This window comes from Leptosomus discolor, chromosome 4, assembly GCF_034619465.1.
Source record: "Leptosomus discolor isolate bLepDis1 chromosome 4, bLepDis1.hap2, whole genome shotgun sequence".
Lineage (NCBI taxonomy): Eukaryota > Metazoa > Chordata > Aves > Leptosomiformes > Leptosomidae > Leptosomus > Leptosomus discolor.
The window spans coordinates 43,399,282-43,521,177 of NC_141394.1; the positions used below are offsets into that span (position 1 = coordinate 43,399,282).

The following is a 121,896-nucleotide window of genomic DNA, read 5'->3' on the forward strand; positions in this document are numbered from 1 at the left end:
AGACAGTAGAAAGGAACCACAAACAATAGACGGAACAACAGTAGCAAAAAATAAGCCAGAACCACAGCTGCCAAAAGAATTCACACATGATTGAAACTGCATCAGAAAATCAGTATGGAAATAAAACTGATACAGATTGCTTCCAAAGCCACTAAGAAAATTGCAGCATAGCAGAAATCATATTGTACACACTTTTATAGACTAAAGATTTTTTTTTCTTCAGTAATGTTATATATAATCTGAGTGGTCTGTTTTACCCATTCAGATTATACTATTACCTTCTAGACGTAAGGGTTAAACTTGTCTTCAGGAAGAGTGAATAAGGCACAGGGAATCACACAAGTCATTCAACATGTTATTTAGAACCATGAAGGAGTATGTATTTAAACAGTACAATGTAAGATGAAGTTACTTTTTCTAGGGCCATGGTAGGCAACTAAAATTGGTAAAAAACCAGTTCCCCAATGCTCAAACTACAGCGTAATAACCAAAAGATAATACAATGGACCAAAGCTTCATGCTAGGACACACAAAAACATGGACTCAGAAACCAAAGGCTGGCATTTGAAATCCCAAGATATCCTTTACCAAAACTGAGAGGCAAATCAATGCCAATTAAAACATCAATGGCAATCAGAACTAAAGATATGCTATACTTCTGGATTAAAAAAAACCAAAACCAAAACCAAAACCAAACCACCACAGAATTACATCATTACAAGATTTTCCTTTTTGCTTCTTTTTGCAATTTTTAATTCTGGTGCAAATAAATGTGGATTTTTGTCTTATTTTGAGCATTTGAGAAAATATGTATGTCTGAAATTATAGCCATGCTGTATGGATCTAAACTCTTTGCCGACTGTGCATATATATATATCATGGTTAAAAAACCCCAACAGACCTCACTAGGAACAATAAGCATCAAATATTGAGCTCACCACAAAAACAAAGAATGAAGTGGACCTCATAAATATTTCAGCAATGGATTCCTCATCTCTACATTTAGCATTAGAAAACAATCCGTAACAGTAAGGGGGCCTCAGTTTTCCACAGAGACAGCCAGAAAAATTTTCACAGCCTCAAGAGAGGGAAGAAAACAAAATTTAAATCCTGAGGCTGGAATGTCTGTAGAGGACAATTATGGCGGAGCAGGTACAAAGGATGTTTTTCCACCTTTTCTGGCAGAAATGTGGTCTTCAGTTATTGCTACGACCTGAACTGTTTGTTCAGAGATTATGCAACCAAATGGAACTTTCCACACCATGTTATTAGCAAAAGAGGCTTTGATCATTGTGCAAAATTAGAGTCAAAACCTGGGTTGCTGCAGTACGAAACAAGCTCAAAGACCAGAGGAGGGGCAGATTAATCTATTTCAACCAGTCAATCATTCGTCACAGCGAGGAAAGAAACTTCATGCCAATATGGGATATTTTAAGCAAGTACAAAAAAAGCCTTCAAGAAGTTAGTGGCTATCTGTTAGGAAAGTACATGATGATATGGCACAGCTTCTCTATATGCTAATGCTGCAATAATGAACGTGGTAAGTAAACATCATGTTCAGATTGAAACAACAGGTCAGAAAACAAGTCTGTTTCAATGACAGTTGCATTCAATTACATACTGCTTGGTTGTGTACTGTAAGCATCTGAAAATCTTTTTCATTGCTAGGACAATTACCATGACGCAAAAAAATCATTGCAAACACCACTGAAAGAATCATGTTAAAACAATTATGCTTTTAGAAATAAAGTAAGATTCCTGTAATAAAATTAAAATGCAATGCGAGCTTTCTCATAAATAAAATTGTCCATATTCCACACAATTGTTACACAGCTCTTTCCAGAACTGTTAGGATCCTAGTGCATCTCCATTACTGCCAGCTGCAGGAGATACAATGCTTCCTGAACCCTGAATCTGGTGACCTGGCAACGCTGTTGAATAACAGAAATATAACTTTATCTCGTCTCCAAAAAACTGTTGTCTCCAAAGTCAGGACTTTCTTCAGGAAGCTTCTCTCCCCTGCCTCACTTCTTTCTTTTCTCCCACCACTCCAAATAAAAACATGCTATTTCCATTTAATTACATAAAATTTATTTCCTTCAAATCTAAGAACTCACCTTGCAAATCTGCCTGTCTGACTTTCTGATTGTGTTTGTACCTTTCCCGACAATGACAACCTTGCAGGAACACAAAATTGTGAGTGTCTGACAAAGTATTGCCTCCCAGCTATATAAAAGCAGGTAATCAAATCTGAGAAGAGACTATTGGCTTTTCAGAGCCACGCTGCAAGCCAGGGAGAAGTCAGCTCTCTCAGGGCCAGGCTCCTAGTCTGTGCAATCAGCATAATTCTACTGAATTTAACAGAGCAAATATAATTTATCCCAACTAAAAATGTGGCTCTCCTTTTTCAGTATGACCATTTTCACAAACTTTTCAAACCAGAATTGTTATATATAACAGAATGTTCATGTTCGCGGTTTGGCTAGGATAGGGTTAATTGTCACAAGAAGCTGGGAGGGGGCACAGCTGGGACAGCCATGCTGAACTAGCCCAGGGGCTTCCACACCATACTGACCTCACGCCCATATATAAAGGGGGAGCAGCCAGGGGAGTGCACAGCCAGGGAAGGCAGTGGGCAGTCGTGTTGTGCGTCACTTGCTATACATATTATTTCAGCAGTATTATTGTTATTACTGTTGTTTCTTCTCTCCTTGTGTTGTTCTGTTGTCCTTATCTCAGCCCACGAGGTTCTACCTTTTTCTTCCAATTGCTCTCCCCAACCCAGCCACCCGGCCAAGGGGGAGCTGAGTGAGCTGCCAGTGCTGCCTTGTTCCCAGCTGGGCCTAAGCCATGACAGTCATTTTTGGTGCCCAACATGGGGCAAGACAGGTTGATATAACAGCAGATCTGACCAGAGTGTGTTAAAACACTTTCGCTATATGCATTTCTTACATTACTTAAATAATCGCTAGTCACCATGTTGGTTTGTTTGTTCACACAGCAGCATTAGGTAAATCCTGACATGCCCTGCACGTTCTCTGTGGTGGTGGTTATCACCACTGGGAGAGGGATCAGGACTACCATTTTGCTGTACCAAGTAATGTTGACTTATGACACAATTACATGACTGGCCACAAAGTTAAGCTGGTTTTTCTACGTGGCGTTGTTGTCATGCCCGTACCTCGGGCAACTTCTCTTGGAATTTGTTAGTAATTTGTTTTGCACCCAATCCATAGGGAAGACTGAGGGGATACTTTCTCCTGCTCTTTCAGCTCCCCTTTCTCCTTCAGGCTAATTACAACAGCTTTTAAGAACTTTGCATATCCAAGCCAGCATGCTCCTATTGCTATGTCTCCTGAATGTGTCCCAGGTCTTGTTTAGGGTTACACAAAAACTTTTTAAGAATACCACCCAGAGATCTGCTACGAGACTGGATAGTTTTGAGTTGCAGGGTGTGTGGGAGAGCATGGGTAAGTGCCTAGGACAGTGGTCACCTCCAACATTTTGGAATTTCACTCCTGAACAAGTGCAGAATCCTGAAAAACTAGTAAAACATTTGGAAAAAAGTATGCTGCAACCTGGCAATTTCAGAGAGACACAAATCACTGGAATGTGCTGGGGCCTGGCCCATGCCTACTGAGCCCTTTTCAACATTATTGAGTACTCTCAAGGGGAAGAGACGGTCTCTGGACCTAAAACCAGATCAACAGGTCTTGCAGCCATTCCAACCCTTGTGACAAGCACAGTGGCTACTCAAACCCCAGCAACAGGCACTGCGGATGAACCAGAGAACCAACCTATGCCAGTATCAGTCACCACTATACAGAAGAAGAAATGCACAAAAAAAATCAGATCACATAGTGAGGGATGGAGGTGAACTGGGGTCATCACAAGAACAGGTAGAAGAGGTGGAACCAGAGATGATCACCTGATTCCTATTCCTGAGTGAGATGAGATATACAAAAGGATTTCAGCTTCCATCCAGGTGAACACATTGTCACCTGGTTGCTCCGATGCCAGGATATTGGGACCAGTAGTTTGGAATTAGAGGATAGGGAAGCCAAGAAGCTGGAATCCCTGACTAGGGAAGGACACATTGACAAGGTGATAGGAAAACGGACACAAGCCCTCAGCCTCTGGAGGCAACTCCTGTCAGGCATGAAGGAAAGGTAACCTTTCAGAGAAGATGTTACATGTCACCCATGCAAGTGGACTACCATGGAGAGAGGTATCCAGTACCTGAGGGAATTAGCTGTGCTGGCGGTGACTTACAATGATCTGGATAACAGGCAGTCACCTCTAGATCCAGATGAAGTCCAATGCACACAACCCACACAGTGGAAACTTCCATGAAGTGCACCACTGTCGTATGCCAACTCATTGGCAGTAATGTCTTGGAAAGAAGGTGAGGGACAAACTGGATGAATTGGCTGGCCAACTCCAGCAATACAAAAGAAGTCTCTCTTCCTCCCTACAGGCCTGCATCTTGGCTCTGGAGGAACTGCTCCAGGAGTTCCAGCAATACAAAGAGTACGTGTCCCACGCCCCACCTGTACGGGCCCGTATCTCAGCTATTAGGAGTAGGCGCTCCTCTGCTCAAGTGAAGGAATATGGAATGTACACACCACAGGGTACCCTGTGGTTTTACCTACGTGACCACAGAGAGGAAGGAGGAAGTGGGATGGAAAACCCACTTCAATCCTAGATGCACAGGTACATGACTTGCGAGGTAAAATAAACACAAAAGGGGATCCTTCCAAGAAAAATGCTGCTCCAGTTTCCAGTGGGAAATTCCCCAGGCAGTAGAAGGGCTGATATTACTTCTCATCCTCTTGAAGGGGCTTCTAAGTCATTTTCACAAGAAGTGACTGATTCTGATCAGGATTAGAGGGCCCTGCCTCCAGCCAGGGGGGAGGAAAGGGACAACTGGGTTTATTGGACTGTGTGGATTCAATGGCCTGATACATCAGAGCCACAGGAGCATAAGGCTCTAGTAGACACTGGTGCATGATATACCCCAATGCCATCAAATTGTAAAAGGGGCAGAACTCATCCATATTTCTGGAGTAGCAGGTGTATCCCAACAGCTAACTGTACTGGAAGCTGAAGTGAATCTAACGGGGAATGAGTGGCATAAACACCTCATTGAGACTGGCCCGTGCATCCTTGGCATAGACCACCTTAGAAGAGGGTACTTCAAGGACCCAAGGGGGTACTGGTGGGCCTTTGGTATAGCTGCCTTGGAGACGGAGGAAATCGAGCAGCTGTCCACCTCGCCCGGTCTCTCAGAGGACCCTTCTGTGGTGGGGTTGCTGAGGGTTGAAGAACAACAGATGCCAGTTGCTACCACTACAGTACCTCAGTGGCAATATCGCACCAAGACTCCCTGATTCCTATTCCATACCCAAAACTTGCTCACCCTTTAACAGCTCCATATGGCCAGTGCAAAAATCTAACAGAGTGGAGAGTAACAGTAGACTATTGTGGCCTGAATGAAGTCACACCATTGCTGAGTGCTGCCATGTCGGACATGCTAGAATTTCAATATGAACCAGTCAAAGGTAGCCAACCGGTACACCACAACTGTTACTGCTAATCCATTTTTTTCCAATCCCTTTGGCAGCAGAGTGCAGGCCACAGTTTGCTTTCACTTGGAGGGGTGTCCAGAACATCTGGAATCAACTGCCCCAGGGGTGGAAACACAGTCACACCATTTGCCATGGACTGATACAGATTACATTGGAACAGGGTGAAGCTCCAGAACGCCACAGAAGATCCAGTTTTAGGAATAAAATGGCAAGATGGACATCGCCATATCCCAATGGATGTGATCAACAACATAGCAGCTATGTCCCCACCAACTAGTAAAAAGGAAACACAAGCTTTGGAGGGTGCATATCCAGATTACAGTCTGATTGTAAGCCTCTCTATCAAGTGACCCCGAAGAAGAACAATTTCAGATAGGGCCTTCGAACAAATGAAATGGGGGATTGTTCATGCAGTAGTCCTTCAGCTGGCTCAGGCAGAACAAGATGTTAAAAATGTGCTCTACACCAAGGCCGGGGAGAATGACCCTACCTGGAGTCTCTGGCAGAAAGCACCACAGGAGACTCAAGACCAACCCCTAGGGTTCTGGAGCCGGGGATAGGGAGGATCTGAGGCCCGCTGTACTCAAATTGAAAAAAAGAGATATTAGCATATGAAGGAGTTTGAGCTGCCTTGGAAGTGGCCGGTAGTGAAGCACAGCTGTTCTTAGCACCCCGACTGCCAGTGCTGGGCTGGATGTTCAAAGGGAGAGTCTCCTGAACACACTGTGCAACTGATGCCACACGGAGTAAGTGGTCCGCACTGATAACACAATGGGTTCGAATAGGGAGCCCTAGCCACCCAGGAATTTTGGAAGTAGTCACAAACTGGCCAGAAGGTAAAGATTTCAGAACGTCGCTGGAGGAGGTGACACGTGCTGAAGAGGTCCCACCATATAATGAACTACCAGATGATGAGAAGTGAGATGCCCTGTTTACTGATAGGTCCTGTCACATCGTGGGAAAACACTGAAGGTGGAGGGCTGCTGTGTGGAGTCCCACATGATGAGTCACCAAAGCTGCTGAAGGAAAAGGTAAATCGAGTCAGTTTGAAAAGGTAAAAAACATCCAATTGGCTTTAGATATTGCTAAAGGTGAGAAAGGTAACCAGTACTTTATCTCTGTACTGACTCGGGGATGGTGGAAATGCCCTGTGGGGGTGGTTACAGCAGTGGAAGCAGAGCAACTGGCAGCACAGAGGCAAATCCATCTGGGCTGCTGAATTATATAGCACCATACTGCTGCTTGGGTAGAGAATCTGGTTGTGAAAGTACATCACGTGGATGCTCATGTACCCAAGAGGTGGGCCACTGAAGAAGATCAAAAAAAGCAGCAGGTAGATCAGGCTGCTAAGATTGAAGTGTCTCAGGTGGATTTGGACTGGCAACATAAGGGTGAATTATTTACAGCTCAGTGGGCCCATGACACCTCAGGCCCTCAGGGAAAGGATGCGACATATAGATGGGCTCAGGATCAAGGGGTGAACTTGACCATGGACACTATTGCACAGGTTATCCATGAATGTGAAACATGCTGCAATAAAGCAAGCCAAGCACTTGAAGCATCTGTGGCGTGGAACATAATGGCCGAAATATAAATACGGGGAGGCCTGGCAGATTGATTGTACCACACTCCCACAAACCCACCAAAACAAGTGTTATGTCCATACAATGGTGGAAGCAACCACTGGATGGTTGGAAACATATCCTGTGCCACTACCCAGAACACTATCCTGGACCTTGAAAAGCAAGTCTTATGGCAACACAGCACAGAAGGAATTGAGTCAGACAACAGGACTCATTTCCAAAACCATCTCATAGACACCTGGGCCAAAGAGCATGGCATTGAGTGGGTATATCACATCCCCTGTCGTGCACCAGCCTCCGGGAAGATCAAATGATACAATGAACTGCCAAAAACTATATTAAGACCAATGGGCGTGGGACCTTCAAACACTGGAATACACATTTAGCAAATGCTACCTGCTTAGTTAACACTAGAGGATCTATCAATTGAGCTAGCCCTGCCCAATCAAACCTCCTGTGTACCAGAGAAGGTGATAAAGTCCCCACAGAGCACAGGAAGAATGTGTTAGGGAAGACAGTCTGCGTTAGTCCTGCCACAGGCAAAGGCACACCCATCCATGGGACTGCTTTTGCTCAAGGACCTGGGTGCGCTTGGTGGGTGATGCAGAAGGATAGGGAAGTTCAGTGTGTATCTCAAGGGGATTTAATTTTGGGTGAGAACAGCCAGTTAATTAAATCATATGATGTTAATTGCTAAATAACCCTGGCACTGTATGTTATCACTACCACAGCTCCTGTGTGTCATATCAATGGCATTACAGTAAGAACCACTCAACTCACTGAAGGATGGGCTTTGATGAAACTGAGCAAGGGGCAGCAGTGATGGAACTTGAACTGGCTTCAGTAACTGCACCCAGCAACTTCCTGAAGATCAACATGTTCAACCTGCAGACTGTGAGCACAGGCTGTGCCAAATACACCAACCACAAGCTCAGATGCAGCATGCAACAATCTGACACCACCTCTCCTGCCCTGAAAGACTGTTACAACCCATGGAGCCCCAAGGTCATGGATTAAATGAACTCAACAGACACATTAGCGACACAGCCCATAGACTAATGGAATTCTATCTGTGTATATATGTATATATATCAAGGAAAGCAAAGTAGTGGTAAATAACCGGAAAACACAGGATCTTGGTATGACGTAGATGGTATAGAATAAGGGACGGATAATGTCCTGAGTTTGGCTAGGACAGAGTTAATTTTCACAAGAAGCTGGGAGAGGGCACAGCCAGGACAGCAAAATGGAACCAGCCCAGGGGATATTTGATCACATACTGATGTCATGCTCAGCACATAAGGGGTAGAGGAGCAAGGCGTCAGCGTGCAGGTGGTGAGCGGTTGCATTGTGCGTCACCTGCTTTATCTATTATTTCATTAGTATTACTTTTATTTCTTCTCTCCTTGTGTTGTTCTGTTAAACTGTCCTTATCTCAACCCATGAGGTTTTATCTTTTTTTTTTTTCCCCTACTCTCCTCCTCAGAGTGGCTTCGTGATGCTTAGTTGTCAGCTGGGCCTAAACCATGACAGCTCAAGTCTTCTTCCCCTTAATCAGCATTGCTGGAAGCATTCTTTTCTGTATTTCATCTTCCAGTTCCCAAGAAATGTCATTGTATAAAACTGTATATTGGAAGTATATATATAACTGTATATAATATTATATTTATTATATAACTGTAAAACTTGTAAAAGGATTTGGAAAGAGATAAAATTAACTTTGTAGGTACAACTACTTTCTGTTAAAATGCTGGCAGACTGGGATTCAATTTATGTAACTTGTTTTTCTTTTCTTGATCTACAACAGCCACCAATCACATTTGAACAGATTGTCTAACACTGTGTGAGAACACCTTACATTCTAAACTGAAGCACAGTGCCAGCACCAAGCTCCTCTGTTAGAAGGACAGGGATAGCTATGAGAAAAGACTCTGAGGGCGACTCTTAAAAATACTAAAAAAAATTCGAATAAATCTTAATGAAACTGTTGTAAGGAATAAAGAGGATCTCCTGAGACAGGGAAGGTATAGCAGAAAATATGTAAGTGATCTGTTACTCTCGGAAGACTTCATACTACGTTTTTAAAGGAACAAACTTATTTTCCAACTGGTCATTTGTGACCTGCCATACACACTATTCTGAGAAAGTCAGATGTTTAGTCCTAGACATTTATTGCTTACATGTATCTCTCCTGAAATTATGCAACTGGGAATCTACTTCATTCACCCAACACGGCCCAGACTACTCCTCATCACTTCAGCACAGCTAGCACTGCAGCATGCAGCTGTACTGCAACAACCTGTCATACCTAGCCTCAGGTCTCAGTCCCTCCAGACAGCTGAAGCTGATTTTAAAATAAATCTTCTAATTAAAAATTTTGGCATAAAAGTACCTCTGCAGAGAGATTCCTCTCACACAAACTAACAATTAAATGTAACAACAACCAAATCAAGAGGCCTCAATTTCCTACACTGTCTTGGGTCTAACAGCTTCTGCCCCTCATAGGAAAAGCAATGGGCCTCTACCACCTGTAACAACTTCCACTCAGCATCGTGCCAACCTAAACCACTGACCACAGCCAAGGGTGGCTTATGCTTATATGTGATTTTTTTTATGGCTTTTTAGACTGCACTTCCAGACACAGTTAATTTTCTGTAACATTTTACAGATTTATAGCATTCATTGGGATAATCAGCTATTAACCTAATTGCTGGGCTTTATTTGTATTTACAGATGGTCTAATACTCATATCATACCTTCCTATCTGCATGCCCTATTTTTTCAATGACTAAAGAAATAACAAACATTTATTTGTGAAGTATTGAAATACCATTAAATAAACATTATTAGTAATACAAATCAGAAAAGCAGTAAAATCTCTTAATTAGGAAACTCTAGTGAATACTATTGTTCTGATTACATGACTTTAAGAGAAGTTACTCAAAAATAACAGCATGGAGAGCTTTAAAATGATAAAGTAAAATGAGCACTCATAGCAAGTACAGGAAGAAAATTTATATTCTTTTTCTCTCCTTTGTTAGCTCCTTTAATCTTTGACAACTTGATGAATTTCAAAATGCATTAAAAGTTTCTAACTTTTTAGCTCCTATTTAGGAAAATTCAGTTTAGCACTGGTGGAATAAATTCTTGTTAACCAAAACTTACAAAGATGTGATAAAGCATATCAATACCAGCTACTTTAACAAAGCAAGGATACATTCTTCAAAGTGGAAAATATCACCCTATATGCTCCACTGTGACTGAAATTACAGTTCCAGATTTTTTTCCTCCTGTGTTCAGAGCAGGTCTAACTAGCTTAGGTGAAGTTTTACACTGTTTTGCCTGTATTACCTGAGCTAATTTGAGCACGTATAGTGTACTGCATGCTATGTGTAGATATGCACATACCACATCAAACCAAAAATCATTTATAGAGGAATCCTGTCCAACATCTAAAAAGTGTGAAAACATGTTCCACTTTGCATTGTAACAGTGTCTGAGGGTCACAGTTTCCAAGCCTCCTGTTATACTACGTATGGTCTCTCACTGTATAAAAGTTTTGCAGAGGCTTACAGGACTACTAGATGGGGCCTTACAAAAACATGCCATCCGCCCACTCTAACTGCTGCTTCTGTGGTGAGCCCAAGCCATCACAAAAACAAAAAAAGGAAAGCCATTGTATGGCCTTATGGTTTCAAACCATACCTCTTCCTTTAGCTGAACAAAGTGGATCTCAATGTCAGGAAACTGTCTGCTGTGCACAAAAGATCAGTAACTCATTTTTGGAAAATGAGCTTTTTCAACATAAGGATTTGTTTCTATGCTTTAAAATTTTATCATAATTTAACTGAGATAAACAATAATTAAAATATTTACCAACACTATTTAGTAAATACTATTCAGTAAATTTGCTTCAGTAAAGCAAGTAAAAACTTGGCAATTTCCCCTGCAAATAGTCACCTGAAATTGACCCTGTTTATTAAGAGCCTCTAAGCACAGGTTTAGTCAAAACAATGGTCTCTTCCAGGCACATTTACGTCACAGAAATTAAAATCCACTTCTCCTTTGTATCAAATATCAGAAAAGAGTTTTTAGTATAGTGTCCTTCCAGAAAACTGCAGGTTCAGGGAGATGCACCAAGTTAAAGCAGCTGATTATAAGCCCCCTAGAAATAGATTATTGCCATTAGAAAAAAAAAAAAATTACCTCCTGCCGTGCACATCAGAAGCCCACACTAAGGATCTAGTCTGAATGCCCCAGCCATTTGGAGACCTATTCATAGCATATACTGTGCTCTGGTCATTCATACTGTACCTTTAACTGTATGTATGTTAACATACACTGCCCTAGGAGCACTTCTGTAGAATCGAAAGTTGGTATTGAAGACTGCATATATGGGTTTCAGGGGTTTTAGTTTGGGCTAACTTTAGGTCTTCTCCTGGACTACATGGCCACTAGCAGTTTGAATGCATTGGTGGAACTCCAGAAACACACCCTCCAGTTGAGTTTAATTCAAAAAGAATGTGTTCCTTGTGCTCCTAAACCACTCCATAATGAGAACCAAGCAGCAGATTCAGGGATGACTAGGAAGTTTCCTTCAAAAAAACAAACTTACTTAATCCAAACTGAATCACTCAGATGAAGGCACACATGTATTTTCAGCAGGTATAAAAAAATACATTTCCATTTGGGTGGAAGTAAAATTTTATATGATGGCATACCACTACAGCTAGTTATGTTTGGCTGCACAAACTTACTGTCAATTGAGTATTTTAGGTTCTTTCACTGACAACATTCTGAAAAGGAGTTTACCCCAAGAACAGAAGTATTAAGCTTCAAGTCTTCTTTAACTCCCTGTTCTTAACAGGTGGTTAATTATTCACACTGATAATGTGAACAGGTTACAGCAGCTACCACAAAATAAACCAACCAAAAGATACTGTTTACCCATGTTGACATCTTGCACAATCCTACTACCATTAATGTCTGGTTTGGCATTTTGTTTGAAGTCCTAATTGATTGAAATATTACCTCTCTTCTCTCCTATCGTTTTTAAAAACTCATGACTTTCAAACAAGTGTCATGATTCGGGTGTCTGTTTCATGAAGTGAACACCAGGCACTGGCAAAATACAGTACATCATGCTGTAGATCTTGTAAATATAGCAAATCAGTCTACAAGTGGCTATCTAAAATTTTCTAGCACAAGCCATCTGGAGTGGTTGCTGTGCATTGCAGAGAGACTAGTCCAGTCTGGAATAATTAGACTTTGCAGCTACAAAACACAACTGAGCTCCTACAGTTTAAAAAATTACTGCCTCAGCTCTACTAACATCCTCTTACTTTTGGCAAATCAAACTGGTTTTATGACTGAAAATATTTCTTGCCTCCTCATAGAAATATCATGATAAATTCTGAATAACAGAAGCATTATTCTTTCATTGATGAAGACCACAAATTTCATAGCTAAGAAATAACAGATTGATCAACTGCTGAAGTTAAACAGCTAAGACTTTTTGCTCTATCCTAACACTGAAGGGACGAACACGCTTTCCTAGTGTTTCCCCTACTTGAAATTCAGTAGCTATTTCAAATTTTGGATAATATGGGTTGGGGAGGGGGGCAGGGTGTATGCTTGTTTGTTTGGGTATTTTTCCATAGTTAGATCAGGAAACATTTAGAGTATTCCAAATTATGATTATGAAAAAGTATTATTTATTTCTGTAAGCTGCACTTACTATATTTAACTGAAACGCTACCTATATCATGACAACTTTGTTCAGGCTAATATAATATCTCACCCTGTTTGCCTGGAGTAATCATTTTTTGCAGATACAACGTTCTAACACATACAGCATCAGGCTTTTAAAATAGCTTCTATAAATATACTTGATCAGCAAGCAACGCAACAAAATACAGCATTTTGTAGCATATGGCACACAAAGCAGTGAAGTGAAGGGCATGCCTACATCTCAGCTGTGGCATGCCACCTAGTTTGTTCCATAACACTTCAATTTAACCATATGGCTCATCCTAGGTGGCAAGCCACCACTAAAGCACAGGTGTGTGTACTCTTTCACCTGGTTTCATGACCCATGCGACAAAGCTGAAATCAGCTCTTCTAATCACAGATTCAATGCCAGTTCCATTATATAAATTTACTTCAGGTTTACTACAAGAAACAAACAGAAATTCTGCATAACACCTGCGTATGATAGAACATTTAATTACACTGAGTACTGTTTAAAAACATTTCCCTTTGGAGAACAAGGCCCTATCTAAAGCTCATTGACAGTGATATAGATCACAGAACAAGGATGATGCATTTAAAAGGACAAATTTACAGCGTCTGACCAAGAGCGAATGGGTTCTCCAACTTCCTCTGAAACAAAGTTGTCAGTATGGAACAAAATCTCATTTATTCTGACTCATTTGTCAGTGAGGCAAACCCGAAAATTTCAGCTCACAGGTTTTCCTCAGTCTTGGCTCTTCCAAGGTTCTTATTTCAGAACTGCTCTGCCTGTGAACTAGATCCTCACCATTAATGTAGTCTTTCTCTTCCCTGCTTTCTACCTGGCTAGAAGGTATCTGTTTCAAGAAGCCCTCTGAGCTTACTAGGCTTCATCCCCTAAAGGACCACAAATCAACAGAAAAGTGTCTGTATTTCAGAGAAACACTGACCATTTGTTACTGTAACACAGCTACCCTCTAATGCTTCATAAATCTGAAAAGGCTTGAACACATACTGACATTTTTGCTCCTCTCTGTATTAAGGTACACTAAAAATGTTCTATCTGAATCTATTACACAAACCAGTATTGGGATTTTGTTTTCTTCCCCTAGCTCTTTCACCTTTCCATCAGGCATCCTTTTTTGGAGATACTGTGAAAGGCCTTGCCCTGAAAACTAGAAGTGCCTCAGTTCATCCTGTATGAAACACAGATAAAGCCAACTTGAGAGCTGTCCTGAGCAGACCTGGCACGTCAGCACCTGAAATTACCATTGGAAATATTTGCAAGAACCACCATTTTATTATGCAAATATGTAAAATACAGTAACAGCTTAATCTTATTCTCATTGGAGTCACTGGAGTTTTGCTATTTACTGAAACAGGAAGCAGATCAAACACACGAAGCTTAATAATCCAAGCTCACTCACCATTGTGCAAATAGCACTTGATTAATTCAAGGTACCATTGCAAGATACAGAATGGCTCTGTGCAAGAAAAAGTGAAGCTTCACTTTTCACAGAGATACAAAACTTTTTTACCACAGAAACCCTGGGAGCCTCAGTGCCAGTGCTCATCAAAGAGCTACAGGATGGGGCTCTGTGCCCCACACACCCTCAGCTGCCAGGGCTTGAGCCCCCACATAACACACCACCATGCAGACACCCAAATAAACCCCACTGAAAATGTCGTTCTCCAGTCAGCTCACTGAAACCAACAATTTTATACAGCTAGGAGTTTACAGCGTCAGGCAGAGCAATTCCATGCATAGATATATTTGTTTCTAATGAATCCAGAACAAAGTTGCATTTTTACAGTCTTTAGCTTTAGTAAGGTACTTTATGTAACAGTGAGAATAAATTTGTTTAGACAATGATAAATAACAGAGGAGATAATGTACATTTTGCTGCTATCTTCTGTCAAATAAATGCTAGTCAAATGTCTCATCAACCCTTACTATGGAGACAGACTGCCAGAATGGTAGAGAAATTTCGAACCTTTGTAAGACACTTTAACCATATGTCTTGATCAATTTATATGCAGATCCATTCCTTCAGCAGAACTTTTTTGCACCAACTGTTAGATGATATTGTTGAACTGAATCCAGTACAACAGGAGTGAATATAGGAACTGTTCCCTTTTAATTTGAATGGTGATTAAAAACACAAATCAAGTAAAAGTATTTTTTATAGCAGCCTGCAGGTTTTATATGTACCTGGCAAATCATAAAAAGACACATATTTACAGGTTTAAAAAAAAAATCAAAAGAATTAAGACAAAAAAAACAGTGAGGTAAACTGATTGTAAATGTAAATATAAGTCATACAGTACCTTGAAAACTGAAGTGAAAAAGAACAAGTGGAAGAAAACCAAAAGCTGCTGGCAGTCAAAAATAAGGCACAACCTCTTCTCCTCTGCTTAATACAGTATCCTGAAGTCACTACATTACAGTATCTTTAAGAGTCATGAAAGTAGGCAACCGTACCAAGAACAATTGTGGACAATTATGCTATCATAACATAAAAATCAGGTTTATTTTTGTGACTATGAAATCTGCATGCAATGCAGAAGGTATATGCATGCTTCGTATATTCAAAAGACAATTTAAAAATATTTTCAAAGTAAAGGGACTACTTTTTATTTGTTTCTAATTATTTAGGTAAATATCGAATACATTAAAATACTGCAGACATCATTCATTAGATCATCATTTCAAAGGAGGTATGCTTTTTTTGTGCTTATAAATGTAAAAAACTTTATATGGGTTTTGTTACTAGTTTAAAAAGCTAGAATGTGCTGTAAAATACGCTAGTTAGGGACTTAACCTAAAAATAAATTAATTATTTGCCATAAGTAGGCCAAATTACATGAGCTTTCAGACAAAAATTGTATTGTATTCCACATGACAATGCCAAAATAGATTAGTAACTCTTAGTGTAAAAAGTTCAGAACAATATGGAGCAGGGATACCACACAAAAGGTTAAGCAATGTTGATGGCAAAAGATTTAACCTACTTCACACAAATACGGGTGTGTGAATGACTTCTTGTTTATGTAAATGTAACTACACACAGTTTTCTTGACAAATTCAGATGACAGCCAGGAAAGTCAAATTCTGAGCAAGCGTGCTTTAGGCAAAGGATATCTGAAACATTATTTATCTTTTAGGGAAAAATGCAACTTGGCCTATGTTTATCACACATACTCCATTAAAAAGCCTACTCTCTCAGATTCCTTTCGGAAGATACCAACTCAAGCTGTGAAACTGCATTAAAATGACAATTTAAGGAATTATCATCTCAAAGAATGATATAATAGTTCATTTTATTTTACTTTCAACTTCTTTGTTTACCCTTTTTATTTCTTTCAGTCCATTCTATATTACCATGGCAGTGCTGCAGTAAGTGTTGAGTTCTAAGCTGTCCATATGGACAACTTTTTGATTGGATTCAAAAAACTTCCCACCAGTTTTATACAAAAATCACAGGCAGTAGAGATGACTAAAACTGCAAAAATCTTCTCGTCTAGGCCACTCTCCTCTCAGGACAGGACGACGTCTTTGACCCACTGGCGACTCCACTGGACACTTTCACCAATCATGAAGGAGTCTCACATCCACTATGGGATCTAAGCAATGAAAGATGTAACAATAAATTTCAAGTACATTAAAATTATCTCTAGGTACGAACATACAGAAACGAAGGGGGTTTAGTTCACCAGAGCATGCTCTTGTTGGGAGGTTTTAAAATGTGCACTATGACTTTAGCTAAGCCATTCTAATTTCTGTTGGGTATGTCTGCATAGACAATCTCAGTTTCAAGCACTGCAAAAGCAAAGTCTTTTAACCTACATGTTATCATCAATGGATGCTAAGCTGCAGTTACTGCACAGTATCAGAAACACCTTTTACATGTTTAAGCCCTCAGTAACATTTCATAGAGAGGTATTTGGAAAACAAACAAACAAAAAAATCCCCTTTCCAGTACCTTAAAATAATGGTTATCTTTAAAAGAAAAAGAAATTACCTAAGAACTTTTATTTATAGAGTAATTACCAGCACAAATTGTCCCAGAATTAATGACACTTTTTTGATTGACAGAGTAACTCTCCTGTGGACAATTTTATTCTGGAATACTCCTTAAGAAATAAAGTCTTCACTACAAGTAAAAAAAAAAAAAAAAAAAAAAAAAAAATTAGCTGAAATATTAGAATTGCTTTCAAAGGCTGTAATAAAGGCTAAACAGTCATAACATTCATTAGTGGACTAAAAGTTAAATCAATACAGCATAGCATAGATCAAAGAAGACTTGTGCCCTAATGTTCTCACAGCAGACTGTACAAACTTCTATGTTTTTTATTTTTTTAGTACCATTAGTTGTACCTTACACTTGCATCACTGAACAGTATGAGGATGTTTATGACAAGACTGACCGAGCTAATACAACTTTCTGTAATTAAAGAAGCAGCAAGAAAAGAAAGGCAAAACCTTTCTTGAAGTTCGGAATTAGATTTTTTTTTTTTTTTTGGATCTGCAAATCAATTGCAAATGGAAAGAGAGAGGGAGATAAACCAAGAAAGAAAGAAAGACAGAAAAAAAGTAATTTCTGTGAAAGGCAAAGGCAAGAAAGAACAACTGCAAAATCATCACTGGAAAAGTTGTAATTTATCCAGTTAAACGACTTCATTGCATGTTCCTTGCTGTTTTCTCATGCCAAAGAGCTTAACTGCTGAAGGCATCCGTTTTCTTTTTCTGCACCATAGCTAGAAAGAATGCTGTGTCATTGCTGACAAGCTGCTATTCTCAGAGGTGTTCTTCAACTGAAAGTCCCACATACATTGCTTTCCTGCCTCACTTTAAATGGCAGGACTTCAGCACCAGAAGTTGTCCAGCCCTCCAATTCTTTGCCCCTTGAATGGTTAAGCTCCTTGGCAACTGGCATTTGTAATTATCTGAAACTCTGCACAACTTGTACTGTTTGATAATGACAGCAAGCACAAGGAAGTAGCGTCTTTGCTTCACAATACAGGAAAAGACTAGTCTGCGTCACGATGCCAGCATCATCTAGATGAGTCACACCAGCAGATTAAGTAGGGCACCCACATCAGAGAGTGGGGCAATCTGAGTACAAGAGCAGTAACATGGTTTTTTAGATTTTTAAGCAGCAATAAAACCAACAGCGGGATCGACACCTTAGTAATCATTAAAATTAACAGAAGTCCTTCTAGGGGTGACTCCTGCAACAGAAGAAATAAAAGAAACATTTCCCTTTGTGTTCAAAGGCCTGGAATACCTATCATTGGAAAATCAATTCTGTTTACAAATGTAATGACAGTAATGAACCACCACTACTGTAATTAACCATATAATCTTTAGTGGAGAGCCATCTTCTATGCATGGCACATTTCAGTCTCATTTTATAAAAATGAAGGCATTGTTGAGTGGTTTCAGTAGGGAAGAAAATAAAAAAAATCGTATGTGTACTGTAAATAGGATTAAGATCCAAAAGGGCAAGTATTTCAGGAAAGCTTATCTACCTGTGATCAGATCCCTTGTAACAAGTTCACATAAGGTACTAAATGGTCAATCCAAATACGGGCAGGTCAGTCAGAGAAAAGCAATTTTTTTTAATGGTCCTTGGGGAAGAGAGGGCTTGCAGTGAATGTGGTGCTTTCTGGTGTATTGCCTACACTAAAAAAAAAAGTATTAAATACATAAAAGGACCTACGGTAGATGAAGTCATTGTGAATGACAGTCTAGTGCATGACAGTCTCAGAAAGGAACCTATCAAAGCCCTTTAAATCCCAACTCAAAAGCTGTGAGCTGGCAGTGTATGCCAGCTTTTACCAAATTACAGCAAAATGTAGATCACTTTGGGGTTGGGTTTTGGGGGCTGGAAACGCCCCCGAGCAGACTGAGGGAACACTCCTGCAGCTAACGAGGAAGCTAACAACAAAGAGGCCATTAGGTCAGATGCAAGCAGCGTGAAAGAGGAAAGCAGCTAAGAGCATCAACCCTGTTAAGTAGCATAAGAAATGCTAAACCCCCTGTCAAGATTTTTATTTACATTAGCAGAAATTTGCAATGAGTCTACAAAAACTAGAAACTAGGGAAATGGAAAAAGGGGAGCGATGACTAGTCATGAATCGTGTTCTCAACAGGGTTTTCCAAAATGTAAAGTCTGTATCACCCTTTAATCCAAAGTAAAATACTACAATGACAGTAAGGAAATAGCATCAAATGCTACCTCACAGGAAGGACTTGGGGCAGCATATATATAGATAGAAACTCCAGTGATACATACACTGAGAAAACTAATACCAATGCAGCAACATTATACTCAGATCCAAAACAGAAATATCCATTGCTTCATTGTCCGATATTCCATTAGTATGCACATGGCAGCACTGCAACTTTTATACTGATCATCTTCTTGGCAAATCACTAGCTTCTTCAGTGCCAAGACTTTAGTACATGATATTAGAGATACAAATACATGATCTTAAAGTGAAATATATTCTGGAGAGAAAATCCTGTCCGAGATGTTCAGTCACTCCATTTTCTAGACAGATCAAATAAAAAGAGAAGAAAGCTAGTGTACTTGCTATTACAAAACACCTGCTGGCATCCGAAATAAACTAGCAGAAAAACAGAATAAATGAGACTTGAGGCAAACAGCCCTTTGAAGAGAATAATGAAGTCATAAATAAAAACACATTTCCAGGCTAACTAGGTACTTCAAATGGATTGAGAGCAGAGGTTGAACTAATGGGGAAACGGTGAAGAGAATCTCAAGGAAAATCTGTCCAAATATTCTGGAAGATATGGGCAACCTACCTGTTTAAACCTAGAGGAAATCAATGACCCTTGATTTAGATAGCTGATTAATTTAACAGATGTACATTCTGCTCCTCTTTCAGAAGTCACCATCACAGGGTGAATTCTGACCATTGGTCAAGATTATTTCAAATATATTCTTAGCTTTAGGAGATGTCAGCAATTAAAGCACCTATTACTGATGTTATATCCAGGAACACAGATTTGATACATTCAATTCAAGCCCAATTACAAACAGTAATACTAAGAAGATAGGGTTGATTTTTTTTCATATCTCTTCTGTTTTACAGCCTGCTCTGTCTTTAGTAATCCTCGTGAAACTTTTTAATTAGCTTCTTTTTATAAAGGAGGAAGTAAAAATTAATTTTCCTAAGACAGAATTATTATTGGCATAGGTTTAACATTGGGTTTGTTGAGTCTAAAAATGGAACTTGAATTAGCAGGAAAAGACAGCTTGAATTTGCATTCTCCCATCTTAGCCCACCATTTCTTTACAGATTGTAAAGTATTTCTTTTCCTCTGTCTCTCTACACCCAGGAACCTACCATCCTTCACATCATCATCACATCTGAATAAATTAAATTTCATTTCAATCCAATCATTAGACAGTGTATCACATCAGAATCATCCTGGAAACATGAATCTCATGAACTCTGACTCATTACACTCCTCTTTACACAACCAGTCACTCTCTGGAAGTAATATCTCAAAGTACTGTGATCAAATGAGTCCCATTTTTGTATAATAAGTGTCTCATGATCACTACACTGTCAAACCAGTAAAAGATGCTGCAAAAATCAGCGCCTTTAAACAATTACATTTCTTCAATGGCAACAGAAACAGAATTTCTGCTTTCTGAGAATTGAGTTTGGATACCGGAAGGAGGACAACTGGTACAATTGGATAAGATTAAGAGATCCCTCTAAGCAATTATCTTTATCTTGTTTAATCTATAGTCTCCATTTGCAAATAAATTTAAAGTACACGAAAATTTTAAATTTTTAGTTTCAGGATTTCTTTTATTTTCCATTAAATAACCATTCATTTTACTAAAATAACTGGAATTTGTGTCTTCCTATGTAATTTCTTCTGCCAGATGTCTCGGATAAGTTAGTTGATTTCTGACCTTCAGGAATATGGAAACAAGAAGGAAGAAATAGCTTAGTCAATCAGTCAAGAAGAAAAGTAGTTCCCATCCACCAACTGCAATGAAAAAGAGCGGCAAAGCACCTTGGGTAAAAACTCTGGTTCTGTATCACTCACCATTTTCAATACGCATATCATTGCATAATACTGGATTCACACCAGTTCCTCATAGATTGAGATTTTAGCTTTGCTTCTTCTTACCATCTAACAGGTATTTTTAAGTTCCAGGTCATTTAAGACCACATAGACTTTTGTCAAACTGAGATGCTACTGACCAAAGAATATTCTGTTTCCCCCAAGACTAGATGCACCTGATTTAATCAAACTTTCTGTAATAAACACCAGTAATACAAGATAGCAACAAATAGCAGGAAGAACTAGTGTGCCATTTAGTGAAGTAATTTCCTCACCCTCTTTTGCAGCAAGAATGATCTGGCAACTGAAGTAACAAACTTGAGAATGGAACTTTTCTTCTACTACTGCAAAGCTGCTGCCACAGGAACCAGCTCAGCTCTGTAACTTTCTCCCTTACATTAATGAATTAAGGTTAGTATCATAACATTTACACTGTCTACTAGGTCAAAGACTACTGCTCACCTAATCAGAGGTCTATGGAAGAAGTCTATGAAAATACCCAAAATAATCACAGTTCTTCCTAGACAATGAGAAATGGAACCAGGACTACCAATCTGGTGACTTGCAATATTCCCCCCCCCCCCCCCCGCCAAGTGATTCCCTTGTATTCATAACTGATGTACAGCCACCAGTACAACCAGCAAAATATTAAAGTTATTGATGTCAACAACAGAAGGATGATAAAGTACCACTCCCATTAATCATAAAATAGGCAGTAACTCTACCATTAGTTACACATAAACAACATGTGATCGAAATAGACCTCATTTAAAACAAAAGCAAGATTGGTTAGCAGAAGTAAACAGTTTTGACCTCCTAAAACTAGAGTATATTCTTTCATTTCATTCATGGGGGTTGACTAGATGATCTTCGAAGGTCCCTTTCAACCCAACCCAAATTCTAGGATTCATTTCTACGCAAACCAACAGGTCTTATTGATATTGACAGAGTTTGGACATTCCCTTATGTAAATATTTTCTAGTGATTCTTTTGTACATTTCAGCTTTATATACTTTACACAGGATCAAGAGTGAAACTTTGTGTAAAAACAAAATAGCAACCACCAGGACTTGCAGTGGAGGATGCACAGAATGCTTATCTTGAGATAACAGCTTCAAGGACTTGAGCTAACTGAGCAGCCAAGGATGTCTGAAGGCTGGCAAAGTGTTTCTGCAAGAGTAACAACGCCAGCTGCACCCTGAAGTGAACTTTGTCTCAAAATGAGTAGGGGGTGCTTACCCAAATGACCACCAATGACCACCCAAGAACCCCATGCATGTGGAGCATAGTTTTGCAACACTAGCAATATGGAAGTAGGGTAGAAAGGTGAAGTTGAGTATGACAAGTAATGATGTGTGTGACATATAATCAAGATTTAGCATATTTATATACTAGAATTAGCATCTTTCCTGTTTAGCTTTGCACTTGATTTGGGAATTTTCCCTGAGTGTCCGAATCTGCACACCATTAAATAAAGCAATGTCTCCTTCCTAAACGTAGTTTCTTTCTGCGTTTCGGGAGTTTGGCTAAAATGAGAACATTATCATTCTGAAATTTAGGAGGTTGTTAGGTTATTAAATCATGATTTTTTTTTCCAGGTAGTTATTTCCACATTCAGGCATTTACTGTTTGTTAGAAAGTATTTCACCACCCCTATGGAGATCATCTACCATCTCTGTACGAAGCATTTTATATTTACAATTAGCATAAAAAACCAGAAATAATACCTCGAGACCAGAGATGAACAGGATTTCACATCTGCCTTTCTGATTCCTTGTTGCTTTCCTTAAAATGTTCCATGAAACTAAAGGTCTCAATCCTGTACTTTCAGTCAGAACAAAGAGCAGTCATGAGGGCCCTGGATATTCAGATAATGAGGGCCCTGGATATTCAGATAATGCAAAACCTGGCAGGAAGCCTTCAGCAAAAAGTCCTCTCACCATCCACAATGGTACCAAAAGAGGACCATTTGTGAAAGAGAAGTAGCTTTTCCTGGTACAAAACATGATTCTGCGCAAACCCCTAAGAATCACATTTTTAAATGATACACAATACATTTAATTAACTTGTTCTTTGCTGCTAGAGATACCTGCTGACAACGATGGAATAAAACTGAAAAAAATCCATCTGAAATTTTACGACTGCAAAATAAAGCCTTACATTTCAGCTAGGAAGCAAAGGATTAAACATTTCACAGATTATACATCATAGATTTTACACTATAACTCATGCCTTGGAAGACCTGTATTCCATGACTAGGAAAGATGTATTTTAGATATATTTCTGCAATATTCTTGATTTTACTTTTGTCTTAATTACTACTAGGTATTTACTAAATTACTTCATGGTGGTTACCAGTAATCGATGCAAAGCCATTTTATGTCACCACCTGCAAACTTTGTATTAAATGGAACTTAGAAATATTCTTTAAGAAAAAATAATAATTAAATCCACACCTGCTCTAAAACATAGATGCCAGAGAAAACAGGTTGTTCAATTTTTCATGTGTCTTAGTATGACTTTTCCAAAAGAGACGTCACGGAAGAGTTAATCTCTTATTCTGCACCTCTGCACCTTCTGGAATATAATGATTCTTTACTGAAAGCAATATATTGCAGTAATTAACAGAACTATGACAACCTAAGATTCTGGAGTGGGATTTAAGAATAGGATTTGTCAGAAACATTTTGGCAAGATATTAATTTTCTGTCAACTGAAACTTTTTGTTGAAATCGATCTTTTTTCCCCCATCTCCTTCTTCCCTCTCATCCCAAAAGAAAATTTCTACAATCTAAAACAGTTTTGGGTCACAAACATAAAGCAAAAGAACAGGGAAAAAGGCAAGAGTTCTCTGATTGGCACTTACTTAAAACAATACATCGGTTCAAGTACCTGAATCAGGCAAATGAGAAAATGTCTTGGATTTTCACTCTTTCATACAAATACTCTGACACATTTCTCTCTCCTTTCCATCTCTCCCCCTCTCTCCTGCGTACTTATTTTCTCTTCCTGTGTCTTTCTCCTTCTCTTCAACTTTCTCTTTTTTCATTACCCGTAAGAAATTTCTGATGTTTTCCCTCACTCATTAGAAAGGAAAATAATGTCAAAACAATGATTTTTTTTTATGTCAAACAGAATTCTTGCTTTCTCACCTGCCCTTAGGAAATCTAGACTCATTTCCAGCTCTGCTGTAGACATTCATTATGACCTTGAGTAAATAATTTGATCTCCCTCCACCCCTCTTTTGCACTGCACGTGAAAAGCAAGAAAGTTCTTCTATCTCCCTTGCATACTTCAGTTCTGAGCTTTTTGGGCCAAGGGTTGGCACTGACTATAGAGCTATGCCATGTCCAATATAATAAACCTGCAGTACCTCCAGGGACACGCAGACACGAATGTAATGCAAATAAATGCAGATGATGTTCTGCAGTACAAACTAGTTCTTATTTACAGTTCCTGAAGGGTCCTACCATGACACTGTTTGCACAGTCACCAAAAGTACAGCAATCATGAATACCTGCTTATAAATACAGAAGTACTTACAGGCTTTTGATTAACAACACTAACGAAAGCAGTCTCAAATTAGCAACTTTACATATCACAGCATTCTGATGCAAAATGTAATTGATAAAAAAGCCATATAGTCCAAATCCCTCAAAACTACTGACAGATGCAGACCAGTCTAAATGTAATATCCCAAGTGCTTTTAACTGCCTCTCATCATCCTCAACGCTCCTCTTGTCAGTAGTGTATGATACTGTTGAGGAAACGGAAATAACCTGAAATGAATACCAAGACTTCAGAAAAAGCACTAATTCAGTCAGATTGCAAGTCTTACGTACACTGACTTATAATGGTGTGAGTTGTAACACTGTGATTTAGATGAGATGATTATACATATGAATTATATCCGATTGATAATAGCATGCATCCAAAATCAGGATCTTCACCTTTGTAATCGACTGTTCTATGCTATGCTGCAAATTAACTGGCAGAAGCATTTCCCTTTCCATTCCTCTTCCCTGAGGATTAATATTTAGGCTATACACTGTATTCCGAGGCATATATACTTTGTTCAGCTTGAGCATGAGGTGAACTAAGTCTTTAGGTAAATAATTTTAAAGGAAAAAATTCACAAAAAAACCCACCCCAAGAACACACACAAAAAAACCCCTAACCCCCCAAAATTCCAACACACCCCTCCCAGAATTGCTGAGGCTTGAAGACAAGTCCACTAGAAAAATCAGTTCATTTTTAAAGCCTAGTGGAATGCTAGCCTACAGTTTGAAAAAAGGGTCTGTCTTCAGAGACTTGCAAGTAGTTGAAACCCACAACACATTACTGCAAATGAAGGACTGACTGATACTAGAAAGCCTTCAAACTGCAGCTTGGTATCAAAAAGCAACTCTAGTCCAAGTTATGTTTCTTCTTGAGGAGAAATATAAAATCCCAGACTGGAATTACACACCACTGTGACAGTTAAAACAGAACTCCAGAATAACATAAACACTGCTGTTCACATTCTGGACTAAATTAGACCCAGTAAAACAATCAATTTGTTATATCAAACATTTCACTTCTGTTAAAGCTACACGAGGTAAAACATAGCAAAGCAAACAACAGAGGAGTGCTCCTAAAATAGCCATGTATTTTTCTCCCAGAAAAAGTAGCATGTCTATAACTTATACAAGGATTGAACTCGGCAGCATGAGCATATGAAACAGGCTTTGGGGTTTGTAATGCCACTGTAATGCATTGCCAGAAGTTTAATATTAATAAGAATTCCAGAAAAACATAAGAAAAACTGAGCCCAGCTTCCTTGAAGGATACATCACAGCACATTCAGAATCTTTTGTAAGGAAACTGTATGGCATTTTCTTGATAGCACAGCAACTTCTGCCTCACCCCTCCCCCTTCATTTTAGTGAATTTATTTAGAAACTAGCAAAACTGAGAATTAATGCAACATGAAACCACAGAATATTGCAAACAAAAAAAGACTTCAGTATGGTACTAGTAAAGCAATGTCATGCCTTTCTCTGGAGATTTCTTTCTATTAAACTAAACGTAAAGTCAAGGCAATTAAATTTGCTTTGTGTTTTTTAACTATCTTCTTTTGCACAAGAAGAGTCATTACTGCAAACATGCATGTAGGAGCATATTGGTTCCTGTTATCAAATATTCCAGAGCAAAGGCCAAGTCATACAAGGAGAATGGTGAAAGAGATACTTCTGACACCTCTTTGAATTCACAGTTCCTGGAAAGGATGGCAGGAAATCTGGAGCTTTGGTGTGAACCCAAGTCTGTCCTTAATTGTGTCATGCTGACAAGGCTTGCCCTGCTGATTCTGCTATGCAGAGGAGAGTTCCAGAGTGATACACTCCCGACACATGTCCCCATTCACTTCTGTCTACAACGTACTTCTGACAGAGCATCTATGCTACAAGAGGGATATGCAAAATCACAGGAGCCGTACATAAAGCAGGAAGGAGGATCTGAAACAGCCTACGATATGCCAGGCAAATCCCAGCTGTCCCGAAATAGAGAATTCAATAGTGATACAGCAACAAGAAAAGCCCCTACATGTTCTCCATCCCCACTGCCACTGGCTGGGCAGCTTGCATCCAAAAGAGCCAACTGCTCTTCCCTTAAAAAGAAGGTGGTCAACTCCAGATTGCCCACCACAAATGGGTCCTGGCCTGCGCTTTCCCTAAACCACACCTGGACACTGGCTGCGGCTAACTGGTGTAGATCAAAACCTGTCGTGCTGATATAGCTAGAGTAACTGAGGATACAAGCCCACCAGATGATAGCACATTGTAGGGTATTACCAACAGAGAAGACTACTTGCAAGTTGCAAAATAAGTAGTTAGGAAGTTTATTTAAAGGTGAAATCACTCATGCTAATCAGATGATCCTAAATGATTACTCGTGAAAAACTTTATACCACATCCACTCACTACAAATTGTTTAATTACCATCACATACTCTTTTATGACACACATTCTTTTATACGCCATTGAAAAAATGACTTCACAAATATTTTCAAGTTTAATTGTCTTAATTCTTACACTTTTGAAAAATAACTTCTATTTTGAAGGACTCCAAACAGACAAGGATAAGAGTCACAAATCTCCTCAATCCCTTCACACTATACCTGTACATTCATTAAATTTTAAACTGTAACATGACCCCACTTTTAAGACCAACCACTTGCAATCTCTGCCTACAAGAAGCAAGTCTAACGTCATGCTAGGGAGGGGAAGAGCTCACTTCTACAACGTTATAATCTAGTTTTCAGTCTTTCAGTCACAAAACGACAGACAGTAGGTTAGGCTTCTGCTAAATGAGTGCATCTTCCAAGTTTCAGAACATGAAGCAAGAAATTAAACAAAAAACCAAACCACTACATCATGAGCTTCACTGTCACTGAAAAGAAAAAAAAATCCTTCTTGTGTACATTTTCTAGACTACGCACAATGGAGGGAACAAATAACCATTGTGTGCTCTATGTGTTGCCTGCATCTTACGAAGTAGTAGATTATCATCCCCACAAGATGGTACACATGCATATTTTCTGAAGATAGGCATTTTGGTTTGTTTCACTTGTTCTCAAAGAGTTTGTGAAAAGAATTTAAAATATTGAAAGAAACACCATCAAGGTGTTACATTTTTAGAGGAATTGGTAACTGCTACCTGCCATTTTCTCAGAAAACTCGATCACAATGCTGATGATTTAATTCAAATTATTAGTTTTAAAAATGTAACTACAGCTTACAATGAATTACAACTATACACGGTTAAAATTAACTACTTCTCAAAAAAAAAAAAAAAAAGAAAACTTCCATGACATTCACTACAAAGGGGGGCACGCATGGCTAAAGATCCAAAGACAATGAATCTGAGAAGGAATAATTTTAAAGTGAGCGAGGTATATATGCAGACCTTCACTCTAGCCTACTCTGTTCAACAAGATTTCTCTTGATTAACTCATGTTTTCAAATAATCTCCAGAATAATATTTGTGCTGAAGAGCAGGCAATGGTTCAAAGCAATTTCCATCTCGAAAACTGCCAGAATTCCTTTTTTCTTTTTTTTAATAGTTACAGCTTATTTAGGTCAAACAGTTGGTATATTCCAAATTAATCATTAAGACCTGGTAGTATTGCTATCTAAGAAAAAGGCATGATTTTAATAAGGACTGTGTATTCTTCTTAACAGTGACCACCTGTGGGCAGCAGACCCTGCAGCCCTATGGAGCACCTCCGGTCTGGGCAAGAGTCTTGACGACATTTGTGGGGGTAACAGCGCACTGACCGTCCCTTCAAAAACACCCTCTGCATAGGACAGAAATCCAGACAGGCAAAAAAGAATGGTAGTGTGCACTGCCACCCAGTCAGTATCATCGCAGGATTAGAATTACAGCCTCTACCTGTCATCAGCCATAGTAATTTAGTAACAGAAAACTCACCATTTAATTCAGCCATGTGTGAACTCTCTGTAATGTTTATTCTTAATTTAAAACTCCAAACGTTTTCTGTATATTTTGTTTTTCATAATTATGTGGGTGAGCTAAAATAGGATGAACTGTAGTCAAATGTATGGGGAAGGCTAGCAAAAATCCTGTGAATCACAGCCCTGCTGAGCTTTGGCAATTCTAGATAACCATTGCTGTTACGCTAAGTAACCTGAACATTTCAGGATTCAGCCCTATAGTAGCTGTCAGAGTGAGTTACATCAAGTGAATAGAGATTTTGAAGGGAAAAATCTAGTAAACCTATTCCTAAGGGCTGCATAAGATTTTGTGATCACTGTTACTTCATTGTCTGTAAAAAGGTAGAGACACATCAGAACAGGCCTGTTCTGTTCATTTTTTCCTTGATGCCCTTGTTTGCTATTCAACAGCATATCACTACAGTTATTCTTGCTATTACTCTGACTTCCAGGTTTAAATTGTTCACTTTTCATGCTATGTATGAATAATCCAGATCTTGACAAGACTGTTTTGTTTGTAAACATGTTTTTCCTTGAAATTTTGCTTCCTGTTTCTACACAGGAAATGAAAGATCAGCATAGTATATAGCACATATTAAGTGCCTTTAAATGGTGATAAGAACATATTTTTCTTATGCACCTAAATGGAACTCCCATTCTTTGTGCTCGGTAATTCAGAAAAAAAAAAGGGGTAGGGAAAGAAAAAAAGAAAAAAAGGAAAAGAAAAAGAGTGCTTTATTGCTATCTCCTACTTTCCTCTTCATAGAAATGGACCATGATATGAATTAATCATTCCCTGCATGAAGATTATACAGAAATAAACAAGCTAATCTTATTTTAGCTGATGACCAAAAGGAAAATATCATTCCTAAAAATAATTCCTCTTCTCATTTTCCAACCAGCTCCTTCAGCAAATACTTTGGATGAAACCAATTGTCTGAGAGATCATGCAAAGCACATACAAAATTGAGCATCCTTCATAGAAAACATCCTGTCAACAGCACCCTAATCTTTAAATCCAGTGCCTATTAGCCTAACTGGCCACAAATGTAGCTGTCGTAACAGCTAAACAAATCTCTACCCATGTAGCCAGAACTAAACACACACAGAACTCTACAGATTAAACTCCCTACACTGAATTTAATCTAGAAACAACAAAGTGACTAAGACCCATGGGAAGAGCAAGTATCATGTTGCTCACGGCCAGCGCAGCTTAAAATACAAACAGTGTTAACTTTTACCAGCTAAAATATACAGCAAGAATACAAACTGTAACTCCAGGATAACAACAAACTCATTCAAAAAACAACGCAATCCCTCCTCAAGGAGGCCAAAAGACACATTTTCTGTTACAGTGTCAGGTTCAAAAAAATACAGTTCTACTAGTACAAATTAAGATGAAGAACTTCAATCTAATGAGAAACCTTGAGGTTAGTACATCCCAGAGAAAAGGGAGACCTGATCACACAAGTGCTTCTCTTCTCACATGTAAGAAAAATAACCTTCTCACCCTGGCCCCAACTGTGTTCCATAAAGGTAAGGCAAAGAGTCAGATCCTCTTTTCTACCACCCTCTGAGCTCCCAGACTCTCTCACTTCTTTCTAAATCATTGCTCTATTCCAACCTAAAGGTGGAAGGCTGGCACAGCATCCAGAGCACTGTACCCATTACAGCTGAGAAAGTAGCCTCTGGCCATTAATTCCACTTCCTTTGCCTCAGAGCTTCAGTCAGGCACCCAAGAAGGGAGAGGAACAGTTGGACAGTTCCAGTTAGAAGCTTCCAAATAGCAGCTTTCTGTCATTTAGGCTGACTTAATGTCTTTTCCATTAGGTGCTAACTGTTGGCCAATTTCATTGTTTGGCATCTAATTCTCACCACTCACTCTTCATAACACAGATGCCTCCAGCCTTGTTCCCTTCCTGCACTCTTCTAAGTTCCCAGTTTGTACACATGACAGTGCTATGCACCATAGTTTCCATACCATTTTGGGGACTGGCCCGTATTGGCCTACCTTATGGGAGAGAACTGGGGATGTCACCATAGTGCAGAAGGACTCATGGGAAGTACATAAAGCCACCAAGTGTTACAGAACAAGGAATTCCCAGAAATATAAGAAGCAACCTTAACAGCAACGTGCACATCTGTCCCTGGCTTAAAAGTCCGGAAGGATGCGTAGGACAGATCTGAACTGCATGAGATTTTTTTTTTCCTCAAAACTCTCCTACAGCATATGAACAGTGAGGTAGGTATACCTCCTCCTGGCTTGTCAAGTTATACAGTCTCTCCTTTGGTCCGTCATACACATTTAAGAAGCTGCTTTGGAATGGGATGAGGTCTCTTGACCTCTAATACAGAAAGCGTTCAGAAAACCAACCAACCAACAATAACAAAAAAAAAACCAACAACAAAAAAATATCACTTGACATCTAGCACTAATGTCACTATCACCCAACAGATCTGTATCCTAAACAGAATCAGTCACTTAGCAGGGAGTTCTTAAACTTGAACCTGGAAAGCAGAAGGCAATTCTAATGAAATGGACTAGGGTTCCTGAAACAGGTACTTTCAGTATATTTAGCTGGTTAGCAGAAATGAAAGCAGGAAAATGAAGCTTACAGAAAAAAAACCCCAAAACCACAGGATTTTTCTTAAAGAGAAAGAGGGGAAAAAAAATCAGACCAAAACCAAATATAGTTAAATTGCAGTGCACAAAAAAACTAAGCTCACAGTTGGTGAGCAATCTGTAGTGATATGACTAGGTTAGCCATGTTCCTGCAAACATTGCTTCCGCAGGAAGTTTCAAAGGACATTTAGTAAATAAGACAATTTTAAAGGCACATATTTCTTGCTACAGAACAACCAAAGTGTCAAAATTAAATAATTGGCACAATTATTTTCACAGTCTTTTTAATAACCCAGTAGTAGCAACACTTGTTCTGGAGAACTGATTTAAGCACTAGAACAAGAAAAAAAAAAAAAGAAAGAAAATAAACTTCAGAATTAAATCTACGTTGTTGAATGTATCATGTATAGGAAGACAGGAAAACACCAAGTGAACATTTTTCCTAATACATCTGTTTTTTAACACAGATGATATTTGGTTTGGAAAATGGCTTCTGCATGCTGCAACATACACATCTCAAGATGTCATGTAACAACAAAATGCGGCAAAAATTGAACACTGCAAGTTCCTGGAGTGCAAGATAAAGCCAGAAACGCAGGCACAGGAAATCACGATTCTGCACGGAAAGTAATGCTAGAAGGCACAACACAGACTAAGCCACTGTATTCGTGGGTCCAAAAGGAATCCAGAAACAGTTCCATACAGGAAGGAAAATGAAAATCCTAAAGTGAAGTGAACCATTTTTTGCATCTCCAGAAGGACAAAGCTAATTGTAATCATACTGGAGGCTCTTCAACATGTTGGAATACGCATAAAGTATCCTTGAAAGCATGTATTTATTTGGAATGACTAAGTCATGACTTAACATAATCCATGCTTTCCACTACAAACATCAACTAATTGCAACAGTACCTAACAGCCTATAAAAATGACAAGAGTTCCTAAAAGTTGCTTGGGTGTTTACAGACACGGTCTTTTCTAACGAAACTCAGGAAATTATTCAGGTTACTAAGTACATCTACCAAGTGCTACTTTAGACACTGGAGTATCTGAGGTATCCCCACAGGCTGCCAGATGTGCTACAGGACTTACAGGGCACTCACATTTTCTGGAGCTGCAACTTGAAGTCACACAGGGTAATAGGAGTTCCACAAACTGGGTCTTCAGGTGTATTAACTGCAAGTGAATTTAAAGTGTCTCCACAAATGGAGACATTGCAGAATATACTCTCTTTTTGTCATATCAAAATAGAAGTAGAGACAAGCTCAAAGAAACATTAAGTGCTCCGCTTAATAAAAATTCAATATTTGCAGCTCACAGCAGAAGTACACTACTGAGTTCTATAAAGTCAAGTCAAAACGTATTTTCCTACAAGTGAAGAAGGAGTTAAGAAAAAAACCCCAAGATTTCAAATTTATGCAAAGATTTTACCAAAAAACCCCCCACATCCATGATCAAATGCAAAAAAAAGGAGGGGAGCATGCATGATGTTTTTCCTCTTCATCTGCAAAAGCAGACGCCAAACCTTTCCTTTTTTAGCTAAGCTAACAGTCTATTTACATATTCATACTGAATTGAAATGGTTTAATAATTTTTTTAAGGTTTCCATACTGCATCCCAACAAAGCACTTAAGAAATGTGTGCGATACTTAAAAAAAACCCCAAGGGATCATATATGGCCACGTACCGTAAAGTTTGGAAAAAATGTTGTTAGGTCCAACAGGCACTAAAGCATTTTAGAACTTTTTAGGAATTGTTTAATCCCTGCCTCTTTCCATATACAAAAAATTCGTCTTCCACACTCACACAGAAAAAGAAATAACATGAATTTTGGATCTGTTTTTGTTCCTACTACCATTGGTGGAAGCTTGACCATTTATCTGAAGAGCAAAAATAGCCTGGCCTTGTTACTCTGGAGTCCAAGACTACGGGATCAGGTTGGTGAATACATGAACTAATCCGATTAGTCAGTAAAAGGACTGAATGACTTTTCAGTCATGACTTTTCATAATTTCAGCATGATCCACTCTCACCAAATTAAAGCACCTTAAAATGGGGCAGATGTAAGGCTATGAGTAAAATTAAAACTACACTTACACTGCAATTTATAATGTAGAGTGACTCATATTCTCATCTATTTCCTGATCCCTCAAATCCATCTAGTCTTTAAATATAATAAAATTATATGATTATGGTTCCAGGTGTTCATTTAAAATGGCTTCAAAAGTTTAAAGCCGTATATAAATCTGGCCAATTAATATTCACTGATTGGGCAATTATTTAAATTAATATAACTGAATTTTCCTAACACGGTCTTTTTTTTTTTTCCCTCTATGCATTATCATAACAACAACAAAGGGCAAAACATTGTCTTCCTGATCCCAAAACCCACAAGTTAGTTTTCCCCCTTCCTGCATCAGGACAAAATTGTGATTACTGATGGCTTTTTCACCAAAAATTAATCAAGGCAGAAAAAACGAAGAAGAGTGACAGACAGAGACGGAGACTGATGTCAAAACAGAAGTGGCCAAGCATTAAGGGCATTCAACTGGAAAGTGAAAGACAAGGGGTTAAATTCAGGTCCTCTGCCTGATATGGACAAGATACGAAATAACTGGGCTAAATCCTGGATGATTCTCCTAACCACTCACTGTAATTCCAGTGTGGACCAATCTTGCTTCTGCTGTAAGTAACTGCTGTAGCTTATGTAAGTATGAGCTTGGTATGCACTAGCCATGCAAATTATTTACCCTGTTTTTCCAAATATTACGCCTGGAATAAACTCCCTGGTATCAGTACATCTGCACAAGATACAATCATGCAGGAAAGCTTTACTGCTTGCAGGACCCCACATTTGTATGAAGAAACCCCTCTGAGACTGCACTATTAAAGCGACATGGAAATTGCTCCATTACTACGAGAGAAACACAGAGCTAAAAAAAAAAAAAAAAAATCAGCATTTTGCCTTGGAAGACATTTTGTCAAAACCAACTCATAAGTAGCATCAGGGAGGAACATTTTGAGCAAATAACCCTCCATACCCTCAATTTAAAAGATTTACGAGATTATTGAACAAATTACTCTGACTTGCTCAGAGCTGTACAGTCTGTTTCACCAGCATACATTTGCAGACGTTCTGAGGCAGTTTACACATATACAAGGGAATGCAACACATTCAAATATTTCAGATCCACATTACGTGGGACAGTAAAGCACATTAGCCTCTTCATTTTATGGATATAGACCAGAGTCCTACAACTACCAAATACATTCATAAAAGGCAGAAAACCAAAGAAAATAAACCAAATCCTTTCTCCAGGCTCAAAGCAGTTGCAAAACCATTCTGTTGAGCTCTCTAGCCCTGTTGCTGACATAAGCTCTGAAAGCAGTCCTCCGTATAGAGACTAGAAAATCTCTCTATTACCTAACAGATTGCTGTTCAAATTATCTATCATACTGAGCACTCAGAAAGAATCTGTTGTTTATAATATTCAAAGTGTGTGACAGAAAATCAGTGCACACCATTTGCAATAACCAGAAACATCTTTTCCACCCCAAGTCATGTTTTTAAACTTTTAAACACATTTATACTGAGAATAAATGACAGTGGCATGACAGCCTTAACCACAGCATCCTGAAAAATTGCAGCATCAAATCAATGCAGTCTTAACTACCTGAAACTGAGATTAAACTGAACAGGTGGGATAGCATAGTTCATGTATCTATTCTGAACATTTCATACAATTAGCCACTGTCCCTTATTGACCTTTGAAACTCTTCTACCAGTTGTGTAAGTATGCATTTCTGAGTCCAGAATTTTGTCCTACTCTCCTTCATTGGAAGAGTAATTTGGAAAAAGTATGTCCATTTTAAAACAAAAATGGCAAGGTACTCTTTGACAGTGAAATGCAAGCACATTTTCCCCCTGTAGTGAAATAATGAAAATGTAGTGAAAAAATTTCCCTGTGCAATAAAGCCCAGTAAGTCATTATGGACTAGCTGAACTGATTGGTTACAGACCCAGCACCCCAAGCAGTCACACACTGATCTAAGTTAATGAATACAGACCGGAATATCCTTCCTCTGATATCAAATAAAATTGTAGATTAAAGTCGAAATAAGACATTTCTTGTGATTTATTCCACCACCTTTAGTTGAACTGCATGTAACACTTCAAGCCTCAAAAAACTCCTATTACTTTCTCTGACTCCGGTTTGGGAGCAGGTGGTGGGAGACAGTAGTAGCTGGAGCTGAACCACACCTCCCTGTAGAATCATAATGAGCATCTTTTTCTGGTAACTTATTTTTTTAAGCTCTCATAAAGCAACTATCCATAGGTAAATCCATCAAGTGTCTGTACATTAAAACAGATTCAGGACAAAAATGTTAACTCTCTATATTAATTTCCCAAATGGGAACTTTAGGGGGAAAAAATCTCTCCATAAACTGCTTGATTTGAGAACCTTTCTTAAAACAATGAAGAAAAAACAGAAAAAAAAAAAACCCTGAAGATCTGTAACGGAATAATTATTAAACAAGGGGGCACAGCAGTGTTGCATTAGAACGTCAAAAATATTCTACGGTGGGCCTAGATACAGATAAATAAAGAAAATGGGATTTGAAGAGACATCTATACCACTCTGTAACTGCACACAAATAAAAACAACAGCAGTATTTTAAGCACAGTTATTGATTTTAGAAGGTCCAACATGAATTTGTTCAACGTGGTTATTTAAAACCTGCTTTTACTCCTTACTGTTGATCTGTTTTACAATATGCATTCACTGTCTTTTGTCTGATGCTTTTATTCACTCCTTATTGTTTATCCATACAAAATTCATTATTGGAAGGACTTACTCGTTTAAATCTAAGCCCTTTTTCAGTTTTAACAAGGTTACATCTAATATGTACTTGTAGTCAATGCAATTTTTTTAATGAACTTAAAAGGAAAATGTTAAGGTTTCAAGACAAAATAATAACAACGCTCCACAAACCTACGTATTTTATATAAAAACATGCAGACTTTTGCCCTGTACATTTTCTGATATCTATGTGGCAAAAGGAATTAATCCGTGTCCACAGTCTTCCAAAAGCAGATGTATTTATGTCCTGATAAACGCAATGATCAGCTACAAAATAATGGAGAAATCTTGTTCATTTCAGAAATTAAAGTTCCAGTTAATTGTCACATGAGAAGTCCATTCACATATACACACAGAGATACACACACAACTAAATTTTTCACCTATTCAGCTGTCTTTTCAGTTTTATTTTCAGTCTGACCTGACATTCCTTGGCTTCACTGGCAGTGATGTTGGTTCCAGAATATGGGCATGAACCTTCAATTAAAAAAAATTGGTAATTCGTGCACCCAGTCTCACAGGGGTGAGAACACTGATCTAAAGCAAAAAATTAGCTTACTAGTAATAGCTCTGAGATAATCCTCTTCAGAAAAATGGATTGTAGGGTTTAACCATGTCCTGCTTTTTATTTATGTGACATTCAAAATAAACTATTGTTCGCTGTGTAAGTACGTACGTACATTTATATACACACATATATACACACGTTTATGTTGGTTGTGGGTTATTTACCATGTTTAGTTTCCTAAAAATTAGTCCTACCAGCACACATTAGAGAATTATTAATTTAATATTATATTTTCCTTAAGCAAATTTTTTTTTACAATTTAATCATGTCTTCACAGAGGATGCCTGATAAATTAATTATGCTGATTATCTTAATTTTCTACATGCTAGTAATAGAATACTCTCTACCTATTTAATATATTTTCAAACTAATAACATGTTCCCAGCTATTAAATACTTTCCTAGTAATTATCAACTGTTCAAAAAGAATTATTTATCTGTTAAATATGCCTTAATTCTCAAAAATACTTTAATCATGAGAATCTTAACAAAAGAACTGATGAAACCTGCAGTAACAGTATCACTTAAGGCAGTAGCCCTTGGTCTAGGGTGTGTAACACACACTGGAGAGCACACTAAGTCTTATGTACCCAAGGAGCTAAGAGCATCCCCAGCTATGTGCAGTCAACAGTCCTATCAAAGTCAGTGTAAATTAAAGCTTTTATTAGCATAAACAGAAAAAAGTTACTACATTTTCATATATTAAATATAAACAAAACCATATATAGACATATGAAGAGATTGATAACACTGGATGATTTAAGAGCTTGATTGGTATATTTAAGGCTTGATTGACATGCTACTCAGAACCTGCATTAAATATAACTCACTTCAAGGTTTTTAAGGGTAAAACATGCCTTCACACTATATTCAAAATGACATGGTAAGCTTTTATTTCAGATACGTGAACAAAATTAATGCAATAATCACACAGTAAAAAATCTGACAAGTCAAGTAGCCACGCGAAAACTGTCATATTTGTATCTGCCCACATTCTGGATCACGGCTGTGTGAAAATGCTCTGAGAGCCAGGAGCAAAGATGCACAGCAGGGACAGCACTGTCACACAACAAATACCCCAGATTTCTTTACAAATAACTCTCAGGAGTAGAAGAATGTTTAAAGTTTCCTACAGAGCTTGATTTGAGGAGAAAAATATTTTGAGAGCAGCAAAAGCCCAAGAATTCTTATCGCAGGCTACGCCCTGGTTTTATTGTATCGTTTTACTACAGAAACCCATCTGATCTTGTGTTGGGTTAACGGCTGGACTCGATGATCCTAAAGGTCCTTCCCAACCTAAATGATTGTATGATTTTAATTACAAGGGGATACAGAAACTACTTCACATCTGCTTGCTGAGCCTGAGAAATGTTTTATAGTGAAAAGGAAATGAGAAGGACCAGGAATACGAATGAACTGAAACATAAGCATTCAATAAATCCCTCTGTTCCTCTAAAATCAGTTGTAATAACTTATTGTGAAATATATTTAGGCTTGGTCCACAGTAATTTTACTTCAAATAGACACAAGTAAATTTCTCCCATCTTTACCACTACAGGATATATTTTTTGTTTATTCTTTAATCATTTTGCCAGCAGTATGCTGAACACTATTCCTTTAAGAATGCAATCTACAGCGTTATATTCCAAAATGGCTGGGAAAACCTTTGCAATGACTCCCAAGTTTCAACATGCTAGATATTCATAGGTTTTCAAAGCTGCTGGTTGAAGATATAATGAAAGGATCCAAGGTTTATGCATGAATCAGCATCCCCTTGTCATAATGTCATGGTGCAGTGATCCCTGCAGAGCTGTAAGACTTGATTTAAAACAGAAAAGCTCAACACAGGCTCTTGAGCCAGCAGGATTAAACACCCAAGATTGTGCATACATTACCTCTGTGCTGAAACCACTATATGAAACACTTGTTACAGCTATGGAGTTTTTATAGTACTCCATAGGAAACATCTCTTTAGGTGACTCCAATGTCCTTTCAGGGCAAAAATGTGAGAGTACATAATACAACTATCCCTGTTTGGGTTGGTGGATTTAAGAGGAAAGGATTTCACCTTCACCAGTTTCCTCTTTTCTTGTTTTGACAGAATTAACAATTTTTTAAAAAATCTGATGTCACAGATGGTCAGCACTTCTCCAGTTAGACTGGACTCAATTACACTGTGCTGAAGGACAACAAAGTCCAGTGGTTTGAATACCTTCAGGTTCCACCCTGTGAATTACCTGCAGTGCTGTACCTTTGCTCCAGCTGTTGAAAGCCAAAGAGGTTCTGTTAGAGTGAACCTCTGTGTTAACCCCTGCCTTTACCTCCTAGACTGTAATCCTCTGAATCACCAAGAATAAGCCTAACCCATTTCTCTTGGAGGATGTAACAGCAGTCATGGCAGTGAACATTTCTCTTAATTGTGCCATCAGTCTGAAGAAACACTGCACCATCTCTCAATCAAAACCATGAAGCCTCCTAGTGCCACTGACTCATGAGGTGTCAAACTGCAATTAGAATCCAACAGCTACTCCGGACGACTGGTGAACACAGCTTTGCACAAGACTTGCAACAGTCCGACAACCTGAAGTGGCTATTCGTTGTGGATATATTACGTGAGTTAAGGCTGCCTACTCACGAAGTGTTCGTTCCTCCTCTGCTACACCTATCTGCTGGTCACCTTTAAATGGCTGAGTAGTCTTACTACTGCCAACATCCCTCAGGGGTACATGGCCACCATCTCCTCTTTCCTGGAAGTTTAGGAACGTAATTTAAAAGTAGCACCAGCAATACAACTCGTTCATCTAAAACCTGTTTGGCTCCATCAAAGAACTCTGAGCAAGTGCTGACAGTAAGTTTGAAGATTCCTTTAAACAGCTTTACAATAGGTTTTTGTCTGTCTGTTCCCAAAGCAGATGGAAGCGTACACCTCAATTTGATCTCAGCCGGTAAGCAGGAGGGCGGGGGGCAGGCGGGCACACCACCGCTCCCGCACCACCATCCAGGGCTTCTGCAGCCAGAGAGCGGGCTGGTGTGGGGTTTTTAAGTCAAAATCTAAAATATTTTGGTTGGCCATTTTAGAAACTATGTTATTCTTGGGGCAGGAAAAGGTCATCACTTCTATCAGGGTACAAGCTTGCCACCACATTTCTGTGCAGGAAAATCACCTTGCAGGAGCAAAACAGCTGTGTAAATACTGAAGCATTTTCAGTTTCCTATTACCCTACATTTCTGTGACCTTCTTTTACACTTGCATTGTTTAACTGTTGATAGTGCTGGGTTTGGACATAGGTTCTTTGTACACTATTCTGAAAAAGAAAACACGCCAATTTACAGATTTTCCAATATACTCATTCTTATTTGAAATAAGGGGGGCAAAACCAAATGGATTCTCCCTAACCATTTGTGCATGTAGTGCTGTAAAATCAACTGCTAAATTTTGCTTCTTATAATGCAAATATTTGTCTTCCGGATTTCTTTTTCTCCAATCAAACCTTTCTTGGAAAGTTATCAAGGAGATACTATACATGGTTTTAGCATATGCTTAACTAGTCAATTAAATCCAACCGACAAGGTAACTTCACTAAACTACCAGTGGTGAATGAGGTGACAAAAAAGCAAGTACATGTTCATGTCTTAATTAGGTGCTCTTCAGACTTCTTGAAAATGGAAGCCTTGGACAAGGTTCAGACAAAGGGAAACCCAAAACGTGGACAGTATCTCCCTTCTGCTGGAATTCTCAAAGTATGTCTCTGCAGTCTACACCCTACCCAATCTGAGTATCGTGAGAGTTCACCAAGGAAGATACCTAAGCTCAAGAACAAGGCTGTTGCACACACACGAACACTGATAAAAAACTTGATGGGGAAAAATACGTATCCTTTACTTTCGCAAAGACCAGGAGGCTATGCTAGTACCAGCAGGACAAGAAAAATAAAATCTGGCATTTTACACAAATTATTTTCAGGATTTCATTAACTGAGAACACAGGAAGACCCATCGCATCTTTGCAGAATGCCATCTAGACCACTACACAACCCCTTCCTTCACCAACAGTCCCAGTAACATATGCTGCACGTACTAACCGCATGCAGCTCTATCTGCTGCAAACCCTCATTACCTAAGAAAGCAAGGACTCCCCAAACAGTTTGCAAAGATCACCAAAGTAGCCTTACTGTGGCCGATTATGTGCTCTGACCTTTTTTGACTTTAGCTGCGCATGCTACACACTCCTGGTCCCACACACTCCACCGAAAGCTCCTTGGGTTGAGCTCTTGCACCTATCCCTGTGTCTGTGCCGAGACTCCCCTCCTCAGCAACACCACACCTACCACAACGTAGCTAAATTAGAGGACGGGGGAAAAAAAAAAGGTCGCCAACGGAGGGATATTGATCTCGCTGATAGCTAGCCTCCAGATTCACTGTCCCGGGAGAGCCCCTCAGGGGAGCCCGGTGCCGGGCGGCTAGTGAGCCGTGGCTCGGAGGGAGCGGGCAGCACGGCCCAAGAGCGGTCTTCCTCCTCCTCCTCGCTGCCCGCGCCGCTGCGGGGCCCCCGGTTTCGCTCGAAACGGGCACGCCAGGCAGGACAGCGGAGGAAGGCGGGCAGCCCTCCTCGCCCCGGGAACGCCTGCCTCACGCTCGCGGCTCTCATCGCCGACACGGGCAATGTCCGCAGCCCCTCGGTGCAGCGGCCCATCACCGCCCCTGCCCCGCCGGCCCTTCCCGCCGCTCCGCGGGGTCACGCCGCACCCCGCCGAGCCAAACGCCGGGCGGCTGCCGCGGTGGGGGCAGCCAGCGAGGGGCGGGCAGAAACGCACATCCCTGCGGCTCCCCCCAGCCCAAGGGCTCCGCTCTTCGCCCTACGACGGCCCAGCTGCACCACCCCGCCTACTCCACCGCCCCCCGGAGAGAGGCATGTGCTCCGCGCCCCGCGGCACGCCTGCGGCCGGGCCCTGCCTCACCGGAGGCGGAGCCGGGGCAGGGCGCCGCCGGCCGCCGGGGCAGGGCGCCGCGGAAGCCGCGGGGGCGGAGGGCTCCCGGCGAGGCGGAGGCGGCATAGAGCGCGCAGCGCCGCGCGCCGTAAGATGGTTGATCGCCCCCGCAGCCGCCCGCTCCGCGCCCACCTCGACCGCTGTGGGGAAGGACCCGCGGGCCTGCCCACGCCGCTTCGCGGCAAGGCTCCGCCGCAGCGGCAGAGCGCTGCGGGCGGCCCCGCGGCCGCGCAGCCTTATGTAACGGGTGGGGAGAGCCGCCGGGCGGGGGCGGCAGGAACCATTTTCAACCTCCTGGGGAGGCGCACGGGGACCCTGCGCCCCGTTTTCCCGGGACCGGGCGCTCCCGCACCTGCTCGGCGGCGGCGCACCCCCCGCCCCCCCCCCCCCCACCTTGGTGTCCCACCCCCCCCTCCCGCGCGCAGGCGCCCCGCCCCCGCAGCCACAGCAGGCTGGCGGTCGGGGCGCGCAGTGCGCAGCGGCGGGCGTTACTCACAGGCGTTGGTGACGGCGAAGCTGTTGGCCACCTCCAGGTTGTCGATGTGGGGAGTCAGCCTGAACTCCGAGGTGGAGAACTGAACCATCCCTACCCGGAACGCGCTGTACTCCTGATCGGCGCCCCTCGGGAACAGCCCCCCTGCAGGGAAACACACACACACACACACATACCATCAGGCGGGCGAGGGGCACGGGCAGAGCAGCGCCGGAGCTGCATCCCTTCCCGCCGCCGGGGCTGGGCTGGGATGCCCGCTGGCTCGGGCACCGCCGCCGGAGCGATTCCGGCTGCGGGTCCATCGGGGGTAGACGAGGGGATGGGGGAGGCGTCGGCCACGGTTGCTGGAAGGAACCTCAGCGGCGACATGACGGGAATGCCCGAGTGACAGCGGGGATGAGGGGGCGGGAGACCCGTCGGGAGGAAAGCGAGGTCCCCCCGGCATGCAGGCACCTACCGATCTGTATGCTGTTAGAATTGACCCCCCAGATCAGTCCCCACAACACGGGAGCCAGGAAGACAGAAATATGCATAATCTTTTGCATTTCCAAGAAAAGTAGAGCATCCACAAAGCCACGGAAAACAGCCCTTTTCTTCTTCCTCGTCCTCCTCTTCCTCCGCGGAGCGCGCTCGTCGGCAAATTAGATCCTCTGAGCGGCCGGCGGGAGCGAGCCAGGAACGGCAGGAGAAGCCCACGCCGCCACCGAGCGCTGCTGCCGCTGCTGCTGCCGCCGCCTCCTCTCCTCGTCTCGTCCCCGGCTCCGGAGCTACGCGCTCGCCCGCCCTCTCCCTTCGCACACACACCCCGGGCGGGCGGCGCAGCCGGCGAGGCAGCGGCGCTGCGCCTGCGCGGTGAAGGAGAGAGGCCAGCGGGAGCACGCCCCTTCGCGCGCCGCCGCCGTGAGGGCGGCCGCCAACCGTCAGCACCGCGGACAGAGGGCGGCGGCCCCGCCCCGGGGAGCGGAGGGGAGGAAAGGCGGGGGGCGGCGGCCCCCAGGCCTGATGGTCCCGTCCCCAGCCCGCTGCCTCGGGGGAGGTGTTTTATCCCTCCCCCGCCCCGGGCCTCCCAAAAGAGCGTAGCTAAACTTGGACGCCTCAGCCCAAACCGCCTCCCCTCAGATGGAAGCGCCGGTGAGCTTGGGCGGCTCTAAAGGGGTTAAAAATCGAGAGGCGTGAGTCGCTCACACGCCGATTTTCTCCCTGTACTGAAACGCAGACCCAAAAACCCTCCCATTTTTTAAAAGTTCCTTTTTAAAAAATTATTATTATTATTATTTATTTCACTAGCCTCTCCAGGCTGACACTGGGATACATTCCAGGTACATCTGAAAAGCGTATTTTGAACTGCTGTACCCAAACCAGAAAAGTTAATAAGCAGGAAGGTTTGAAGCTATTCAGGTATTTCCTGTATAACAGCAATTTTTTTTCCAAGATGGGTTCCAGCTATATGAGCTAGACATATTATTTACTGCAAGTTAAATTTAACATTTTTTGGTTTGGCACAAAGTCTGTTGCTATGTGCCACACACACACATGGGCACATGTGAACATCTTATAGGAGAACAGGCAGTGCAGCAGTTCTGTGACAATGAATTTGCTATTAAATAGTCATTTTCTGGCATTTTGTTGTTGTCGTTGTTAATAAAGATGAGGAATATCCCTGTAGGAAAGGATACTGATCTTGTGTTGAATTTCCTTTTCTTAAAATTATTAAACTCCCTTAATTCTTCTTTCTAGATACAAAGCTTCAGGTATTCAGATGCCAATATAAGTACATATCCTGAAGACATAGGAAGCAGGCAGTTTGAGACCCTTTACCCATCATGAGTTTAGTTTAATTTCAGTCATTTCACCAGGAAATACTGTACTAGCTTCTGCCTGTTCTTGTGTTATCGTCTCTCTCTCACCACAAAATGGGATAAGCCTGAAAAAAAGAGCAAGCTTTGACATCATGAGCTTACAGACCCTACGGCCTTATTTGGGTGGGATGGCAGAGTTGCTACAGCCCGCCCTTGCTCTCTTCCCCAGCCTGGTCCCTCCCAGCAGTTAGGTTTTGTGCTCCATGGCAAAACTTACAGCTGAATTCTCTGAAAGCAGCAAAGAGTGATGATGTGGCAATCAATAGATTAAGATCATAGAATCATACAATGGTTTGGGTCGGAAGGGACCTTAAAGATCATCTAGTTCCAACCCCCCTGCCATGGACAGGGACACCTCCCACTAAACCAGGTTGCTCCGAGCCCCATCCAACCTGGCCTTGAACACTGCCAGGGAGGGGGCAGCCACAGTTTCTCTGGGCAACCTGTTCCAGTAGAGAACTTCTTCCTGACATCTAATCTAAACCTCCCCTCTTTCAGTTTGAAACTGTTACCCCTCGTCCAATCACTACCCTCCCTGATCAAGAGTCCCTCCCCAGCTTTCCTGTAGGCCCCCTTTAAGTACGGGAAGGCCACTAGAAGGTCTCCCCAGAGCCTTCTCTTCTCCAGGATGAACAACCCCAACTCTCTCAGCCTGTCCTCATAGGGGAGGTGCCCCAGCCCCCTGATCGTCTTTGGGGCCGTCCTGTGGACCCGCTTGAGCAGGTCCATGTCTTTCTTGTGCTGGGGGCCCCAGAGCTGGATGAAATACTGCAGGTGGGGTCTCACAAGAGAATCCCCTCCATCGACCTGCTGCCCACGCTTCTTTTGATGCAGCCCAGGATGCGATTTGCTTTCTGGGCTGCGAGTGCACATTGTTGGCTCATGTTCAGTTTTTCATCCACCAGCACCCCCAAGTTCTTCTCCACAGGGCTGCTCTCGATCCACTCGTCACCCAAGATACCAGAGGAAAGCTTGCTTTTAGGTAGTTCTCACTGCACCCAGGACAATGAGTTGTACAGGCATCTGCTTTTAATAAAGGCTTTAGTGTAATATCACCAATAATTAACAGGAGCATAGATAAATCATAACCACACAACTTTTTCACCCGGGTCTGAAGAATCCCCTTATGTATATCAAATGAGGTTAGAGTGCAGCAAAGATCTCAGTTTGGAGATTGCATTTTAATATTTTATAATGAAAAAAAATCTTATCTGCCAATATACATTCCAGCTGCATAATGAACTAAAATATTGAAAAGATCAAGATGATGCAAAATATAAAAGTGAAATCTAGAAGAATCCCACTTTTTGAACTAACTGTCTTTACAGTTACGGAAAGGATTTATTTTTTGTTTGGTTTGGCTTTAGGGGTTTTTTTGTGTCATAGGGAACAGTACTATTCCACATGCACATCAAGACCTGTGTCAGGTACAGTAAGAATAAGTTATGGTGGTGCACGTTTTAGCTGCTTCGATAGTAAAATGTTATTTTGTTGTTTATACTAAACCATGGGTAAATGCTAAACTAAGTTTGGGTCCCACTGGAGCGGGTACAACATAAGCAACCTTACCTGAGTCAAAGCAGTTTATAGATGAAGGTCCTGAACCCACTTTCTGTCATGACAGTGTCCCTGCTACACCTTTCAAGTTAAAGACCTCCAGAACATAGCGTAGCAGGTGGGTAAAATAAAAGTGACCTGAGTAAGAAGTTAATTACCAATTATGGCTGGGGGTTTTGTACAGACTGTTTGTGATGAGCTAATAACAACTGCCATGGTGATCGCAACTGATACCACCCTGGCTGTTGATTTTCTAATGCACATTTATCCACTACAGAATTGTGAGTACGTGTATGTATACATCATATACAGTTTGTGTGTGTGCATGTGATAGTCTAGATTTCGATCACCATGTCAGAACATGTAGAAAAAAATATCAAATTATGTAGCCATATTCTACTGTTGGTGTGCCAGAAAAAAATAAGGATTTCAACAGAGATGACTAAGTACAAAAGGACAGCATGGGCTAGTGAATCAGCAAGAAAACAGTTTAATCAGGATTAAATAACAGAGAAAAAATGCTGGTAATAACAGAAGGCCTTCTTCAACTCTATTTTTTATAACAGTCCTATGCTAATCGAAAAGATGTAAGCAGGCAAGGGAGAAAAAAAGAAATTTATAGGTGATGGTAATTTATGACCGTGTACTAAGAATAGACATACTTGTTGACACTATGCATAAAAAACTGAGACTACATTATTGGGAATCACATTCAATAATTTTTGCACAAGAAAAGGAAGAGAATCTAGCAAGACATAAGTAAGGATTGTAATCTTAAATACAGAAGATTATATTCTTATATACATTCTTCTAAATCTATCATAAAAGCCCATATAAAAATGCATTAGTTCAGAATCTGAACAAAGCATCAACAGGGGGACTGTTAATAATAAGCATCAATCACTTGTTGAAAGGAACAAGGCAGTGCAGTAATAATGAAAACAGAAGACAGAAGGCCAGATATCAAACAATAAGATGTCAAACCCCTAAAAAAGGCTAAGCGCTTCCTCCTGATTCCCTGGAAGCCCAGGGCAGTTTGGCTACTCTTTGCAAAGAATGCAGGATTCGCTCATGGCTATATTTGATTTAATAGATTCAAATGGATGATATTGTGAACATATGGTAGAAGTTGGTGAGGAAGCTAAAAAGGTGCTAATCAGAAATCAGTCTGAGTTTATTGGGAACACATTTCCTCAGCAGCTCATCCTGCCACAGTCTTGGTTGAGACGGTGGCTGCAATTCAACTGAATGGTCACGCGTTTCAGCAGGTGCACAGGAGGCATGGAAAGAAACTTGGAAACGACTGAAGAACTGGCAGGTTTTGCCCTGTGCTCAGAAACGTTTAGCAGTCACTCCATATACTCACCAAAAAGGTAATTCGGGAATGACCTGGTGACATTGAGTATGTGCTTCAGGGAAAGTAACTTTGATAATATAAAGAATTTGAGGATATGGATGCAGTAAAACCCCAGTATTTGAATGCTGATCTTAATCATATTCAGATTAGAAATACAGTTTATCTTTTGTTTTGCTGTTTTATTAATGTATGATTGACCATGGCAATCACATGCTGAGGGTTGTAGTGAATTCCCCAGCCCTGGAAAACACTGTTAAAATCAGATTCTTTTCTAAAAATCCTTGTTGAAAAGGTTAATTCTGACAAGGCCCTTGGCAAGAGCTCAGATTAAATGGTTGTAGTGGTCCCTTCTGGCCTTATGTGCCATCAATATTTGGGTTTTATATTAGAATTATTTTTATTATCTTTTTCATTAGAAAAATATCTTCAAATATGCAGATTCTGTAGGATGAAAAAATTATGTACCAAGGTATGAATCCTTTAATTCCATGGCCCATCAAGAAATTCTTCCATTCAGAAAAGTTTGTTCTCTTTGGATTTTGGAAATCTGCAGAACTTTTGCAAATACCAGTAAGTGTAAATAAAGAGGAAACACAAATGAAAGTGTTGAGTTCCAAATCGTTCTTAAATTGTTTAGTCCCATATTTTCATTCTGGATCTCAAGAGTCTGTTTAAAAATAAAAAGTACATCCTGATCTCCCATGCTCATTCTGCTTCTTCTCCTGATTAGCAAACACATACCGCTCCCATTAACAGGACATACACCCAAGGACGGTACGCGCTAAGGAGTAGCTTATGCTACCTTCTACGATGTGATTCTGATGGTGGTAAAAAGCAACATAGCTACCCTGTGGTATAACTGATGTAAAATAATTAGTGATAATCGTACAACTTTATGTTCCTTTTGCTGTATTGGAGCTGTGACGGTGCAGTTACTATCTTAGCTAACTGTTGTGAGATATTTATAGTGAATTGGGATTTACTGTGTTTATCTGAGCTACTTGCATTCTTGCTATTTGCAAGAAATGTCATTTTGCTGATAAAATCACTTAGGTATATGCTGATCTATCCGTAGGTGTGGAAAATCTGCCATAGATATTTTTTTTTCTACTGGGATTATAGCAAATTACAGTATTAAGTCTCTGGAAAAAGATAAAAGGAATGCTTTCAGATTAGACTATGAATGCTAAAACTGTGATTCTTGTCTGGCCACATCTTTCGTTTTCTTCTAACAGTATAAAAAACTTACATTGCTTTGCCTCAGTCCCAAGGAATAAATATCTTATCCCTGTCCTATTTTTTCCTGCCCCTTCCTTGCCTGATTTCCATTTGGTTTTCCAAAGCATTGCCATCAGAATCTTCTGTTTCTCTCCTGTTATTTTGATTTTATCATCTTCTTTCCCCCTGCAGAGCACAGCTAATTCAAATGTGTTGGGGTTTTGCTTTAGACTGTAACAGCCAGCCTTGATCCTCTCTCTTCTCATCTGCCACCTCTCCCATCTGTTCCGCAAGCAATGCCAGCCTTGACTCCAATGTTGTTCTTTATTCTCATCGTGTTCTTATTCCTTTTTCCATGCTGACGTCTATGTTTGAAATATGAACCCTACACCCATTTTTCAGGTCAGTTCTTAATCATTGAAATCCCTCTTTAGCCTTGCATCTTTTCTGTCACCTGTGAGAAATGTATTACTCGTTATTCATAAGGAAAAGCCCTTTGGAGATGATGAAGACATTGGATTTCGTATACTGGTGGACTGTACTCTGCTGAGGTATGGTGCTTGTCAAACCACCAGTACTTGTCAAATCCCTCTCCACCTCAATTCCCTGCATACATAAACATGCTAAAATGTTAAAAGGCAAATACAAGCTGACAAGAATATTACAGTCTGCTCTCTATTGACATATCTGGGGTACACTTTTGTTGTTACTCGTTCTCTGATTTCTACTCGGTTGTGGCTTGGACATTTTTTCTGTGCAACAGAAGCAATTTCCCCAAATCTACGTGTTTTCTCCCTCAGCAATCACAGCAGCATGCGGTGATCTCATATCTTCAGAATCCCAAGCAATGATGCTGAGGAACAGCTCCAGATCTACAAATTGCAGACAGATTGAAACACAAGGCTAATATATGCCAGGGATGATAAAACTTTTGTATATGCTTCCTTAAACATTCCTTATGGCTGCACTTAACTTTATGAATATTGTAGGAAGTTGTTTCTGCCATCGTAGTGAGTGTGCTGAGGTAGTAATTTGGACAAGGATACTGGACAAATACTAGCCCGTGGGATACCGACCATGTCATGATCATTCTCAGCATGGAGAAGGCACGCTCTCGGCTTATTGTTTCATTCATAAAAATTATCCATAAAATACATGCCTACTCCACCTACCTTAGTAACCTGGAGAAATCAGCTGATCTTTTCAAATTTGAACCTGTTGCAAATCTGGTATCTTGACAAGGTTGAAGAGCGTCAGAGACTTGATTTTTTTTTATCACAACAAGGTAAAATTAGTTCATGAACACTGAACTCTATTGAGAATGGAAGTCCTGAGAGCAGAATCGCACTCGTGGTCAGTACTGTGACTCATCTTATGAAAACAGTGCTTTCAACCACAGCAGAATTAATAAATCCCTAACTTTTATGCTAAACTCCTTAATCCGAATAAGACAGCTTCTCATAGTATTCCACAGAGCAGGAGTGAGTCTCTCTTACTTAACATCTTGTCTGAAAATATCTGTACGATCTCATTCACACCCTTTGCACAAGGCTTTGAGGCCAAGAGCTCTCTGAAGAAGCAGGAAAGCTGCAATGACAACATTCGTGGTAACCCTGCTTTTGGCCTGGAGACCAAACTGGTCAGGAGCCAATCCAGGGGAGGGGGAAGGGGCGGCGTGTCACTGCTGTCCATCCCTTGGGGCTGGAATGCCCAGTTCCAGGCTGCTCAGTAGAGCACAGGCAATTTGGCTAGCTGTCACCGTAGTGAGATATATGATGGTAACAGACGGCTTTTCTGCTCCCTCCACAGTAAAACAGAACAAAATTCACTGCAGTCACCAAGGGAGTAAACGAAACCTCCACATTTCTTTTTCTGTAGGGGTGTTTCCCTTTTGGACCTTACAGAAATGTCAGAAGGTACACGGGCACCAGTTTCCATTTATACCAACACCACTGGTCACAGTCATAACCACTTTACACTGAACTGGCAGCGTAATATGCTTTCTTGTGTTGGCAGGTAACTGAGAATTAGGTCATGGATTCATTTACTGTGTAAAGCTGCATTTTTTTTTTTTTAATATATTTTGTGAAGTAAAAAACCCCATAACCCTTCTTTTAAAAAGACAGATGTTCATATTACGGACTTAGTTTAAAAAATGATTATGCTATTGAAGTGGATTTTATTTAGATCACTTCTGTAGTTTTATAATTTTGTCACGGCTTCTGTCGTCAGGAAAAGAAAGGGAAATTTAAGCTATAGTGAGTAAGAGATTAAACGCCGATCAGCCAAATGATCCCTGTTATGTTTTTCATAAAATAGAATAGAAATATTATATCAATCATAGAAAAACACTTGAGCAAATGTTAAAATAAAGTATTTTATAACACAAATAAATAAGAGACACAATGTGCTGTTGCAGAAATCATACTATGGAGCTCAAGCACTTAGCAACACTAAAAATAAACTAAGTTGGAAGAACAGGTGGAATTGCATGAGACAAAATAATAGTTCCTTTCTTCAGGAAATATTCAAAAGATATAAAGTTTTTGTTTTGTTTTCTTCGATTACCCGCTGCAGGCATGTTACACTATTCTTTGAAAAATCCCATCAAAAATAGGATACAAGATTAAAACGACTGTTGTGATTTGAAATATCAGCATTTTTATCCTTATCATGACGATCTTTCAGCAACAGAAATTTCTTTCGTGTTCAATCTTTTCTTTGGCATCAATAATTTTTATTTTGAGAAAGTCATCTTGTCAAGAACAGGCTCACTCGAGTTATCATGGAAATGTACAGAGTTGTGCTCAACAGACATTTATTTTTAGTTCTGAAAAGGCACTTCAGTGGTTCAGTTCCAGAACTAGTTCACAGCACAGATAAGGGATATTTTTACTTTCACCTCTGCATAGGCATATCTTCCCAGAGATTAATTGTGATAGTGTGGCGTTAATGGCTTTTACAGAAGGAAAATAAACAAACCAGAAATACAAGAAAAAAAAACCAAACAATTCTTATGAGGCACTTAATTACATACTTTGGACTAGAAATACATCTACATCATCATAAATGTTCAGAAAATAACATTCTTCTAATTGCGTAATTGCTTTAAATACAGGGTTTAATAGCAGAGCTTATAGTAGAAAAATTTCTGCTTCTAATATTTGTGGCATTAAAGACAACCTAAATGATGCTGTTTGTCTTTACTAAAACTTCGTTTGTGTTACAATGGAAAGTTACCTCATACAGATTAACTGCTAGCCACTGTTGGAGTCTATGTAGTTGCCCTTTAACCCGGGACTTACCTTGTTCCTTGCTAATTGCACTGCCCCAGTAAGATGTACGCAGAGAGATGACGTGCGCAGGTAGCTGGGTTCTGAACAATTTTTAATTGAAGTTTCCTTTCACTACAGGCCAGCATACATGGCTCAATGAATGCATCAAGGGCTTAAAAAGAGAGACCAGCTGGTGGGGTTTCAAGGGCAGTCCAAAGATGGTAGTTAAGGGTATGGAACAACAACCTTACCTTGAACTTAGAAACATCACTGTCCTGAGTCTAAACCAGCTACAGAGGAAAACTACCTATGGACAGAGAAAGGATTTATGCCACAGGTAGGAAGAATACGTGGACCAATGACAGGCACACTCCTTCAGGGACCCATCCTCTCTCCCAAGTCCTGGTTGTACCCAGCCTATCAGTATCAGTTGTAGCTACAGTGAATACAGCATTTATGCCTTTCTGTTACATCGAACAGATCTGCTAATAAACTCACTTTCTATAACTAAAACTATAAAAAGTCTTTGCTGATGGTATCTGAAGTAAATATGAGTGCTGAAAGGCATTTTCTGGAGGAGAACCCACACCAGTGTTTGGCTGTATTCTGCTGGGCTCCCGGTGGTTTTAGCAGTACTAACAAAATAGGACCTTCATTTTAGAGGCTGGTCAGCTATAGCAACTAAGTGTCAAAGGCAATGAAATGAGATTACCCAAAATACACAAGGCCTCCTTTAGAAAAAGCAAGGGAGGTATAAAGAGATCTGAAACTTCTAGCCTCAAACGTGTATCCAGAATCATCCGGTTCTTACTGATGTTTTCATACCAGAATAGTAGCAATAGTTCAGATTTTCTTTGCCGCGAGAAGGGTTCGGTTATTTGAGGCAGTTAGGGAAAGGCACAAATCTCGCCAGCTCTCTGAGTGCTACTGCTGAACAAGATAGCAGAATGCAACATTACTTCTTTGCAGCTGTTGCAGCGCGGCACACACAAAAATGTCTGTAGTATAAATGTTATGCTTTGGAGTGGAATTTTCTCCATTCATCTTCTGACTATTTTATAATCTTATTAATTATAACTCATTTCAGTACAGTGCCTCATTAGAACAGACAATCTGGTGTTATTGACAAATGATTGTGTGATACATATGGATAATCAATTACAGTAATATCCCATGAAATGACAGTGAAGTTAAATGGATTGAAAATATTGCCCTTCGTGGGCTCCTGCAATCTTTCGCTTTTGAATGTCAGCCATGGAAGAAACCCCTGATTTCTGAGAGGAGCAGTGCTGGGCTTCCACTCCATCCTGGAGAAGGCAGTCAGCAACCCGCGAGTCAGACAGATGTATGGCATTCACTTTTATCTTCCCATATATAAACCAGTCCCCAGGGGATTATATTTACGCTGCTGTTGGATTATTGTCCTATAAATGAAAGACTCTGTCACCTAATGTGAACTGCCCACCTCAAGGATTTAGCTAACAAACCCCAGGAAACATACCCATATTTTTCAGTGTTCCTTTTATGAATTTATTTACTAGTAATTAATTTAATGTATTGGTTAATTATTATATAACATTACTAATATTAACAACCTAGTAAGATATTGGATACCAGCTAATCACAGTTTTTCTTTAAAAAAAAGTACTTATTGACTACATTATATGTGACAACACTTGTTCTGAACTTGCAATTGAAGGAGCTACTCCAGCATGTGATTGAATATTCTGTAGCACATATAGCTCACCCTGTGCCACGGCAGGGGGTGATTTATTTTACAGGGAACTGCAAAAATGCATGTTATGATATGGATGCACTTTGAAAATACTTGCCAAACAAATTAATAATAATGGAAGTGGAAAATATTGGTAAGTTACTAAATCCTGACAAGCTGTTTTCATGAAGGCTTAGTCCTAAGAATGTCATTATATGAAGTAGGTATATTTATGCATATGTACATTAAATTATAAATTAATAAATGCACCTTTTTAAAAGATACAACTTCTTCCTCTGTTTTTTTTTCTGCAGTCTCTCCTGCAGAATTTGGGTTGAGGAAGGAAATGTGAGGTTATTTTAAGAATCCTTTTTAGAAATCAGAAAGGTGTAATATTAAAGGGAAGAATGTATACATGCAGTGGGTTTGATCCTCCCTGAGAGTAAAGCAGAAAGAATTACAGTGTAAAGCTAATATAAATGAGGGGGAGTATCAGGTACTTGAAATCAGAGCCAGACTACTTCCAGAAATGTTAAGACTGGGAGAAGACAAATGCAGATATCACTCCCGTATGCAAATCACTCCCATATACCACTGAATTTATTATTAATAATGACAAAAAAAATTTTTATTATTATCTGTGTGCATTACAGTAGCGCCTTAAGGCAGTGTACAACATACAGCAACAGATTATTTTTCATCCCAGCCACATCCAATCTAAGCAAAAGGCCCTTACCACAAAGAAAGCAGCATCTATCATTTGATGCAAAGGAACATAAGAAAATAGAGGAGATGATTGCCAAACTTGCACAGGAGATGTGGGGAAGGGGCACCTGGCCCTCTTTAGTTAATGGATAGTGTGTTTAGCTACAGACTGTCACTTACGTCCCATGTTCAAACATACGCTGCATACAGAGCCATGCCTTCAGCCATGCGCCGTGCGCCAGTCGTCTAACAGCAGTCCTTTCACTGCTGGGTCAGAGAAGAAATAATTTCCTTGTTTGAATTCTTGCAGCATGAACTGTCAGAAAGACCGTACTACAGGAGAGCCTGCTGGTCAGGTGCAGATATGAGGTCAGTATGGACAAGACTACCCATTCTTTTCTATAAAGCTGTATTTTTCTTTTCAGCCGAGAAATGAAAACTGTTGAAAGATTCAATGTTGTCCTGTCTTTTAAGGCTGGAATCTCCTTTCAGCCAAAATAATTTATTCCAATTGTCAAAGCTCATCAGACTCTCAGCGTGAGTCTTGCGTAAATGGATTTATTCCTGGCTGTTTCATTTGCAGACTCCATGAAATTTTTTTTCCACCTATTTAATTTCATCAAGACTTTCTTCACAAAGACTAGTAAACTTGCTGCAAGAGCACTGTAATGTAAAATACACTATCTATTTCTTATACTCCTGTGGAAAAAAATAGGGTAAAACACAGTATGCTTTAATAATTCATATATTTAGAAAAATTCCCATTTTAAAGTGCTGTTCCTGAAATGGGAACAATATGGAAACCTATGATGAATAAAGCAATAAAGCCATGCTTATGGGTAACTGATAATAAAGTGCTGCCAACTTGGATACACATTTTCTGTTTAAAATCTCCCACGGTGAAATTCCTAATATTCAGTATTCTACAGTAGTGGTGTAAAATATTCCCATGAAACTGCTGTGTCTGGGAATATTACTATGGCATCGTTGTTGTTATTTTTCTAAATAAAGTGCCTCTCTGTTGCAAGAAAACTCATCAAGTGGAAGATGTGATGAACACGTTATTGAAGAGGTACAGGGTTTGGGAACCCTAGTCGTGTTTTCCTTCGGCTAGTTTGCACTGAACGCAGCCATACAGGGCAGGTCCTGTGTGGGTAGGGGGGTCTGGGCTTTGTCCACGCTTCTGTAGGTCAGCCATAGTGACTTAGGAGCAGTAGATCCTCCAAAGCCTTCTTGGCTTTAAGGCCACAGCAAGGGAAGAGCTTTAAGTCCAGAGAAAGCAAGCCCTTACAAGCACCTGTTTATTCATTTAAGAAATTCCTTTATTTAAAAAGTTTTCACCTCAAAGAAACAACCAACTAGGAAGTACAAAGAATTAATAAATAAAGACTAAAGTTTAATTCCACAAAGCAGATTATAGCTCAGGGTGGATCCTGTATAACATTTGTATTTGCTGGAAAATAGAAGATTGTTTCTGTAGTAGCCCGATCCTGAAACACATCCAGAAGGGGAATGGAAGCAGAGCTGCCTCAGAAGCTGACGCAGTCAGACAGATATTTTAAAAAGTCTACAAAGATTTTACACCCTTCAGTGGGTTGAGGCTGAAAAGGATTTGTCAGAAGCGGGAGCAGGTAGCAAGATAGGCTTTGTCAAAAGCAGAAACTGATGCCGGAGTGGTATTGATCAAAAACTTTAGTCTTTACAGTCAGTCCCTGTCAGTATCATGCCTTTGAAACAGCCAGTCTTCAAATTAATGTTTTCCAATGAGCTGGCCTTTGGAAGTCTAAGAAACAAACAAATTAATCTGAAAGAACAAGCCTGCCTGAGACACTGATAAATCTGTTATGACAACGTAAGGCTAATTAAACACTGAGAAATGTATTTCCCTAGCCTCTGGGTCAAATGCAAGTTTTAAGGTTAATGGAGGAAATCAACATTTTAAAAAAGTGTCACATGGACTACTTTTTTTTTTCTTACTTTGCATTTGACAAGAAATTAATGATTCAATACCCTTAACTCACAAATATAACGCACGTAGTGAGATGTTATCTGAATAACCCTGTATCATGAGATATTGGCACATGACTGAAATGGGACAACACATATGATGTTAAAATTTGAGAAACAAGGGAGTCCCAGGTCTCCTCACATATTACTGTTCATCTGTTCTTGAACATCAGCACTGGTTTGCCTTCATGAAGTCCATTGCAGTCACACGCACAGTCTTAGCTCTGACTGTACGGAGATGAAAGGTAGGCTAGCTGAAACCTATTGCCAAGGAAATAACTGAGTCTTGACAAAAGGAGCGCTGTGCAGAATGGAAGAGCAAAACAGTGCTATTGATTATCATGCTGTATGTTACAGTGAAAGAAGGTGGAAGCACAGGGGCTGCCTACACACAGCTTTTCCTGTCAGCAGCAGTCACAGTTTCAGCAGGGATTTTTCTTGCAATTTATGGTGCTAGAGAAGGATTCCTCTGAGTTCAAAGGTTTTTGCAGGGGTAATAGTACAACAACTTGATGTGCTATACTCATGAGTGTTTCTTGGGCCCAAAAACCTCTTGAGTTTGCTTCTCCAAGTGACAAATGACTCCCACTGTGGATATTCATAGAAAGAAACAGACATACACAGATATACATGAAAAAACACATGCTATCCACTGCTACAGCCTGAAGGACTCATTAGGTGGAAAGCAGTTATCCAAAACTTTATCCTTTCTACTCCACAGTCCCCATACTTCTTCCTTTCAAAGCACATTATGCAGCTTAAGCAACTGCTTAAGCAACTGCTTAAGAAACTCTTAGTAACGCGAGTTGTCTTACTGGTGGGTTTCCATCACTGTAAACCATACTTTCAGGCAGTAAGGGGAAAGATGGCTAATTATCTTGTACTAAAAGACATGTGCTTGATGTACCTGCTCTCTCTGTATGCTACCTAATGGTGCCAGGGAGACTATGGATTTACCTCAGTGCTCCAAATAAGAGTTGACGAAAGAGCTATAAGGCCCTTCAAATACCTTCCCTGTTTGGAGGCAGCCAGTCGATGCAGTTCTCCCGAATCCTGATAGGCTCTGATGTGTTGAGAAACATCATACTGAAAAGCAACCAGTGCCCCTCAAAGCCAGGGCTGACCTCTGCAGACAACCTGGAAGTTAAACCAGACTTTTACAGTCTTAGTCGCATTAGTCTTACTAGTTTCTTTAGTTTCATTATTCACTGAAAAGGTTGTGATCTAACATCCACTATTAGAGTTAGGGCCTTTAAAGAGAATGGCTCTTTCCATGTGTAAAAGGGATAGTCCTATGACCTAGACTCAGGAGGTAACCTCATTCAAGCTCAGGTGGGCGAATCCAACTCATCATTTTACACATGCACAGGTTTGTGAAAATGAGTTTCATTCTTGGCAGTACCGGTGAACACTCCTGTCGGTACACAAAATTAAATATGGCAGAAATCCTGTGTGTCACCAAGACCCATAGAATATTTTACAGTGGCAACTTTCACATCACCAGTGGGAAGAAATAATTCAGTTCTAGCACACAGTGCGTCATATAGCGTACATCTACATTTCGCAGGCACGAGCTGATAAACACCCACACGAGCTAACTTTAACCCAACTGTTTGAGCGTAATAGCCAAGGCAGCACAAAGCTTTGTGGGGGTTAACACCGAAGTATATTTTTGTATTTCCTACGCCAGCAGGTAGGCTTCCCAGCCAGAGCTCGCCGTTACCATGGCTACGTTGCCAGCCATCCCCAAGTCAGCTAGTTTAAAGCTAATTTGGATAAGCCTGCATTAGCTGCAGACATTTTAGTGACTGTAGTGTAGACATAGTCATAGCAATGAAGGGTTTTCAGGAGGCTTTCAAAATAGCCATGTAATTTTTTTAAAAATGTCTGCTAACACTATTACCACTGATGGAATGAGGACATGTGCTGGGAGGTAGATGGGTGGGCAACTTTCCTGAGCTAGTCAAAACGCAAGGGAGTGCTGCAAGCAGCCCAGATTGTTTGTGATTGATTTGAAACAATGGTGTAGACAAAAACACAACAATGAGAATTTTATACCTTTTGAACCACATTTTGTTTTCTGTAGATTCTGTTGTTTATTTAAGAGTAGAGCTTCAGATGAAAAGAACTAGTTTCTGTATCTTTTGGGCATCACTGATAAGCTTAATTTTCCTTTTTTAAAAAAATAATTATATTTCTATAAAAAGAAGGTAACATATTATTACTATACGGAACAATTCAATTGTTAGACACAATTAAATTAAATTGTAGACACAAACAAAGCTCTTATTCAATCTCTCTGTATCTGAGTTTCTTTTTCTTTCCACATTATCTTCTCTAATCCCGGAATTAGTACACCAAAGCATCAGGTAACAGTGTCCTATCATTCCCTTATCTGCTACACACTGCATTTGTACTCATTTCAGCATTAAACTATCTCTACAGCCTGAAAAATCACTTGACATTGCATATATTCAGGTTGCACTCCCTTGGAAAGAAATAATTTATTGTTAACCTATTCTATAAATATCCTCAGCACGAGTCATCCAATAACCATAACGGCAAGCTGCTTTAACTGAAGAAGAGACCAATGGTCTCAACTGTGTTATAACATCTCTTAACAGATTACCTTAACAGCTATGACAGGCTGACAAAGTAAGTTATTGTCTCTCTTCAGATTGAAATATTTTCAAATAAAGATTACTTGTAAGTAAGTGTATTTCCTTCAGATACAGCCAGATCAATCTCTGTGGTCATGCTCATTGAAACTACCCCAGAAGGCAGTGTTACTACTTTCTCTTTAATGGGTAACAGGGCACTGAAAACGCCCTCCCTTTACCTACACATTTCCTGTTACCAAGTCCAAAGTAATTTGAAGACTTTGAAGAATGAAAGCTGCTTGGCAATGTTTCCACGTGGTAAATCTTCTGTACGCTGCACTTAGAGAAATAAACTCCCTTCCTCGCTTGAAAGACAGACTGCTCGCGTACACCACCTCAGCTGAATTCACCTGAGACTGAAGAAAAGATGAGGTGCCGACACCCACTACAGAGCTGCTCCTAAAACTGGATGTCAAACGTGAGCTGAACCAGCATGGGAAAGTAAGGTGTGGATTACTCCACACAGTACATTTCACACATCCTAACAGGGAATTAATGGATAACAGCCGATATACTTTTCAAGTCACATCCCTTGAGAAATGAATTAATTAACCTCCATGAAAATTCCTGATGCAGTGTTTGAATGTGTTCTAAAATCCTGAAATAGAAAGATACCTGAAGGGCCATAACATCATGAAAGAAAGGAACGGACTATTTGGATACTACCCCTCGATGCCTAAGAGCCAAGAAAATACTGAGGTTTATGTTAAGGGTAGAACAAAAATTTGTAAAACTCATCTACCAGTAAACAGGAGAACTTAAAGTAAATGTCAGCTGAGACACAGATGGTATCTCCCTCAGAAACAGATTTTGCTGTCATGCAGTTTGTTCAGACATCATGACGAGTTAATCTAATTACTCATGTGTACTTCATGAGCCTCACCTTTGCTACTACCTGAATGTCTTAATTTCTACAATTTTAAATTCATGCTGCATGGCAAGTTTCTATAGCTGTTCATTGATTTTATGTCCATTTATTTTTAACTTATTAATATTTTCTTCCCCTCATATTATCACTATCAAGTAACATCCTACACTGCCTCCACAGTTTCATATCTGCACCTCGTTCTGGAAATCAGTCAACAGGCAGAATTTTACAACTAGAGGGTGCTGGAGGACCATGATGTGATATGGTATGCAAAACTCTCAGTGACCTTTAGTGGAAAGAAGAAAAATAAATCAATTATTACTGCTCAGTAGGACAAGTTAATATATTCCGAGGTAATACAAATACCGTAATATTATCTAGTGTAAGTAAAAAGAAAATTAATAATCTATAGCTGATATTGTTTTGCTTTAAAATTTGTTTCGGTCCTTAGGTTTTGGTGCTGTAATGAACGAAAAGCCTTTATCTTAACAATACACATTCCTTTTGCTTCCTTTTGTGTGAGTTGGAAAGCAATTGCAAGTGTATTATTGATTAAATGTTTTATGAGAAAACAGAAAAGCCGTCAAGTAAGCAGGAAAGCAAGAAGGAACAAAGATTAATTTAACAATAAAATCTATAATTGAGATTATACAGATAGAATGTGGACATTAATTACAGATAAATCATTCAATAAGAGTTCTAACAAGAAAATTATCTTCCAAAATTCATATAATTTCCAACACAGGATAATTATTTTCTTGCATCCAGTACTTTAAGAAAAAATACATGTATGAGAATAAATAATGTCTATAAATATAGCACTCTGATTGTATGTATAAAAATTACCCCTCCCTTCCTTTCTCTCTTCGACTTATCCTTATTGCTTCTTAGAGTCTCTGACAATTCTGTAAATGCCTTCAACAGACAGAAATATTGAAACTTTGAACTAGACCTGAAAGATATCATTCCCTGGCCCCCGGTTCAACGTGGCTCAGTAACATCTGGGATTTCCTTCTACTTCCTCAGATCAGAAAGAAATCCAAAGGACAAACTGTGGCCACCTGGTAAAGTGGCTCCCTGAAATCTCCACGAGAAAGCGCCCAGGAAGCTGGTGGAAAGCACGTGACCACATTCTGAAGAGCAGATCTCTTCAACCAAAACATGTATTGTTGCAACCAGGCTGTTGATCACAAAGTGGCAGCGGTTACAAAAAACCCTGGGCGCGCACAGACCTGATAGATGCCCAATGAAGCCAGTGTGGCATGCTTCGCTCTTTTTGTATTCCCACTTTTGACCTTCCGGCTGTGCAGGCTCGCCATATGTGGACAAAAATTCACGTGGTGGGGAATACCCAACTGCTCCAACAGTCCGCTTGTGGCCTCCATTGGCTCATCCTGGATGAGCTAGAACCATGGCACAACAAGGGGGATTGTGTTTGTTTCCACGCTACAGAAGGTTTCACGTACTTAATTTAGTTCTTTCCTAACCTATGAGGAGCCAATAATCCATATTCCCTTTTATGAATTGCCAAGTCAGTAAGAACTGTCTTATTTTTGTGTTTTAACCAACTGTGGTGCCCCAGCTTTACAAGCGGAGACATGTTTCTCTACGGCATGCTCTCAAGGGCTGAGGCCCAGTCCCTATATGCTCACCGGGAACACACGCTACTCGGACACCTGCATACAAGCAGCTTTCTTTTGTCTGTGTTTCACCTCATGACTTGCCCTTACGAAGGGATGTACCCTGGCACCCACAGGAGACCACTGGTCCTGCCCTGCATGCCCCGAGGAGATCATGTTTAGGCAGTCTCCATGTCATAGGGTTTCCTCTAGAAAATGGAGAACAGTCTCCCATCAGAACTGTTTTACACATCATACTTTATTCTCCAAAGGGTAGCAGTCAAATCAATGGGTTGGTGAGGGCAGCCATTAATTAACTCATAGGCACAAGGGTTCATGATACCTTTAAGAGTTTCAGCCCCTTAGACTTTTGGACATGTCTTCACTTCTCCTGATGGCTAGGTGTTAGCTTTGGTCATCTGTGCTACAAGAGGCAAACAAAAAACGTATAACTAGTGGTAAAAATGGGCACTCATCCTGTCAACAACTGGTTTGTTTAAACTGAAAGCTTTCAAGGGATAAATGAAAAAAATCAAGTAAGATCTATCTGATGCAACAAAAACCAACTTGTGACATATACCGCAAGATTGCCAGATGCAACAGAAGATGAGCCAGAGGACAGAGTAATGTAAAAAAGTATAACGTAACCTGATACTGAACTGCATCTTGTGATGTTTCTCCATAACTCCTGATACCTTTAGTCTAGAAAGTGGCCTGTTTGTTTTTGACGTATTATATCTAGTTTGTGCCTAAGGAAACAGCAGTCAAAATTTGGCCCAATGTTTTATTGCCAGCATATTCTCGCACACTTAAGTGTGCCTGCTTGATGGATACAATTGTTAGGATCTTTTTCTAAATGAGCTGATTTTACAAAATTAGTAATTCTCTGATCTTTATTTTTCCACATAGACAAGATCAGCTTATTCAATGCTGCCTTGACTTACAAAGAATTACATCTTAGCTTTTTCTTCAACAGCGCCATCTAAAATTATACAAGAACAAGATGTTTGGTGTCTTTTTTTTCCTCTGGAAGTCAGCAGAAAAGCTGTTAAATACTACATATACTAGAATACTGATTTTAATAATACTCAACGTGCACATCAGTTTCATTGTCAGAAACACTTTAAATCTCTGCATGTTACTAAAAACTGAAGAGCGTTATTCAGCTTTATAACGTAGTATGCATTGTCCTTCATACATATTCCTAAAGCAGGATGTATGCTGTACACGTATATACAACGTTGGTCGGAGCACAGACATTGCAGTGTCATGCTTTCATTCAAATTTCAGATGCCATATGTTCAGTACAATCGCATGGCATCAAAATGCAACATATTGCTTTGCAAATGCAAATAATTTCACACAGCGGCCTTCATGACTGGGAAGGGATAATGAAATGGGACATATTTTACACGTATGAAAAAAATAAATAAAAGATTTATCATAAATATATGGACCAGTATATGACATTGAAGAACAAGAAGCAAAAAGGGAACAGTGCTCTTGCATAAAGATCAATTCTCTTTGCTGCTGATGGAATGACAGGCTTGGGAGGAGAAGGCTTCTTGTTGTTCTTGGCTTGAGATTTCCCGAGCCCATTGTTGACTTCAATGGGCTTCCCATAACAGTCATAATTCGATAATTCAAAATCCCTTGGCAAGCTTCCAACGATGCTGAAATCATTGGATCTCAGATCAGATTTCGAAGTGCAAACTTTTTTGCATCTGGTCTCACCAACCTATGAAATAAAGAGTGAGGGGAATCATGATCTACTCACCGTGTTTCATTAACAAACTTAATGCAGCTGCTAGAGAACACTGCAAACAAACATACAGGAAATTACTTGTTGATAGGGATACATTACATCAGCCTAATTTGATGAATGGTTGTGTTATAAAGTACTTAAGGATTATCAGTCAATCATATAAACTAATGCAAACATTCGTAATTGTGTAATTTTTCATGCGCAAGCTGCTTCGTGCTGTGCAACCTGCTATAGTTAGATTCTTTCCATTGAAGATGATAGAAGGGGAGAGAATACTTCTGCAGAAAGTATTTTTGGAAATTAGTTCTGTGCTGGTGAACCTGCAGGACAGATACTATTCCATACTTACGTTTTTCTGAGGCCTGGAAGCTATCGTCAGAATTAACTCTAAAACTCAGTGTTTGATGCAACAATTAAAGTCTATTCTGGTTCTACATATAGTACCCAGCTCATGATCCTGTATCTCATCCTAGGGTAACCACTTGCATGGTGAGAAGGCACTTTCTTTGTACCCGCAGTCCTTGGTGCCTCTCTAAAGACAGGCAACAAAGATGTGACACTGTTCTCAGCACTTCCCATCCATACACTGGAGCACTGTGTAACCGGGAAATCTAAATCCAGCAACTGAATACCTGTCTTTCCTACAGCTCCGTCAGTGCTCTTGGGGATTAAGTACTACTGTGCTATGGGGTAACCCCAGGTGAATCATTCTCTTTTACAGACCAGACAATCATACTGGTACAGACAATGAATATTTAAAAGAAAAAAAGTATTTGGTGCCTTTCAAAAAGAAATGTTTTGGGAAAAAAAAGTTCCCGTATTCTCTTCCTTGGATGTTACAAAGTTTCTCTTTCAGGTACAACAAACCTTTAGGAGGACCACCCCCATGCTCTTCAAGGAGCTTGAAGGGATTTGGAGACTACTTGCAAGCCACTGTGCTTTGTGACTCGGGCAAATCTCTCCTAAAGTTTCATTTGAATTGAACTATATACAGTAAAGAAGAAAAAAAAAAAAGGGAAAAAAAAAAATACAGGTTAAGAAACTTTACTGCATTATTACTAATGTTATTTGTTCACATATATAACCTGAGAGTTAGTTGGAAAAAAATGCTGGTTCACAAATCAGGTTATACACATGGGCAATTCACATTGACACTGGGCTTCCTGGAGCCACCAATCCACTAAAACTTGGTTCTTCCAAAAGCTGCCTGTCCCTCCTTCGCAGTATCCTATACCTCCCCCACAACACCTGCAGGCATTCTGCTCTCAGCTCTCCCCACCTCTGTTTTTTTGCAGTCTTAGGCTGACTGTTCGGGATATTTGCATCATCACATTTTGTAACTAAAATAATAGAGAAATACAGTACCGGACTTACAGATGAATGAAAAACATTCTGGAGAATATTATTAGCTTCTCTATGACAACTGACAAGGTATCCTGGCTGAAAAGAACTGAGGCAGTCAGGAAGAGAGCTAAACTTCGACTGAGGCTTTTATTCCCGTTACTGTCAACGCAGATTCTGGGGCAAGGTGGAAGCGAAGCACGGCGCTATTCCCTCAGCAAAGACTGGGTACCCCTCCCCAGATTTGCCAGACTTGTATTTCTCAGGAAAACAGTAAATGTTGAAACCAATGCACTAAAACTGAGATGCAGGTTACACAACACAATCAAGATTACAGTTTATAAAAAAGAAGAACAAGATAGGTGTTCCACGATGGTGAGGCAAAAGTATACATACAAATTTCCTGCAACTGTTTCCCAGTCATCAAAGAGCTGACAGCCTGGGAAAGTGTTCAATATTGGAGTAGCAGGGGCAAACTGTCTGGTAAGGAGGTGACTGAGACATGTATGAACACGATTATGCGACCCTGGGTGGCATGGGGGCTGTCAGTCAGTGATCTGAGAGGCTCCTGCCAATCGGATCATACCCAATGATATGGGTAATAAAGATATAAAACAGACCCTTGTGCAACAGAAGGGTAACTTGCAGGACTGGGGTGCATGCTAACGGAAGAGTCACAGGAATATTACATTTTTTCCATAGTCAAAACTAGTAAGATCTAGCAAGGCCATTATAAGAAATAGAATCATGTATGAAATTACAATCTTCCTTTGGGATTTGCAAACTTGTAGTCCATATACTACCAGTGATATATTGTAAAACTCAGTGACATTAATTGTAGCCTAAGCCCTCTCATTTACAGTGCAGAATATTTCTGTTCCAACTGCAGTGCCTAGAGAGTGCTCCCCTAAAGGCTGTTACAAATCGGTTCCCACTCACTTGTGGGACAGAGAACTGAGGGAATGGCTTCTAGGTCACCCCTGCCTTATAAGCAGCGGACTGTTCGCAGCATGTTCACACGGAGCTCTGCTTAGTCTAGTGTCAGCTGGAGTACTGACTTATCAGGGTGACACAATTTCCCTTGTAAGAGCAACCTGGCCCAAATTTTTCTTTAATAAGCATATGTTACTTCTAAAAATAATTTCTTTCATTTCCCTGGGTTTACTAATCTAACGTGCTTCTATTTTCTATATTCAGTCACTGCCTAGACATATTTTTAAATTTCTTCTCATACATCTCTTCAACTCTCCAATATTTCTGTTGTTTTGACCTAAATTTGCTTCAGTTGACCTACAGCTTTCCCTAAACAAAGTGAGATAATACATATTAAAAGTATTTTATCTGCTTTTTATTCATCCTGTCTTGGTTTGTGCTAGAAGCGTAATGACACTCCTGACACTTACCAAAGGCTGCAGGAATCATTTCTGTAGAAAGTGATACCGCAGGACTTGATTTTAGAGTACTACACTGAAGGCTTGTAAAGAAAGTAAAACATTGTTAAATGTTACATCCTTTTGACTTCATCCTGACACAGAACTTGGCCCTTGAAAATATTTGATATCATCTGATTGAATATATCTGGCCTTTCCCCAAACACAGAGAAGAATATTTCTTCAACACTCTTGCCTTTTCTGCTAATTCTTGATACTTACAGCATCTCTGTCTAGTATTGGACCAATACTCTTGTTGCTGGTTTTTGTATTCTTGCTGTACATGCAAAGTAACTTCCTATCACCCTTAATTACGCTAACCATATATTCCTTTTGTTACCTGCACCTATTTTCTGGATTTCAACTTACATTAATTGTTGTCAACTTCTCCATTTGCCACTGAGAAGAAAAGAGAAATGCTTGAAGCTGAGTTAGTTTTCAATCTTTTGGAAGATTGTTTTCAATTGTGCTGTTTTAAAGTAGTATAGCTTCCCTTTGGGTCTGTATCTGTTTTGAACATTGTTAGATAGCTCACCAGCATTCTTCATCTTTTTTGTTTAATTTCTTCTATGCAGATGAGAAAAAATAGTTTTCAAACTTGTGAAATCTGTCCTTCCACAGCACAAAAAAATACCAGGACTCAATTTGTTCTGTTCAAATAGAATAAAGATCCTTTTCAATTGACTGTTCATCCTGTCATCAAGTTCTCTTTATCTGTCAGGATAAAGTGTAATATAAAATGCCACCATTGTGGATTCAAGAATTTTTGAGAGCAGAAATGTATTGTCCATAATTTCTAGCAAAGCTTCAAACACGCTAAAGCACTGGCAGCCTCTCAAGCTCAGCATGTGTCCTTCAGGCTGAAGTGCCTCCCTACTGTACTGCAACATTCTCTGCCCTGCACAGCACATCTTCTCTGCCATAAAATCATCTCTTCTGTTGCACCCAACCTCTTTTTGGCATGCAGATCTGTCACTCATGCTGCCAGTTGTCTAAGAGTCTTCCATACAAGATGAAGGAGGAGTTTTCTAGCAAACTCTGTCATTAATCATTCTTGCACTTTTTCTGTGCTTTTCTCTTGCTCTTGCCATAATGATAGATGTAGATCATCAATAAAATAGTAATTGTTTAGCATTAGTGTGTATTCAGACTAAGTGTATTTTCTGGTGCAGCTCAGCAGGAATTTGCTATCACATTCCAAATATTCTTCGCAAAGTACAGCACAAAAAATATTTATACATAAAATATCACAGAATCACAGCATAGCTGAGGTTGGCAGGGACCTCTGGAGATCATCTAATCCAAGCCCTTGCTCAAAGCAGATTGCTTGGGGCCTTTTCACAGTCATGTTCTGAATAAACTCCAAGGATGGATACGTGAGTCACTAGAGCAGAAAGTACCTATTCTGCACCTGAAATGCTGTCAGGAACTATTAAAATAGACTGCAGCCTGTGGTTTTGTGTACCACGTAAAATGTAAACTGGGTTTCTGGTGGTTCTACAGGAAAAATCTGAGTCTGGAGTGCCACTCGAGGGGAAAAGACAATATGGGAAGACCAGTCACCACAGGTCAGCACCAGAGGACAGGTACATTATAAATCGATAGAGACGAACATAACACATAACAGGTTTCAGAGCCTAGATGTGGCTCTGACAAGATAAGGCAAGCAACAGCACTACTTATTTTTTAAAATAACTGGGTTTAGAGCTATTGCCACCACTTGCGTATTGCACCACATTCATCATCTGCCAGAGCCATTCTTTTAGCAAATGTTCTCTTCAGTCATCAGCACATTATCTGTGGGGGACAGCTTCTATAAACGGGCTTGATGAAAATGTGACTTTTCAAACCGAGGGGTGTTGTTACAGTTAACAGTGCGACCTCTCCCTGTAATCACGCCACCAGTGAAAGCAAAAAGAAGCTGATTCATCTTCAAAACATTTCCCTTTTTGCTTGCTTTTCTCACTGTATGATGTTGCATTGCTAGGAAACACAGGCAAACTCCTACTGAGGATTCCCAATAAAAAGCCAGTGCCAGCAGTTACCACCAGGTTGCATAATTTTCTCCTCTGCTTAGGACAGCATCTACTTGCAGCCGCTATGAGCTAAGGGAGCCAAACCGTACTTTCTCATGGCTTCTTGCCTGTAAATGCATAGCCATTGCTGCTCCTAGAAAAACACATCAGAAGTTCTTATGTTGAATTTTGTCTTTTTTTTTTTTTTTTTCTACAGATTCAGGGTGATGTTGCCAGATGGACCACTTGACTTTAATCAGACAGTCATATCAACAAATCTCTGGGCTTAAAATGGCACTGACATTTCAAGGGTTTTTGTTGGAGGGGGCATGAGTCATAAAGCCTGGACTCGGGCGTATGCTGGCAACATACAGTTTTTACATCAGCCAGTATCCAGGATTTGGTGGAGAGGAGAAGTAGCTATGCATCCATGGCAGCCTTTCCTCATCTTTGTGTGACTGCCAAATTGTGAGCATTGTTTTCATCCTGCCATCTTCACTGTCACTGTTGGTGACTATCAGTCATGATCACTGGCTCTACTGACACAGTGCCAAAAAGTGCTTTCCACTGAAAATGTGTGGGTGGACCCTTACAGGTTCTGTTACAGGGGATCTCTTCTCCTCACCTTCAATCATACATGGCATCAAGCTTTTAATGTTTAAGATATACTGAAAAGTTTATGCCTTTGCCCAGTATCTTGTCATAAAAAAGGAACAATAGCTGCTTGTATTTTTAAATATGATCCCGTGTTTTTGTTATGGCTTGTTTTTCACTAATACCAAACACGCCAAGTCTCCAGACCAGATGCCATTTTTATCTTTCACAAAGGGAGCAAGCACATGTAAACAAATTGTCCAACCAGGGCCGGAATCAGGGACACCTGACTGCCCCACTTGCTTCCCTGCACTCCCTCTGATCTTTCCCATCCCTCAGACCTTGCCACCCCAGCAACCTCCCTGTACCTTACCTACTGGACCCTTCCCCGAATCTGCTGCAGAGACATCACTGCTGCAACACTGCATGGCTGCAAAAGGCAGCAAGAGTGCTAGCTGCTGCTCAGGGCACACTGGCAAACTGGCCTGGCATCAGGATCGGGGGCATTTTAAAGTGAAATAAAGTAATTTCTCTTTTTAAACTTGATTTCCTCTAATAACTTGCAGATATGTATCAGCATGATTCAGCTAATGTCTCATAATAAATAAGTGCTTCTTTTAAGCTGGAGAAACACTTATAAATGCGATTATTCATGCTCTCTGTTTTTCCCCATTGGGAGTTTTCTGCTTCCAGGTCTTTCCTGTTGGCTTTACCTTTGAGTTCCACTTGGTCTATCCACTGTTTCAAGCCTAGCTATGGTGAGACTTCCAGCTACACCCTCAGTCACTTTTGCCTTTATATCACCTCCTATGTTGAAAGAGAACAGCCTTGATCATTTCTACCAGATGCACACTCGTTTCAGGGATGAGGTTCTAAGTTGTACTTTCCTCCTAAAGCTATATATTGGTTCACTTAAGTCTTTCCAGATATTTAGCATAGTATTTGCTCTCTCCTCACACACAATCCTACACGACCCTGATGAGAAACAGCCCCTGAAGTTATGGGACAGCACTCTGGCTTCTTTCTGTTTCGTATTCTTTATGCCTTTCAACATATAGTTTTTTTCCATTACCTGTTTCTTTAATGTTTCCCTCCCTTGCATGTTTGCCATTGTCATGACAAATGCATTCTCTACTTGATCATTACTAGGTCTGTATAGCAGCAATCCAGATTTTGTGGGGCAGGCCTAGCTTTGGATTAGAAGTCAGAGCTACCGAAAGATTTAGACCTGTTCTGATTTAGGAGTTTAGTACAGGCTTCTCCAGGGACGAGAACTTTCAAAGTACTCCTACGCGGTAGCTGCTTCACAGAGGGAGTTTTCAGCTAGGCAGATTTATAGCATCCAAATATATAAAATCTAGCATCACTGTCCTTCCACATCCTGATGTCAAATGATTCATTAGTCTGGGACCTTTTTCTGTCTCAGCCTAGTGACCTTCCCAGAAATTACCAGCCCAGGGCAACCCTCCTCAAGCAGCCTGTATTTCAAAGCAGGTGGCTGGATACAAGCTGGATCACTAGCCATAAGGGGAGGAGACCACTCAGCCACATTGCTTTTACACCAATGAATACATATTTCCAACATGTCTCAGTAAACAGGTGGGTTTTTTTAACTCTCTGTATAAAGATCATCAGAAGCTATGCATGCCCAGAACTCCACATAAATCCATCACAGATTACTGTTGCAGAGATTATAGATATTGGAATGTTAAAGGTCTCTGATAACAAATTGGGAAGACCCTGAAAAGTGAAGGTAAAGATGAGATGCTGGATCTGAGATCGCAAGATCATAGAGGGGAGACACTGCAAGATCTTGGAGAGCAGATTAAGGTTTGAATCCTAAAAACCTTCATCCTAGAATGCTGGACACCATTCATGGGGAATGTCGCTTAATTTTGGTGGACAATGACTCCCCTTCCTCTAAGTTCTAAAATGCACTGTACACCCAAACTTGCTGTCTTGAAAAAAATTACTAAAAGATGAAAGGATAGCATAGGTGATAAAAGACAATGGCAAGCACTGTAAAGGGTGTACACACTGAGAAGAGTCAGCAATTTAGCAATATGGTTTTGTTCACACTCCTGAAAAGCTAGTTTTTTGTCAATCTTGTCATTGATCAAGCCGAACACTTTTTAAGTACCTGAAATAGGAATAAATAGATTTTATGCTTCTCTGCTGGACTGTTGCAACTATTTTGTCACCAAAAAAAGGTGAATTTGGGGCCTGCAAATTGCTGAACACAAAAATATCACATTCAGTTCAGGGGAAGTAAAACTGCAGCAGAGCCATCTTCCTTTCTTCTCAGTTCCCATGTTGCCTGGGCTTGGGGAATTACTTGAGACACAAGTCAAAGCAGTCCTGGGGTTGCTCTAAGCTGAGCCTGGTTGCCTGCCAAAACAGTTCCCAGGAAATGCTTCTACCAGATGAGAATTATGGCAGTTAAGCACACTACTCTAAGATATCTGCAGCTCTTCTGGACTGGACGTAATTAGTTATGGGGTAACACCAGCTTGATACTATGACAGGTTTTCTGCCATTCTGGCATAAACTGCTCCCTCCCTAAAGAAATGTTAGTCACATTGCACACTACCAATACTACCTCTTGCATCTGGCCTAATAGCTTTATTTTATACATTGCTGAGTCATTGAAAACTATAAGCTAAATTAATATTCCACATATTGTAGCATAATGTATTTGCTTCTGTAGAATAAATGTCAATTAAATACCACTCAGGACTGAGGGCAGTTGGCCTGAGATAGACATCTAGACAGACAACTCTTGGAGCACAAACAGGGAGTTTTACACCACCAGGAATTTAGCAACGTGATGGAAAACTTTGGCCTGAGCGAAGATGTACATCTCGTCTTTAACCATATAATGAGATCTGAGCGATTTACCCATAAACTATCTGGCAACACAAGAAATGCAGGAACTGTTTGACAGACAAACAGACCTGTCTTTTGTTTACAAATGCCAAGACTTCTGGATCCCTGGCTTCAGAGATGCTTGACATGCAACATGGTGCAGCTGTGGCTATCCCCGGGAAAGTAATGAGATGGGTGTTATTTGAGTACACTCTCAGCAAATACTGACGGAGGGTCCTGTCCTCTGAATAGTTACAGTTTGACAGCTGCTATTTATTATGAGAAAAATAGCAACTGTAAAGCTGCTTGCTACTTTAGTTACCTGAAGCTCAGCAGCAACTGTGGCACTAGGATACTAAAAGACAAATTTTTCATTTATTACATCTAACCCCAGATCACTAGGGACTAATTGGTCAGATTGCTAGCCATTAATTACCAGCATGTTTTTAATGTCTTGGCCACTTCGAAGATTAAGCACTATCCAAAACTATTACAACAGTATATTCCTGGAATTCTGTTAATAGAGGATAACGCTGATTTCGCATACGCAGGTTCGCAGCTCCTACCTGTAAAGTGCTGATGTGGACAGGAGTCCCTGTGCCATTCACAGTGTTCTTCTTGGCAGCATTTCCACCCTTCCCTTCCGCTTGCTCTGCCTTGGCGATCTTTGCTTTTTCGGCTTCAATTCTCTTTGGATTGTTTAGCATTACCTGAACCACTGCATACTCCACCAGGGATGCAAACCCAAAGAGAAGGCAAACGATCAGCCAGACATCTAAGGCCTTCACGTAAGACACTTTGGGAAGTTCAGCAGCGAGAGTGGTACATTCAGATGCCAAGCTGAGCACTGAGAAAATACCTATGAAAAGAAAAACAATATATTGATTAAAGGAAACTTACCCTTAGTGACACTGGCTGTGCTCTTCCTCTGAAACAGACAATACTGAATGATGTTTTGTAACGGTGAATGGGACTTCACAATGTGGTCAGTGCAGCAGATATACAAAGTGCACTTGCCTTCAGTTAATGAACAAGTTAAACTGAATATTTAGGCAGGATATTGCAGTTAATGATGAATTACTAATAATGAGCACTTTCTTTTTATAAACAGAGAAACAAATAAGTGAGGCTAAGCTGGTTGCTGTGGTTTTCCTGCCCCATCACATATCACACATTGGGAAATTTGCTTTCCAAAGACTTATCTTACAACACGCATCAATGTCTGGGAAGATGGAAGAGAAATATATTATACTTAAACCAAAAGACTTCAAGTCCTTTAAATTAGACTACTGTTGTCCCAGAAGTCTGAAGTGTACTACAGTAGGAGAAATTCTCTAAATGACCTGTCCACAAGTGTGATATGCAAACCTTAGGTGAAAAGGAAGTTTTTGCTGAAGAGCAAAGCTGCACCAGCACATTAAAAAGTCTGTGTTCCCGATTCACTGTGAAGATGAAAACACTGAGGTGACTGAGGGTCTACAATCATTCCCTATTTGAGGTTACAGGATCTAGAGGGAGCTTTCTAGATAAATGGCATTTTGGGAAGCTCTTATCACAAAAAAAAATCCCACATATGTTGAAAGGTCACATTGTCAAACTAGGTTTCAATAAGCATTTCTCCTTACAAGGCTTCCAAATGTCACCGTCAACACAGGGCTCACATCACAAGAGACAAAATACAAGCCTGATCTCAGAGAAAGATTTCCCACAGGTTCCTATGAAATGGAAATAGTAGCATGAACAGCCACATTTGGAAAAAGCTAACTTTAGAAATGGCTGTCACGTGGGGAAAACTTATTTCAACCTCCCAGTTCAGAAAGTCCCATTTTGGTTTTGTGAATGTTAATGATAAAAATCTTTAGTTATGAGTGGGCAGCTTCATGAAATCTAATCGATATTGCCCAAAAGGAGATACTCAGTTAGTTTCAACCACATTTCTTATATTGGTCACATGTGCTATTCAAAGCACGAAAAATTTTGTAATTTGCAGAGAGATCATTTACTTCAGATTCATTTTAAGTAACTGAGGGTGAGGAAATATTAATAGAACTGAAAGTATCTGTATTGGCCCATGAAAGTATTCAATTCTAGTTGATCACAAATAACACATCCTTCTTTTGCTATTGTTCCCATTTGGATTTTAATAAGATTGATATGATACTTGGTTTGGTATTAACCTCAGATGGGCAATTTATGAGCTGCTAAAGCATTGAAGGGAAAGTATAAGGAATTATTACAGCCGTACAATTTTAAAATACAAACTTTTATGATGTTTTATTTATGTGTAAAATAAATGTATCATTGTAAACTTGTTTTTTTTTGTCCACTGAGATAATATGGAATGGCCAGATGTGCTATCTCAGATCAGAATGACATGGCAAATACTGAACAGACAATCCTCAGTGTCCACTCTGTCTTATTTTCCAACTACTGTATTTGAAGCATTCAAGTACAAACATTCCCATAAGGATAGATAGTGAGTATAGAACAGTCCTCTTTTAAAAACAAATATTTTCACTGACCAACACCAGCTGTCTGGGGATGGACACTAATTATGGATCATAAGGAGCTGCAATAACAAGCACAAATATGGCTGTAGTGCCTCTTAACACATATAGGACACCTCTGCCTATACCCAGCTTGCTCTTTGTTCTGTAACAGTGTACTGTATCAAGTACCATGTATATCTATGTCAAAAGGCAGCCTCTACCTGTACCCTGAATAATCAAATTAGCCAATGATATGGACTGGCTCAACATCTTGGATATTGTAATTTTTTTCCTACCAACTTTACAAGTGTTTACTATCTTGGTATGTGAGTACTATTATCATGCATGGTGCTGAAAACATTTGTACAACCATTTTTTAGAGCCTCAAATACTAGATCTTACAATCTTGGATTTACTTCTACAAAACTAATTCACAAATTCTACCAGCCGAAAAGATGTTAGTGGAGCTTTCATCAATTTGTTCAGTAGAGCACTCCAGGTCATGGTAACCTGCCGTTAATTTCCATTTGTCTGGAATCCTAGGATGAAAAGTTCATTCTCAGTCTGAGAAACTTCTAGGTTTTCAAAGGAACAATGAAGTGAAATAGAAGCACGGAAATATTCTCTTAAGCAACTATTTGCTTAAAAAAAAAAAAAAAAAAGGAACCAAAATAAATCCCCCTTTTCTTCTCAGGGAGCACTAAAGAGAAGGGACAGAGCTCCTTCCTCCACACTTGCAAAGTAAAGGGAAAGTTGGCTTTTCTAGGAAACACCTCTGCATTTTTGCTCCTAGTGTGGCATCTCTCTTGATGGCAACATTTAGCTTATCAGTAAGGTTAGTTAGCTCCCAGACTAAAGCATGATTGTACAGAGCTACTATTTTAAAAATACTACCTAAGGTTACACGTGGATAATATTTGAAAGTGCCAGTCCAGCAAAGCACTTCAGCACATAGTGCCAGACAAATAAATCTCCCTTTTTTGAACCCATCAAACTTACTGGCTTCAGCACTATCTCCTGGCAGTGAATTCCACAGGTTAATTAATTGTTGTATTAAATAGTATTTTCTGGTTTATGTTACTGCTTTAAAAATGTCTGGCTTCATCTCACTAATGTTATTGAAAAAGGTAATATTCTGTCTTGCTTTCCTTATAATTAGGTATCTCTGATACACTCTCTCATTAAACTTTGCAAATTAAAAGACATAATCTTGCCAATCCCTCTTCATACTACAGATTTAACATACATCTTTATGCCTTTTTTTTGAGACCTTACATTTGTTACAATTTTCTAGAATCAAGTGACTAGAACTAAGACATATCTGAGGACAGCAGTGATGGCGGGGGCATGCCTGGCTGCAGATCTAGCTGTCCTTTGTATGTGGGCAATATATCATTGATCACTACTCCAAGCTTTTAGTTACCCTGTGGTACCCACACCCGCACTCTGAACTAATGCTCCATGTTGTCAGGCCCCTGCAGGTGGACAATAGTCCGACGTCCCTCAGATCCTTACAGCTCCAGGGAAGACCTTATTCCCTTTGGGGATCGACCACACGGCAGTGAAGGAAAGAAATGAATTTTTTAAATGGATGCTGTCACTCTTTCCACCTGTAAAGAACTGGAAAGTCCTCTGCTGGGCTCATTAAAAGATGAAACACCAGCACCTAATTAGACAGAAGCATTCAGTATTATCAGCCTTTACGTTGCTTAGCCACAGCTGTCCAGATACCAGTCCTTTGTGGACTTCCCTACCACCAGACGATAGAGTTGGGTTGAAATGATACAGGTATGAACAGGGCTTGCAACTCAGTTCCTACATGAACACAGGCTTTTTCTTCAAACAAACATACATCCTTTTCCCAGAACATTAATCAGTCTACAAAAACATATTCTGCTTATTGGATTGCAGTGTCTTGTACTCCTAAATCACTGGGAAACTTCTGAGATGCCCTTGCCACGAGGAGCTGTAGCCCACTATACTTAATTCTAGGGAAGACTGCATTAGTCATAAGTACTACTAGTCATAGTTTTAGGGATGACTTCAGGTTCATAAGTAAGTCTGAAGTAGCCTCTCATCTGAAGAGATCTGTATCTAGACATTGAGAGTGTAGTGGCCAGTGGTAACACTTTCTTGGGATTAGGTATCATTCGCTTGACACACAAATGTTAATCTTGTTAGATTTCAAGGTCAACTGACTTCAAAGGTGTAGGTAGAAGAGTTAGTTTGTTGCCCTTCTGCAAACTGGAGAAACATAAACCCTACCCCAGTGACAGTGTTAACAATTTGTGTTACTAAATACTGACTCAAGACTAAAGGATGGTCAGATTTAGAGGTTTTTTTGCTTCTCTGGGGATTCAGGAAAAGTCACATAACCAGACCAATGGTTAGTATCTTTGAAAATGCATTATTTCAGAAATGCTAATGCATAAAATGAGACAATAAACACTTATAATAAAGGAAGCAAATAACAAATAAGCATGCATGTTTAGTCACAAAGACATCCATGTTACATAAAACAGCACTACGCCTCTTATAAATCTAGCATATAATTAATAAGCCTGTCTGGTTGGGTATTTGGAGTGCAGGATTATAAAAGTGGAAATACAGCTCAAATTTTGGTCATATTGGAGCTCACTATGTGAAAAATATTTCCAGTTCTTGTTTCTATCTTTTTAATTTAATGCATGCCACATATGTCTTATGTTTCACATTATGGAATGCATCCTTGCTACTTCAAGGTAAGAGATTGTATTAGTTACTTGCTATCAAACTAATACGAATTGTGACTTCTCTCCAAGTAACTAGTAGTATTTTTAAAGGTGAAAAGAAAGCTGATCTTTATTCTGAAATAGACCCCTAGAAAAAAAGATACAATAAATATCATGAAATAGTGTTTTTGTTGCATTTAATTAGAACAAGGCAACCAACTGTGGCTCACAAGCCAAAAGTAGCACTCCAGTCACGGTTCTCCACATGTCAGAATAGAATAGAATAGAGTGTTTCAGCTGGAAGAGACCTACAGCGATCATCTGGTCCAACTGCCTGACCACTTCAGGGCTGACCAAAATTTATGTTGTTAAGGGCATTGTCCAAATGCCTCTTAAACACTGACAGGCTTGGGGCATTGACCACCAACCTGTTCCAGTGTTCGACCACCCTCTCAGTAAAGAAATGTTTCCTAATGTCCAGTCTAGACCTACCCTAGCGCAGCTTTGAACCATTCCTACACGTCCTGTCACTGGACAACAAGGAGAAGAGATCAGCACCTCCCTCCCCACTTCCCCTCATCAGGAAGCTGTAGGGAGCAATGAGGTCACCCTCAGCCTCCTTTTCTCCAAACCAGACATGCCCAAAGTCCTCAGCCGCTCCTCACAGGACATGCCTTCCAGCCCTTTCACCAGCTTTGTTGCCCTCCTCTGGATGCATTCAAGGACCTTCACATCCTTCTTAAATTGGGGGCAGGGTTGTAGCTCTTAGTTTATTTTTCCTGTCATATCATTGGATGAGGAAGAGGCATGGTAGATGATCTGAGACAGAAGCAATGGGGCTCAGGCCATGCTTCCCCACCTAAGAAATTTGGTGCAGTTCCTGCTCCAGCTGGCTCTTAATGCAGGGATTTCAGCTACCCACTGCTGCAAGACTCTGCAGATCACAGACACAGACCGCTAAGGTGATGTGGCAGGTCCTGACTCCAAGGGTCTCCAGTGCTTATCAACACACGTTCATGCATGTCAGGTTGCACGGGAGGCATGTCCTGTGGGGGTGTCGAGGTTCAAGTGTGGGTGACAGATTTCTGAGGAAGTCAGGTGGCTGGACAGATTCTGCAACTGCACCCCTGGGGTCTTGAAAACAGGTGCACTGAACCTCCTGGGACATGGGAAAGATTTGGAAAGTATGGACTTGGGGAGGTGGGAGTACCAGAGAAAAGGGGCGCATGGGGAGGCCAGAGCATGGGGAAGGAGAGGTCATGACATGGGGAAGGGAATCCAAACAGGGGAAGTGTCAGGACGCAAGAGCCTGGCTCTGCATTTCATTGAGCTCTTGGGGTCAGCAGGTTTGGCCACTCCAGAGCTGGAGTCCCATGTACAATCCAATTAGTCAAGATAATATTGTTTTGGTTACCTCTGTGTCCTACTATTTCATAATAAATGAAGGGCCTGCCTACTGCATTGTGCTGAGCGGCACGAATGCACAAGCCTGAAGTACTCTCATGAACTGAGTCTCTAATGAAATAAAGCCAATCGGGTAACAAGGATGCTAATTCTCTTCCAGACATCATTCTATTTCTATTAATCTTCAGAAAAACTGCTCCAAGAGGTAGCTACTTAAGAGCATTATTCATCATCCTGATTTCTTACTGATTATTCAAATGTTCAAATTCCTACAAACTACATATTGTGACAGTGTCTGCAGCGTCACCCATACATGGATAAGATCAGATTTGTCCAGGTTGAGAGAAGCAGAGACAGTGCACTTATCACAGAAACGCTGGAACCATTATCAAGCAAAGTCTTAATGTGGAGGTGGATTTTACAGGACTAGGAATGAGGAGGTTTCCGTGAAAATGATGAGCAGATAATGGAAATGAAGTTGCTTTCAGTGTCCAGTGTCATGTTGTCAAAGCAACTGAGAATGGCTCAATGGCATTAAAATGGATTGTGATGGTATGTGTAAACACAGGTTACCCAGTGGGACTCTTGCAGCACTTGCATCAGGATTGATCCAAAATGACAGCCAGGATAGAACAACAATTAGAAGTGTAGGAGCATAAACACCCATCATGTAAAATCCAACTTGTCTTCTCAAAGTGAAGATTACTTCTACACAAGTGTAATAACCTTTAAAGAAATAAATGCATTAATGTTTAATGTGCTTTGCAGGTCAACCTCTTCCAATCTGCATCTTCCAGGCCTTTTTCTATTTAAGAGCAAAAGTTCAATGATGTGATTTTCTTTATAAAGGCAGAGTTCAACCGGGAAAAAAAGTGTTCAAAACACAGATCTGTATAACTGCCAAGTGTGGTCAGGCATGCGGTACTCTCTGTGCTCTATAAGGCACCCCCTGTCTTTTCACAGTACATCAGTAAGAGGCAGTTAAAGTGACTCTCATCTTGATGCGGGCTTCAAGAGGCAGTCCAGATAAAACCAACAGGGTCTAGCAGTCATACTAGCTTGAGCTCATCTGAAAATCCTACTTAGCATTAACTTGCGCACAAGATTGAATGACGAAATATCAGTGTAGAAAGTTTAGCATGGAGAGAGGTGAATCTGAATGTGTCTCTAAGCAGAGACTCCCCCAGTACTGAAAGCTGGTACAGGTGACTTCTAAAATTGGTACAGACTTTTTAAAAAAGACTCTAAAAACACTGTAAATTTTGAAAACAAGGAATACTGCCTCAAATATTTTAAAATAGGGATCTAAAGCACACAAACATTTCAGAAGGCATCTGTTAAGATAAATTCAATAAAAAGTAACTGCAGATACTAGAGGTTTTGCTGGATGTAACAGATGGATCAGGAAGTCCAAAAACCAGAAAACAAATTCTGTTCATATTTTCACTCAATTAGCAGAACTAGCATTTATTAATATTAATATTATCATAATAGCATTGTAAAAACAACTTCATAAACTGTTCTGTCACAAGGAAAAGACATTCTTATGTTATATTACAACAATTTCAAAATTCACATCAGTCTATACCTATCAATCAAGTTGGTGAAAGCTGATCTAGAAGACAGAATCTCTCAAAAATACATCTATTTATCTTCTGTATTTTATCAATTAAGTGCCATAGAATAAGCCACCTTAAATGTGCTGTTTGGGCATATATAACCAAAGCAACAAAACAATAAAACATTAAGGAAAAATTTCCTTGTATAGAAGACATTATATGGTATTTTATAGTTCATTCTATCTTCTTCAATGATCTGTTGTCTGACAAATTTGCCCTCTATAATTTCTGAATAGTTTCCAGATACTTTAAGGTTTTATTTTCAAATGAGTGATGACCTTCAAAATCATTATTTTTTGCTTTCTGCCAGAAATGCATTCTGTATGCCTCTGTATCATCTTTCATCAGGCAGCGAATAGCATCTATTGCCCTCATCATTCAGCTTGCAAGGACATATTTGGATCTGTCATACATATTGATAAAAAAAGAATAGGCAATTTGCAAATTTAAGTATTCAATTTATTGCCACAAAAAGTCACCCCAAATTTGTTGATCCTCTTTCTACTTAGGTAGGTATGATAAAATGTCAGTTGATGTAAATAGCCAGTAAAGATTAAGTTCTTTGCAACTAGCAAGAATCTCCTACATAAGCTATCATTTTGAAAATTTACTTCCACATGCGACACTGCCTCGTGATTACCTGACAAAATCCTTTACTGCATTGATTTTAACTATGTGTGCAAAATCTGCTTTTTTAAATACTGTCAACATAAGAATTTAAAGCAAATCAAACAACTACTGATTACTGAAAACACCTTTTAAAAACACTTCAAAGTACTAAAATATTCCATTGACATTAATGAAGTATTAATTCCACTCTTGATTATGCAATTAACATGGATGTTCTCAATTTTTAACCAGAAAGTATTTGCAATTAAAGAATTAAACAAACTTTTAAAAATTTCATGTTGTCACTCCACTCACTCTGATGGTTCCCTCATGTTCCTTCTTTAATGTTCAAATCACATACACACACACAAAATGTGACCATTTTACTGAGCATTTTGCACAGTGTCATTTCCACTTGTGGTCACAAGGCGCTGAAACTTGAGAGAACACTATTGATTTTCCTTCCTGTTCAATGGTAAAGTGTACAATTCTTAGATTTTTTTTTTTTAAGGTTCCTAAAAATACCTAAAATATAAAAATATTTTAGATGTTTAATTTTAGATTTAGGGCAAAACTCAAAATGATTATGATAACTTCAATAACAAGACAGCAATCTTGAGTAGTATTTCCTTTTTCCCTCAAACAGAATATAAGTTTTCCAATTTTCCCATTTGTATGAATTTTATTTGGGAATTGCAAGATCCATTCCTTTAATTTTTCACTATTTTATAGCCTATTTTTTCAGTAAATTCATTGCTTAATTAAGAATAAAATATTTTTCTCACTGCTAAGTAAGCTTCTACCATATCCCAGCCTAGATTTGAATACAGTCACTGCCCTTTGTTGGTTCTGCTTTCACAAAGGCAGAATTTTCCTGAGAAGAGCAATTTCTTATTATTTACAAATGGTAAATCACCTGAGATGCTGAATTATGTAGTTAGGCTAAGAACTCACCCATTTTGCAGTTAAAAAACAAACTCTATTTTCATCTTTTTTCAAGCTAAATTCCTTGACTTTGAAATCTACTAAGGTCACTTAAGATGTCTTCAGACTTAGGATCTAGCTCAGGAGCAACTGCAAGTAACAGACCCTCGACTTCACCTGAATAGTCAATGGGAAACTTGCAGAGGATCCTCGTTAAGTTTTAATGGAGATTTATTCCTATGGTACAAGAGCACTGACTAAAATACACCCTGCTGACTTCTGTTGATGTAGAAAGTCTTGTGGTTGCCACAGTATGTAAGTAGTTTGGATACAATTATAGGCAGGAATCAGTCAAGGTAGAAAAGATAAATCATTAGATTTGTTACAGAAACCATTGGATAAATTTGTGCCCGCACTCAGAAAATAATCATAGGATTAAATAAATACACGGCTGAGGACTGTAAGTAGCTTTCGATGATGACAGACTTTCCAGAACACTCAGAGAAAAGAAGAACCTGCAGGGCGAAGCATTTGAAGTTAGACTCTAATACTATGCATTTCTGGAACAAAAGTCAAACCAGAAAACTCAAATTATCCTACTTTGCTGCAACTGCCATAATTTTATGTGAACATCCTTTCAGAAAAGTTAAGACACTTACAAGCATAAATGGCTATTAGGACTATAGAAACAAAACAGTGATAGTAAGATCACAAGATATGTAAGGAAAACCAAGATAAACATTTACTCTCATCTTCAACCTAGATGTTCCTATATTTGAATTAGTTTGCAGTAATCATATGTGATAGTTACTATTATATTAGCTACTTGTTAGTGAAAAGTAATCTATTTTATCCCATGAAATGTCAGACATGAACTGGAATATTAACCATTAACTATAAACAGTAATTGAAGGAAGCTTAAAGTTTTTTACCAAGGAAATCATGTATATTGCCTACCTGTGCCTTTATAATACTTGGTACAGTTACCATATTCAATATCCTCCTTTTTAATATCAAACTGAGGCAGAGCAATTTTCTCTAGCTGTACAGGATCTCCAGACTGCCAGATAAACCGTAAGTCATCAGTTGTGTAACCAACTACAAGAACAAAACAATAATAATCACTCAAAGAACCATCTCAATCAGAGTAAACTCTACAAGAAAATCTAGCATATATGTATTGTATTTCTTTCATTCTTTTTCATTCTATTTCCTGTTCAAAGAATTAAATACAAAAATTAAATAATCCACAACTGAATTTTTATGTAGGCCTAAATTAGGACTTGATGGGTGGAACATTACTTTATCAGCAATATTATGCTGATTAAGAGGTGTTTGTTACAGTGCTTACCATTTAAACAAAGTAAGCAAAGTTCTGTTCTCCACAGCTTTGAAGTCTCCATAGTCATTCATACTCTACTTCACCAAAGCATGAAAAATATACTGAACTTTAGAGCACTCACAAGTCCTAGTAACTTCAAAAGAATTTAACGACTTAATTACTATGATGAGTCTTGGGTTTTGTGTGAAACAATGTTTCTGCTTAGTTGTTCAGATTAAAGGCCCTGATTCATGAAACCATCGCCATTCAGGAAATACTTGACCAGGAATTTAAGTAGATGTGTAGACCTACTGAAATCAATTCAGTGCCTTCATGATCTCCTGAATATGGATAGACTTCAGCATACATCAGAGTGTCTAAATCATGATATATACACCACCACCAAGGGAGATGAAATGAAAGTTAGGCTCACAATATTCAAGCATAAAGCAGTATTGACTAAATATGCATATTCATAATCACGATTTTACATGCTATTTTTCTGCTACCTTCTGTTTATTAAGGATTAACTTAAACAAAGATAATGTGTGTCAAATGGGAACAGAGATGGGGAAACAAAAACGATGGATTTGGAATGCAGTGTTTTGCAATTCAAAGCCTCTGAAAAATGTTTAAAGAGCCATTCTTTTTCTGGAGCAATTAGACAGATTTTTTTTTAATCTTTGAAAAACAGATGTGATTAAAAAAGGTAAACTGCTCACAAGCTAACTGCTCTAAGATTCACAACAACTTACTAAAATTCACAATGTCTCAAAGCTCCATGATGGAAGAGAATATAAAAAAAATTAGTTGTTTCAGTGCTTCATTCACAAAGTCAGTCTCACTCCCTTACAACATACAGCAAATCACAAAACTGCCAAGATCCTTTATGATAACAATTCCTAGACAGTGAAAATTTTGTCTACAGGGAATGTGTAGAACTGGGGATCACAACTGCAGATACGAGAAGAGCTTAGTAAAAACCAGTGGCCTTTTTGTTTTGGAAATTTAGAAACTAGAAGCAAAATACTGATTTGAAAATAATTTAAGTAGAAGAAAACTGCCTATGGCTAACAGGGAAAGCAAGCCCACTGTTGGTACTGGAGGGACAGGCAGGAGGTCATGGGTACCACTCTTAATTTTGATAACTGAATTAAAAGGTAGAAGAAAGTTTAGCGCATAGTCTTTCCAAAGGAGTAAATTTCTCCTGAATTTTAATATAACAGCATGGAGAGAGACAATAAGGTTGTTTAAGTAAAGTTATCGAGAATTTTTTAGTGAGTATTTCTTCCCTGAATAACTATACCTTGCAATGCCTGTAAAGCAACACAGACTGAGAAAGCTTGAGGAAACTTCCACTAATATTACTGTCTAATTCCAGTTTGGGTTTACCATAAGAGTTTACTTCAGCTAATGTACATACATATTAGTGACGGGCAAAACTACTATGGACGTACTACAGTTCTAAAGGCAAATGCTGGCAATCGAAAACTAAACTGTAAAGCTCTGATACCATTATTATTATTACCCTTGTTCTCACTGGGATGCCCGTCTCAGCTTTGATTAACCTGCTCTTTATTCGCTTTTGTCTTCCCTTCCCTAATCTCACCTTCCCCACAAGACCTACCTGGTGGAGTACCAACAAAGGTTTTGTATTACAGCAGGGATTGGCTGGAGCAAGCCACTTTCCTTCTCTCTCCTTCACACACTCAGGAAAACAGAATTACCATGGAAGTGGGACAATCAGCGATCAGAAGTATGCGAAAAGGCTGTACTTGAGTAGGCACCCTTGTACTTGGGATACAGGAAAGAAGGTGGGTTTCAAAAACATTTTGGTTGCAACTTCCAGCATGGCATGAAGCCCTTCAAAGATGAGACCTGGCTGCCCCTTCATAAGATCAAGTCACAGAGACCAGCGAAGGACTGGTAAGGGAGAGATGCCTGACGACAGCCACAACACATCTTGAAATCACTTTCAAAAGGTTTCGCACTAAATGCTGTCACTGTATTGGCATCAAATACTTTTCCTTTGGTACCATACCAAAAGGGTTACAAACAATGCCATGCATCATCAATGCAAGGGGATAAATCGGACCCCAACAACCTAAAAAGCAGCATAGGTTGCAGAAGTTAAAACTACCTGGAGAAATCATGGATTCTTTTTTCCAGATGATATGTGTTTCCATTTTACTGAGTTTATTGTAAATGTTTTTATAAAACTCATCAGTTGTCATTAAGTCTGATAGCAAAAGCTAAAAACAAAGTGCACAGTGCTGTAACTGTAAGAAATATTTTTGATAGGGAAATGTGTATGTTGGTGGGAATCAGTGAATATTAATTTCAAGATTAATTAAAAATGTTGATGGAATTGATCATTTTTTGTTTGATTCTCAGGCATGCCTAGAAGGCCACTGTTTTTATGTGCCGACTGATTTACGTACAGCTTTCCAATTGCATCTTGCAGCGCTGTGTATCCATAGGAAACAAGGTCAAGTCCAAAGGGCATGACAGAGTAATAGACAATCTGAAAATACAGAAATGGAATTCAAAAACAGTGTGAGCTGTCATGTAAGCAGTAGATGGCAACAAGACAAAAAATCACAGGTAGGTGATTTTCATCTTCTAACACAGCAGAAAAAATCAATTAAAGTTACAATAAGTAGCAGTTTGAAATTGACCTATCTCTACTAGTCTGAGAATAATATTTTATGAGAGTTTTAAACATATAGTAGTTCACAAATTAAAGACCTACTAATCCATGACAAAATACATATAGGTCATAAGAATAAGCAGCCCAAAGGCCCATACAGAACAGTGTCCTGTCTCCAGCAGTAGCCAATGGCAGACTCCTGAAGAACATGAGACTACAGCAATCAGGAAATGATATTTCGCCAGATATCCAGCAGACTCCCAAAAGTTGCACCTCAAGGACTTCCTAAACCAGAAGTGATAGTTCAGTATTTATGGGACCTCAACAGATTTTTTTCTCTCTTTGCTGCTTTGCTTCCAGTTGCTTTCTGGAATCCATGTAGACTTCAATCATGCACAACAACCTGCATCAAGGAATGCTATAACTGAACACACTCTAACTATCACCTTTTAACCACCTTGAGCCTGTCTCATAGTCCTTTTACTGGAAAAGAAGGTGAAAAATCAATGTGCACCCATTCTCTCTGTGCCATTCATGATTTACAGACCTCTATGCCACCACCACAATTATCTTGTTTTTTCCAGTGTGGGAAGTTCTGCCTTGCTTAGCTGTTCTTTATAAAGGATGCTGTTCCATAGCTTTGATCACCCCTGCCTCCCTTCTTGCAGTGGGAAGACCAGAATGACACCTTGTATGCAAGATGCAAGTATAGCATGAATTTATACAGTGGCGTGACGTTCTGTTTAACCCTTAATACCTCCTAGAATTCAATTTAATTTTCTCAACCAGTACCGAGCCATTAGCTGACATTCTCAGAGAACTAGCCATTATTACCCAAAGGTTGTTTTCCTAGCTGGTAATAGCCACCTCAAAACCAATCGGTTTTCACGTAAAGTTAATTTTTTCCCCATGTGCATGATTTTCAGTTATTTACATTGAATTTCATCTCATACTTTGTTGCTTAGTCATTAGATTAATTTGTAATTCTCACTGTTGTCTCTTTACTGTCCTGAATATTCTGGCACCATCAAAACTGCCTGCCAATTCACACTTTTCCAGATGATTTACGCCGAACAGCACAGGACTCAGAAGAGATTTTTCTGTAGGTCTCTACTGCTTACTTCACCTCAGGTGAGTACTAGCTGTTTATTCAGCTTCCTAATTCTTAACTATTTATGCAGGAATGAACTTTCACATGCATTTTGTCATTCATGTATTTTAATAACAAGAGATTCTTTCAGTTATATGCGGCAATATCTCTGTAAACTAAAAATACAAGGCACAGTAATTATATGTTTCAAAAAATGTAGCATGTCACCAAACCACAGTGTCTCAAAAAATTAATCTTACCTGCATACACATAATTTATGAACATTGTGTATTATTAAAATCAACAGAATGTTTTTAGAGAAAAGAATCAATTTCAAACTTCATTGAATTTGATTTTGTTATCTGGAAGTTTTCAGAAAATAACTTTTCCATCAGAAATACTTGGATTAGTGTTTCTACACTAATACGCTTGGTCTTCACTATTCAGTAACCTAACTTATTGAGTGAAATAAGCTCATTTATGAATAGCTGCAACCTGGAAAAATATTTTTAAAAAGTTTTAATGTTTCATTTAACATTTTCTATTTGAAATGGGAAGTTTCTTTTATAGCTGCAAGTGATAATCTATTTTGAAACATTAATTTCTGCAGACTTCAAAACCTGCTATGGAAACAATTGAAATCAGAACCAGGACCTTCAGACTGAGCCAAATGAAATGCTTTGATTGCCCAATATATTTTCTTTTCTGATCTCTGTTGGCAAAGGTCTTGAGATTGAGTTTCGTCATCCTGATTTGGAATGGGAAAAAAAGAACCCAGACTCTCTCATCTTCTTTCTTTTTTCTATCCACTTCTACTCCAGGAACAAATAGCTCACGTGACCATAATTTCAGAAGTGCTTTCCTCGTAATGGTAAAGTTGCAGTACATTCGGGTAATCATTATTTTCTCTATCAGGGTAGTATGTTCCAGTTCACACCAGGAGAAAATCCTGTTAACTAACTCGTCATCAGGAAATTGAGCCTAATCTCTACATATCATTGCATCCGTAAACTCTCGAGATCCATAACTGACTACAAGATCCTTTTTAATCAACCAATTTGCTGTTTTCAGTTCATGATTATTTTTATGGCATGGTGTATACCTTTGATAAACCAAGTCAAACCTCAAAAAAGTATGCATTAATTGCAATGAAATTAAACAATAATTTTGGGTCTTCTGAAAAATCTATACCCAGTAAGGCACAGAAGTTAATCAGGATTATGTCCCAGTACTTTCACAGAACATTTATACTGACAAGTTCTGCAATTTCTGCCTTTCCCTGTATCATTAGTAAGTAATCATAATTTTCTTTAGTTGATGTAGAAATTCAAGTGGTATGCAAACAATATTGTTTTGTTGAAGGCTTTACTTCAGATAGCTTATCCATTTCATCATGCTTCCAGGAATCTAAGCAACTATCAAAAGGGTTTACGTTTTGCTTCCAATAATACTAGTTTACTTAATGTGTTAGCTTAACATGACATGGAAATGTACATACACTTCACATTTCTAGCTCTTGCTGTGCTTTCAACTGACATGCTTTAAAACATCTTCATCTGATTTCTTTACACACTTTTAATTTATTGTAGTATTGTTCACAAACTCATATAAATTTAAATATTAGCCATAAACTGTATTACACTACTAAATCTAACACAGCATATATCTCTCATATCAAGGAATTTAAAAAAAGAGTAGAAATATATCAATAAAATACCTCATGCTGACTAGTACATCTCCGTCCCGAAATATAAAAAGAAGGATATTTTCTTGTGTGACATCATGGAAGTTAGCATTTTTTTCATTTGCAAAGAATAAGTCCGGCTTCCAAAGACATTTAAACATAGTTGGGTCCACTGTCAGTGTATCTGAACCTCTCCAGTCATTTGGCAGTTTGAGTCTGGGGTCATTCCACTTCTGTCTTAGAAAGATGTTGACCCTATAATCCTGACGGGAAGAATACATAAATATTAGACTAGCCAGAAACCCACAGACAAAGAAAACCATTCTATCAGACTCTGAAGAGAAAAATAATTTATGCCCTGTCACAAAGGTAGTCATCACTATTCAAATGACACTAGTAAGTGTTAAAAGACTTTACTACAAACAGGTAGATTATGTCTCACTCATGTTTTCAATATAGTAGCTTTCTTTTAAAAAAGGAACAAATTGTGTCCCCCGAATAATTTTTGCATCCCCTCGATAGCAGCCCCCTGTCACCTAGGCATAGAGAAAAGCATGCAGCAGGGCAGAGGGAGGCCATAGCTTGACTACACTAAATTGGTGTAGGCAGCAGGCACGGTATCATGTCTATCAGGATATCCTGTGAGTGTAAATTCCAGCTTATTCTCCATTTGCTTAAGTGGCAAAAATACGACACTACAAAAGCTGAAAACAGACCAGGTAGATAACAGATTTTACACTACCCACCCGCAATACAGCCTCAGATCTTGTAACAGTGATTTGGGACTGTTTTGGTAACTGAGGAAAACTGATGCCAGCTTGCAACACAAGTACTGAGGTAGCATGTATGAAAGCAGGAACAGAATAAGTCTCAGAGAGACAAAATCAAGGCTTTACACAGAGGAAACTTCCTTCTGGATTCAGCAGGACTCTTGCTCAAGCATGGACAGTAGTAGAGCCATGCTCAATGACAACCTAACTTTGCCTTCAGGAAGTGGAGTAGCATGTGTCTCTGGGCAAAACAATACCCGCACGCATTCCGTCCTTAGTGAAAGCTGTGTGCATCCAAAGGAAAAATCTGACCCAGTATGTCAGTTACAATTTTTCAGTCTTACCTCGAAGTCTTTTTTTCTTTTTACATTTCCATTTAAGCCAGTGCCTCTTTTTTTATGTATATGTAAACCAAGCAGATGACATACAGACATAAAATAAAGGTATTGTTGAAATAAAGCAAAGAAACAAAGCCCAAATAAACCAAAATTCTGTATGTAAGATAACTTCTATCTCCAGTCTTCCTAGTTGTTTTCTATGGTGGTTTTGGTTTTTCATAATTGTCTACTAGGACAAAGCATCCTGATAAGGGCTGTGTCTTTTAGAGCAATGAAAACACTGCACTGCTTTACAATTATAGCAAAATGCTAGAAATCTGTGACTGAAGGTTCTCAACATATTTTTGGGTTGTCAATGTATTCTGCACAACAAAGTAATTTTATAAAGTTGTTTATTTTACGTGTTAATTCCCTCTTTACACATTTTTCTGTTGATATGTGAGTTTTCTTCTGTTGTCCTTACTACAATGTAAACATTTACAGTCCAAAGCAAGTGCCACGTTGAGACAGTCATGCTAACTCCAATGCGAAGGAGTTCATTTGGCTGAGACCTCATGCAGAATAATTTACCCTGTTGATTTACCCTGTTAATTGGAATACAGTGCCCACTTTCCCATGTTCAGTCCAACAGTCAGATCAGCCCAGCTATTTCTTTGTAAGGAAAAGCAAAGCATCAAAACTAAGTAGAAAGAACTAAGGCAACATTTATTAATATGCATAGTTCTGAGAGATATGTTACTTGCTGGCAGTCTGGTTTTGAAAAAATATCTGCAGTCTGACTCTTGCTTATACAAAGACCTATATTATCTTGCCAAAGTAAAGAAGAAGTATAGAATAATAGTTAATATGAAGTGACTTTGTACTGGAAGGCTCTCATAGAGAAGCTTCAGAACAGGAGGGAATTCAGGTCATTATCTCAGAAAGCATCTTTTCAATTATATGTATACAATTGAAAATTTACTTTACTTGCTTCTTGCTGAAGTTCCCAGTTCCACTTCTTGTCTCACTGAAAACAATTACTTTAAACCATACGAGATAAATACTGCATACCGTTCATGTTCACAAGCATTACACTATTCATTACACCAAAATTAATTTCCCCATAAACAAGTGCATTAACCTAATTTTAACAAAGTAAGATGCCTTCTCGAAGCCATAGGCAAATGATAAACAGTCTCCAACACTCGCCTTCAGCTTACCCATTCAGAAGAGAGATGTTTACATCAGTGAAAAGCAGAATGCACTGGCAAAATAAGAATTGAAGAAAGATCAGATGGATGCTATTTTATTTCCTTCCTTGCTCTATTATAAATGAACTTACATACACCAAACAACGGGATGCTGTGACATTTTAAGAACTTGATTCTGTTCCCATTTAAGTCAATGGAAGAAAAATCCCACTAACCTAAAATAGGTAGGTTCAGTACTACCTAAATGACTAGAAGCTTGTGACAGGATGTACTTGGAGAGGAAGGCTGACGTATACTTGAGGCAATACAGAAAACGTAGAAGGAAGCAAAAAGATGTCAAGATACAAATCTGTGGCTAGCCAGACAATGATGTGCAGAAGGGCTTCTCAGAAGAATACGAACTATTATAGCATCTGGCAGAATAGATTATGATCTGGTATAAATCTACTTTGAAAGAAGTCTGCAACCAGTCCTCTCAAATTTGGGCAATGAATTTTAAGATTCAGTATGTGAACTACAAACAGGTTCAATAGGGGCTGAAGAAGTGGTCTGCATGAAGCACATGGTCTTCCTCCTATACACTTTACAAATGTTCTTTGAATATTGCAGAATGAATAAATTATTTTATAATAAAAGAGAGTGAAAAAGGAATTAAAAAGCCTGAAACTAGGGGTGGGGGGTGGAAGAGATATTCATCAGCACTAGAGCATTAGGAGGACCTGGCAAGTAAAAGGAATCAGAAATATTCTACACGGCTTTGTTTTCCCATGAAATTCCAACATAAGGCAAGTTGTTTTCAGGGAGGTTGAAAGGGGAGGCATTCTAGGAAATATTTCAAATGCAACCTACTAAACAGTGGGCATGTGGCCAGAAAAACTCCTCAGGCCAGAAACCAGGCATAGCCGATACAACTCTCTCTGCAAACTGGAGCACATAGAAGATCATGCAAATGCTTTTTCTAGATGAACTGCACTCATACAAAGAAAGGAAGCATAATAGTACTGTCTTTACTAAAAGCAGAAAACGGCATTTTTAAGATCAAAATAAGGAAACCAATTTTTTTTTTAATATACATAAATACTAAAAAGACCTTTCTGTAAGGTTTTAAAGTAAAGGAGAAGGAGGAAGAGGTGTTTTTCCATTTGAGTCAGTGAAGAAAGGTTACACTGCAAGTACAAGCCTTGAATATAGATTCTGTGGACAGAGGGTCAGATCATCAGCACAACTGAAATATTACAGCTATACGGGTATTTACACCAGAAAGGATCTATCCCTAGGAATACTTGACTAGTCATCCAGTCTATAACAGTTTCAAAATGTGTAATAATCGCCATATTATCCTACAAATTTGCTGTCTAAAAAAACCCCTGCAAAATCAGAAGCAGAGTTAGCATGGGGATCCTAGACAAGTGGTCTAATGAGCTAGAAGGAAACAAGTTACAGGATTCAAGATAAAGGGAGCTTACTGGAAAGTAGCAGCTCTGGTATAAGCTCTTCTCCATTTTAGCTGTACAAATTCTTATTCTCTCTGTAGTTAACTAATTTTTTGTTTATTTTTTCCAGGTTACTTGTTTGATACGTGTGTGAAAATATCGTGATTCTCTCGAGTATTCAACAACACAACATGAACACGACCCTTTCTAGACACAGAGCAAACTTTTGACCTTCAGTTTCTTCATAAAGGCTTGACTAAAACAATACAGGCTTCTGGGCATAGGATCCACATTATGGGTGCTATCTTGCTTCAAACCAGTATTACTTCAAACCTGTTGATGCTTTTCCATAAACTCCCTTCTCTCTTAAAACTATGTAGACTCTACCTCAGTGGGAGGTAATCTCCACTCTTTTTTGTTGAGCCAACTGCATAGCTAAGAATGCAATCGTCATAGGACCAGAAGGACAGCAAGCAAAAAATAATTGAAAATAATTTCATGGGATTCCTGAAATATGTGAGGAACCATCAGAACCTGCCACCAGGATGGCAAGGTGAGGGACACTGGGGGAGCCTGTGGACTAGTTAGAAGTTCCAGATATTAAGCCCAGAGCTGGCTATTTCAGAGAGAGGTCTAAGAGCAGGATACAGGACATCTTGTGGAAGATACTTTAACACCTGCCTGAACAAAAGGAGATTGACATGCTGAATGGCCTTTTCTCACTGGCACTCTATGCATTTGTTTGTTGGGCCTTCTACCACCACCTCACTTCTAATCACCTGGCACCCATGGTTATTTTTCCCCACCCTTCCATCACCTGAAAGAAGGAATCACCCCTTTACCATGGCTAAAACAGGATGCTTTACACCCACTTAGATTTTGCGAAAATGTATGAACTCAGCTACTACAGCCAGGAGCAGATACAGAGCCAAGAATCATCACAATGCTTCATTGACTGAAATACTTAGAAATGTATTATTTCACAGATTTTTGATATCAGTAATAGTATCACTCCAACCAGTTTAGTAGCTTCTGGTAACTTTAGGGACAGTCAAGAAATCAATATTCCTTGTGATTCACACCAATGCCTGAGCCAGCGGAGATGCAGGCAGCCACTTTCTTCTCCCACGCTGAGGAACCTTTTTCAGCAGTTCTGTTACTGCCTGCAAATGCCTCTCCTTTCTGAATGCAAGAGGCCCCTCTGGTCCTTCACAGACTTGGTGCGTCAGCTTCAGCAAACACTTTTCCTGTGATTCTGGAGGTACAAGTTTTTTCCTAGTTTAAGAGACTTGCTTCTACTGTCTGGTGCATTACCCAGACCATATGAAGACAAGTACCAGCCTATCCCCAAGAGAGCTGTAGATCCTGAATGTCCACAGGACCCAATGTCCATTGCAGCAGGAAGAGTTTCCCAAGTGATACATGGCAGAACAGAGTGACCATTTCTTTTGTCAGTGCTTCCTGTGATACACTGAGGCAATCAAGAAGTAATCCAAACGTCACATAAACATGCTTAGCTACCATGGTGATTGGCTGGACGTAGAAATCTAAATAAAAGCATAAATTAAAGTAAGGATGGTGTCTAAAGTTCTGAAATATGGAGGAGAGCATGACTTATCTTACAGAACACCCTAGTAAATTTGTGAGTGACCATATCAGGAATTCACAGACAGGCATACAGGTATGGCTGTAGAAAGTGTATTTAATTTTGGCAGGGGGGGAAATACACCCCTTACATTCATGCTTTGTTACTATTTGGATCTGGGTGAATTGTAAAAATTCTGTAAAAGTAACTTTTTTAAAGCATGCAATAAATCTCAGAAACTTGAAAGGGCCATCTGGCCTAATATACCTGCCACCTCAGACACTTATCTTACTCCTATTTTCCTGCTCTTCCTCCCTGCCCCTCTTTAAACTTCAGTCTCCTTTTTGTTTTCAGGAAATAAATCTCGAGGTATCTTCAGCATACTTACATCCTTTGTTTTAATATCACTTCCCACTAATGCCATAAGTTGACTTATTATCATTTGCAATTAAATCTAAATCCTTTATTCACTCCCAGTTAACGAAACAGAAATTTCTGGCCAAGCTGTTCAAAAGCCGTTTCAGCCATCACATATGTTTAACTCTGAGCAGCTCTGCAGTCCTACTGAAACGTCATTAGGGTATCATGTAAGCTGGTTCTGAATTTTAACTGGGTACTTACTTCCACCAATGCCAAAAGGTGTTTTATTATTTACTAGTCATATTATGGTTTCTTTCTTCTGTGCTATTATAAGTAGGAATGCTTCCTTAGTCACAACATTAAAAGAAGCAGCCTGATAACGGCAACTGCCTCAATGCTTTGGATGTAGCAGATCACCAAAGTTATTTCTAAATGGGACGCTCAGGGAGCACCTCAGAACTCCCACTCTGAGTGCATGCCCTGGCTGTGTCTTCCCGTGTAACGGCAAGACATGGTGTACTCCCTTTTTTTTTTTTTTACAAAAGAAAAACCTTGATAAAGCCAGAAGATCTTCAACAATAAATGTATTTTTTTGGCAATATTTTTGATGTTATTTATTGGTAATACCATTGCAAAAATGATCTTCAAGTCCCAAAATATTGGAAAGGGCTTTGCTGAAATGACTTCCTACTTTGAAACAGATTTTATTTCTTAAAGAAACAAAAAAAATCAAAATTGTAATAAGGACTATTTGGTAGTCTTACCGACATGTTGAAATTTTCTGACTGAACTGGAAACATTTTTAGAAACTTTGCTCTCAGTTTATCTCTCTCACACAGTAAATAAACAGGAGTAAGAGTATGGTCGTTGATGAGACGTCTACTCCTTTACTCATCTTCCTTCTATTCCTCCACGATCTACTCCTATCCTCAGATCTACATAAAACAGAGAATCTGTATGCTTCAGCCTTATGCATGTATGTTCTTTTTCTCTCATATACAGGCCTAGCATTTTCTTCAGTAATACACCAAGTAACCTATATATTAACTCTCAGGAAGATTACTTAATTCATACTACCAAATGTGTTCTTTCCCTGAACTTAATAACTTATGGAAATAAGTGTATTTCTTGCATCTTAGAAACCATGGATTTCCTTTCATGTACATCAGATTTTAAAAGCTGTAACAGTCTGTGGACAAATATAGAGCGAAATAGATTAATAGGTTTATGCCATAAAGCACAGTCAGTTATCACTAACCCCATTAACTCAACTCTCAGTGTCTACAATCATAACAATCATTTCTACTTTATAGTTCATAATCGTCAGCCTGAAATTTAATTTAATAAGAAAATCTCCATGTGTGCTATATTAATTTCATTTCAGTCTTACCATAGTTGTCTCTTGAATTGAACCAAAGCTGTTAATGAAGATGTTGACTGCAACATCGACTGGAATTCCTTTAAAAAACACACAAAAAGATATCTAGTGAACTGCACAATCCAGTCAAGGTACGTTATCTGTCTTTTAAAGCTCCTTTATACTGGTATCACAATGCAAAATGTTTTTTCATAAGGTCACATAACTTTATCTTTTCAAGTTAGTATATACACAGTTTTCAAAAGCTGTGGTTTAATCTATTTCCATTGAAAGCCAATAGAAATCACAAAAACTTTTTTCAACCTAGTGATAACAGAAAAAAAAATCCTTAGTCCAAAGTCCTAAGCTTAAAGCATTTCATAAATCATAAATCTGAATAATTTTCAAACTCCATTATTTTCTGTTATCACAGAATGCACAATCCACTACTACTTTTGCACACGGTGTAATGGATAGAGGCAATTCACATTTCTAGCAGCAGACACTTTTAACTGTCAAGGTCGTTACAACTATCTATCATCCTAAGTTACCAGTTTATGATTTATGATGAGACATTTACCTACACTGCAAGAGGATAATTTGTTGTGCAAGTCAAGTACATAACTGTAAAGTATGAAAACAAGCAGATAAAAATTGTTGCATGCAGCTTTGGTGTGAGAGAGTTGAGAAGCTGGTCCATTTTACAATGGTTACCAATTTGCTAAGAAAAATTTCTAGAAGTCAGCAGCTGTGAAGATATTAAGATGGACTGGATTTTTTCCTCTTTTCCACAGCCAGGATTCCTGTAGTTGAAGAGGAATGGTGTGACAGCTGCTACATCTGCCCTCTGTCACCCTGCGGGATCTGATTGGCAGTCATTTAATCTGGTGGTAACAGAGAGTTATCACGAAGCAAGGAGAAGTGGCCTGATGGTTGTGAGAACTAATTATGGTCCACTAGTTTTATTTAGCACCTGTGTCAGTATGTACACTAGATGCACGTATCTGATCTCATTTACACTGTTACAAATACTTTATTCACTGGGTTTCTTCCTATTTTCAGCAACAAAAGAGATACAAGACTATGAAGACTATTTTGACAGAGTAAGCAAATACAGTATAAAGTAATACATGTCTCATCTAATAGTTTGCCTGTCTGCATAAAATATTTCAATGTACTTTTAATACATAAATTGGAACACAATCTCTTGGTTCATCAGAAAATCACTAAGATAAATTTTCGCTTTTTTCAGCTAAACCAGTTTGTTGGGTTTTTTAAAGTCAGACCAGTTAAGTGTCATGCGTTTGGTTATGCAATAAGCATACTACTTTGTTTAATGCCTGATGCGTGTGACAGAGCACCCACCACACCACTAGTAGCCAAGTGTGCACGATCTCTTCCAGATTTAAATAGGAAGTGCCGTCCAAGAAAATCACTCATGTGTGAGGAATGTTTTAACATGAGCAAACCACTTGTCAGAAAATGTTCTTTTTCTTCCACCTCCCTGTGAGTTAACATTACATGTCCTCTCTTTTCCTTCCGTCTTGATTCTTACTAGACTGCCAGCAGGGTTATCAAAAAAATAAAGAAATCTGCAACATGCTTTCTGATTACAAGCTGATCATGCTGAAGAACAGGTAGAGCATAGGCTGGATGTTTATTCTTTGTGAAAAGGCTCAGTGGTGAAAACATAAATATGATTCTACAGAGAATAAGAAAGAAGCAGGACACTTGCTGAGAACTGAGTTTAACACATTTATAAAACTTAAACAGAACATCTGAAAATGGTCTCTGCAAAAGCACAACAAATATTATAGATTTCCAAATTTCTCATACTATTGACATGCATGTTAAAATACCTCTTAAGGTACATATAATTACATGTAATTTTTAAAATTAAAGAACTGATTTATGTAAACTGTAGTGTCTATATTGTTATAAAATCGTCTATGTCTTTTTCCAGTAGGGAAATAACGTAATTCCTGGAAAGTGTCACTTACAGCTGTAGGAATTTAATTAGAGGTTTTGCAGAGAATATGTATTCCTGCCTTTTCTGCACATGTAAGGAAACCACATCTGCCTACATGGAAGATTCCTACTACCAGGGAGACGTTTTAAAGTCAGAGAATGTGTTTAAATACATTACCTATTTGAAATCCCTAAGTGTGTAAGCTGTTTTACTAACACATCTTTAAAGAATTTAATAACTGTACGGTTTCCAAACAGTGTTACTGATGATCTCAATTTTTATAAAGCCACCTTAAAGGATATCTATAGAGAATTTTGATGTTTTAAAATACTGTAAAGCAGAGATACAACTAAAATCTAATTAAATGTAGGGATAAAAAGATATTTTAAAAACTTATTCTGTAAAATCTAATTCTACTTTTAAAATATTTTCTAAAATATTTTAAAATAATAATAATTAATAATTATTAATAATAATAATAATAAAGCATCACATATTATTACGATCACAAAATCCTAACATACTACCTTTCAGCTCAAAAGGGTAAATACCTTCTGCAGTTTCACACTACCTAGGGAAAGTCCCATTTAAAAAAAAAAAAAACCCAAAAAATCAGGAATTTAAGTTGTGAATATTATCTCTATATAAATTTTCTATGTATGAAAAGAGCAAAAGTTAAGTTCCAAAGATTAAAAAAAAGGCTGAAATATCTGACAAACCTTTGAAATTAGGCCTTATCCTGGGATCATAACTGAGCAATAGCCTATTCAAGATATTGCTGGTAGAATTAACAGGTACTCTTGCAAGGTCTTCAGCTGATTGCTGGCTGTAAAAAAAAAGTGCATTAGTTACTATTAAGGCAGAAACAGTCTTAATACTAAAACTAAAATACTAAAAACTATTAAGACAGTGTGCTTAAACTTAAGTAATTTTAAAGTCATGCCATGAATGCCATTTCACAAGAAAAGTATGTCCAGCATTTTCAGGTTCCACACTGTATAGTCTTCCTTTCATTTTGACGTTTCAGTATTTTTCAAGAAACCATAACAAACGCAAAAACTCTCCTATATACTCTTAATTGTAATCTTGGAAGTAAAGAAACAGCAATTCACTAATTGTTCCCTTCCCTCCTAACATAAATATCCATATGGACATGATTTCTTTATCAGTAGAAAGCAGCCACCTGAACTATTTTTAGTGACTGCCAGATTAGGAACATAAGTAAACTGACAGCTACTTTGTAGGTGCCAAACCATGCAGAGGTTTTTGGCAGTCTCCTGCTCTCCATGCCAGTGCCAGATATTCCACCGAGAGCTGGAGCAATTGCATAATTTCTTTGTCAAGTGCTAATAAAAGCTTTGTTATGGCAAACCAGGCATTGGATTCTCTGGTTTTGCAGGGGGAGTATAAACATCTCAATTTACCTTGCTGTTATTGTGCTGAGTGTTAAATTAAAAACAGTGCTAAAATTAAAAGGAACCTGTGACAGGTAAATGTAGCTACAAGAGTAACATGAAATTGAGTGTAATAAAAAGCAATAAGGGTGCATCAGTCCTCACCCCACGTCCTTTAAGCACCTAGCAGGCTGATAATGTCAGGTAAATGAATTTGTACGTTGTCTGTAGAACCTGTTCAGTGATGTTTTCTAATTTTGAAACCTGTCTTCTAATTGCTTTTCTGTCCATTTTATGAAGACTATACTCTGCTTTCTGTCATTATAATTTAGTAACCAAGATGCCATGTAAAAATAAGACAAACACCCTACAGAGGCTTAAGTCGTACGCATCAACATCAGTACCTCCAAATGTTTTCCATACTCAGTATCAGCGGCTGTTGCCTCCTTTACCCTGCCTAATTTCTTCTTTTCATCATTCTCTCCCATATCAATGTCAGCTTGACAGACCTACGAGTTATTCTTTAGAGTATCTCAGTTCACTGCTAGTTTTCTTCTCATCTTTCAGGTTCCTTCATGTCCTCTGGGATTTCTGCATTATCCAAACATTTATTGAAGAAAATACTTACTCTCTGAAAAGCTTTTGGCCAGCTTAAAAAAAAAAAGGGTATGAAGGTATCAGACCTCCTGATTTTAAGATGTCAAATTATAGTAACTCCTCTTCAGCACCTTCCTTATTGACTTCTGGGAAATTAATTAATTAATAAATAACTGCCACCATTGCATGACATCACTATTTGATTGAAAACTGGAGATGAGGCCAGATCCTAGCCCTTGTAGAGCTTTTACAAATAACCCCACCTTTGAAATCAACTGTTTAAACTCAAACCACAAGGGAAAAAAATAACAGCAAATGAACAAGATCTGCTGACTTGGTAGCACTTGCTCTGCCTTCACAATGAGATTTATCTCTTCAGTTAACATTTAACAGCTAAAATGTTTATCAATAAACCTGTGAAGTAGTTCCTTATTATTAAAAATATGTCAACCATTTATGATAACATAACTGCATTTTATTCTGTCATACTCTCTGATACCCTTTGAGTATTTTATCCTTCAGAAACAAAATAGATTCATGTTTTCCCTATTGTATCCAGGATATTTCTGAAACCTGAAGTTGCCTATCTGTCTAACTATTTGCATGCATTTGCTTGATGTTATACATGAGTGAGAAAAGTATGTCTAAACTCAGCTGTGACAGTAAGTAATCACTCAACCCCTCCTTGAAATTTCAGACTACTCACCAGTCATTAGCAGGATTAGTATGAATTCTGAAGGCTACCCCAAGATGTAGCTACCAAAAAGTGTGTATCCCTGAGTATAGCTTAAACTGTAACACACCGGAGGAGAAAAAATTGTGCAGCAGCATTAAGTGGCTGCAGTATATAACTCCCCACCCATCTCTTGCGAACGCACTAAAACCTCTGTGACATTTAACAACCACCCAAGGTGAACTACTTGTTCTATCAGAACTAACCCAGAGATAAATAGCACACTAACAAAACAAGGAACTTTTTACTTTCAGTAACATATGTTAACTTCCACGAGTATGTCTTGTGTACAATAAACCCCTGCTAATTTAATATTAGAGTGATTAAATAGCAATAGGTGTTCCAGCCCCTTTGAATAATTGATAAATTCACCTTCAAACAATTCTCTCAGGCTTGTGATAATACCTTTTTATGTTTGACTTTGATTTGGATCATTATGCAAAAGAACTAATTTATTCCCTGAAGTGGTCAGGCAGTTTGACTAGATGATCACTATAGGTCCCTTCCAACTGAAATATTCTAGTCTAGTCTAGTCTAGTCTAGTCTATTCTACCTCTGTAATTTTGAGATTTATATTTAGTTTTCAGTGATGACCTTTACCAATGAACAGGTTGCTAAAAAAATTTCATTAAACAGCTTTGTATGCTTTTTTGCAGTTACCACTAATTGGACAATAGCAAAACATAAATGTAAATGTTAAGTTTATCTTTCATTTTGTAGAAGTAACAGAACAGAAAATAATGTTCATTTAACTAAAGGCAGGCAAACACTCTGCACACCTTATTATATCTGATACAAAAAGGTTCATGGCATTGCTTCCTTGCAAGTCGCACATCTTAAAACCTACAACATCTACATCAGCTGCCTACAGAAATTTTATAAAAGGAGGGTCTCCTTAACACAGGCAATAGGATTTCTTTCTACATCATATATGCCCAATATTAACAAAATATCAAAACGAAACCAAACAACAACTAATGAACAAACAAATTTTTTTTTTTTTTTTTTAAATTTCTGCTACGGATTATAAAAAGAAGTTTATTAAATAGTGACAATGGTAATCTGGACCACATGGGGTAACAAGGACAGATAAATACAATTAAATGCAATAAGGAAAAGAGGAAAAAAGTCTGAAAAATTAAATGAGTGAGCATCAAACAGCAAAAGAAAGCCAAATACAGCTGACAGGTATATTTGTCTCTTCAAGTAAGCGGAATAAGGTGGTAGTTTTGTGAGACCTGAGCTGCACTGCAGAAGTACATTAATGCAAACATCCGTTCAGGTTGTTTGTTCAAAGGTTATCCACAAATCAGGCAAAGGGGATTTACTGCGCTGGGAAGACAGTGATGGGAAGAAGATGTGGCAGCACTGCTTTCTACTAAAGAACATCATGATCACATCTTCCACAGGTTGTTACTTAGACAAGTGTAATGCGCGCACATTTATCCTCATTCATATAAGAACCAAGGGAAATACAATGGCATTGGCTGTTCTGGGTTGGGAGAAGAAGCACAGAGAGTCACTAATTGCTATTTTTTAAAGGTGACTTTGAATGAGGTGGTTGGAATAATTACTGGGAAAAAAGCTCTGCTGAGTATCACTTATATTTTCACTGTGGTCTTTTACAGCATGCTGTCATGGAGCTACCATCATTGAACAGCACTCATGCAACTAAACATCATCACAAGGACTGGATTTCCTTCAGACAGTCTTGCTGATGGAAATGCCTAAATTTCACCTGCAAATCAATAAACCATATGCGTAGCTGTTGGTGAGTTAAGAGGTTATGACACTTTCAGAGTGATAGATGAGCAGAACGACTTAACGAAACAGTGAATGGGATGGGTTAGGCGCTTGGAGAAACAGGCTGGGACTATTCATGCCTAAGGTATTTACCTAAAGCCACCACCAGCCCTGCTTAATCGGCCACTCTGGAATGAATTAATGATAGGCAAGTGTGCAGACTACCCAAGAGAAAAAGAATTTGAGCTATCTCCCTTCCTGAAAGAAGCGGTACTTCAATTTGCTGAAGGCTGTCTGATTCCCATATAACAACACTCACACCAGCTGAGCAGTTACCACTTTTTATTATTCAACCTACAATTTTCACATTTGTGAAAAGCTGATAACTAGCCTAAGATTTCCCTTGGATGTCCACCACTTAGGGCATGCGTTGTAATTTTAATACATTAATTTCAACCTGTGTTAATGTATGCGGAGCTGTTGTAAAGCATTAAGAAATGGAAATGCTGTAGCACTCTTCACAGTAACTAATGTGTTCTAAGCAAGATATGGTGAATACCAAGGGGTAAGGCAACAGAAGTGTCACAGTTGCCATAAAGAGAATTTAAAAGCAAGTAATGGTAAAGCTAGAAATTGCCTTAACAAGAATTTGGCCTAAATAAAACTTTTGAAAAAAATCCCACCCACGGACACCCCAAACCCAAAGCATGACTTCTCTTTTTCTGCAAAAAAAAGAGAAAACAATCAGTATTCTCAAAAGTGCTCTCACTTCTACAAACAGTGTCCTCATAAGCCAGAAAGAAAACAAAGTACAGTTAGTCTTTCAGCATAACATCTCTGTGTAATTTGACTGGCCTTTCTCTAGTCTTTGGGAGGTTACTTCTGGTACCACTGGTGAATAAAAGAATAACTTTAAATACTGTATTTCACAGGATATGCAGTGAGGTGCCCACCTCTTCTTCCACAGCAGCTCTACACATTTTATCACTGCCTTTGAAGAACACAATTAACATCTTCAATTGTTGGCAACCGAATTTTTTTTCATAATTCACTAATCAAAATCCAGAAATTTAGATAAGCAGATATGCACAGCAAAAGGAAGCATATATTACACTTAGTTTGAAATTTATATAGCTTCATTACATTTGCGTTAAGCAAATGTGTCAGAAGACATTATATCTCTGTGGGTTATCATGACATTTAGCCTCTCAGAGCTCACTGAAGTTACAAGGAGTCCTTATCACACGCAGTGCTACAGGAGGATGACTGGAGAAAAGAATATAAACAACATTCTACACAAGTGGGAAGGAGAACTTTTGCTGTTGTATTAATTGACCTATTGCCCTGATCCTTAGTCTTAAGACCCCATTATGCTGAAGAATTTCTAGTTTTAGAAAAGAACACGAATATACTTTTTATTTACAGCATGACAACTGGGAAAAAAAAAAAAAGTCATGTCAGAGGGATGTATTCACAGGCCATCTTATAACACACTGCAGTCCCGACAGTCAGGTAGCATGCTTATTCTGTTGTTGGTGTTTGCTTAGAGTGCATAGCTTGGATAACCTAGCATTAGCTTTGTCTTTGCATATTTGTAGATTACTGCTGACAGACAAAAATATACATTCCAACTCACACTGTTCAGTTATCTCCAGCAAAATTTCCTATATAATGCTGAAACAACAGATTTTAGTACATTTTAACTAATCTATGTGATGGAAACTGACATTTTAGTCATATAACACAGCAGTGTATATCTGAGAATGTTAAAAATAAATTTTTGGAACTACAGTATCTATCATCTCACCATATATTGTAAGTACTATTGCCCTAATATAAACTACTGGTGTTCTGATTTGCAGGCATTTGATTTTCTGAGTGCAATAATTCAAAGCATAAAATCAGGTTAATACAAATCAATGAGATGCTACATAATTCTTCTGAGAGATCTCTATGATCTCTAGCATGCTTAAGAGCTACATTTTCAAACTGTACCAGGTGACATCTCTGTTACTAGGAAGAATAATTACGATGCCTCCAACGCAAAGTGGTATCACTCAAATTACATTAAAGCTATGGAACTCTGAATAACTGTTTATGTGCCCTCACAAATGCAGTTGACAGCTAAACACACGAAATTACATATGCAACTTCAGTACCTAAATTTGGAGGTAATGCAGTGTGGTAAACAAAGAGAAAGGTTCCTTCATCATGGAATTTGAAACAGAAACCCAGATTGGACACCCCAAATTGTGAACCCTGAACTGAGGGGGTGAAATGGCTCGTCTTCCACCACCTAGTAGATAGACCAAAGAGCATAGTGTCCTGATGTGGGCATGTAAGCAACCTTCCTGAAGCTGGGTGGTGCGAATAGCTCAGTTCGCGTCACTACTTCAGTCCTTGCCTATCAGAAACCTCTAAGTCCAGCTTTAGTTTCACATTCAACATTGCCAGGGTTAGACATCTCAAGGAATGTTTATATGGTAATCTGAAGTGCCTTCTTGTTATTCCCTAAGCTTGAGAAAAGCAAGCTGATTCATCTGCCCACCACAGAGTCGGTAGTCCCCAAACCAGTAGAACCAGGTTAGCATGGTACTTCACCCAGTCTGACTAGTACTGTTCACAGCAGGCCAACCATGCTTCCACTTCTTAAAATTAGCGTGTTTGCTCCTAGCTTAGGCATCTCTGCATCCTGCTGAAGTCCCGACCTAAGTGACCCTTGTGCATAATGAACCTGGTGCATCCTGTCACGTCCTGATATCGCATGCAGAGATGAAACATGATTAGCATCCAGATGTTTAAACAGAACTTCAGACATTTTAAAAATAATTTATCCACATCAGTTCCTTGTCCCACTTTCTTACGCCCAAATGCGTAAGTACTGAGGCAATACAGTACTTATCTAAGGATCTTGGAAAAAACTAACCACCTTGTATGGTGGTATAAGTGGAAAGTGTTAAGTAGAGATACATTCTATATAATTTATCTTTCAAAGATCCATCTGGTGGAGTTGAGAACAGAATTTATTGCTATGGATTTTCTTGCACTTAGTTGTAGTGGGTGTAATTTAACCTGCAGATCCAAGTATTTTCTCCATCTGGAGGTTGTATATGAAATACAAAGTCTGTAACTTCACCACACAAAATGTAGTGTTCAGAATGCAGTAAATGCTGCCCACTGAAAGAGAGAATTTCTGAATGAGAACCAGCCTACCATGCTTAATTACTGTTTTACAAGAGAACTTAGGTTTTGCTTATATAGCTTTATCTTTTACTCCCCAGCATGTTTATCCAATCTGAAAACAAATTCCCAAACCTCCTGGAATGTGGCCCTATCTGTCCAGGATCACAGCTTTCCAGGAGAGTTACATGCTATAGAATAATTAAACCATTGACCAACTGCTGTACTATGGGACACAAGAATTTTTATAGGAAACAGACCTGGGCTCCGCAATGTACTTATCTTCAGAATGACTGTGAGATGTAACTGCCTCCACAACCAAATTCAGGCTTTTCTTTCAACTTTATTCCACCTTTTCCCACAAACTGTATCAACCCTCCCATCATACCTACAAATAAAAATGTTCACAAACTATCAACAGTGTCTTCTACAAGACTGAATGAAGACAGAGGTGATTCCACTTTCCCACCATTTACATTTTGATGATGAACACACAGGGCTGATAGGCAGGGCATGTATACCCAAACACTTGATATAATTTAAAAAGTCCTCGTCCATGGGAAGGTATAGAGGATACAAAACATAAGATACACTTTGAACTTCTACTTTAGTCTTTATGGGAAGAAAGTGTCAGAAGCTGACAGTTAACCATGAGAAATTTCAGGCAAGCTTTCATACAACTCTCTGTTTGAAACACATCAAAGGCTTTTTTCCATAGTTCCACTGTCTTTTGTTGTTGTTTTTTAAAAGAAGCTGTTTATTGAACCTTGGCATCTGTGACCTTTCTAAGCCTCTGCCCTGGCAGATGGCACAAGCCATGTTTTCTGGAGGGCTTAGAGGGCCATTTCACAGTTTCCAAAGTAGCTGATATGCTTTATTGAATACAAGCCAAAACATGACTTGTACTCCTGCTTTGTGGGTAAAGACATCTCCATAGATATCATACAGTATTTAGTTAACCATCTACATGGATATAAATCTCCATGTGGAAAAACACACAAAGGTGAGGAGGGACACTATTTTAAAAGCACAGCCTTGATATCCAGACAAAAGAATGAGATTTAGTGATTGAGGTTATACTCTCAGCATCGCCGCAGTGTTAAGAGACACTGTGGGATCTTCAGAAATGAACACTGTGCAAGCGAACAGCTGAGTCACACTAAAACTATAATTAACAGGGATAGTTGTGATTATGAGCACAGTCATAAGTGATTTTGTTAGCTGCTATTTGACACTCTAACATCTCCGTGCCTTCTATAACACCATCATAAGCAAACTTTCCTTTCCTTATAATTTCATTTGTCTAGAGACCTTGAAATTTTTTAGCACTTCTGGGCTACTGAGGATTGCGGGAATAACAGCAGCAGCTCAAACATCATAAAATGACTGAAGTACTTATTATGACATAACAAAAGGGAAAACATTTTTCAGCAGTGCTCTTAGAAAAAGTCACAGCTAAGTGTCCAACATGTTTACCAGAAACAGGTATTATGAGGAATTATGAAGAAGTTAATAAGGAGTAAGTAATAGGTAATACAGCTGATGAGTATTCTATGATCAACAAAGAGGTTAAGTGACTAAATCCATCTACAGCTGTATCGCAATCAACTGTATTCAGTACAGCGAATTTCAAAATAAGCTTTGTAAACAGAAGACTGTAATCCACAAGACTTAATTTTTTTCTTGAAGAGATGGACCTATTTATTTTTATTTTATTTTTTAAAATTTTTTACATGGAGACAAAACGCAAGAGTTTTGTTACACTAAAGCTTTATATTTTATTGCACTATACATCTGTGGAAGCCAGCTTCTCAGATTTATGTTGCAAACCTCCCTGTTACACGACTTTAGACCTAATATATCAATTTCTTTGCTAACCAACAAACATTCAGGAATCAGGCACAGGTATAATTACTCTGTTTCATTTGGAAAGCCTGAGGTAAGAAGGACAATGATCTAAATATATGATGTGAAATCTTACATCTGTTCTGAGCAAGCACTAAATCAAAATAAGAACCAAGTGATTAAGCATGAAACCCCTCGATAAAAAAGCTGAGAAAAAATGTTTCAGAAATAAATGAAAATAAGATGGCAAATCATGTCACTATCACACAATGCACTGAGAAGTACAGCATTATGAATAATCGCAAGTAAGAGGTTTTGCTCTAAGGTACAAAACAGAATTTTCCTAATTGAAGGAAGCAAATATCTGTTTATGAGACAATAATGAACTTTTTATAGGGTTTCTAATCAGCTTGTTTTCAACTTACTCTAATAGTAGTTAATTTCATGCCAGAGGGGTGCATTTGGCAAAAGGCATGTATTTTGGAGAGCCATAAAAGGAAAGTTCAAGTATGCTCAGTTTTCATACAAACAAATTCATGCTAAAGTCCCAAATCAGTCTTATAACCATCCATTTCTTAACACCAAACTAAGGAACTCAGGAAGTAACATCAGATTCAGCATAAATCTTTCCTGGAAAATTATTTGCATACATTTGAATTTCATTATAAAGTTTGTAAAGAGAAGACTGTTCCTTATATAATTACTAGTGTGATTTTTTGTTCTCTCGAGGAGCTAAAATCTAGCTTTTCACATGTTGTAAGGAAAGGCAATAATTTGTTACAATTAAGCTTTAAATTTTATTGCACCAGTAACCAACGTAAATTAAAAGTAGACTAAGATTTTAACTTACGAATTTATGTTTCCATTAGGAATTTGTACCATTCCGTTTTATAAATAATGCAAAATCCTATTTATTTTCTTTAAAAAAGACACAATGCATTCTTCTAAAAGATTTCTCTTGTCCTTTACTAGTAAATTTTTCATTCAACCACTTCCTTTGAGACTATTTTGAGTAAATCCTTATGATGTCGCTTAATTGCCACTCCACTGCATTGTGTTTTGGTTTGTTTCTGAGGAAAGGTTCCTTATATTTTTTTCACAGAAAAAAAAATATTAAGAGTAAGCATCCTTTTTCTATAATGTAGAGTGTCACCTCGTCAAGAAGCTTTGTGAAACATTATTTTGAACACGCTGATTGAAAGCTTGGCATCAATAGCCTGAGTTGAGCATTAGTTAATTTCTCTGCAAGACAGAACTGACTTTCATTGCTCATTCACATGAGAGGTATTCTAGAGGCCAGCCACAAACACAGCAGTCCTGCAACCCTGCTATTACAAGTGCTTGTCTCTCAAGCTGTGAACTTCAGCCAAGTAAGATATAGACATCTTATTCATTATTCAGAAAATCCGATAGGGTTTATTGCTTCAGCAATTAATTTTAGCTAGCAACACTGCACACGTGATACATTAGACAAATACTGGATTCCACTAGTATTTTCTCAGAAATCTTCAACTGGTTGGCATGTAAAAGCATCACTTGGAAAATTACAGCATTTATTCAATGCTTTTCAAGTATGTTGGTGACAAATGACATCATATTTAATGTCTGTAATGTCAGCTGGTATCAAAAAGAACAGGGTACCAAGGAATACCGTGCTTAAGAGTAAACAAACAAACCAAAAAAAATCCACCCACTTATCAAGACAAAATGACATCAGTGTTTTGAATTCTAATTAAGACCAAGTCAAGAACAGGGGGAAATGCTGGCTGCTTCGACAAGACCATGGAAAATCCGGATTCAGTTCCCAGCTGTGTAACTCACTTTCTGAGGATTTCCGTGCTGATGCCTGTCCTGGGAACTACGACATTTCTCTCCCTGCTACAAATCCTCACGGTAGCTCAGACCAAAAGCTCCATTCCAGAGCTCAGCTGAACTATTCAAAGGGGCTGGAATGGGTAGAGGTCATTTCAGATGAGTTGTGATCTCATTTGAGACTTGTATCTTCATGTATTCAAATTCAAAGATACATCTCATTTTTTCAGATTTAATATAAAAAAAAAAATGAAAACACACACCATACATAGAAACTTTCTAAAAATTTGGACTCACAAATAAACATCACTGTCAATATTTAAAAAGAGTGGGAACTTTAAAAAGTATTATTCAAATATTGCTTCTGTCTGGTTATTCTAACTTTTTTTTTCCTTTGGAAAAAGTCTATTAAAGTTAAATAGCCAGTCCCATCTTCTAGTCTTCTTCTTTTGTGGTCAAAGAGGAAATGTGTTTTAAATTTGCCTAAACAATTTTATGATTTCAGGCATAGCGCTTTTCTATGCTTACTTGCAACTTTTTATATTCCATCAATCTTTTCCTATGGTGTTATTTACACCATAACACTAACAAGATGAGCAAGGCTGGCCAAGAAAATGACAAAAAGGCACTCACAAATAAAACGTTTGCATTGTCCTATGGATCACAACTGAAAACGTAGTAGGCATTATAAAGAGGGCGTATTTTTAACATCGAATAATCATAGATGTCCAGCATACGCTTTCTAATCAGCTGGGCAATCACAGATTTTAATTTCTGTATTTTTACAGAGACATTATTCCATAAGGGCACGCTTTATAGCAACAGCCAATCCATCTCCATAAAAGTTATAGCACTATAAACCATTGACGGAAGATGCTGAAGACCTTACTACTATTGAACACGCAATAAGAATATGGGTAGGGCAAGCCTTCTCTTGCAGAACTGAGCTAACCAGAAACTGAATTTCAGTACACAGTGTTGCATGCTTGCTTTACTAAACATACCTGTAACACGATGCTAGACAGCACAGCACTGTGGGACGATGTTACTGTGCCCCCATAAATAGCAAAACACTGGGCTGGAATCCCCCACAAAGAAAGAAACGATTTACTATGGCTTAGATTTTTCCTGTCTTTAAAACAGAGGACCTGCTGCAGAAGAAACACACTCATTGACAGAACTTAGCTGGTCAAACCCCCTTCCTCCCATTCCCACTGCAAACTCCATTCTTTCAGCAGAAAGCTCCACCTTCCACTTCAACTGCCACATCATTTCCACTGTTAAAAATATGTCAGGATCACCATCATCCAAAAGCATAAAAGAAATAAGGAACATACGATGGACATAGATATTGCTTCTTTTTCCCCTTTCCTTTCTTTGAAGACTTCTCTTTGGAACAGACTTCTTCAACCCATAAGGAGAACGAGACAAAAAAGAAAACCGCTAATAAGAACTTCATCTTGAAGATTAAGCTCCAGAGAAACCTTCAGTCTATGGCAAGAGAAAATAAAGAGGTTTATGTTAGTAGGGCTAAATATGTCAAATGGGAATGCATCCCTACAAAAATAAACGGGGGGGGGGGGGTTTGTGGTTTGTTTTTTTTTTTTTCCAAAGTTTGACCTTAGTTGCCTCAGGAGAGAGAGTCTGTTGAGGTGTACCTCTGATATGGAACCAACCTAGGCAATTTTCTGAGAGTCAAGTAGTTTCCCAAAGTTACAAGACTGACAGCGAGGAACAGATTTAAGTGCAATTTTGCTTCAGTGTGTTTAAGAAATAAACACGATGTCCTTCAAAGGCTGCCTAACTCAAAATCCTCAGAAACTTGGAGACAGGAGTCCTCACCAGAAATATCATGTATCAACTGCATTAAACATAGTTAAATGTGACCGACCAGTCACCTAGCAAGGCAGAGAACTACAAGCCCTCGATGACCTTGCACAGATAAAACAGCAATCATTTCAATGCTAGTTATGAGAAGGGGCTGCAAATTCAGTTTAATGTACAGAACTGAAACACAAATTACTATTTTCCATTAGGTATTCTCACTGCAAAGCCAGCACTGAAAGGGCCTTCCGAACACAACTAACCACAACCTACAATACTGTGCTTTATTATATCGTGTTCAGTTTAATATTTTAACTTCTCACTGGCAAAAGCATGTACCCCAAGGACCAGGAGCTGGGTTTGTGCTCAGCCAGAGCACCTGCCCCTGGTCGCAGCCGCACGCCACCCTGGGCATTTTCCATTTGTTTCCCATCCCACAGATAATTCCCAGGCATTTCCTTGGGCCAGTGGAAACCTCGCAGATGCCTCAGCATCAGCTGCTTTTTCCACTCTTTTAAAATTCTTTTTAAGGAGCAGTGGCTGCCTCTTTCTCCCTCTCCCCACCTCCGGGAAGCACCGGGATGCTTCAGTCCCACCCGGGAGCCGCAGCCCCCTCCATCCCCCCGCCGCTAACAGTCGCGGAGCTGCCGCCGCTGTCCCCCTACCCCTCTCTTGGCCTCCTCGCCTCCCCGGCCCGGTCCGAGGCCTCCCACCGACCGCAACGCCGGGGAGTTAGCGGCCTCCGTGCTGCCAAGCGCTGCCGGCGCAGCGAAGGGGAGAGCGGGACGAGGAAACGAGCGGGGCTCCCCGCCCGGGCCGCTTCTCCCCCGCAGCGGCGGGACGGGCCCGGCGCCGCCCTCGGCGCAGCACCCCCGAGCCCCGCCGCGGCCGCGCCCCGCCGCCACCGGCGCTGGCCGAGGTGCTGACGGGGCCTCCGAGGCTCCCGCCCGGCGGGAAGGAGGCTCTCGGGCCGGACCCTCGCTCCCCCGCCGCCCCTTCCCCCACCGCAGCCGCCATGGCCCTCCCCGCCGTTGCCCAGCGCTCACCGCCAGACGCCCCCCCGCCTCCCCCGCCACGATTAGGGCCGGTGGCGACTGGGGAACGGGCGGTGGGTCATGTTTCGGGCCCGGTCGGTGCGAAAGCGCGGTTCGTCCGGCGGCGGAGCCAGCCCTTACCTCCGACGGTGCCCTCCGCGGCCAGTGAGCATGTGCGGGAGCCGCGGCGCGGCCCGCTCCCAGTGAGCATGTCCCGGCCGCCCGCCCGCACATGGGCACTGGGCGAGCGGCGTCGCCGGCGGCGGGAGGGCCGGAGTAGGGGGAAGGGGGGGGGGAGCGGGGGGTCTCCCCTCGCTCCCCCCACACCCCCCACACCCCGGCCCTCCCGCCGCCGGAGACTGGAGGTGCGGAAGAGAGGCGGGGGGTTGGGGGGAGGAAGCGTCCTACGGTGTCCGGAGGATGCCTTCAGTGGTGTTGTCAAAAAATGTCCATAATAGAGTTGTCAGGAGCAAGGGAATATTAGCGGAGAGGGGCTGAGTAGGATGGGAGGAAGAGGGGGTGCAGTACTGCATAGATTATATGTACATATGTTGTACATATATGGATGTACACATATTTAGTCAATAGTTACTGTCACTTCATTTTAAATGGCAGACTTAGGTTCCACATTAACATAACGAAAAACTTTTTCACTGTGAGGGTGACAGAGCACTGGCACAGGCTGCCCAGAGAGTTTGTGGAGTCTCCTTCTCTGAAAATATTCAAAACCAACCTGGACGCGTTCCTGGGTGACCTGCTTTAGGTGGTCCTGCTCTGACAGGGGGGTTGGACTAGATGATCTTTCAAGGTCCCTTCCAACCCCTAACATTCTGTGATTCTGTGACTTCCCCTGTGAAAAAGCAAGAAGGTTTGTTTTGGGATAGAGGCGTGTCCTTGGTACAAAGGATGTGGGTTTTCTGATTGCTGTAGAGTTTAACTGCATTATAATTAGAGACCAAATGGAATGGTAATTTCATGCATAAAAATCTTTCTGGAGCTCCTTGTATCTCACACGTACATCCTGAACTTCTTGCTTACATCAGCTATTTGGCCTGAATTTTGGAAATGGACAGACATCATGATACAGTCTCAGGTTAGCAAATGCCAACCCTTCCATTATAGTTCAAAGGCATCATCTCCCATATGTCTCACAATCCTTTTAGTGACCAAGTCACTGAAAATCATGGCCATATTTCTTATCAATCCTAGTATACACTGCCAGAGCTTCAGTCTGCAGTATGAATAAAAAAGCATCATCACCTGAAGAAAAATTTTTATTCTTCAGAATGGATCCAATGATCAAGTGTAACACACCAATGGACACTTTCTGCAATGTCCTGTAATCCTCATCATGCTTCTTTGTGAAGCTCTGTTAGGGTTTGGACTATAATATAACGGCAGATAAAATCTCTTTGGCAAATTAAAAGTAAATGGGCACAAGATCTGGTGCATATGCCATGGCAGGCAGCAAGCAGTGTGTAGATTCTGTAATACCCAGACATAAGGTACCCTCAGCTCCACCTTCTGAGCAACTCTCCTGTCCTGAGTTATAGACACACTCTGAAAATAATTCCATGCCCTTCAGAATTTCCTGCCATCTGGTATGCATATACTGCCAATACGTATATAGACAATGTGTGCATGTGTACATATACAGGCACGCGGATGCAAAAATCTACTCCCATGGGCCATAGGTCTCTCAAGAAACAGTTTCCTGGCTCAAACACAGGAATCTGCAAATTAAACAAAGTGAAGTTGTTTCCTGAAACAGAAAGCAAAGCCCAGAGGCTTCCCACAACACTGCCTCCATGAAGAGAAAAAGGTAAGCTTATTTTTTAAAAACCTTCTGAACTTTATCTCAGGAATAGAAACCAGGATTCTGTAGTTGTTCCAGAAGGACTGGCATAAACCTGCTTGAGACCAGGTACCCACTGACTAGTACTTCCATTTTTCTGCATTTTTGTTGTGATACTGGGAATAGTGGCATGAAAAATTAGACAGCAATATGCTTCAGACATGAGGACAGACATGTCCCCTGTGTGTGTTAAGAAAGCCTTAACAGTGGAGCAGAACAAGCATCTATGTGACATAGTAGCAGCAGCAGAGGAACAAATGACTGTCAGCACCAGCAGCCTGAACTACTGCAGCCACAGCAGGCTGGGCTTTCCGCGTGCTGCTTGCTGCAGCCACCGAGCCCAGCTGCTTGTTGCCTTCTCTTGTACGCAAAGCACCTAACTGCCTCCTTTGGGCTGTCAGCAAATCCACTGGCATTTACAAGTACTTCCTGATGCAGCTGTGGCTGTAAACACCTAAGGATAGATGAATGTTTGTGGTAACTCAACAGGACAACGCATAGAATTGAAATGAATACCATCCACTCCTCAGGTTCACAGTAAATAACAGCATGCAGCTAACATCTTTCTAGAGCTATTAAAAGTGAGATACATATGACAAAGACAAGAAAAGAGACCTGCTTCAGTAAAATACCTATTTAGTATCATTAGGTGTCTTACACCTCACAAATAATAACAAATATTACGAGAAATAATTCAATGACACTTGATTATTTTTTTTAATGCACTTAAATGGAATAGGTGTCAGTTCTCAAGCAAGTGCTGGCAGTGAATGGTTTGTGGGAAAAGGCCTCTTCTCCCACCTCTCACCATGTAAAAGCTGGCCAAGGTCACAGACAGCTGCTTTCTTACCTGGCAGCACCTTGTTTGCAGGCCAGCAGGGACAGAATAATCATGCTGCTCATGCCACCCCCTCACTCGGCACTTGCCAGAAGAAGCCAGAGCTGTCACACGCAGGACTTTGAAGGAAGCCCACACACCATTCCAATGTTGTATTGCAGTGCCAGTCAACCTAGCAATGCTCAAATGGGAAGGATTGGGGGAAAAAACCTCCTATAAAAGCCTTGTACCAGTAAGCTAATTGATCATGAGTAATGGGCCAGGTTCTGCTGATTGGTTTTGGTGGTGTTTTGTATTTCAGAGATCCTACTGAAGAGAAATAAATAAATGAAATAGAAATTTTACCAGTAAATGAATGTATAAGGGCAGACCCACCTCTGTCTTGGTGTCCATTGTGTTTCAGAGTTGTTTCAGGGTTGGACTTAGCTATCTTTCCTCTCCTTGCAACTGCTGCTGTGTCCACTGTTGAGAATATGTAACCACATTCATTTCTCTGATTCAGGAATAATTCCCACGAATTCCTGATCTTAGACATTATCCTGATCATTAGAAAACAGTTGTGTAAGCCATATGCAGAATATAACAAGACCTTTCCTAGTGATCAGCTGAGGGACTTTAGTCCTTTCTTTAGTTTTCAGTAGCAGAACATGGAGCTGTGAAGATCCAGCAGTCCTGCTCTGCTGTTCAGTCACACAAAAGATACCTTGTAGATGTAGAAGGTAGAATTTCTTCGGGTTTAGTGCCTTTTTTAGTCTACTTTCTTAAGGTGATGAGTTTTGTGCAATAACACTCTGTACGTGTGCATGTTTCAAACAGCCTCTTGCAAACTTTCGACTTTTTTCAACTGATGGATATCATATTAAAAAAAAAAAAAAAAGCAGTGAGCTCAGACATATCAAGTCCTGTGTGTTATGTAAAGACAGCTGGTTGGGAAGACAGATTGAGCTAATGTTCCTGCGGAAGGAAAAAAAGTGAGAAGAAAGCAGACCCGCAATAGTGATTACTGGACATCAGAAAATCCACCTGGGAGAAAGCTATTATAAATTCTTTAAACACAAACATATTTAATTCACAAAGTATCTGCTTTACGGGAGGAGGAATTGTGACTGAAAACCAGAACTTCTAATGTCAAATAGATGAAAAAATTTTATTAAACCCTTTTCCAAGCTTTTTTCAGGAAAGTGAATATGTATTTTTAAATTTCTATTAACAGAAGAACTCAGGCCCTAGCTTTTGGATTAATTCAGCTAAAAAGCCAGGCAGCCATAAGACCCACGTCAATTGGAGATAAGATTTAATTAGTTTCAATGGTCACCAAACTAGTTTTTCTTATAAATTGAGTTGGTTTAGTTTGCACAATTAGAAAACATAATTTTAAAAAGGATTTCATGTTCTACAACCGTTGTATTTACAGAGGGTTTTTATTTCAATCACCTGTCACATCTTGATGGCTTCAGTGATCATCCAGAAGGTGTAGAGGTTTACAGGGCTCCTAAGAAAGACCGATTTCTAAAGGATGCTGAAAGCTCTTTGTTCTTTCCTTTTCTACTATAAAGAGGTATATATCCTCAGGTCATTGTAGGAAATAGGGAAGAAATAGGTATTTGGTATAAAAGGTTTCTCCCTTCTGGCACCCATGACCAGAACTGTGGAAGGTACCTGATTTCCTTTCTTCTGAAAACACTAGTGATTTCCATTCCATTTTGAAATAAAGAAACATAAAGTAACAAACGCAGCAGTGAACAAAATAACAAACAGATGAAACATCAGATGAAGAAAATTGTAGTCTGTCCTCTTTAATGTTCCAGTTCCCTCATCTCTCTTTCCTTTATGGATACTGAGTGTGACAGACAATCCTTACAGGGTCAGTCTGAATGCTGGAAAATTCAGGCTATTATCCCTCAGTGGAGGCTCTAAAATGAAGACTTTTGAGACAACTGCATGCACAATGATGTGTCTCGTTTGTTAAAATTAAATGAGAAAACTGTTAGAAACACGTGCCACTTCAAAACATGGTATTGCTGGGAAGTATAATAAGCCTGGGCTATATTAGGCTTTACGTAACTGATAGATAAACAGTTTGTCAAAACAGCAGTGGCATATATTGATCATAATAGACATAAACTTATTAATAATGCCTGTATTTCGCAGGAAGCAGCCACATGTCTTATCGCTGTCAGGGATATGCAGAAAATTGGGATTGAACAAGATGCCCAAAACATATGCTCCTTGCAGGCTTATGCATTTTATTACTTGCCTTTCCTATGTAGCTATGCCTTTGCTGACAGATCTCCGCATGCAAAGTGCTCTCAAGCTGTGTGTATGACTTTAAGATTTTTTTCCCCTACTCTGTTACTGCTAAAATGAAAGTACTGTAGCAGTGACCCCAAAGCTGAGAAAAAAACCCAACAGAACAGAGCAAATGTCCTGTAATCCCTGAAAGGATTGATCAACATGGAAAGCAGAGGTATTCATATCAGAATGCAGATATCCATATATTGTACAGAAAGACAAAAGAGGGAGGTGTATGTGTATAGTAGTTGATTCTACAGTTCTCTAATGTCATTGCCAAAGAGTCTGAAGTTTAATCTCCAGTCACCAAAGCCAGTAAGGTTTGCATTGCTGTTATCAGTGGGTGAAAAATTCTTATGGCAGTTTCAACATAAAAAAGTCTCCAAAGTGATTAAATTCATAGTTCCTGTTGTTATGCCAGTAAGTCTAGGACCTAGTATTAATAGTATTGCTATGTGAAGTTATGCGTGTTCCTAACAGACAGCTTAAGTAGCCTGGAAAATGCTTTGACTGTCAAAAAAAGTGTAGTCTCATCTGAAACACCTCTCCTTGTATTGGAGTATTTTACTAGTGACATCAAAATAACTTTAAACTCTTATTGCACCTTATAACACCCACAGTCAGCGTAGTACCTTAAAAAAAAAGTTTTGCACACAATCATATACTTATAATTTTGTAAAAGATCAAATAAACTTCTCTTTAAAATTACTCAGGCTCATTTTCTACATGCAAGAAAATCTTTTGGAAAGTTCAGAAAGATTGTCCCACCAGTTTGGGGGAAAAAAATATAATAATTAAATAAAAAGATGCCTATTTAATGCATCCACATTTAACCCACATGCTCACATTTAACCCCTGTGTTTCAATAAAACTGTATGACTGTGTAATTAATTGGCTGAACACATTTAGTGCCAACATAATTTCATTCATGGATTATACTGTCATTTAAGAACTGAGATACAAGTCAGTGGTGGAAAGGATTAGCCCATCAGCTTCAAAGTTCTTAGAGGCAGTGTTTGTTCATGCCTAAATGGTAGAGGTAAATGACTTGTGAAGGGTTAATGCACGATTAGTATTTGTTATCAACATGCTACAGGCATGAACTACATGCCTCATGAATAACTACCACAGCTATATCTATACAAATCAATAAAGAATATAGCTGTACCTTGAAAAGAATCAGAAAGACAGTTATTATTGAAAATTCATTCAACAACACGTTCTATACATGCAAAATGCTACACAGGATTAAGCATCTGTCTTTATTTCCTCTACTTACATAATAAAAAGAAAATAAGAGAGAGATGCCTTGTTGTGAAAGTCAAGGCAGTTCCAGCTAATAGGAGTTTAAGTATGATTCAGGATTCGTCCTGGCTAACTATGTTGAAAAGCTACTTCAATGTTCCTGAGGACAGAATTGAGGACAGCCTGCAATTTCGTTCAAATTTCCTTTTTGCCCACTGTAGTGCGTGCATTCTGCCTAAGTCATGCTGCTGATGTGCTTTACTGTAGTAGCTTCTCTTTACTTAAATTCTTTTTGATTTGCACTCAGTCTGAACAGCTGTCAGCTACCTGCTAGACATATGGTGCCAAAGGCCCACAGGGCAAATTTCTTGCAACCCACAAGATGCTCAGTTGCAGTCTTTGGAACACTTCTAGCACACTGTCATGGTGTTACAAGGAATTCTGGCTCCAACTCCAAACTGGACATGAGCCCCAAAATTCATTGTGTGTCTGCTACCGAAAGAAAACAGATCCCTTTTGCCTTTCAGACAGCCATTTCAGCAGATTCTCAGTATAAGGGCTTAGGTTGGTTCTTAGTCTAAAAAAAATCATATTCTCTACATCTGTGCCATAATAAGTCATAACTTTAGGATCTGTTTCCTCATCCAGGTTAGCAATTTGAAAAAGAGGCACTGTCATAATAAATGCAGTTTCCAGGAGAATCACTGGGTTTTCACACATAACACCAGTGTGAAGGATCCATGCAGGTTAAAGGACCTATCTTAGAAGATCCTAAAAGGCACTATTGAATCTACTCTGGAATTAAAGTTCTGCTACTTTTATTTCAGAAATCCTGAAGAACTGGTGATGCCTGACTCATGATTCTTTGGGTAGGGACTGAAATGAAGACTGTAAAATGTACGAGAACCATTATCTGTACAGCAGTGGAAGTCCTGAAGAATGAATGCGCTCAGCAAGAAGAACAGGTGCCTGAGGCATAAACGCAGGTATGTGACACACTATTTAAGGAGATTTTTCGATAATCGGGAATGTTGGAGAAAATTAGGGGTTGGAGCAATCACTGTTATATGAACCCTCTTGACTGAACATACTTCTGAGAAGTTTGAATATAATTAAGTATGCAAGCAAGGCCATGTCCTCCTAGTTTGAAAAACACACTTCAGAGCAATCATAAATATATACTTAGTGACTAGTTATTACACTACATGGTTTCTCAGAAACTATAATAGCAATTAATAATTTCCAAAATAGAAACTTCCAAAAATACGTTACTTAGAAATCCCTGTAGAAATTCCATTCATCCTACAGTGACAGCCTGTTACGGAAACAAGTATTTTGCATATTATGCCCAAATTACACGTTGTGCCCAAAATCTACAGTATAAATTACATACCTTATAACAACACTAAAAATAAATCTAGCACTGAAAGTTCAAGAAGATGTGGTGAAAGCTCTTGTGCTGCTAATTCTTTTTTCTATATCTCAGTGTAAACAGAGATGCCACAAGTTTTAGCATTTATGATCATTAGGTATTAAAGACCTTTTACTGCTTCCTTAGCATAATTTTCTCTGCCCTAGGACACAGAATGATAGAATCACAGAATGGTTTGGGTTGGAAGGGATGTTAAAGATCATATAGTTCCAATCCCCCTGCCATCGGCAGGGACACCTCCTACTAGGTGCTCAAAGCCCCATCCAACCTGGCCTTGAACACTGCCAGGGAGGGGGCAGCCACAGCATCTTCAGGCAACCTGTGCCAGTGTCTCACCACCCTCACAGTAAAGAACTTCTTCCTGATATCCAATCTAAATCAACCCTCTTTCAGTTTGAAACCATTACCCCTCGTCCTATCACTACCCTCCCTGATCAAGGGTCCCTCCTCACCTTTCCTGTAGGCCCCCTTTAAGTACTGGAAGGCTGCTAGAAGGTCTCCTCGGAGCCGTCTCTTCTCCAGGGTGAACAACCCCAACTCTCTCAGGCTGTCTTCATAAGGGAGGTGCTCCAGCCCCCAATCATCTTCATGGCCCTCCTCTGGACCTGCTCGAGCAGGTCCATGTCTTTCTTATGCTGGGGGCCCCACAGCTGGACACAATACTGCAGGTGGGGGTCTCACCAGAGCAGAGTAAAGGGGGACAATCACCTCCCTTGACCTGCTGGCCACATTTCTCTTGATGCAGCCCAGGATGCTGTTGGCTTTCTGGGCTGCGAGTGCACCTTGTCAGCTCATGTTCAGTTTTTCATCCACCAGCACCCCCAAGTCCTTCTCCACAGGGCTGCTCTCGATCCGCTCGTCACCCAAGATACCAGAGGAAAGCTTGCATTTAGGTAGTTCTCACTGTGGCCAGGACAATGAGTTGTATAGGCATCTACTTTTAATAAATACTTTACTGTCATATCACCAATAATTAACAGGAGCATAGATAAATCATAAACACACAATTTTTTCAACCAGGTCTGAAGAATCCCCTTTTGTACATCAAATGAGGTTAAAGTGCAGCAAAGATCTCAGTTTGAAGAGTGTATTATAATATTTTATAATGAAAAAAAATCTTAGCTGCCAATATACATTCCAGCTGCATAATGAACTAAAATATAAAAAAGATTAAGATGATCATAGAATCATAGAATCATTTTGGTTGGAAAAGACTTTTAAGATCATCAAGTCCAACCATTAACCTAACACTACTAAGCCCACCACTAAACCATGTCCCTAAGCACCACATCTATATGTCTTTTGAATGCCTCCAGGGATGGTGACTCCGCCACCTCCCTGGACAGCCTGTTCCAATGCCTAACCACTCTTTCAGTAAAGAAATTTTTCCTAATATCCAATCTAAATCTCCCCTGGCACAACTTGATGCCATTACCTTTTGTCTTGTTATTAGTTACTTGGGAAAAGAGACCAACACCAGCCTCACTATATCTTCCTTTTAGTTAGTTGTAGAGAGCAATAAGGTCTCCCCTCAGCCTTCTCTTCTCTAGGCTAAACAATCCCAGTTCCCTCAGGCACTCCTCATAAGACATGTTTTCCAGACCACCAGCTTTGTTGCCCTTCTCTGGACCTGCTCCAGCACGTCAATGTCTTTCTTATACAAAATATACAGCTTTCTTATATGATGCAAAATATAAAAATGAAATCTAGAAGAATCTCACTTTTTGAACTGACTGTCTTTACAGTTATGGAAAGGATTTAAATCTCTAAGCTGCTTTTTTTGTTTGGTTTGGTTTTGGGTTTTTTTTTTGTGTCATAGAGAACAGTGCTATTCCACATGCACATCAAGATCTGTGTCAGGTACAATAAGAATAAGTCATGCCGATGTATGTTTTACCTGTTTAGATACTAAAATGCTATTTTATTGTTTATACTAAACCATGGGTAAATGCTAAACTAAATTTTGAGCCCACTGTAAAGGGCGCAACACAACAAGCAACCTTACCTGAGTCAAAACAATTTATAGATGAAGGTCCTGAACCCACTTTCTGTCATTGTCAATCCACTCATCGCCCAGCCTGTATTTGTGCTTGGGATTGCCCTGACCCAGGTGCAGGACCTTGCGCTTGGCCTTGAACTTCATGAGGTTTGCACAGGCCCACCTTTCCAGCCTGTCAATGTCCCTTTGGATGGCATCCCTTCCCTCCAGTATGTTGACCACACCACACAGCTTGGTGTCATCAGCAAGTTTGCTCAGGGTGCACTCAGTCCCACTGTCCATATTGCCAACAAAGTTGTTAAACAGCACAGGTCGCAATACTGACCCCTGAGAAACACCACTTGTCACTGGTCTCCGCTCGGACATGGAGCCGTTGACTGTAACTCCAGTCAGTGGGAAATTCACTGGACTGCCACAGCTTCTCAAATATGATGGATAGTGGCTTAGCCACTTCATCCACCAGTTCTTTCAGGACCCATGGATGCATCTCATCGGGTCCCATGGACTTGTGCACCTTCAGGTTCCTTAGATGGTCTCAAACCTGATCATCTCCTGCAGTGAGTGGTTCTTCATTCTGCCAGTCCCTGCCTTTGCCTTCTGCAACTTGCGCGGCGTGGCTGGAGCAGTTGCTGGTGAAGATGAGGCAAAAAAGTTGCAGAGTACCTCAGCCTTCTCCATGTTGTGAGTAGCCAGGTCCCCTGTATCCTTGTGGAGAGGGCCTACATTTTCCCTAGTCTTCCTTTTATCACCGATGTACCTATAGAAGCTTTTGTTGTTGCCCTTGACATCCCTGGCCAGATTTAATTCTATCAGGGCTTTGTCTTTCTTAACCTGATCCCTGACTGCTCAGATAGTTTACCTTTATTCCTCCCAGGCTACCTGTCCTTGCTTCTACCCTCTGTGGTCTTCCTTTTGATGTCTGAGTTTGTCCAGGAGCTCCTTTTACATCCATGCAGGCCTCCCAGTGTTTTTGCCTGACTTCCTCTTTGTCAGGATGCATTGCTCCTGAGCTTGGAGGAAGTGATCCTTGAATATTAACCAGCTTTGCTGGGCCTCTCTTCCCTCCAGAGCTTTATCCCACAGTACTCTACCAAGCAGGTCCTGGAAGAGGCCAAAGTCTGCTCTCCTGAAGTCCAGGGTAGCGAGCTTTCTGTGCCCCCTCCTCGCTGACATAAGGATCTTGAACTCCACCATTTCATGGTCATTGCAGCCAAGGCTGCCCTTGAGCTCCACATTCCTCACCAGCCCCTCCTGTTTGGTGAGAACAAGGTCCAGCATGGCACCTCTCCTCATTGGCTCCTGTGTCACTTGGAGAAGCAAGTTGTCATCAACTCATTCCAGGAACCTTCTGGAATGCTTATGCCCTGTTGTGTTGTCCCTGCTATGTTGTCCCTCCAACAGGGTTGAAGTCCCCCCTGAGGACTAGGGGTTGTGATCATAAGGCTGCTCCTATCTATCTATAGAGGGCAGTATCTGCTCAGCCTTACTGGTCAGGCGGCCTGTAGCAGACCTCCACTATAACGTCACCTTTCCCTGCCCTCCCTTTAATCCTGACCCATATCTCTTTAATCCTAACCCAGCTCTCATTCAGCTCCTCATCCATCCCCAGGTGGACATCCATGCACTCCAGGTGGACATCGCCATAGAGGGCAACACTCCCTCCTTATCTCCCCTGCCTGACC

The 121,896-nt window shown here is 39.7% G+C and overlaps 2 protein-coding genes and 1 pseudogene across 4 annotated transcripts in view; 1 reads left to right on the top strand and 2 right to left on the bottom strand.

Annotated features, from left to right (window-relative positions):
• Positions 1-42,674, bottom strand: part of GRIA2 (glutamate ionotropic receptor AMPA type subunit 2) — a 96,916-nt gene extending 54,242 nt beyond the window's left edge. For 2 of the 3 annotated variants that reach the window (XM_086464554.1, XM_086464553.1), the window contains exons 1-2: positions 42,497-42,584; positions 42,043-42,183 (exon numbers count right to left, since the gene is read on the bottom strand). In XM_086464554.1, the coding sequence (XP_086320680.1) occupies positions 42,043-42,183; positions 42,497-42,584 (229 nt within the window). Of the gene's footprint in view, positions 1-42,042; positions 42,184-42,496 lie in introns of all 3 variants that reach the window. The other variant, XM_086464555.1, reaches the window with a different exon arrangement.
• On the top strand, positions 3,335-5,390 carry LOC147415666 (uncharacterized; annotated as a pseudogene).
• Positions 42,675-62,319: 19,645 nt separating the features above from the next.
• Positions 62,320-109,154, bottom strand: GLRB (glycine receptor beta). The gene is made up of 9 exons (XM_009954354.2): positions 109,033-109,154; positions 97,111-97,217; positions 94,456-94,523; positions 87,423-87,652; positions 84,407-84,489; positions 81,602-81,742; positions 78,066-78,218; positions 71,455-71,747; positions 62,320-62,616 (listed from the first exon to the last, which is right to left on the bottom strand). The coding sequence occupies exons 1-9, from the start codon at positions 109,152-109,154 to the stop codon at positions 62,320-62,322; spliced, it is 1,494 nt and encodes a 497-aa protein (XP_009952656.1).
• Positions 109,155-121,896: the final 12,742 nt, after the last annotated feature.

Excerpts from the sequence above, each read along its gene's own strand:
- GLRB (XM_009954354.2), bottom strand. The coding sequence starts at position 109,154 with ATGAAGTTCTTATTAGCGGTTTTCTTTTTTGTCTCGTTCTCCTTATGG. Across the intron at positions 97,218-109,032 it reads AAGCAATATCTATGTCCATC|CCAGCAATCAGCTGAAGACC; the intron begins GTATGTTCCTTA and ends TTTTTTTTACAG. Across the intron at positions 84,490-87,422 it reads GATGTACTAGTCAGCATGAG|ATTGTCTATTACTCTGTCAT; the intron begins GTATTTTATTGA and ends CTGTATTTTCAG.